The 125,272-nt window shown below is 34.9% G+C and overlaps 18 protein-coding genes, 1 long non-coding RNA gene, 2 other non-coding genes and 1 pseudogene across 26 annotated transcripts; 11 read left to right on the forward strand and 11 right to left on the reverse strand.

Moving 5' to 3' along the window:
* Positions 1-1,049: 1,049 nt before the first annotated feature.
* On the reverse strand, positions 1,050-5,599 carry LOC110613998 (peroxisome biogenesis protein 2). Its single transcript, XM_021755441.2, has 8 exons — positions 5,329-5,599; positions 4,686-4,799; positions 4,420-4,573; positions 3,789-3,925; positions 3,591-3,691; positions 2,647-2,764; positions 1,751-1,917; positions 1,050-1,384 (listed from the first exon to the last, which is right to left on the reverse strand). Exons 1-8 carry the CDS (start codon positions 5,428-5,430, stop codon positions 1,261-1,263), a joined length of 1,017 nt encoding a protein of 338 aa, XP_021611133.1. The 5' UTR covers positions 5,431-5,599; the 3' UTR covers positions 1,050-1,260.
* A 791-nt stretch (positions 5,600-6,390) lies between these two features.
* LOC110612997 (protein THYLAKOID ASSEMBLY 8, chloroplastic) lies at positions 6,391-7,289 on the reverse strand. Its single transcript, XM_021753889.2, has one exon. It carries the CDS (start codon positions 7,240-7,242, stop codon positions 6,523-6,525), a length of 720 nt encoding a protein of 239 aa, XP_021609581.1. The 5' UTR covers positions 7,243-7,289; the 3' UTR covers positions 6,391-6,522.
* Positions 7,290-7,386: 97 nt separating this feature from the next.
* Positions 7,387-7,468, reverse strand: TRNAS-CGA. The gene has a single exon. It is a non-coding gene; the product is annotated as a tRNA-Ser (tRNA).
* A 5,643-nt stretch (positions 7,469-13,111) lies between these two features.
* Positions 13,112-15,876, forward strand: LOC110612519 (auxin-responsive protein IAA27). 2 transcript variants are annotated; one of them, XM_021753291.2, is made up of 6 exons: positions 13,112-13,633; positions 13,784-13,933; positions 14,350-14,579; positions 14,850-14,991; positions 15,113-15,174; positions 15,501-15,876. In XM_021753291.2, exons 1-6 carry the CDS (start codon positions 13,374-13,376, stop codon positions 15,536-15,538), a joined length of 882 nt encoding a protein of 293 aa, XP_021608983.1. In that variant the 5' UTR covers positions 13,112-13,373; the 3' UTR covers positions 15,539-15,876. The 2 variants fall into 2 exon arrangements, with proteins under 2 accessions (XP_021608983.1, XP_021608982.1); XM_021753290.2 differs by having other exon boundaries at positions 13,112-13,933.
* A 30-nt stretch (positions 15,877-15,906) lies between these two features.
* On the reverse strand, positions 15,907-19,757 carry LOC110612517 (annotated as a pseudogene).
* LOC110613219 (protein JINGUBANG) lies at positions 19,749-23,169 on the forward strand. The gene is made up of 2 exons (XM_021754244.2): positions 19,749-20,765; positions 21,798-23,169. The coding sequence occupies exons 1-2, from the start codon at positions 20,211-20,213 to the stop codon at positions 22,521-22,523; spliced, it is 1,281 nt and encodes a 426-aa protein (XP_021609936.1). The 5' UTR covers positions 19,749-20,210; the 3' UTR covers positions 22,524-23,169.
* Positions 23,170-24,670: 1,501 nt separating this feature from the next.
* On the forward strand, positions 24,671-30,934 carry LOC110613389 (protein MODIFIED TRANSPORT TO THE VACUOLE 1). Its single transcript, XM_021754481.2, has 5 exons — positions 24,671-25,390; positions 26,052-26,798; positions 27,068-27,223; positions 27,793-28,767; positions 30,524-30,934. Exons 1-5 carry the CDS (start codon positions 25,184-25,186, stop codon positions 30,563-30,565), a joined length of 2,127 nt encoding a protein of 708 aa, XP_021610173.1. The 5' UTR covers positions 24,671-25,183; the 3' UTR covers positions 30,566-30,934.
* A 2,557-nt stretch (positions 30,935-33,491) lies between these two features.
* LOC110613025 (cytochrome c oxidase assembly protein COX19) lies at positions 33,492-36,075 on the reverse strand. Its single transcript, XM_021753928.2, has 4 exons — positions 35,906-36,075; positions 35,040-35,128; positions 34,531-34,628; positions 33,492-33,861 (listed from the first exon to the last, which is right to left on the reverse strand). The coding sequence occupies exons 1-4, from the start codon at positions 35,913-35,915 to the stop codon at positions 33,762-33,764; spliced, it is 297 nt and encodes a 98-aa protein (XP_021609620.1). The 5' UTR covers positions 35,916-36,075; the 3' UTR covers positions 33,492-33,761.
* A 2,400-nt stretch (positions 36,076-38,475) lies between these two features.
* Positions 38,476-40,792, forward strand: LOC122723529. Its single transcript, XR_006350453.1, has 2 exons — positions 38,476-38,787; positions 38,989-40,792. It is a non-coding gene; the product is annotated as an uncharacterized LOC122723529 (long non-coding RNA).
* Positions 40,793-44,984: 4,192 nt separating this feature from the next.
* On the forward strand, positions 44,985-45,904 carry LOC110613510 (dehydration-responsive element-binding protein 3). The gene has a single exon (XM_021754674.2). The coding sequence runs from the start codon at positions 45,161-45,163 to the stop codon at positions 45,854-45,856; it is 696 nt and encodes a 231-aa protein (XP_021610366.1). The 5' UTR covers positions 44,985-45,160; the 3' UTR covers positions 45,857-45,904.
* A 2,111-nt stretch (positions 45,905-48,015) lies between these two features.
* TRNAR-UCU lies at positions 48,016-48,088 on the forward strand. Its single transcript has one exon. It is a non-coding gene; the product is annotated as a tRNA-Arg (tRNA).
* A 1,573-nt stretch (positions 48,089-49,661) lies between these two features.
* On the forward strand, positions 49,662-53,619 carry LOC110612688 (ankyrin repeat-containing protein ITN1). Of its 2 annotated transcripts, none has more exons than XM_043955956.1 (5): positions 49,662-49,802; positions 50,010-50,230; positions 50,966-51,809; positions 51,898-52,313; positions 52,388-53,619. In XM_043955956.1, exons 3-5 carry the CDS (start codon positions 51,356-51,358, stop codon positions 53,282-53,284), a joined length of 1,767 nt encoding a protein of 588 aa, XP_043811891.1. In that variant the 5' UTR covers positions 49,662-49,802; positions 50,010-50,230; positions 50,966-51,355; the 3' UTR covers positions 53,285-53,619. The 2 variants fall into 2 exon arrangements, with proteins under 2 accessions (XP_043811891.1, XP_043811890.1); XM_043955955.1 differs by having other exon boundaries at positions 49,679-49,836.
* Positions 53,620-55,953: 2,334 nt separating this feature from the next.
* Positions 55,954-58,514, forward strand: LOC122723528 (ankyrin repeat-containing protein At2g01680-like). Its single transcript, XM_043955954.1, has 3 exons — positions 55,954-56,340; positions 56,570-56,985; positions 57,114-58,514. Exons 1-3 carry the CDS (start codon positions 56,130-56,132, stop codon positions 58,290-58,292), a joined length of 1,806 nt encoding a protein of 601 aa, XP_043811889.1. The 5' UTR covers positions 55,954-56,129; the 3' UTR covers positions 58,293-58,514.
* Positions 58,515-58,612: 98 nt separating this feature from the next.
* LOC110613511 (mavicyanin) lies at positions 58,613-59,575 on the reverse strand. Its single transcript, XM_043955638.1, has 3 exons — positions 59,386-59,575; positions 58,745-59,067; positions 58,613-58,636 (listed from the first exon to the last, which is right to left on the reverse strand). Exons 1-3 carry the CDS (start codon positions 59,573-59,575, stop codon positions 58,613-58,615), a joined length of 537 nt encoding a protein of 178 aa, XP_043811573.1.
* Positions 59,576-61,734: 2,159 nt separating this feature from the next.
* Positions 61,735-65,064, reverse strand: LOC110613123 (CASP-like protein 3A1). The gene is made up of 3 exons (XM_021754084.2): positions 64,617-65,064; positions 63,584-63,719; positions 61,735-62,166 (listed from the first exon to the last, which is right to left on the reverse strand). Exons 1-3 carry the CDS (start codon positions 64,904-64,906, stop codon positions 61,945-61,947), a joined length of 648 nt encoding a protein of 215 aa, XP_021609776.1. The 5' UTR covers positions 64,907-65,064; the 3' UTR covers positions 61,735-61,944.
* Positions 65,065-67,009: 1,945 nt separating this feature from the next.
* On the reverse strand, positions 67,010-70,661 carry LOC110612841 (nuclear pore complex protein NUP35). 3 transcript variants are annotated; one of them, XM_021753661.2, is made up of 4 exons: positions 70,526-70,661; positions 69,475-70,065; positions 68,309-68,420; positions 67,010-67,417 (listed from the first exon to the last, which is right to left on the reverse strand). In XM_021753661.2, the coding sequence occupies exons 2-4, from the start codon at positions 70,050-70,052 to the stop codon at positions 67,109-67,111; spliced, it is 999 nt and encodes a 332-aa protein (XP_021609353.1). In that variant the 5' UTR covers positions 70,053-70,065; positions 70,526-70,661; the 3' UTR covers positions 67,010-67,108. The 3 variants fall into 3 exon arrangements, with proteins under 3 accessions (XP_021609353.1, XP_021609354.1, XP_043811503.1); XM_021753662.2 differs by having other exon boundaries at positions 69,475-70,062; positions 70,526-70,654; XM_043955568.1 differs by lacking the exon at positions 70,526-70,661 and adding an exon at positions 70,437-70,492.
* Positions 70,662-87,528: 16,867 nt separating this feature from the next.
* On the reverse strand, positions 87,529-88,795 carry LOC110613993. Its single transcript, XM_021755435.2, has 3 exons — positions 88,600-88,795; positions 88,407-88,469; positions 87,529-87,878 (listed from the first exon to the last, which is right to left on the reverse strand). The coding sequence occupies exons 1-3, from the start codon at positions 88,759-88,761 to the stop codon at positions 87,681-87,683; spliced, it is 423 nt and encodes a 140-aa protein (XP_021611127.1). The 5' UTR covers positions 88,762-88,795; the 3' UTR covers positions 87,529-87,680.
* A 2,570-nt stretch (positions 88,796-91,365) lies between these two features.
* On the reverse strand, positions 91,366-93,001 carry LOC110613946 (GATA transcription factor 9). The gene is made up of 2 exons (XM_021755376.2): positions 92,545-93,001; positions 91,366-92,428 (listed from the first exon to the last, which is right to left on the reverse strand). The coding sequence occupies exons 1-2, from the start codon at positions 92,854-92,856 to the stop codon at positions 91,763-91,765; spliced, it is 978 nt and encodes a 325-aa protein (XP_021611068.1). The 5' UTR covers positions 92,857-93,001; the 3' UTR covers positions 91,366-91,762.
* A 5,016-nt stretch (positions 93,002-98,017) lies between these two features.
* Positions 98,018-99,171, forward strand: LOC110614032. 2 transcript variants are annotated; one of them, XM_021755482.2, is made up of 2 exons: positions 98,018-98,307; positions 98,418-99,171. In XM_021755482.2, exon 2 carries the CDS (start codon positions 98,444-98,446, stop codon positions 98,966-98,968), a length of 525 nt encoding a protein of 174 aa, XP_021611174.1. In that variant the 5' UTR covers positions 98,018-98,307; positions 98,418-98,443; the 3' UTR covers positions 98,969-99,171. The 2 variants fall into 2 exon arrangements, with proteins under 2 accessions (XP_021611174.1, XP_021611173.1); XM_021755481.2 differs by having other exon boundaries at positions 98,021-98,307; positions 98,438-99,171.
* A 1,357-nt stretch (positions 99,172-100,528) lies between these two features.
* On the forward strand, positions 100,529-101,843 carry LOC110613226. The gene is made up of 2 exons (XM_021754250.2): positions 100,529-101,232; positions 101,487-101,843. The coding sequence occupies exon 1, from the start codon at positions 100,644-100,646 to the stop codon at positions 101,199-101,201; it is 558 nt and encodes a 185-aa protein (XP_021609942.1). The 5' UTR covers positions 100,529-100,643; the 3' UTR covers positions 101,202-101,232; positions 101,487-101,843.
* A 320-nt stretch (positions 101,844-102,163) lies between these two features.
* On the reverse strand, positions 102,164-111,245 carry LOC110613472 (homeobox-leucine zipper protein ATHB-15). The gene is made up of 18 exons (XM_021754626.2): positions 109,661-111,245; positions 109,088-109,247; positions 108,755-108,855; positions 108,552-108,642; positions 108,066-108,161; positions 107,863-107,976; positions 107,686-107,769; positions 107,429-107,584; positions 107,247-107,321; positions 106,986-107,092; positions 106,705-106,897; positions 106,071-106,256; positions 105,857-105,937; positions 104,746-104,880; positions 104,337-104,662; positions 103,711-103,816; positions 102,903-103,052; positions 102,164-102,580 (listed from the first exon to the last, which is right to left on the reverse strand). The coding sequence occupies exons 1-18, from the start codon at positions 109,870-109,872 to the stop codon at positions 102,434-102,436; spliced, it is 2,520 nt and encodes an 839-aa protein (XP_021610318.1). The 5' UTR covers positions 109,873-111,245; the 3' UTR covers positions 102,164-102,433.
* A 2,553-nt stretch (positions 111,246-113,798) lies between these two features.
* Positions 113,799-114,395, forward strand: LOC110612689. The gene has a single exon (XM_021753465.1). It carries the CDS (start codon positions 113,799-113,801, stop codon positions 114,393-114,395), a length of 597 nt encoding a protein of 198 aa, XP_021609157.1.
* Positions 114,396-125,272: the final 10,877 nt, after the last annotated feature.

Consider the following 125,272-nt stretch of genomic DNA (forward strand, 5'->3'; position numbering starts at 1 on the left):
GTTTAACTGTGACTTGATAAGCTATTATAGCTCATATGAAGTCTACTTGAGAGGATTTTGTCCTTTTGTAGTAGGCTAAATAGGAGAGACTGCAGTTTTAGCTTTTTTTTAAGAAAAAAGGAAATTGAGAGTTTAAATTTTAAAATTTTACTGAGTTTCTATTCGAGCATAAATTAATTTCGTACATATAAGCCGGTGGAAATAACACATGATGAAAAAAAGAAATTAAGAAAAAAGGAAAAGAATGAAGTCCATTTTAAAAGGTACAAGTGTGAAAAGAAAAGGGAAATGAAAATTTAAAATTGTCTGAAAGTCTAATAGTTAAATGCAGAACCTTTCTTTCGAAGAAAATCATGACTAGATTTCGCTCCATGCTCATCAATGAATCACTTTCAAACGGTTAAAAAAATTTAGAAAATTTACATTCCTCTCATCAATTTTGGTTTTCAAGATTAGAGCTCCATCTACCCTAGCCTTTTCTCTGTTTAAGCACCTAAACCAGATAACAGAGCAGCCAGAAACTCGATCATTGTTCTGAAAGATCTACCTCATGCAGTTCATGGCGGATGCAATGCTCTAAGGAAGGATTCCCAATCACTAGAGCATAATGAAATTATAGAACCACCCAGCCGAGGAAAAAGAGAAAGCAAAGAACAAAATAATGCACCTAAGAAAGGTAGCTATTACAGGCTTGCCAAGGCATTTACATTTTCTAATGTTTTCTGTCTAGTGTTTTTGGCTGCTCCAAGGCATAAATTACATTTCACTTGCACACTCTTCCACTCAAAAAGTGAGTCTCGGAGACGTGAACCATTTGCTTTCAAAAGCATCAACACAAAAACCCACCAATTGCTATCACTTCATAGCAATTGCAGCTCCTGTTATGGGCCTAAATTGTTCTTACAGGAACCACTACATTACAGAAATTGAAAGGAAGACCTTAGAAAACTCGATAACGAGTCAACTCAGCTCCAATAATTGAACTACTTGTCAAAAATGTTGCAGGATGGAGCTGTAAATCAAGAAGAAAACAACTATGCAGAACTTTTGAGGAATTTATGAATGGAGAAAATAATTTATTAATTGTACAATGATGACAAAGAATGATTCCCAACTCAATTGGGGAACAATTGCTTCTACAAAAGAAAGAAAAGGGAGAGAAAAAAAAAATCTCTCTTCATTAAATTATACGGCTAATTCTAGCACTCTATTTCTTTCACAGTACTTTAAATTGATTTTCCTACTGCGCACTATCAATACTTAATCAGGAGCATCACTGGCAGAAAAACCATGACGCTGCATAGCAACCACTGGTTCACTGCAACTAGGACACCGGAATGATGGAGATGCAGCACATCGTGTTCTAAGGCAGTAGTAGCAGTACCTGCCAATAGGAACTCAGACTTGAAGCAAAACATTATGCTTGAAAAGCCAGATTTGCTAAGTATTTAAAAAATAGAAATATTGCTGTCAGATGTATAGGTCACCAACTAATTTAAATGCCAAATGAAAGAGCGACAAAGCAATAATCAGGGATTAGGATTTTGCCACTGCTATTTACAACCCAGTAAGCCACCCAAAAAAAAAAGGCAATATGCTACAAAGATTAAGAATATCTAGTTAGGCCTATCACAATCCTATGCGCATAGAAAAAGGTACAGATAATGCAGTACAGTGTCTAGGATCTAAGCTGGAAGTAGCTTCCAGAAAGGTGCAATAATTGCGGACCAGTAGAAAATAATTTATTTACCTGTGTTGACACGGCAGAGCAAGGAATGGAATGGTTGGAATCGCCTGACAGACAGGACAAGTACCATCAGCTCCTGTGGAACTAGAGGATTTGTCCTTTGAAAATGGACCAAGTAAGTTTTTTACGGACGATGAGTTAAGAAGAGGAAGAAGCAACAACAGCATCTCCTGCAAATCATCAAATGAGAGCAAATTCAAGAAAAATAAATTGCCAGGACAGATTGCTTTGATATTTCAAGCAGCAGCAAAAGGACATGAAGCTCAAGAAGAGGCAACAAAAATCAAGTAACCAGTATAAATCCTCCAGAGCTAGTAATAAAAAACATGGTGAGGGCACACAACCCTGGAGTCAATGAGTTCTGTAATAAGGTTTACCTGGACGGCTTTTCAGCAGCAAGCCATCTACAAGAAGTTTTATTCGAGTCAAACAAATGATTAGGTAGTTTCTAACTTTCTATCACGTAAGAGCAAAAAAAAAAAGTGACCCCAAATTTCATTTACAATTCCATTTTCCTCTATCCACCTATGAGTTGATTCTTTTTTGTTTATGTTGATATCTTCTTTTGAAAAAAAAATGTTGGGCTTGCATAAGCATTGTACAGTCTCACTCCATCTTGTACATATGTCAATTGATAAATTGGCAAATCACTTTACAGTTCCGAACAATGAGAGCATTATCAAATACCAAAGAGAAAGGATGTTAGATAATACAGGAACCAAAAGAACAAGTTGATAAGAACAGAAAGAGACCTTTCAGAGCAGCAGGAAGATACAGATAAATAAATGCATTATTGAAGACATTTGCGTCGTATACGAATTTTGAGACAACATAGACTAGACAGCATGTAAATCTAAAAGATCAAATGCTCACAGATACTGGGAATTTATAATAGTTACCGAAAATTCATTCCACACTAACTGGCGATTCATGTACTCAAAGCTAACGGCTCGGTTCATATTAGGGTTTCCATAGACAAGCCTTGCTCTTAAGACTCTTTCAACAAGGTTCCTAAACCTGCATCAAAACAAGATAGATAATGAATATCATCAACTACTAAACAATCTTTCCACGGTTATGTATATTTCAAATGATAAAACTATATACTACAACTATGATATATATCAATCAAATAACCTGACAAAAAAAAATATGCTTAATTTGAAAAAGTAATAAAACAAAAGAATCAATTTTCCCAAAATAAGTATAAATATGGTGTCAGAAATGCATCTGCAAAATGATATCTAGCAGACTTCTGCTAAAACAATTCTTAAATCCTGTCAGAAATTACTAGTACTACCATAGTAAAGGCATTAATTTCATTTCCAAAGGTCAATAATATTTCGAAATCAATCCATATAGAAGAATGTTACAGGACTGATTAATTTAGCCTAGATATATGGTTATGACTTGGTCAGCCTTAAAATTTTATTACATATCATCTGCTTCATTGGAGACAAAACAAATAAGGTCAATATAATCCCATTTCTTTGTGTATCAAGAATGACATGCAATTGATAAATTCAAATGCTCACGCATTCATTTGTCATTTTTCTGTCAAATTCAAACAACAGAGAGATTAATATTTTGCTTTGCATAGATTCAGTTATAACTAACCTTCAATAACAAAGTGAAGAAAACATAAACAATCAAATAATAAAAATCAACAATGTTTATCTAATAAAAATTTAAAATATTTTGCATGACCATCTAGATCCTATTCAGATAAATGGCACAGCATTTTTTTTTTCAAGTAATGCTCATTTACATCTTATGAAAAACGAATTTTAACTTCTGTACTAGTTATTCCATAAAATTAGAAAAACCATGCTCAAAATTGTACCTTCCTGTGTATAGAAATATGAGTAGGTTGCCAAATGAAGCAGCCTTATAAAGTCCCTCGATACGCTGTATCAAAATCCATGCTCGCCGTGCTAGTGGCCTCTGAAGAATACAAAAGGAAAATTAGTGCCCTGTTCAATCCTCCAGTCCATCACCAATTCTTCCAGGTGAAAAGAAAATGAAGTTAAAAAATAAAAACCTGTTCAGAATCCCCCCATCTACGAAAAGCAGAGAACGTCTGTAAGCGAGCCCAAATATATTGACCACCAACAGTGGCAATGCAATACCAAACTTTCTGAGCTATAGTAAGTCCAGGTCCTTCCAAACCTGTTCTCACTGTAGGAAACATGAGGTGGCAGGAAAATGTTAGAAGAGAACCAGTTCAAGCTGGTAGATGAAAGTTGCTAATCATTGTAATGGTGAATTATCAAGGAACTTGTACATGAATTCAATCAACTCAACTAAAGTCTGAAACAAATCTAATACGATCCTTAAGCCTTTTACCCTTTTGAATGTTAGATGACATGAATCTTTGATTAAACACATTGAGAAATGAGAAACAAAAGTTTCATTTGTGAAATCACAGAAATAAAGTCATGAAAAGTACATAGACGTGAATTTAAAAACCCATAAATTCCAAAAAAGGGTAATCATAGTAAAGATGAAGAGCATATTCACTAGCATGTGAAAAACCTATGTAAACAAGCCCATGAGAGCAATGAAAGTCATCTATAACCACTGAATTTGCTAGAGGAGCTATAATCTAAAATTAAAACAACCTTAGAGCCAGCCTCAAACAGCATGTGCAGCAAAAAAGGAGACCATCTTACCTTTTTCTCTTGGTTCCACAGCACGATCATCTCTATACCTCAGATTCATAAGAGCATTTCCTGGAGTAGGCTTATCTACCCAAATAGAGAACCTCCAAATAAGAAACTCAAGGAAAGCATCAAGTTCTGGCTCATATTGAAATAACATTCCTGGCTAATCCCAATAAACAGAAGAAACAAATTAAACATTGCCTCATGCAGCTTACGATCAATATATATGACTGCATGATATAAAAATCAATACACCAGAAGTGCCAAAGAAATACCTTCATTAGAGAGAAAACCTTGACCAATTGCTCTTTTAACATTGCTGACATTTCAATGTCTAATCTTGCAGCATCAAATTGATTAACTCTAGATATTGAAATTGGTAATTTTGACTGCCACAGAAATGAAACATTAGAAACAATATACACAGTTAATAACGCAATTTCACTGCACATAGGCCCAGCTCAAAAATCTTTTCCAAACACATGACCAGATAGAAAATTCCAAAATCTGCTCTACTAATTGGAGTAGAAACTTAAACTGTCCAGAACTACAAAGAATGGACACTTGCGTTGCTTGTCCTCTAGTAAGTAAATTTTGCTCAGCCATTTTCGGAAATAAATGATTTCCAGGACAATCTTATATAATATTTCTTCTTGTTAACCGATATACCTCTGTAACCATAAACATTCAGTGCTAAAAATAGGGAAAATTCAGTCATTTATCGTAATTCAGCTATAAGAAACTTAATTCTTGCGCCCTAAAGTTCTTTAACTTTTTTATCTGGGATTGATTTGCCAAAAAATTTGTAAAAGAAAACAACAAATTAAAAAATTATGAGCAAGAAAATATGTAAAAGCCCTAATTCATGATTGGAAGGAGAAATTAAATGAGGTAACAGGAGCAAAGAAGAAAACAGACCTGGTGAGATGAAAGGGCGAGAGATCGCCAATGAGGAAGCAACTTTTGGTAAGCAAGAAGCCATGCATCTTCTGGTGGAGGCGAAGTATTGGGAGTAGTCATTTTGAAGAAGCTGCAATTGATTGAGGATGATAGGAATCTGGGATTGCTAGGGCTGGAAGCAGAGAGAGATAGAAAGACAGGAACGATGCTGTGCTCAGCTAAGCACAGCACTATTCACATATGCAGTTAGGGACTTAGTCTAGCTTTGTAAATGTAAAGACCCTGAAACTATAAAGTTACTGCTGAATTTTTTTTTTTTGAAATGAAGATTGAGGATCGAGGGCTTAAGATATTTGTGTTAGAATTTTATATACGGCCTTAGTAATTAAGTTATAATTAATGATCTTTCAAAAGAAAGTTATAATCAATGTATTGTAGTTGTTTTTATTTGGAAGAAATTAATGGATTATAAAAAAACATATAAAAATAATTAGTTTAGTTTTTTTAATTTCGAAATTCATTATTTAATATATAAATTGAAATTAATGAAATTATTCTTAATTAACAATAATGTTATTTTTATTAACATATATTATTTAGTTATTTATTCAAAAAAGTTATTTGGTTGTTTGTTTATCTATTTACTTTATAAATATGCACTGATTCAAATTATAATTTGTCTATCATAAAACATTTTATACTCTATTTATTAATCACACTCACCATAGCACAAAGAATCAGTTACGCTATGTGATTTGATTTGATTATCTAATCTCTTTTAACGTTTGTTGGCGTGATTCCTTGTAAAAAAATAATTAAATAAATTTATACAAAATTTTAATTGATTTTAAAATAAAATTTTTTTAATTTAAAAGAAATAAATTTTACTTTTCCAAATAAAAAGTTGTCATAAAATTTTCGATATCAATCTCAATTAGAATTGTAAGTGGTGTTTCTCTAGATTTTTTAGAGACAAAATTTTCTCTCAAATCTTATCTTTGTTTTAGTTTGTCTTGGTCTAGCCCAATCCTTCGCTTTTCCGTAGACTGTTTTTGACCTCTTTCTGGAGGAAAGTTCTCATGATGAAAACATACAAATATCTGCGTTGTAATATTATTAATATTATATATATATACACATTAGTATTTATTATTTAAAGAAAAGGCAAATACAAATTAATTAAAAATAACCAACATTAAGAAAAAAAACCTTTTACACTACCAATTTCTCCGAATTACCCCTAAAAATCCCACCAAATTCCTTGTCAACCTCACTGGCCAACTCCGTCTCGCCCATCCTCCTCAGCCCTTTACTCAAGACACCAACCACGTACTCGTCCGCCGGCCACCTCTCCCCACAGCCACTTCTCCTCAACATCTCACATATCTTCACAGCCGATTCCCTTCTCCCTGCATCCACCACGCCTCTTATCACTCTCAACAATCCCTTATCTGTTTCCCACTGAATTACACCCTCATCTTTCTCCAAATCCTCAATTAACCGGTCAATGTGCTCGTACAATTTGTTCCTAGAGAGACCAGAGATTACATCTGCGTAAAGTCCCAAATCAATCTGACCAGCGTATTCAGATCGGAGCGTGGAGAGCACGTGGATAGCGAGGGGACAAAGGTCTTGCCGGAGAAGCTCACGTAGAATAGAGATGAGGTCTGATTTAATGAGGCGAGAGAGATTAGGGAGATCTTTGGAGTTCGATGATGATTTGTTATAGGCTCGTTTCAGAGATTGGACGGCGAGTATTGCTTCGGTACTTAAGATACGGCCTTTGACGAGAGGGCCACGGTTGGAACGAGGACCGCCGCAGCGTATGGTTGTAGCGATAGTGGTAGTAAGAGGCCTGGTTAGGGTTTTGATGTTGGGTTTTGGATAGAGGAAAGCGGAAGAGGTGACGTTTAAGTGAAGAGCGGAGGCCATGGATGACAGAGATTCGGAGTGAGCGAGTGACGCGTATTAAGACGATGGTTCAAGCTCCCAGCCTTCTAGCAATGAAATGACGTATTTACCCTTGGAGAAGCGTACAAATTCGACATAAACCAAGGCGAAAAAAAATGTCGAAAACGTCGACAGCAGGATTCGAACCTGCGCAGGCAAAGCCCAACAGATTTCGAGTCTGTCTCCTTAACCACTCGGACATATCGACCAACTTGTTGAATTGGCATCTGTAAATTGTTTAATATAAATATTATCACAGGCAATAAAATTCACTAATAATGTTCAAAAAAAACATATATATATATATGCTATATAAGGTCAGTGTTATATAGGTTTACTCATCCAATTTGAATTGTTGGATGTAGATGATGGTATAAATGAAGCACACAAAAACATGGTTGAAAATTGAGATGGAAAAGGAAATGGTAAAGGGAAGAAGGCCTCTGTACAAAGTTGCTTTGAAGAGTCACTGATAGAGATCGTAGCCAGGCCCATCATATTCCCAGTTTCACATTGTTTGTGTTGGGCATATACCCTAATCATTTGTTAAAAAACAATGGCTTTCACTTCCATTTCCACCAGAAAGATGGAAAATTTTAAATGACTCTTTGAAAACCATGCATATCGGGCTAGCCCTTAAGAATGTGAAACTTCTGTTCTTGATCTGCTATGATTAGGTTTATGTCATTATCAGCAAGAGATTCAAGGAAATAAACATATTTAAAATTCTCAACTATTTAACTTATTAATATTTTCTGGGATCTTGAATTCCCAGGAGCACTTTTCTGCTCTTACATTCTAAAAATCTGCTACAATTTCATGCAAGATTTTGCAGTTCTTGAATAATATACTCTCTAGGATCTTCTCTTGATTTGGCAAGGCTTTGCTCTAGGTAGTTAATATAGGTATGATTTAATGGCAATATAATGATGAGTGGAGAGAATTAAGTTAAGCACTCAGATTTCCTAATCAATTATAGCGACACAGTATGTATATATAAACATGCAAATTTCATTGAATAATATGCAGAGAATGTACAATTCGACCTCACTAATAATGGATTTTATCTCTAATTTTGGCCTGTCAATATTTATATACATAGACCAAAAGCACATTTAGATGAGCAACCCAGTTGAATATGGTAATGGTAAGTGAAGGCATCCTCAGTAGTCGCGATCAAATAAGCACATGTCCTTTTTTTTTTCACCTTTTTCATTCATGAATCGAGTGGTTTGTATCATTGCTTCATCTTGTGCAAGTATATAGTTGATAATGTAATAATAATAACACCATGGCCAAATGGTAGGTGCACTCACTCTCATCCCAATTGCATCATCTCAACCATTCATATAATAACTATAGATGATTGAGATGATATTGAAACCACAATACTTGCTACCCAGGTAGAGCAGCCCTAGAAATTAGGTTTAGCAAGATTTCCATACTAAAATTACTTCATTTGATCCCGAATTCAATCATTATTTTTAATTCTTAAATATAAATATGTTCCATTGTTCATTGACAGAAACAATTGAGAGGTGAAGCAATATGTATGGTGCAGTTACAAAGTGGCCTACCAATTACCATGGCTCAAGACTTCGAGAGCCACAATTGACAAATGGTGAACATTCTTCCTCTCCCTATCAAAACCTTGTCGCCCTGCAGTTTAATTGATGGTGAAAAAGATAAAAAAATTAATAAAGAAAATAAAAATTAATGAGCGAAGGAAATCATTTTCAGTTATATTGAGAAGGGAATTTAAAAGAGAAATGTGGAATCCGACAAACAGAATTTTTCTTTTTGAAGAACAATGTTCAATCTCTCTCTCTCTCTCTCTCATTAGGGTTTGGCCATTGCTATCAGTTATGCAACTAATGCTCACTGTAGATATAGTGAGGGGCAAATAGGTCCCACTTTTTTTTTTTTTTTAAATATTGTTATAAAATCTTTCAATGTAAATTGTTATTGTTTAATGTACTTTCATAATTATATTACTATATCTTCATTGAATAAAGTAATTTATCCGTTTATAATATCAAGTAATGAATGCAAAAATTTATTTAATTAATAATTCACATGATTTTTTTTTTTTTGAAATGGAATAATTCACATGATTGTATTCATTTTAGTTTTTTTTTTTAAATAAAATACTAATAATTGACTATTAATTTAGAATAAAATTAAACTTAGATAAAATTTGAAAACATAATAAAAATTTTTATAATTAGCAAAATTATTAAAACAGTGCTTGAAAAATGAATGGAGGACAATGGTCGTTAATCGATTTTAAATCATTGGCAATGATTTTAAAAGTTGGAATTAAAAAGGGTTATATTTTAACCACAAGTAAAATTAATTGTATAAAAATATTTTTTTATATATTTATTTTTGATATGAAATTAAATTAAAACCTTATAGCTGTGAAGATAACGGTGGCATGATTGAGTTAAATTCATTGATACGCATATCCACCTACTTAATTCAGTTGGATACCGATGAAGTCTAAATACAAATCCAAAACATGAGCTACATTTAAAAATAATATTTTTTCTTTAAAATAATAATTTTTAAAAATATATAAAAATCTAAAAAATATAAAAAAAATTCTCATATAATTACCAAAACTACAAAAAATATTTATTATATTTAAAATTTATCTATTTGTCGAATATAATCAAAAGGATTATATAATCATTGTACAACTTTTTATTGTATTTTTATCTTGTCAGCTTCGAGTCTTCTGGATAGGCGTTCCCCACTTTATACACAAAAATCTATAGTTTACTTTTAAACTGATATAATTAATCAATCGATCGATTTCAAAATTTAATTTAATTTAATTTTTTATTTAATTTAATTTTAAATTTATAAAAGTTAATAATTTTAATTTAATTTAATTTTAAATTTAAAAAAATTAATCGAATCGAATTAAAGTGAATAAAAATTAATACTTTATTATTTAAATGATACTTAATTTAATTTAAAAGGCTAATGAACAAAGTCGACTTTCCATCTCTTCATTACTTAATTGGTGTCGCCTTCTTTTGCTTATCGTCGTTCAATTATCTTTACAAATCTCAAATTAGTCTGACTTCTATAATTGCTGTGTGCGCTATTGATCGTAGAAGGTAATTTATTTTTTTCATTTCAATTTTACTATTGAAAAGTAATAAAATTGATTCAACCGATTGAATTAAAATGAATTAAATAGATTTAATTCGATTTAATTTTTTTTATATAGTCGATATAAAATATTTAAAGATTAATATATTCATAAGTGACAATTAAGCATTATTAACATATTTAACAATAAAAAATTATAAATATATGTATTATTAAAAATAATATTAAATAAAATATCTAGTAAAATTTTAAAATTAAGTAAAAATAACATAATAATGTATTTAATCAAATCAATTTACATATTTAAATGCAATAAATACTAAAATGAAAAGTTGGTACTTTAAATTTATTTTTAAAAATTTATGAGTTAAATATAAATTAAAAAAGTATTATAAATAAATAAATTTGTTTATTTTTAAAAATTATAAGACCCAATAATTTAATTACTTTTTCAAACTCCAAAAGATATATAGTTGGATTTGTTAGGGCATGAAGCAACATATGGTCAAAGTAGCATAATATTTGAATGAATATAATTGATATTAAAAGGATTAAGGACCCATTATGTGGGTGACGTGGATTAATTAATTTGGACACGTGGAAAGAACTTACAATAAGCATGCTTAGACATAGTGATTTTCTCAAAAGTTTATTGGATGTTTCTGATAACACTTTTTTTGGTGGATTAGATTGCATCTTAGGTGTTAAGATTTTGCATCCTTTTCAATATTCATATTTTCTTATTTAAAATATAAAAATTTAAATAAAAAGCTAAATTCCGAATTCAAAGCTTATAAATGAAAGAAAAATCTTACTGAAATAGTTGATATAATACTAAAAATGAAAATTTATAAATATTTTTAATTTGATCAACTTTTAAATTAATTTTTATATTTAAAAATATGATAAATGAAAAAAAAAGAAATTCATGCATTTTAACTTAAAAAAATTTTTTTTTATCAGATGAAAAAAAATTATTTTCTTGCACTTGATTTATTGTAAATGTTCAACAATGAGATCACGCTAGAAAAAGCATCCTAATTTAAAATAATAATGATGATTATGTGTACCTACTAATAGATTCAATGACGATGTGATTTATTAAAATAAATTAAATTAAATCAAAGCTGACAAAATTTAAATTGATTAAAGTTAAATAAATAATAAATTTTAAAAATAATTAATTTATATATTATTATAATTTAAAAAAGAAAAATAAATAATAGTTTTAAAATAATAGTTTTTTTTTTTTTTCTGAAATGGAGGTGTTTGCTTTCGTCACTATCCACAGCTAAACGCCGTTGTGTCCCCCAAGGACCAAAGATGATAAATGGGTGAATTTGGAGCGTTGAATTTAGAAAGTTGGTCATGGAGAGTCAGATCTGTTGCGCATGATTTCTACTTTTACATGACAGTTGAACAGTAATTATGATACGATACAGGCGTGGTAACAAAAAGATTCACCTCCCGACATTATCATTTATTATCAAGGATTTCACCCACCCAATGCTAAACTTACATTTTTTCATAAACTCACCTCTCATTGCCCAGGAATCATAACATATTTCAGCTGTACCATTGGAATAGTATATTAAAAAATCAATATTATCACTATAAATTCATGCTTATATGAAATTTAAATTTAATAAATGAAATATTTTGACTGATTTGTCTTATTTTAATTAATAAAAACCAGAAAATTTAATTCAACGTTGAAATGAGCTGTTCGTTTATTCATTTTCCAGTGGTGCTCTGATTGTTCGATGTCAGCTTTACAGCAATTGTAATGAAGATAACATATTCATGAATGCATGTAATAATGGAACAGAAAATAAATAAAAAATGGAGTGAAAAATATTTTCTTCTGATATCAGCATTTGCTCCTTCCAACCAAAGGAAAATAAAAATTGTTTTCAATTTTTTCTCCCCCATCTTTCTCTTCCTCCACTTTCATCCCTTACCAAGCTCACTATGAAATTTTATCATAGTATTTGATACGCATGTGACACACACACACTGTCCATTTTCGTGCAATCACTTTCTGCACTGTTTCTGTCCATGCACTTTTTTATTTTTCTTCCTTTTGTCTTTTTTTTAATAGAAAATATCTCACATCCAATTCATTATAAACCCCAATTGAGTAATGCATTATATCGAGACATTAACTAAGAACAACGGAATGAACAATTTGATTATGATGTCTTCTAACAAAATTAAAATAAACAGATGAGAGAATCCAAGAGTCTGACTACTCTTACAAAGGTAAAAAACAATGGAGAATCTCCCTCAACACAGATCCGTGTGAAACTCTGAACCACGTTCTATGCCCTGTTCTCTACAACCACGAAGGTGAGATTAATAATGAATCTAGGAAAGTAAAAACATCCATCCACTGTTGAAAAGGTTGCCGGGAAATACTCGGTGAGCTGTCCATGAAATGGAACCTTTCCTTTTAATAGAAAGATTACATTTTTATGAGAATTACTGCTTATGACAGTTAACTGATACATTTAAATAATTAATCATATAAAATTAATTATGCATGTGTAATTCACGTATTACACCAGAATTTCTCTTATTTGAGCGTCGAGATCCTTATTGAATCCTGTAAAAACAGTTGGTTCTGATAAAGAAAATTGTCAGAATCCATTTTCCAAGTTGGTGTTTACCTAAATTAACACTTAAAACACTGTAAGCAACTGTAGAACTAAACTGGATATGGCATTCTTGATCCCATATCTAAAGTCATCATTGCTTTACTTTGTGGTAAGGCTGCTATGGAAAAAGTAAACAAAAATAAAATATTTATATATAAATGAAAACCAAAATTGCAGCTACAGAAAGGCCAAAGAAGCTTCTTTTCTGCATCAACACAAGCTCGCCCTTGCACAGCTAACCACCATTCTCCTGGTTTTGTTCATATACTCCTCTCAAGCTCAATCTTTTCTTGGCCTGTATTTTGTGAGTTCTCTCATCAGTGAGCAAATTTGATGTCTATGCCAAAAGAATATGATTACATAGGCTTATCAGAGAATTCTTCTGTGGAAAGGATCTCTGACAAGGTCTCCTCTTCCTCTTCTTCCTCCTCTACTCTTCCAACAGAAGAGAACGGCAACAATAACAAGACCTCTTCTCTCAACCTGAAAGAAACTGAGCTAAGGCTTGGTTTGCCTGGGTATCAGTCGCAGGAGAGAAAATCATTGCCTGGAGTGTCTCTTTTTGGTAAAGATATTGATACCGACACTAATGGGTATTCTCTTAGTCCGTTAAAGAATTTAGTTTCAGGTGCTAAGAGAGGTTTCTCAGATGCCATTGATGAGTCCTCTGGGAAATGGGTTTTTTCTGTGAATAATGGATCTAATTATGATTTGAATAAAGGGGCTGTTTTATTTTCTCCCAGAGGTGATAATGGTAATACCCAGAAAACTTCTGTATGTGGACCAGCCAAGCAAGATGTTGTTGGTGTTTTTACTCAATCTTCAAAGCCAATTCAAGAGAAGAGCAGTCAATTATCCGGTCCAAATGAGAACAGTAATGCTCCTGCTGCAAAGTAAGCTCATCTAACCAACTGCCAATATTGGTTTCTTTGATGGGTGGTTTTGGTTTGTTACTCTGTTTTTTGCCTTCACCAATCTTTTTATTTCAGACAAAATTGTGGGAGAGGGAAGAAAACAAAAGTACAAGTCCTTCTTTACACTCCTCCTTAAATTTATTGTCTTCTGCTGACATTTAACTTTCTGTTAAGTTGTCACTTCTTTTTGTGATTCTTGCCGTTATGTTTTTCACTTCTGTAATATGAAGAATCTTTAGAATTCCCATGTGGTCTCCTGAAAATTAATAATGCATGCTTCTCTAGATTTATGAAGCTTTTTTGGGTTCAATTTATGATTTACCTCTTTCTAGTTTGATATTACTTTTCACTGTAGCACTTCTCTTCACCAGTCCAGTTTCAATTTTCTGCAACAGGGCACAAGTGGTAGGATGGCCACCAATTCGCTCATTCCGTAAGAACACCATGGCCTCTAATGCGACAAAGAAAAATGAAGATGCTGAAAGCAAATCAGGCTTTGGGTGTCTATATGTAAAAGTTAGCATGGATGGTGCGCCATACCTCAGGAAGATCGACCTCAAAACTTACAGCAACTATGTGGAACTCTCATCTGCACTTGAGAAGATGTTCAGTTGCTTTACTATTGGTATGCTCTCTCTCTCTCTCTCTCTCACACACACACACACACACGTGTGCGTTCATATGCAGTTGATAAGCAAATTGTTATGGTTTGTTGCTAAAATGAGGTTTATAATAAGAATCAAGGCCCATACAAATCTCTGGTGAAACATTGTTACGAATCCCTTAACACTGCAAGCTAGCAAGGTTGCTTGATGACATTTTATCTACATGATTCCTGACTTGATTGTTCATAGATGTCTTGGAAAGTAATCGCCTTGTTTTGACTATGATTCAGGACCATGCGGTACCCATGGATTGCCAGGGCGAGATGGCCTGAGCGAGACGTGTTTAAAGGATATTCTCCATGGATCTGAATATGTCCTCACATATGAAGACAAGGATGGTGATTGGATGCTTGTTGGTGATGTACCCTGGGAGTAAGTGCATTTCACTTCCTTGTTGAAGAACATGAATAATTTATTCTCAGCGAGCCGATTTCGCATAATTTGGGCCCTGAAAAACGAGATGCTGATGGAATTTTGTTCTATATTATTACAGGATGTTTACAGACTCATGCAGGAGGCTGAGGATCATGAAAGGTTCAGAGGCAATTGGGCTTGGTATGTCCTATTAAATTATCATGCCATGTTATAACTTCAATTCTTTCTTAGAATCTCCGATTATAATCTTCAATAATCTTAGCGTGTAGTCTAATTTGATCCAATGGCTAAAGACATATTATTCACATATTACTCGCCTAATAAGATACAGATTCGACCCCCATATTCTCAATCTCCAACTCAAAGAAAAAAAAAATCCATTATTGGCAGTTTGTCACAATTTTATTTCTGGACCCACCGGATGAATTACTTTGTTTACTTGAACATACTCCCAACATTTATGCAACATCTTAGAAAATGGGTTTTTGCCTCGTGCTTGTTTGCAGCTCCCAGGTCCATGGAGAAATGCAAGAATCGTAATTAGTGTATAAGCATAATTGAGCAAAGGAGGCTCAAGAAGGAAGCTTTATGAAATCCCAAGAAGCCTTGTGAGTGTCAAAGTTGAGAGCTTTGCTCATAAGAAATATATATTTGGAAATGTCAGAAGTTTCCTGTATTTAGTTTACTGAGAGAAGAAAACACTTGCACTCAAGACATTTAAGCTTGGTTAGTTTAATTATTCACCTAGCTCAAATCTTTTCAGGTGTATTTCAATGTGTAAGAACTTGTGGGTTTGCAATTATGAGGAATAATTGCTGCACCTGCTTTACATACAAGTATCAACTAATGGGTTTTGATTGCCTGTCCATTTTCATCACAAAATTACAAATTCAATTCCAGGAGATTAGAAAGTTGAAGACAACAAATGGGGGAATAGTTATTAACAAGAGATTGACCAAACATGATAGGAAGATGGTAATGGGGTAAAGTAATCCACAAAATTGAATGAACACTAACACACTGGAAAAAAAGTAGGTTGTGGGATTAATATTAACAACTCTTTTTCCAAATATTCAAAACTAATAGCTCTGTCATCTGCTCTGGACAGCTTTAAGATTCTTGTTCAGAGATTTGAAGATACACCATCTGGGTGTAGCCATTAAATACAGATGTCTCTAGTCTACCCAGACCAAGCCACTGAAACAGGCCATAGCGACCATCTTCAACAATAGGAGGGATAGTTCGAGCAGGATCATACCGTGTTTGATGAGTGAGGGAAGGACCAGCTACCGGGGGAAGCTCCCAATAAACATCCAGGATAGAGTCGATAAACTGGCTGTTCTGAAAATGTTCCTCATAGGAAATTAGCTTATTACTGTGATTAAAGTTGTCCAGCATCCAGCTTCTAATACCCCACCAAGCTTCATTTGGACCACATAGTTCATCTATATCAACTGCCTTCTCCCAGAATTTCTTCCATTTTGATCTAATCCTGCTCTCATCGCCATCCCTAAAGCAGCTATGTCCACCACCTAGATTAAAGTAAAAGCCAAGAAATGAATGAAGGCTTTAGAAAAATGAATTCATCTTCAAAGTAACACAAGGCAAGAACTAGAACCTTATTACTTGAAAGATACAGATGCAAATCAATTGGGAATAAGATTGCAAAAATGCATACTCCAATCATTAAGTCACAAGAAACGAGATATATATTTTAAGAAACTGAACAAAAGAGAAAAGCCAATAGGCTTTACAAAGAAGACATATGATTCACCGTAAAACTAGAAAGGGTCCAAAACAAAGTGAAGTGAAAGAAAAAGATGCATGCTTCACAACCAAATGTAAAGTGTGAGTTAAGGCGATATCAAGTAGACTGATAACAGACCATTAAATAGCCCCAACTGTTGCCCATCAGTTGCTGTTAGTTCCTAAATCTAGTTGAACCAACTAAAATATCCTTAGCAATACATGAGAGGAGGCATTGTTTCTCTGATCTCAGCTCCCTAAATAGTTTCTGTTTGTCAAAAATCCAATTCATCTCCATTCCTATATTAATAGAATTGCAAGTTTCTCATCTATAATATAAAAACAAAAAGAACTTTTCATTTAGAGTTAACAAACGAACAGTGTTCATATTTTGTGAAACCTGCACCAGACTGGCAAAAAATACCAGGATGACAAGCAACTAGCCTAGTCAGAATGGATGCCATAAAAATCCAGCTTATTCAAACCAACTTATCAATTGGTTGACCTGGTCAGTTCGACAGCAAATCAGCTAATTTCATTTAAGTTATGGCAATTAATCTAGGTAGCTTAATGTTGGAATGACAAGTTTCTATAGCATCGTCTGTTTCATCTAAAAATAAAATTATTAAGGGAGTATCAACTGTTAGGCTCAAACTGACACTCTGACCAAGCTATTGATACTGTGGTAGCGCAAATTTTGAATATAATGATGATTTATGTTAATCAAATCATGCCAACATATATATGTCAAACATCAGTAAACTTTCTAAAATTTCAAAGACTCAACCCTTGTCCCTCCCCCTTCTTGATATTGTTTAGTTTTCAAAAGTAAGTTCATACTATACTACTGTAGATGAGAAGCAACCATGGTAGTATTTGTATGAACAGAAGGGAAGAGAGTGTGCCTCTTATATAGAACTGATCACATATCTGCCTTAAGGAATAATGATCTCCAGTTCCAGTATCATAGTTATCCTCAAAAACAAGATGTTCAACCCCAGCCTTCAATGCTTGCTTTACTCTGCAACCAAAAAGAAAAAAGATCTGAGAAAATAAGCAGAGAGTTAAGTACACGTGCATGCATACGCGGAGGATAATGATTTTTTTTTTACTAACTAGAAAATGTGATTGTGAAAACCTTTTTAATTCATTTTGATGGTCATCAAAGAAGATAAGAACTCGACTGAAATCATTAAACCCGTGTCTCTTCATCACACTCTTCCATTCAACACTTTCAAAATCCAGAAAATCTTTTCCAGCAAAGTAGGTGCAGTTTCCATCAACATAAGCAGGCCCCTTCTTTAGGTACTTCTCAGGATGTCTGGGTGTCAGTGAAATAATGGTGTGTCTGGCATTGCTTGTCGCAAAACCCAAGTAGAATGCCCCTTGAAAGCACCACTTTCAATCGTCAGTTCTGGCTTCAGCCACCTTGCAATAAACCAAAGACCAAAGCTATGGTCAAAACCCATTCCTCCATACATGTTGTTTTTGATTGGCCTAGTTTCATATATTGGTACAAACTCTTCCAAGCCCTTGAGTAAGTCCTTGGATGTCCACTCCACTGTTTTTCCATGTTTTGATCTGCCTTTTACCAAACACAAGAATTATAAGGGAGAAGATTGATTACAAGAGCTCAAACCCAAACTTCCAATAAATCTAGAATGCTGATCAATGCCAAAAAAAAAAATCAAAGCAATTAAAACCACATAATTTTGTCCTTTCAATGAATGTAATTGAACGAAAATATCACAAGTCCATGAAAAAGTTCACAGACATGAGCCCTACACCAACTTAACTTGTTAAGTAGAACAACAGAGTGAAATTAGTTTAGGCAACAATAAATTTTTGCAGATTGAATAAGGATATTCCACCAACGACGCCAATGTGTGGGGATCAAAAAGTCCATAAACTATAATAAAGTGGTTGGAAGCATTAAGCAATGCTACAAAATATTTCAAAATTACAAACCATCTGAAAAATGGAAGTTAGAGCGTAGAATTCACTTCAGTCGACAGTCATCACTCTAGTAGGTGTAAAAGCATCATCCCCGCATTCGCCCCTAAACTAAAAGTGCGAGCTACACTCTATTTAATTTATCCATGGCGAACTACACTAAGTTTATTTAGACTTTCACCTGAGCTTATTTCACCTTTTAATAATGATAGTTAATGGTCATACTGAAAAATCCTGTTTTATGGTATGGTTCATGCTGTATGATAGTTCAGGATCTTACTGAAAAATGAAATTTAACAATTTTTATGCCTGCTGTATGGTATGGTTCAGGGTAAATTTGGCCTTTTTGCCAAACTTTATTTTAACTAAGCCAGCACCGAAAGAAGATAAAGAGCACTAGTGGTTCCGGTCCCATCCCATCATATGAGGATCTCACTGTAATTCTAAACCAGCATTCCTTTCCTTGCCTACATTTCTCCCAGAAAATTGAACAAGAGCATGATCAGATATAATGATCCAAAACCCAGATCTGAATCAAACCCGCAAATATCTATGCATTAATGAGGACAAGGAGACTTACACCAAGGTACCCCGAGGAAGCCAAAGTCTGACTCGAGACCATCGAGGCCGAAAAATCCGACCCGGTTCTTAGGATCGAAAGGAGATACGCAAACGAAATTCCGCGAATGATAAAGCAGAGATACAATGTAAACGAGTAGGACGAGGAGGCAGAGGATGAGACACGGAGTAGGACAAGGGCAAACGTGGGACAAACGGGACAGGTAATTAGCAGCTAATAAGGAGAGCACGAGTTTCCTGGTCTTGGACTCGTCGCCATAGACAGTCGAAGTGTCGGAGTCGGAAACAGCGTCGTCGGGGTGGGGAGAAACGCGACGGGAGGACAGGACTCGCTCCAGCATCCTGGTGCACAGTGAATGTTTTATTGTTACAAGTTTTAAGCTTTTTTCTTCAAGTTCCAGTCTTTTAAGATTTGAGATATTCATAATTAGCGGGTGTGGGAAGCGGTGAGCGGAGATCAAGCCATGAGCCTTCTATTTCGTTTATTTTTGGTATTCTTCCCGGGGAATATATATTTTTTATTATCTTATGATTATTGATTTATTTTTTTCATTTATATGTGAGCTTTTTTTCCTCTATGAAAAAAATTATATAGAAAATTTATAATTTTTAAGTCAGTTTTAATCTCTCAATTTTATATTAACTTTATTTATCTAAAACAAATATAAAATGGTCCGCACACAAAAAGGTTTTAGTTGGGAGAGAAACTAGCAGCAAATTTAATTGAGTAAAGGCAACAAACAAAGAAATATTCATATTTTTGGGGGCGTTGGGCTTAAATTCTCATTCGCTGTTATCTCAAGAATTCCATGGGAGGGTCCCCAAGAATTGATTCATAGCTTAGTTCACCAGAGCAGTTCATAAAACCATCATAGTACCTACAAGGTCTCTTGTCTTCCCAACTTGCATCTGCCTTGCAGTTGCATTAGGAGATAGACATGGCCTCATTAGACTCCCCAAACTCACCACCAAATCAATCTTTTGCAATAAGAGAAACTACCCACAAGTTCTTGCGTAATCTCTCTTCTAGAGAACCACCTTCTTTCTCTCATTTCCCCTTTTCTCCTCCCCATTCCGCCACCCCAAATCGCACTTCCTCTCCATGCTCCTCCCCTCCTCCTCCTCCTTACACACCACCTAACCTTGTCTCGAACTCTAAAACCACTTATACTTGCATTTCTTCCATCCTCAAGAAGGACGGCCAGATTCTTTCCATGGTCATGTCAAATGGTCTCATTTACACTGGCTCTAATACCAATCTCATACGAATATGGAAATTGCCGGAGTTCATGGAATGTGGGCAACTCAAGACCAAGGCATCTATGGTTGTGGCATTGGAGGTCTCACATGATAGAGTTTATGCTGCATATGGTGATGGAAAGATTAGAGTTTGGCGAAGAACATGGGATGGAGCTTTCAAACATGTTCGATTGGCTACCATTCCTAAGATCGGAGGTTATGTCCGGAGCTACATTGCCGGAAAGGATAAGATGGTAATATCTAATGCTGCTTTTGTTGATCATATTTATTGCATTTACTTTGTTTGGTTTGTGGGGTTGCATTCTTCATCGTTTACATTGAAACTAGTCTCCACTTTCTGATTTGGTAGTTAGTTAAGGCTTACATTGTCTCAACCAGTGACAAGATATTTTCTGCATAATAATTTTTTTAAAACATTACTATTTGGTCCTATATTATGAGGAAAATTCATTAATTAATCTCTTGATTTTGAAAAGTATGAAATGTTCCTGAGTTTTTTTTTTTAAATCTACTAATTAGTCTATTCACTAATTTTATCATTTAAATATTTCAAATAAATCTAAAATTCTCTTGCAAATAAATTTAAAGTTCTCTCAATATGAAGCAATTAGTTAATAACTTTTTATAAAATTAAAGAACTAACTAATAAATTTTTTTTTTAAATTATAAAAATTAAATAATAAAATACTTAATATTTAAAACTAATGAAATATCTAATTTGTAAACTTTTTAAAATCTCTAGAATATTCTAATATATTTTTAAAAAAGGATGGACATGAATTTTCTCCTAACATAGAAAAATTTTCCTAATTTTTTTAATGGACTTTCTATCTTTAACAAAAAAAAAAAGTCTCGACACCTATAAAGCTCATACCAACCTCTTATTTATATTATGGACGGACTTTTTGAGTTGTCACTGTGTATATACTATGCACTGAACTGTGGTAGAGGTCATTTGTATCTTGGGAGCATTCACATGATAAATCTCATCTTAAAGTTGTTGCTGCAATTATGCACTATAGTTAATTTTCTTTGCTTTGTGGACCCTACGTGCTTGATGAAAGTTCCCTTTCAAAATTGCTATTACATCACATTGTATGCCTTAACTTTATTTTACCTACTCTGTTAGGTTGCTCTGAGTTTTTATATGGTAAATTAGAATTTAGAAGTGCCTCCCTAACTTTAGAAGAACTAATGATAGTGAAGTAAAAGAATCAGGTACATTTGTAAGTATATGATTGTGATATTCATATTATTTTTAACAGATGAAGCACTTGGGACCAATAACATCGTTAGCAATCAATATTTCTGATGACACCTTATATTCAGCTTCCCTTGATAAAACAGTAAAAGTATGGAGATTATCAGACTTCAAATGCATTGAAACTGTCCAAGCTCATCCAGAGCCAATCAATGCCATTGTTGTGGCTGATGATGGAATACTCTACACTGCTTCTGATGATGCCACCGTTAGAGTTTGGCGTCGCAACTTCTGTGTTGGCGACTGGCCACATTCTCTTATCACAACCCTGCCAGCCAAATTCTCACCTGTAAAGACCTTGACCTTGACCTTAGATAACAGAATTCTGTACGGTGGATGCACTGATGGGTACATTCATTACTGGCTTAGAGGTGGGTTCTCAGGCCAATTACAATATGGTGGTGCACTCCAGGGTCACACACATGCAGTTATGGGCATAAGCAATGTGGGAAGCTATGTGATCAGTGGCTCAGCCGATTCAACTAGCAGGGTTTGGCTGAGAGAACCAGATGGGCAACACACATTCCTAGCAGTTTTAGTGGGGCACAGAGGGCCTATTAGGTGTATCTCAGCATTTTCAGGGCGATTAGGGGAGGAAAATGAAGAAGAATGCACAATTTGCACGGGTAGTCTTGATGGAGTCATAAAACTATGGCGGGTGACTAGTGCCAACAAGGACAGTGGCCCTTTATCACCCAGTGGTTATAGCTATTTTGAGCTGCAACAGTGAACTGTGTGCTTTACTTTTGATCTGTGTTTCAAATGTACACATAGTCATTTGAGAACTGTATGCAAGAAAGATCAAGCTCTTATGTATTAATTGATTATTATGATGTATGGCAACATGATCATCTCATCAAGAAAATTGAACATTAAAAGAAAAGAAAGAATCTTTATGAGAGAGAGCAAGCATATATCTCAAACCAAGTAACAAGAAATTTCATTAACAGCAATTAGAAAGAATTGACAGCAAGCAGACAATGAGACTAGCTAATAATCTCCAGCCAAGATCACACATATCTTGTCCTCTCCTGCTGCATTTCCATGCCATGATCTTGCAAATCATCCTTCTTCAACAACCGATAAATTGTATAACAAAAAATTCTCAAGCAAAAGAGAATGGCAATGATCACAAGTGCTGATAGAACATAGTCTGTGATGGAACGGGAGTGTTTGCACCCAAAAAGAACTCCTAAGCACACCATGCTTACGAGCTCTCTTAGATCTGCAGATGATGAACTCCACTTATGGTTTCCAGTTTGTATTCTTGCCTGAATTGAAATAGTTTGCTTACTTGTCCTTGAAGTTTGGTATCGTTATCACTAATGTTGCAGAAAAGAGGAGAAGAAACAAGAATCTGCAGAGAATCACCTACAGAAAAAGCAAGAATCTCTATCTCTTGAGCAAAGACTGAAAACCTTAATTTTCTGCAATCTTCTTTCTTACCGGTGGTTGAATTGAGTTATTGGATTTTATTTTGATATAGTTGCAGAACTGAGTTTGGGCTCAATTTTGGGAATTCATATGAACTCGAAGCTAGCCAATTACTTTCAGATATCAAGGTCTAGCTGTTACGTCTTTTTTTATATTCTGTGCAGAATATTTTTTTTAAAGCTTTCTTCAACCCCTTTCTTTCCTTTTTTTTAATCTCTAATATTAGATTCTCAGGTGGTAATTAGGTTCATTGATCAGAACGGAACCCTTAGAATTCCTATTGAATTGTCCATTTCAGCCGTGAAAAATAAAAGGGAAAGTTGAAGTTACGGGCTGGGCATCACATACAATTCGCCAATCCTCAACCACAAAATCCCTCCCCATTGAACTATAGAATCACACAGTGCATATTCAAATCTCTTTGGAAGGACAAATTTTATAATTTGAACATTTAATTTTGATCCATTTATAAGAAAAACAATGGAATAATGCTGAATTTCACCCTTATATTTATTGAGAAAGTTCAGTTTAATAATTTTCAATTTCTTTTTCTCCAATTTAACCCAAATATATTAATAAATTGAACTCCTAAAATTTTAAACTAATCAACAAATCAAAAAAATTAGCCAAAAAATCAAGAAAATAAACTTTGTGTTTTTTTTTTTAATCTAAATCTATAAATCAAGAAATTTAACCCAAATATTTTTATTTTTTAAGTAAAATAAAGTTAAATATAAACTTTTTGGGTTTTGATTTAAAAAAAATTAAATAGTTTAAATTGAACATCCCTAATAAATACAATGTCTAATTGAATATTTAGCCAAAAATAATCTAATTATCATTTAATGGTTTTTATAGATATTTAAGGAAATAATTAAATTGCTTAAATTGTAACAAAATACTCATTAATTTGATTAAATTACCTTTTATTTCACCTAATTAATTCAAACTATATATATTAATCTACCATTAGAAACATGAAATAGTTAATAGAGAAAAAAATGTTTAATTCTGACAAATATAGGCTCTATAATTAGAAAAAATATTTTAATTCTTTTATTATAATTTAAAATGTGATCCAACAAATCCACACGGAATTCAAGAGTAATTTTCTCTCTCCCTTAATTTAAGTTATAAAATGAATTGCTTTAAAAAATATATATTAATTAATTTTTTTATTAATTTTAATCATTAAATATTATAAAATAATTTAAAATATTTTTATTATAAAAATTAATTAATAATTTTTAAAATATAAAAAATAAATATTAAAATATTTAATGATTAAAATTAATTAATAAATATTTTGAAATATAAAAAATATTTTCATATTTTTTTCGAGAAAAAAAAAACTTTGAGTTTTTTTTGTTTTTTTATTTTTATTTTTACAATAAAGGGTTTGGCATTTAAATCGTGAAAACCAAAAAAAGCAAAAAAAAAAAAAAAAAAAAAAAAAGAAAAAGAAAAGGGGCGCGCGCTAGTATGCACAGCAATGCGACTGAAAACCACACGCGACGTCGGATAGCCGTCGGCAAGTGACGCACTCACCTCCTTGACCTGTTCTCTTTCTTAATTCCGAAACCCCCCTTGTACGCCATACTCTTCATTCTCCTCTCTTTTACTTTTCTTCAATTCAAAGCTCTCTATTTCTCTCTCTAAATCCGAAACCCTTATTTCAATCTTCTCTATACCTCCTCCCGTTCCACGCCTAATCCTTTTTTCAGGGGCTTGGGTTCGATTCAGTTGAACGGTGCATATTTAATCTTAATATCCAAACTCCATCTCCAATCCTCGAATAAATTTCCACCGCAATCTCAATTCGTTCACGGATTCCGATAAAGCTCACGCACAAAAATAAAGTTGAAATTGTATGGATTTGATCTGATTGATCAGGAGATAAGAAATTAATTGTGGAAATCAAAGGTTTTTGTTTGGTTTAAAAGTGGATTTGGAGATATGGATTCCAGTAGGAGAGCGGTGGATTCGTTCTGGAGATCGCGGATGGTCGATGCTGCAACCTCCGACGAAGACAAAGTGGCGCCCGTTTACAAATTGGAAGAAATTTGCGAGCTTTTGCGGTCTTCTCATGTTAGTATCGTTAAAGAAGTATCGGAATTTATCTTGAAGCGGCTTGAACATAAAAGCCCCATTGTTAAACAAAAGGTATGTAGGTTATCTTCTGATTATTAAGGTTTTACTGTTTTAGGATGGATTTTATATGAGTTGATGTATTTATTTTATAGGCTGTGTAGTGCATGTTTAGTATATTTACCTAGAAATTAACTCAAATTTTAAAGTTAATTTTGGATGATTGTTTAGGCTATGAAGGGCAGAAAAAGAAGAAATTGGACCCTTCCATTAGTTGTTATTGTAGTAGGAATTCTTGTGGACTTGGTTTTACAGTTTGATAGGAGGCATAGTGATTTGCACCCTTCTGGTGCTGGAATTGTGGGGAAGTATATATTGTACATGCTTAAAATGCGTTTGCCTTTTTCTATCGACAACTAGGAAGGTTCTCAGAGTAAGTTGGGTGGAGAGTGTTGTTTCTAAAGATATTTTGTTCCTTTAAATGCATTTTATTGTTAGTAAGTGGTAACATAAATTGGAAGTAATATCATTACTGCTGCAATTGCATACTAATTAATGTTTTGGCTGGTAATTATTCCCAAAGAACTATCAATTCTGTACCCAAATTTATAATAATAATTAACAAAAAAAAAAGTGCATATGCCCCTTAATGCAATGGGGAATGATGTGCCATAGAATTACAAGAAGTCGCCCACAATTATGTTTTACCCTCACTCCGCACTTGAATTCTGTGCAGGCTCTGAGGTTGATAAAATATGCTGTGGGCAAGTCTGGTGTGGAGTTCAGGAGAGAAATGCAAAGACATTCAGCTGCTGTACGTCAATTATTTCACTACAGGGGTCAGACAGATCCTTTGAAGGGGGATGCCCTTAATAAGGCTGTGAGGGACAATGCTCATGAGGCTATCTCGGCTATTTTTGCAGAGGAGAATAAGCCAGCAACTACAGAAGACCTTAACAAAAGGATACAAGGATTTGGGAATACGAATTTTGAAATGCCATCAGAAGAAAGGAAATCATTTTTTAGTGAGGTGGTTGATATTGGAAGTGCATCTATTAAGCAGGGACTAAGTAACTTCACACAAAGCCATTCATTACGGAAGAATGATAATGGAAGTTACAAAGGCCCTACTCTTCGAAGGTCATTGACCATAGAAAATGACCACTCAGATAGATATGAACCAGTTCAGTTACACAGTGAAAATCAGGGTAATATTGGAGTTTTGAAGAGTGCAACTAGTGGACCTTGGGGCCAGGACAGTAGGGTCTCAAGTGCTGGGACAGAAAATGCGGGCTCCAGTTCAAGTTATACAGAGAGTAAGACTCGTGAGGAGAGGCTGTTGGAGACTATTGTCACATCTGGTGGTGTGCGTCTACAACCCACCCGTGATGCTATTCAAGCTTTTCTATTACAGGCAGCAAAGGTGGATGCACTTCCCCTAGGTCGCGCCCTTGAGTCTAAGCTCCAGTCTCCTGTGTGGCAGGCATGGTCTTTATGTTGTTCTATTAATACTGCAAAATTCCTCCTCCCTTTCTTCTCTTTCAAGTGCACAAATTTTAATTACCTTTCTCACTATCCGTTAACAATTTTGTTTTGGTGAACTGTTTCATATTCTTTGTGTATTGTATTTTACTATTTTAGTAATCTTGTTTGTTGGGAGAAAAAGAGAGGAATATAAGCTACCAGCTGCTTATGTTACATTTATATAGAGGATTTGTTTTCTTAAATTTATTGGGCATTGTTGTTTTACAGGTCCGCATGAAAGCTGTGTGTGTGCTTGAGTCAATACTGAGGAAAAGGGATGATGAGCATTTTTCAGTTATAGCTTCGTACTTCAGTGAAAATAAAGATGCTATGGTCAGGTGTACCGAGTCTCCTCAATCTTCTCTGAGGGAAAAGTCTATAAGGGTACATATTTCTCATAAATATGTATCAAGTTCTTCTTTTACTTACTAAATTTGCTCTGCCTTTTCCCACCACTGGGACAAAAGAAATGGGGTGCTATTTTTAATTTCTGGATGTGATAAAATTATTAAAAGCCTTATATGCTAGGCTTGCTTCTCAGCTTCTATACTAATCATCATTATAATCATTGGTTCAGGGACTGAATTCTTAATAATATGATGCCTAAGTATTGGTCATTGCTAGATGGATTCCTGCTATGAAACTTCAATCTTTCAGCTTTCGGAAGTATGTAGATCATACTGTGGCCACATGACTAATAATCTAGTACTAAGTTTGGTTGTCTATACTACCAATTGATAATCAATTAACTCATTTTGAATTTTAGGGAAATCGTTTAATTCGAAAAATAAGGTCATATTTCGCTTTTGTTTTTCTTTTACGTCTTTTCTTCCTTGCCTCTTTATACAATAACATTATTCTCATCTTTTTGAGTTGGTCCATGTGTTCACTCTCTGATAATTCAGACGATATTATTCATTATGTGGCTATAATGTTTGGCTTTTGATGAACAGGTATTGAACCTTTTGGGTGGGGAACAGGCAGGTCGCTTTATGGGAAATTCAGAAAAGTCAGTTAAGGCTGAGACCACTTCTGTCCAGATGCCTGACTTAATAGACACGGGAGATTCAAATGATTTCTTTGAAACAAAAGATTCTATAAAGGAGTCACATGATCAGAAGACAGCAAATCTGACAACATCTACTACAAGTTATGTAATTGATGATCTATTGGGAGATAGTTATGATGGTGGGAATTCCACTGAACAAAAAAATGATGATGATCCCTTTGCAGATGTTTCATTCCACACTAGCGAGAGAAGAGAACATGCAGATGATCTCTTTTCTGGGATGACTGTTGACAGTAACCCAGGAACTAATGAGTATCATATGCCAACAGATAAAAATGGACCAGAGGCATTTAATATTTTTGGGTCAAACTCTGAACTGACCCAGGAGCAGGGAAATCACAAAATGGATGTTAATGATCTAATGGCTGGTATGTCCATTAATGAGAAGGTTGCAAAGATGAATCAACCAGGAACCACATCTGAGGTGCTCCCAGAAACTATCTTTACAGATTCAAGTAATCATTCTGGGCATCAGATCTCAAATGATGCTTTAGCTAGCATACTTGGTTCTCAAGTGACTGGAATTAATGCAAATCCAATATTTCCTTCTGGTACTATGCCATATAATATACCTCCTGGCATTATGTTGAATCCTGCATTCCATATGCAGCCTGTAAATTATGGTTCAATGGGGAATATTCTTGCTCATCAGGAATTTCTGGCTACAATGTCCAACTTCCAACACCTAAGTAACCTCAATGCTCAAAACCGTGGAGTTGGTCATGTTGTTGGTACTAATGGAGGTGGATATTCTTCAGCCCTTCCTGATATTTTCCAATCAAATTATCCAAATCAAGCTCCCAGTTCATTGGTGAACAACTCAAAGAAAGAGGAAAACAGAGCATTTGATTTTATTTCGGTAAGTTTGAGTTTTGACATTGATCTTAGGCATTGTTTTATATCAATTTTCTTTCTTCGGGCATATAAATTGTGGCTTTTTGAAGATAGCGATAAATGGCAATATAAGAGTATTGCTCTCTTTCCTTTTATTTGAGACTCTTTTAATTTTGTGATTAAATTCCAGAGGAAGGTTTAATATCAGGATGTTTGCTTGGCTTTTCAAATGCTTAATGTTTCCCTCTCCTCTTCTTTGCTATGATGATTTTGAGATTCGAGTGGCAAATAGTGGGATGGTGTGAGAAGAGAATTGGGAGAAGAAATATTTCCTTTGTTTTGGGGTTTGGTTTTTTTTTTTTTTTGGGGGGGGGGTAGAGGTTTGGTATGTCATTTAGTGAATATCAATACTTTGGTGTTATTGATGCAATACCTGAAATATATATTGGTTATTTTGGCATTTTAACTGTCAAACATGGCACATCTTGTGATGTTGTCCACCTCAGGTTTGCCTGGTTGCAACCTTCTTGATGCCTTTGCCAAATTAAGTATCACAGGCATGTGCATTGCCATTATGTCTGATTCATGAAATATTCTTCATCTCATTTTGCTTATGAGAATGTTGAGCTTTCAATGGTTGGTGGTCCTGGTAGGACAGTGAACGGATGAGCAGAGAGACAAAGGAAAGAGGACCAGGGTGGGTGGTTGTTGAGAGTTGGGATTTGGTTTATTAAATGTGGTTAAAGCTAAAATTTGACACAATGCTGGGAGATTTTAGTCCAAATCCCATCTTCATGTTTAGTTGCTTACCTTCAAGCATTTTAGACATTACTTAGAGGAAAGCTACATTGCTACAAATTAATGTTCGAGTTGGGTTCAGTTCATACAAATTTTTTCGCCCACTGTGTTGGATCAGTCTTCCCAGGTTCATGACAATTTTTGCTAGATTAGACACAAGGTAGTTTGGCACGCCATTATAACCAAATAGGTTGCCCTATAGAATTTTGATCTTCAAGATTAGATTAAATAGGAAAAACAATTTAACATTCTTGTTTTTTTATCATTGCATGTCCTTCTCAATATTCATTTTGATGTCACGCAACTCTTCTGAAAGATATTCCTCACACCACAAGGACCACAATTCTTCAAATTTTCTCCTCCACAATCAATTAAAAGGATCCAGAAAAAAATCCCTCTTATTTGACACCTTAACAACGCAAAAAATCCATTCACATTGAAACCAAAGGGCAGAAAAAATTTAGAAACCCACGCCAAAATCGTCTCCCTACAGTAAAAGCCCAGGGTTGGGGGGTCTGGAAGGAGAGATATGGAAATGTAACAAACTAGCGAATGAATTCCAATGATTGGGTTACGGAGCTGAGAGCTCGGAAGTGATCCAGGGAGACGAGCAATGATTTACTTGAGGCATGAGTTTTTTTTTTATATGCCTTGCCTGCATATTTGTGGGTCAATTCGAATTCAGTATCAAGATATCTGAATCCCACCAGACCAGATAATTTACTTTTCTTTATGTAGGAAAAAGGCTGAAAAGTGACTATAAAGGGAGTATGTGTTGTATATTAAATGATGCGTGATGTGTTGTTTCTGAAAAGGCATTTATACTTATTCTCTGCAACAATTATAAGATTTTATTTCGATGACGGACTATCAATAGGGTTTTGCAATTGAATTTTAATCTGCTTGTGATCAATTTTGAAGTGGGTTGAGGAATTATATATAGATCAGTGCTTGGCATTAAATGAAGCTTGTTTGCCTTGTAGGACCATCTTGCAGCCGCACGTGATCCAAAGAGGGTGGCTTAAATCTTTGAACTTTATGTGCTTCACCTCGATGGGCCCCTTTGGTTCAATAGTTTATTTATTCGAAGTAAATATATCCAACCAGTTAAAGCATTCTTTGTCAATAATGAAAATTTAGGATTCGAAGTGATGCTGGAGAGGGGAGAACCCGGAACTAGATTCTGTATTTTAGGCAGAGAGAGGTGGTTTAGACTTTTTATTCAGCAACGCAAGCATCAATTGTATGTTTTCTCCCCTCCTGGATTTGTAAAGCGCCTTTCCTTGTTCATTTTCGGCTTGTGTTTTTTGTATCCTTTTCCCACACTCCCCAGGATTGCTTTGTGGTACAACGTATTTGAACATAGTTAATAAAGATGATATTATTATGTTGTATTTACTGTTTTTCCACCGTAAATGTCCAATGGCGCTAAGATTTGTGACCCTGGAATTTTGAGCTGTTGTAGGCGACTAAGCATCTCATTTTTAATCTTGTGTTGTCTATAACAAATATCCCAGGGTTAAGAGCCTGGTGCATTTATCTATGTTTGGCCTTCGAACTTGTATTGATAATGCATTTTCCTCAAGTAGCGGATAAGCTATTGGTTACCGACTTCATCTTTGCCTTTAAATGGGCTTATTGGAGGAATTCTTTAACTTCAGAAGCCATCTCATCTGAGAAATATGCAGTAATACCTTTCTGTTTTCTATTATTTAAAAATGAAGATTTCCCTCCTACTCCCGTATATGCCACTCTTTTCCTCCTATTAGTACCTATTGAGACTGTTATATTTAACAGCAAATACAGAGATGCATGGAGACATTCTATACACTTGAGATAAAATTTCTATTAAATCATGAAAACAAAAATATATACACTGCTGACAATGTTATAGGAAAATTGACCAGGAGACTTTCCTAAAGAGCTTTCCATGAGAGGTTTCAGTGCCTCTTAGCCACCATTTCTTTGCAAAATGCTGCTGACAGATTTTTCTGACCCAATCTACTCCAGAATTCTAGCTCATCAATGTTGCAAGGCGGAACCGTTGCTCCAAAATGGGATAATAAGTTAAGAGTTTAATTGTTCAAAGGCCTCAGTAGCTAACTGATGCAATTTGTCCACTTCTACAAAACTGTATGAAAGATTCATGAGCTCTACTAATTCATCCTCAATTGATAATGTGAACATATGACATGAAATTCTTCCAGAACCCAGCTCCCCAACAGCAGCACCGCAGCTTATTGCTACAACGATTCCTGCATCTATCTATCCACTAAATTCACAACTCAATGACTGCAGGTAAAATTCAACAAGTTAAAACAAGGAGCCTTTGAACAAACCTTAGAGCATATTCCACGGACCACTTATTCAGTAAGGGACAGGAAAAAGCAGCAATACAAGGCAATTCCACCGCTCTAAACCATTGTACTAAAGTTAGTATGCTTCATATTCAACTGACTTTCAATGCATTCTCCCACAAAGTTTATCTTTGGGGTCAAGCTAAAGTAAATGGAGCAAAACATTGGAGAAAGTTGCTATCTTGACCATCAATGATTGCAATAAGATGATGAATGTCACAATGATATACTGAATTAGATATACAGGCATCACCTTGGCCATTTGGCTTTACCCTAAAAAGTTCCAGAATGACATCTCTAACTAAGGTTAGCATCAAGCTAATGATCTTGTTCCGATTTTTCATGTCTTGTAATGATTCATAAAGATTGTTACCTCCATCTCTATGATAGTTGTTAAAAGACAAAGATCAAAATGTGAGCAGAAACATGTGAATGGACGTGCAATATATAGAAACTATTGTAGTAGCCTAGAATATCAGAAATATCAAGAAAATTTTCAATATAAGCAAACATAATTGCAAGATAATTCTAAAATGTCAAATTTATGACCCCAAAAATATGAAAAAAGAAAAGCGAAGAACATTAATGCTTTGATATGTTAGGTGCTTACCTGGTACGCAATACGTTTATGCCATTCATGGATATCCTTCCCATTCCGAGCCACTGCAAGCTCTGTACTTCTTCCTGGCAGTTCAAGTGACTGAACTGCTATTGAAAAGTTTGCAGCAGATTCATGCAATACCCATAAAAAGACATTTTACATGGTTGAGCTCCATCTCATTATTCTCAGCTTTAGCCACAGCAGCACTATGGTCACCATTAGTTTCTTCAGCAAAATCAGAAAAGACCATATATGATTATGCTCCCAAAGAAAAACAATGTGAAGAAGTGCAATATGCAAAGAACAATCCAAGTGAACCACTATTCTTCAGCAAGAGTGAATTTCCAGGTTTCTTCCCATTTAAATTTATTTTGGGCACACCAGCCTTGCACCTTTTGCTTTTTGATCCAAAAGACTTTCTGTGACGTCAAAAGGAAAACTAATCAGTGATAAAATTATCTAGCCTCCCATCCATAAGATATTTTGGATGCTAAAGCTGTAAAAAACATATGATGCTTTACCACTCTTTGCAAAACCAAACAATATAGTTTAACACACACAACCATATACAAGTAAAGATTGAGAGAGCTTACAAGTAGAATGACTTGGGAAGTTGCAGAAAGAAATGGGAAGCCATGGAAGAAGAAGAAGAAGTAGGAGAGAGAGTGGAAAATGTGAAATAATTTACTGTTCTATATGAGGGAAAGCTTCTGCAAAGCCATTGAGGCAGAGAGAGAGAGGATTTATTTATGGCTTCTCGGTAATTAATGACATACAGCGCATCCGCGAGAGGTGTCTTAAAGGTTTTTCTCCCGCCAGCCGTTTTGCTTTTGAGACTTTTTGGACTATCAGATTCGGGAAACTCTGGATTTCTTGGCAGGGAAATACTCGTGCGTGATTGCTCAGACCTTGCCTTGTTACGAGGTAGTATAAATTAGAATGGGACATTGAAATTGTAATGATGGCCGGACTTGGTTATCCACCAAATGGTCATTACTCAGAAATTGGATAGATGGATTATCTTATAACTTCCATCAAAATGGGGAAATTTGTCTATTCAAGTTTTGAATATTCTTACATTTTTTGTGGAAATGGGACTCCTGGACATGTCATTACAAAGAAAGTTCAAGGTTTCTAACAAAACCCTATAATGCTCGATTATCTTGCTTGTGCAATCTATGATAACCACCAGAAGCATATTGATCAAATGAATATGAATTCTGACTGCCAGCACCTACAAAAGCTTCGCCCTTTAATTCCAACTTAGTTATCAATCCGCTTTTCGTTCTTTTCTCCAGAAGCTTCCAAACCAGTTTCCTTCCCAAACCCGAGTTCTGACATGTCTTGCCGTGCCATCAAGTTCCTGTAGAATACAATGACAATTTCAGCAAATCTGGCAACCCTCTATTTTAACAAGAAACTTTAGCAAAACAAATGATCCAATAGCTACAAAATTTATCCAACAAATAAAACACTTTTAACTAACATAAATTCCGCAGCCCTCACACATAGTTTATGGATTGTAATCAGATTAAAAGAAATAACCTTTTAAAACTTGAATTTACATTTTCAACCATGGTGATTGACTGGATTCTTGCATGCAACCACCATAACCATGGTTGCCCACCATTTGGGTTTCACAGGAAAAAGGATAAATCAAGACAGTTTCTCACAACTACAATGCTGTCTAAGAATAAAGGTTATATCCATATCTCATATGGATTTTTGGCAGGAAAGAAGATTATAACTACTACATTCTGATTCTGACCCAAAGAATTTATACTTTTTCCTTCACTAAAAAAAATGAAAAAGAAAAGTCTTCCAAACAAGCATTTCCTTGTTATATAATTGTCCTGACCTCCATATCCTCCCCTATTACGCTAATATCTACCTCCACAAGATATGCTTTTCATTAGGATTTCAAAGTTTAAGCAAAAACCAAATGTACTTAGATGTATAAGATAAAACCTTTATCAAAAGCATTAACATCCTTATCCATTTTGAGGATTATGTAGGGAAGGATCAAGCTTACTTTTCCATGCGACATTCCAGATATTTTTTGGAGAAATGTCTACATTTTTCAGATTGATGACCAGAAGATTTGAGACAATTAATATAATCTTTCTTCTCCTATAAACAAGCAAACACAAGATCTAAGAAAACTCAAATATAAGGAAAAGCAATAATGATGAGAAAACAAAATTGATAAAATAATTTAAAACTCAAGTTATATCCATGTTTATCTTCCACTTCAACATTACTCTCTATTCTCTAAGCCATTAAACACTACAACAACAACTAAACCTTAGTCCCAAACTAGTTGTAGTCAACTACATGGATCCTCTTTCACCGTTCAACTCTATTTGAGAACAATTTCGCATTGATATACAAAAATTGTAAATCTTTTTATATGAATTTTTTCCAGGTCATTATATGTCTCCCCATTTCCCTACTCACTCCTTCCATCACTAATTTAATCCGCTAAACAAGCAAGAAATTGTTAGTTCGTACAAAATAAAAAATCTAAGAGGAAATCATTACCAAGTCACATTCATGCATGTGGTCCAAAGGGAACACTCCTTTTTCTGGGGGTACAGGTCTTAATCCTCTATTTCCACCAAATGAACCACCTGCCAATAATTTCTATCTATGTAAGAATACTGCAAGAGTCCATGAAATACAGCAAGTGAACTGTGAAAGAGGTCTTATTTTTCTTTCTTCTCTAGATGTACCAAAATTTTGAACTTCAAAAGAGTAGAAATTTAGGTTTTGACTTTAATGGATCGATGCCCTAGAGAAAAACAATGTATAATCATAACATCTAAAGTTGGTTAGACAATCCAAAATGAACAAATATTGAAACTCGTTCACTCCAACAAAATCAGAAGTGAAGTTTTTCAGAACTTGGGCTTTCAGTTGAGAGGAAAAAATTGTATCTTTGTAAACTTGTCCGTTTCTATTATATGATTTTCCATACCAGTCCCACCAAGATATAAGTGTGAAGTAATTTTTTTGCTATTTTTTTATTATAAAGTTCAACAATCCCAGAACTAACACAATCTTAAACACTCATCCATTTAAACATCATAACATGTCGGGGATTAATCACGAAAGGAGCCCTCTTTTGCGACTCATTTCAACAAGACAACGAACACACAACATAAAAGGGGGGAAACACAGCTGCCCAATCAAATACACATATGAAGAACTGTGTCCAAGAATTTCTCCATAACTGCAGAAACACTGGCAAAGCTTCTGTTGCACTACTAAAGAAAAAATGAAATATTGCTAACAACTACTGGGTAAAATTTGAAGATTGAAGCTTGCTTAAATGGAAAAAAAAAAAAAAAAAACGAATTCATTATATCAATTAAAGAATGTCTGCTAAGAGTAAAATGAGATTGCACCTGCACTCATTGGAAGTATTGTGATTTTATGTTTTCTTCTTCTTCTTCTTCCTTCTTTTTTTTCCTCAAAGGATCTGATGCTTTATGCTCTGTGCTTTCTTCTGCGAGGTGAGTCTTCTTGGATTTAGGTTGCAATCCGGAGGCGGGTTATTTGTTGATCCAAAGTGTGAGATGAGATCAGGGAGGCAGAACTAACCCGACACCCGACCCAAACAGAGTGAAACGGTGTCGTATTTTATATTGTCAAATTTTTATTTGTTTGTATTGATCTATTAATATAAATCACGATGAGTTAATTAGGGTAAATGAGTTTTAGATTTATTATTGTTAATTTTTGAAGGTCATCTCTATATGAAATGAAAATGGATGTCTAAATTTTAAAAAAATATATATATATTTCAATTTTATTTTTAAAATAACCATATAGAGATTAAGTTATTAAATATAATCATTTCACTAGAAAAGCTTTAATTCCTCTAATTTAATTGGGATCAATAATACTGTAATAACTCTTAAAATAATTTGAAAAAAAATAATAAAATTAATATCAAATTGAAATACATCTATTAATATATAAAAAAAAAGTGAATATTGGAAACATATACATTTATTTTTCTTGATACTTCAAAAAATTTTTAAAATGGACGAAATTGTGAAGAAATAAGTTGGAGTATCCATTGAAAAAACAATTCGTTTAATATGTTAATTATATAATATTACAAATTGTCAAATTGATTTACAATTCAATTTAATAATCTCATAATCAAATTTACATAATAAATTTTCTAATACTATTTAAATTCTCCGAATCAATCTCTAATATATAAATACATTTAAATTATATTTAAAAATATAAATTATTTTAATAGCTATTAACTAATTAATTTTTTAAAAAAATAAATAATAAAATATTTAATAATTAATAATTAATAAAAAAATTAATTAATAAAATTTTTTAAAATATCAAATATATTTTTTAATATTAAAATACTAGCACCAGAGTTAAATAATAAATTTACTTATATTATTTTTATTTGTTTGCCCCATCATATAGGTTATATTAGATGATGTCACTGTATTCTACAGACTTCCCCAAAACTGACAAAGCAATAAAAGACTTGGACAAAACCAGTGAGGAAGAAGAGGATATGTTTGGTCCAGCAGTGTTCCCTTTCATCTCACCTCCTCCTTTTATCTTCTTCTGCTCTTATTATTTTTCTTTTTAACCCTCATTTTTTTTATGATTTTTAAATTTCATTAACCCTATTTATTTCTCTGCATCTATCTTTTTCTTGCATTTGTTTTTGATATGTACTGATGATCGCTGGATTTCTTCACCCCGGTATAAAGGCCAGGCCCATGAAAACAGTCCATGATCCGAAGGCTTCAATATTCCCCTCGAGAGCCAGGTCCAGCCCGCTTAGTCACAGGGCCGGACTCCGCCTAGACTCCTCAATCAAACCGGCCCAAACCTCTCGGCCCAGTAATCAGGCCCCCACCAGGCTCAACTTCAGCCCTACCATTCAACCCAGCCCGGAAAGGGGAAAATGACCAAGATGCCCCGCTGGTAGGTCCTTCCGCATGCGTATCAGAGGAGAATCATACGTATCAGAGGAGAATTAATGGCCGTTACGCATGGAGCAGGCGCCTGACACATCCGTACATACGGAGCTAGGCGACAGAAGACAGCTAGCATTGTGGCATAGAGACAGATATATATATCACGATAGAGGCCACGCAGAGGGGGCTCTCTTCTTCTTCCTTTTCCTTCCTGGACACCATTTTTATTCTTTCTGTAACCCTTGCCTAAATATACTACTCTGAGCCATAAAATCTGACTTGAGCGTCGGAGGGCCTCTGCCGGGGCACTCCCGGTAGGCCCCTGACCTTTCTTTCTTATTTTACAGGTCCCTTCACCAGGAAGAACATGGAGAGATCCACCAAGGAGCCCAGCAAGAAGGGACCCAGAAGAAAACCAGATCTATCATGGACCAGAAAGAGGAAAATATTTATCAAATGGCGCCGTCTGTGGAAAACGAAGGAGATCTTTTCATCACCGGAGTTTTCACTTTCAAAACCCACTGAGATCCACAATGGCAAACCACCAAGAAAATAACCTTAACGTCATTCCAAATAATCTGAGCTCTGCCCAAGAGGGGCAGCGGTTCTTATTTTCCAGTCCTACAACTCCAAACAACCAACCACCCATTCCTTTTAACCCCTCGCCGAGCTTGGCCGGGAATGTGCCCTCCACGAAAGAGATTTTACTATCTCAAAAGTTTTCAGATCCACCCATTGAGATCCACATAAGATTTTATTACGGCTGATTTTTTCTTTGAAGTCTGGTGAATATTTTCTGTAAAAGAAAAAAAAAAAAAGGGTGAGGAATATATGTATTGTTGAAATTCTGAGGTCCGCTGTATATATAAAAAAATAAATAAATAAATAAATAAAAGAGAAGAAGAAGGTGAGAGAAAGAGAAGAGGAGTCCGTGAGAAAAAAGGAGGTCGGAGCCGTGTTTAGCAAGACAGAAAGGAACTCAGCAAATCCGACGACCACAGCGTTAGATTGCTCGTTGAGGTCGGATCCATGTTCGAAACTAGATTCGTGGTCGAGGTTGGAGTCGCATTTCAGGACAGATGGAAAGCATCGGGGCGACAGGGAGACAATACAAAAAAGAAAGCTTACACGAAAAAGAAAGCTGGAGATTTACAGTAACCCAGCTGAAAAGAAAGACCCAGCTGGTGTAAGAATATCTTGACAGTCTCTTAATCTTCATTTTCCTACCCTCGTTGTTTATTTTAACATTTATTAAATATTATTACTACTAACTTTTTCTTTGAGATCTGACGAGGTGAAACTTCAGATCGAAGTGCTTGCCTGTAAGTATAAATTTTAATTTTTTCTGTAAAAAGAAGAAAGAATGCATAATATACATATTTGTTGAGATTGTGAGGTCGGCCGTATATATATTGTAAGGGTTAGATGGGCAGGTTGGCTGTAAGATTCCAAGTTATAAAAAAAAAAATAATAATAATAATAATAATAATAAATAAATAAAAATAATATATATATATATGTAGAAATAGCAGGAGTGGAAAGAGCTCGAGCTGCCAAAGACGCACCGACCTGAGGAGGAAGTTGCTGGTCTGGTCAAGACCCGACAAATGAGGCCGGAGCGACGTGGAAATGGACCAGATAGACAGACATGATGGTGCTAAAGGCGCGCCGACCTGATGAAGAAGTCGCTGGTCTGGTCAAGCTCCAACAAGTGAGGTCGTCGCGACACCGAACTGGACCAGATATGAAGGCATGATGGAGCTGACACCACGTATGCAAAGGAAGAAACCACAACCTTCAAGAATTAAAGCAGACACCACCACCAGATGATCAACTTTTGAGTGGGAAGGCTCCAGCAGATCAAACTCAACAGGTCGGAAGAAGAAGTCGGTCTCGCATTTTGAGTCGGATGGCCAGACTGTCCTCAAGATAAGTGGAGGTCGGACCCGAGCTCGGAGTTATCTTTGAGTCCAAGCTCAAGAGCAGGACTGAAAGGAACTCAAGAAATCCAGCAATTACAGTATTATTATAAGTCGAGGTCGGACCCGAGCTCGGAGTTAGATTTGTGTTCGAGGTCGGAGCATGCTTGAGCTCGGATTCGCGATTCAGATCGGAGGGAATGATGTTGTTGATGTTGGCCAGCTTGAAGACATGCAATTTTCAAACTTGAATTTAGCGGAGTACGATGGCCTGACTGAGTAGGTCGGCCAAGTCGACAACGTGGAATTCCTCAAATCCAAGATCAATTTGTTCATGGGTTGGAGTCCGTTGCTCCCAAGGGCGTATTGTTTCATTGGAATTGACAGAATCGAATCTGTGTGGCTCTGTTTCACCTCAGATTTCCAGGCTTGTATGGTGACGTCACTCCCTTGCGTTTTTATGGCTTGTCTTTGTCAGGGAATGCCTTCTCTTGATGATCACCAGCTCCTATCGATCCATCAATCGAACTGGGTGGCCACTTCTTTGGGAGTCCGTGGTGTTTGTCTGTTGGGTCAAATGGGGCGTATCTCTCTGCAGGAGGAGGCTTGTTAATTGGTGGCTTGTATTGGGTAAGAGAGTGAGTAGTGAGTAACACCACTGCAAGAAACAACACCAGCAAGTATTTAGGAGGCAGTTTAATGCTCTCGGGAACTAAACAGAGAAAGGAAAAGGAGATGAGGAAGGTGAACGCGTGAATGGGCTAGAGCCTATAACAGCAGGACAAGTGTCCTCTCTATTGGCTTTTTTGTATGACAATAATACATATACATTTATATCAATGCAAGAAGAATCGCACCTGCTGAAAAAGATATGCTAGTTGATGAAGATGGTGAGTTTAAGGCAGAAGTGAATTCGAGTAGCTATGGAAAGCGCCCAAGGAGATCTGATCGGCGTAAGCAACAGGTCTCTTATAAGGAAAATTTGAGTGACGATGAAGGCTTCATGACCCATTCAAAGAAAACCAAGGGGACGGGATCATCCTGTGCCAATGAAGAAAAGTGCAGAAATGGATTGAAGAACAATTTATTTAAAAAAGATAATCATTCTGGTGTAGCTTATGTGAAAGATCTGAATGAGGAGAACCAGAAGAAAGGTCCAGAGAGTTTTGCAAATGAATTAAAGGACAGCAAGGATGAAAAGAGAAAAGAAAAAGCAGAAGAAAATGGGTATTCGGGCTTAGTTCGGCACTGGTGGGCCTTCGTTTGTTGCCATCAGAGCTGACATGGATGCTTTTCCCATTCAGGTTCCTATCTCCTCTTCTCGTAGTTCTATGTAGGCATGTGTCTACATATGCATTCATCTCATGCCATGTCATGTGCATGATAATATAACATATCGACATGCATGTCAAAAAAAAAAAAAAAAAACTCTTTTTTATAAATTAACCGATTCTTTTTACCATTAGTATTCGAAATAGGTAAGATAGAATTTAAATTTCAAGATTGCCTTTGGTTATTGGTAATTATTTTTTACAGATGATTTTATAAATTGATTAAACGGCATGCTTCGCATGTAAATAGTAAGACTAAGTTTAAAATAAACCTCTATGAGTTTAGATATCCTGATAATAGCTTGCATTTTATAGCTCGAAAAGTCCTGAAGAAATTTACACATGCAAAATATTGTTTATTGCATCTCTAAAAATGCATGGGTTAACGTTGTAAGAGTTAATACTTGCATTTGTTCATCTGAAGAATGTAACCAAGTGACATGTGTGACATATTATTTATTGACGGATATTATTAAAAATGAGTACCCTCATTATATACGCTCGGTACAAGCTCTTATTTTGCAGAAAAAATTCCGAATCTTATACAAGACCTCAGAGAGGTAGGTGTACAGGATCCCCTAGATTTCCTGACACCACAAACCAAACTGAGAAGACGAAGCGACAGTAAGGCCATAGAGCCCGAATTACGAACAAGACCGGGATCCCTTAGAACTCCCGGGAAAACAAAACAAAAAACAGCCGGCGGGGCCCCGAGGTCACCCCGGAACGGCCGGCGAGGATCTTAAGGATGCCTCCCGGAGCATGAAGACCGGGATCCCCTAGAACTCCCGGGAAAACAAAGAAGACCGGGATCCCCTAGAACTCCCGGGAAAACAAAACAAAAAACAGCCGGCGGGGCCCCGAGGTCACCCCGGAACGGCCGGCGAGGATCTTAAAGATGCCTCCCGGAGCATGAAGACCGGGATCCCCTAGAACTCCCGGGAAAACAAAGAAGACCGGGATCCCCTAGAACTCCCGGGAAAACAAAACAAAAAACAGCCGGCGGGGCCCCGGGGTCACCCCGGAACGGCCGGCGAGGATCTTAAAGATGCCTCCCGGAGCATGAAGACCGGGATCCCCTAGAACTCCCGGAAAAACAAAGAAGACCGGGATCCCCTAGAACTCCCGGGAAAACAAAACAAAAACGGCCGGTGAGGATCTTAAAGATGCCTCCCGGAGCATGAAGACCGGGATCCCCTAGAACTCCCGGGAAAACAAAGAAGACCGGGATCCCCTAGAACTCCCGGGAAAACAAAATAAAAACGGCCGGTGAGGATCTTAAAGATGCCTCCCGGAGCATGAAGACTGGGATCCCCTAGAACTCCCGGGAAAACAAAGAAGACCGGGATCCCCTAGAACTCCCGAGAAAACAAAAACGGCCGGTGAGGATCTTAAAAGACCTCCCGGAGCATGAAGACCAGGGTCCCCAAGATCTCCTGGCAAAAGAAGACCTCAATAAGGTCTTGACAAAAGAAGACCTCACTGAGGTCCTAGCAAAAGAAGACCTCAATAAGGTCTTGACAAAAGAAGACCTCACTGAGGTCCTAACAAGAGAAGACCTCAATGAGGTCTTGACAAAAGAAGACCTCAATAAGGTCTTGACAAAAGAAGACCTCACTGAGGTCCTAGCAAAGGAAGACCTCAATAAGGTCTTGACAAGGAAGACCTCAATAAGGTCTTGACAAGGAAGACCTCAATAAGGTCTTGACAAGAGAAGACCTCAATAAGGTCTTGACAAGGAAGACCTCAATAAGGTCTTGACAAGAGAAGACCTCAATAAGGTCTTGACAAAGGAAGACCTCAATAAGGTCTTGACAAAAGAAGACCTCAATGAGGTCTTGACAAAAGAAGACCTCACTGAGGTCCTAGCAAAGGAAGACCTCAATAAGGTCTTGACAAGGAAGACCTCAATAAGGTCTTGACAAGAGAAGACCTCAATAAGGTCTTGACAAGGAAGACCTCAATAAGGTCTTGACAAGAGAAGACCTCAATAAGGTCTTGACAAGGAAGACCTCAATAAGGTCTTGACAAGAGAAGACCTCAATAAGGTCTTGACAAGGAAGACCTCAATAAGATCTTGACAAGAGAAGACCTCAATGAGGTCTTGAAAAGGAAGACCTAAATAAGGTCTTGACAAGAGAAGACCTCAATAAGGTCTTGACAAAAGAAGACCTCACTGAGGTCCTAGCAAAGGAAGACCTCAATAAGGTCTTGACAAGAGAAGACCTCAATGAGGTCTTGACAAGAGAAGACCTCAATGAGGTGAGGTCATAGCAAAAGAAGACCTCAATGAGGCAGAAGACCTCAAAAGAGGCAGAAGACCTCAATGGGGCAGAAGACCTCAATGGGGTAGAAGACCTCACTGAGGCAGAAGACCTCAAAAGAGGCAGAAGACCTCAATGAGGCAGAAGACCTCAATGAGGCAGAAGACCTCAATGAGGCAGAAGACCTCAATGAGGCAGAAGACCTCACTGAGGCAGAAGACCTCACCGAGGCAGAAGACCTCAAAGAGGCAGAAGACCTCAAAGAGGCAGAAGACCTCAAAGAGGCAGAAGACCTCAATGAGGCAGAAGACCTCAATGAGGCAGAAGACCTCAAAAGAGGCAGAAGACCTCAATGGGGCAGAAGACCTCAATGGGGTAGAAGACCTCACTGAGGCAGAAGACCTCACTGAGGCAGAAGACCTCAACGAGGCAGAAGACCTCAACGAGGCAGAAGACCTCAAAGAGGCAGAAGACCTCAAAGAGGCAGAAGACCTCAAAGAGGCAGAAAACCTCACTGAGGCAGAAGACCTCAATGAGGCAGAAGACGTCACTGAGGTAGAAGACCGGCAAAGATCTCAAAGATCTCCCGGAGCAAAAATAGCCAGAATCCCCAAGATCACCGGTGCAACAAGCAAAAACAACTCATAAAGAACATAGTTCTGATCTCACATAAAAGATTGGGGCACGGGACCATAAATGAAAAAGCTAAACTCCGACCTCCCAAAGGAGCTCAAGTCATCAGATAGAGAGACTTTAATCTCACACAACAGCCAAAAGTACCAAAGCATCATGCCGATCTCAAGAAAACGAGCGCAGTACTGGTAAACCCGATAAGACAGACCGAATTAAGGCAAGGCGATTCCTAAGCAAACTGCATACCAAAATACAAAGCCAAACAGAGAATCAGGGGCAATCATGAGAGGCAACGACCTCGAGAATTGACCGCTCACACTAAACCAACTCAGCTGACCTAGAGAAAGGTCCAAGCAACAAAGAGCCCGCAAAACGCTCGAAAGAAGACAGCCCATAAATACTCAGGGGCAAAAAACATACACAAGAGTCCAACGCTCAGGCAAAAATAATAAAAAGGCAAGAAAGGGATACTTTCGACAGGAGCAGTTCTCAGACCACACGGTCATGAATAGAGTTTAAAGATTTATCCCCTCACCAGTCATGGAATAACTGCTGAGGAGATAAAGGGGCAATTGATGATCGCTGGATTTCTTCACCCCGGTATAAAGGCCAGGCCCATGAAAACAATCCATGATCCGAAGGCTTCAATATTCCCCTCGAGAGCCAGGTCCAGCCCGCTCAATCACAGGGCCAGACTCCGCCTAGACTCCTCAATCAAACCGGCCCAAACCTCTCGGCCCAGTAATCAGGCCCCCACCAGGCTCAACTTCAGCCCTACCATTCAACCCAGCCCGGAAAGGGGAAAATGACCAAGATGCCCCGCTGGTAGGTCCTTCCGCATGCGTATCAGAGGAGAATCATACGTATCAGAGGAGAATTAATGGCCGTTACACATGGAGCAGGCGCCTGACACATCCGTACATACGGAGCTAGGCGACAGAAGACAGCTAGCATTGTGGCAGAGAGACAGATATATATATCACGATAGAGGCCACGCAGAGGGGCTCTCTTCTTCTTCCTTTTCCTTCCTGGACACCATTTTTATTCTTTCTGTAACCCTTGCCTAAATATACTACTCTGAGCCATAAAATCTGACTTGAACGTCGGAGGGCCTCTGCCGGGGCACACCCGGTAGGCCCCTGACCTTTCTTTCTTATTTTACAGGTCCCTTCACTAGGAAGAACATGGAGAGATCCACCAGGGAGCCCAGCAAGAAGGGACCCAGAAGAAAACAAGATCTATCATGGACCAGGAAGAGGAAAATATTTATCATGTACATATGGTGTCAAGATATTTTCCAATAAATAAACGTGCATTAATTTTTTTTTTAATTTCAAAATAATTTTTTTAATTTATAATCAAGTATCCACAAGTTGTGTAGCTTGATTTAATATGCAATAGAAAAGCAGATTATCACTTGTAGATTTACACTTCCCCTCAAAAGCCCATTCATTATTCCCCTCTTCCTCATGGTTACTTTCTGTTTGTTAAATTTCTAACAGTTGCATCTTGTCAAGAATCATAACCTTCTGCACCATCCCTTCAACAATGTCAGAAGAAAATACCAGTATCTATTCTTCATCTCCACCAACATCAACGTCTTCCACCACCAACGCCGCCGCGGCCCCTAGCAAGTCTAAAGCTCAAGACCCAGAAGATAGAACACCAAAAAGAGCAAGGGATAGCAAGCACCCTGTGTATAGAGGTGTTAGGATGAGAAGCTGGGGCAAATGGGTGTCAGAAATACGTGAACCCCGCAAGAAATCACGTATTTGGCTTGGAACATTCCATACGGCGGAAATGGGGGCACGCGCTCATGATGTCGCTGCCTTGAGTATTAAAGGTAACGCGGCGATTCTAAATTTCCCAGAACTCGTTGACTTACTTCCCCGTCCAGTGTCATTAATGCCGCGAGATATTCAGGCAGCCGCTGCTAAAGCTGCTTCCATGGTTGAGTTTAACTCACTACCTTCTTCTTCTTCTTCTTCTGTAATATCGGAGTCATCATCCTCGGTGTCGGTGTTTGAGGATGTGTCGGAATCCGAGGAATTAAGCGAAATCGTGGAGTTGCCAAATATAGAAGGAAGTTTTGACTTGGCCGAACCGCAAACCGAGTTTATACTATTTGACTCGGTGGATGGCTGGGTTTATCCTGCCGAGATGATGAGTGGAGAGTTCTCTGACCAGTTGCTGGAATTGGAGAATCCGGTTTCCAACAACTTTGGAGCTTCAGTTTGGAATTAGAGGTTAAAATTGGTATTTCAAATATATACACACTTATATTTTTATGGCATATCACTTTAATTACTTAATTATGTGATTTTTGTTGTAGATTTTTTATTTTTTATTTTTTATTTTTTATTTTTAAAATTTATTTAAAAATTAGAGATATAAAGACTTAAATTTGGGCGTATCAAATAAATGATATATTTTCAACTTATTGAACTAAGTTTGGCTGAAAATTTCTTTCCCAAGTATACCTAAAATCATGATTATACACATTAAATTAGATTATTTACTATAAACTTAGCTCTATTTTAAAAAAATTAAGGTTTGAAAATGCATTCAACAATTTTACATAATAATGGCTCAATCATTTTCGCCCTTTCAAAGCAAATTGCAAAATGTACCGTTAGAAAGATTGTAAATTGTTGACATCATCGCATAAGCAGAATGAGAATGTGCCGTTGCAAAAAGACAATACATGCGACAAATTTAAGTTTGGTAAAGTATTAAAATAAAAAGAATTAATAAATCAACATTTTCCTTCTTGATCAGAAATTGGAATCCATCGAATTCAAATATTGGTTTGCCCGATTTGTAATTGCAACTGAATTCTTTTCATTTATGTCAATTTCTTTAGAAAATAGCAATATGGTATGTATACATGCATGTGTAAAGTAAAAAATTATATTAAATTTCATAAGAAATTTGTTTTTAATATTGTCTATGAATGCAATGTAAAACGGTTCTTTGGATGCCAATTGAATATTTTCGAACCATCACGTGAAAAGAGTGGAGCAATGTTTCCTTGTGGAAAATTTTAAAGGCATTATTTTCATAAATTTTTTTTTATAATTTTGCGAGAAAGCTTTATTATGATATTCACAGGTTGCGTGTGGATATTGGTAAATGCACACCAATATTTCCAAAATCTTTACCTAAAGGAGCAAAAGAGAAGACAAAGAGATCGACACAGCTTCATTCAATTTTCCGTCACCGTCAATCAATTATTCCCTATTTTACATTCAACCAAAACATGTGATATGATTAAAATTTACCTTTTTTTATTTTTATAAATACCTTATTCATATGTACATATAGTTTACTTATTATAATTAGATTAATAATTTTTTTAATTAAAAATTCAGATTGTAAAATTTAAAATTTTTTAAATTTATTTAAATATATTTATCAGACTAAATATGTGCAAGTGTAATTATGTTAATAATTAAAATGAGTTAATTATTTTTTATTTTTATAAATTTTTATATTCTTTTAAATTAGGTTCATGTCAAATCATTTACTGGTTAATTCAAAGAATGTATCAATTTTAAAGTCACGTCAATAAAATATTATTTTAAAATTATTTAAAATATTTTCTTGTTTACTTAAAGTGCATTCAGTATTAATTTTTTAAAATTAAAAAATATTTTTAATTGAACAGTTGCAATGGGGCATATGATTCTCATGTGGTAGCAGAGCAGAGCAGAGCAGACCATTAGATGTGCCTGCATATAATGTTGCCATTTATAATTGATGTTGTGTGAATGCCTTTACAAAAATTGACCTTCCTGCATATTGGTCCCCCTGCGGCTCTTGTGTCCTTTCAATTAAATGTAAATGCGGTTTATAAGAAATAAATAAATAAATTATATATAGAAATAAATAAATTTAAAATAAAATAAAATTTCACTCATTTTTGTAAATAATTAATGGTTAAAAAATTAATATTTGTATAAATATATAATTAATGACTGAAAAAAATAGTCCTTATCTAAATACGTATTTTTCTTTTTAACTTTTCTTAGGAACAATGGAATAGTTTGCGAGTCAAATCAGCAGTGAGCTGTCCTTATTTCATGCCTTGTCAGATTCTAAACTTTGTATTAAAATCCAACAGAATGGAGATCATTTTGTGGTTAAAACTAATTAAGCAAATTGAATTTTGAGGCCCTTTCCCTTTATAATATAGCTGGATTCAACTCTCTTGCTCCTCTCATAAATGCTTTTAATTATCAAAATTTCCAGCTTTAACAATTAAATTGGATAAGCCTTAATTTTATGTACATATATAATAGTATAGTGTTTTTTAAAAAATACATGTATAACAAGATCAAACAAGCAACAGACTTTTTGATAAAATCATTTTTATTGGAAACAAAAGAGAATTTCAATAACAAGCGCCCATGGCCTAATGGATAAGGCGCCTGACTTCTAATCAGGCGATTGTGGGTTCGAGTCCCACTGGGCGTGCTTTGTTTTTTTTTCACTAATTCCTATTCCATTATTATTTTAGCATAAAATGACTATATAGTCCCTGTAACATCAAGAAATTCATTAATTAATATATTTAATTTAAAAATATATTAAAATATTTTTAAAATTACTCTCTATATTCATCAATTCCTTTTCCATTATTATTTTAGAAAAAATGACTATATAATTCCTATAACATCAAGAAATGCATTAATTAATCTATTTAATTTAAAATATATTAAAATATTTTTAAAATTATATGATATAATTTTATAATAATTATATTATAACATAATGTTAAATAATTTATATTACATATAAAAATAGATAAAAACTCGTACAATAAAATCATCTAAAAATTTGTCACATAATATATATATATATATATTCTTATTCTAAAAAATTTAATATTATTATATCATTTTGAAATTTTTCTTAACTAACTAAAATTAATATAAAAAATAAATTATCATCTATTTTTAAAAAATAAAATTATCAATTATTTAAATAATTAAATATCATTATAAATAAGTTAAAGATTTTAAAAATTTAATCTTGTTATTCCTTTATATCTTTTTAAAATTTTCCTTAACTAACTAAAATTAATATAAAAAATAAAATTATCATCTATTTTAAAAATTAAATTTAAAAAATAAAATTATAAACTATTTAAATAATTAAATATTATTATAAATAATTTAAAAAATTAAAAATATTATAAATAATTTCATTATTCCCCTCTTTTTACTTTTATATATAAATAGATGAAGTATAATATCTCATAATTATATCAGATGATTAAATTAACTAAATTCAATTATCATATCTCAATATAGGGAGCAGTCCGCCTTAAAAAAAAAACTCTAAGCTTAATTTAAAAAATAAAACACATTATTAAAAAGAACTATTATTAACACCCGTTAGTATATAATTGATATGAAAAAATATTACCGTAAATATATTAAAAAAAAAAAAAAATAAAAGGCTCTAATAATTGCCTGATGGGTCATTGTCTATATGTCTGGTAGGATGCTACTGTTGGTCGCTATTTTTCTTTTGAAAATGAAGGAATAGAGACAAATTTGGTAATGTGTTTTATTTTTATATGGTCTGCTTAAGCGCAAGTTCTGATCTTCCCTTCCATTTTCTGATTATGCTCAGTAGTGCCACTTTTTTTTTTTTTTTATTAATATTATTTTTTTAATTAATAAATATATTTAATTAGGTCATGTTTCAGAATTAAGGTGATATTTTTCTCATGTTGTTCTGTCTCTTTTTTAATTTATAAAAAATATTTCATAGTTGTGGGCTCTCTCTCTTTCCCTCAAATAATGTAATGAAAAATAGTAGGTTGTAGGATTTGTGCTATTAAAATTTTATCTTTAAATTTAAAATTGGGTCAATTTTATTTTTTTCAATAAAGTCTCTAATTTCACAAAAATTTATCTATATAAATAGCACAATAAAATTTTCAAGTTGAGTTTTAAACTAACGATAAAAAATTTAATTCATAAAATATTACAAGTTAAAATTATTTAGAATAGTCTAAAAAATTTTAACAATTTTAGATTGGCCATGCTGTAACGTGGCTCCGCCATTGTGATTAGATATTCTTGCTATGTGAGGATTTCTCTTTTTAGGGAAAAGAGAAAGAGAAAGAGAAAGGGAAAGAGAAAAGGAGAGAGAAAGCCCGTGAGAATTTGTTGTTACGGTAAGGGTTCCGGATTTATTGATCGTCGTCGATGGTATTTTAGTTTTGATGGTTATATTTTACTTGTTTCTATGCAGTTTGGTTTGCTTTCTCTTGCCGAACCCTATTTTATTTTTGTTTTTTCTTCAGTTGCCACCGTTCTTCTGTTGATCTTTCCTTATGCGATGCCTTTCTTTATTGTTTGTGATTCTATTGTTTGTTTTGCAGGTCTCCAGTATTTCGCTTCAAGGGTTTCATTTTAGACGTAACTGTTGAGGAACTCTCCAATCTTGCTTTCTGGGGAGCAGGGGAGGATCTCCTTGCACTGAGTAATGTCTGTAATTTGGGACTGTACCGCTACTTTCGATTACTACCGCTCCCATAGACTATTGTTCGGCCCATAGCCCTGCCGCGTCGTCTCCATGAGTGTAGTGTTTCGGTCTACATGGGTTTGTTTGCCTTAAGTCTCCTTTGCTTTGCTTCTCTGTGCGTGTTTGTTTGAGTTTGTTTGCATGCTTGTGTGGTTGCTTCATTGCATTGGCCCTGTTTGTTGCCATCGGTGTTTTACTCTCCAGTCTCCACGACTCCAGCAGTAGTTTGGTGCTCGAGTTATTGCCAGTGCCGGTGCAGATCAGTATTAAAATCGGTGCTTCTGTTTAGTTTATTGGGTTTGATTTTATTTTTATTTGAGCATTTGGCAAACTCCTTAGTATAACCTCTTACTTATCATGCCTTCTGAGCCTTTAAAAATGCAGATACTTCTGAGAGTCAAAAAAAATTTTTTTTTCTTCTAATGCAAAATAAATCTGAAGAATAACAAGAAATATTAGAAGTTCCACTCCGATTGTTAATTAATATTGAAACAACACATTAATTAATTCATGAACAAAATTTTGCAATAAATAGTCCCACAAACCACCACGGGGGGTTTGTGCAGCTACAGATTTCAGCCCAAAAGATCCTCTAAGCTGGAAATTGTTAAGAACGAAATTTTGATGGAGGCACTGAATCAAAACAATGAAGAAGACATCTAATCGCTCAATCCAATTAAATGTTTTAATATTTTAACTTTTATGGAACCTAAATTACTACTGAACAGGCCTTCTAGTTTCGTGCCTGGAGGATTCTGGTTTTTATGGCAGCTCTGTGAAGAGGCGTCTCTGACTTCTTCTTCTTCCTGGCAGGGTGAATTTTGCTTCAAGATTTAATTTGCAATAAAAAGCTCATGGGATGGAATCAATAGTAGTTGCTGTTGGGCAACCGATTTAGTTCCTGGGCTGGGAGGTGACTAGCTGTGGCCTGTGGCTGGTGGATAGATGGGCTACCAGCTTAAATTATTACATTGGCCTTTACATGCTAAGCCCTGTCGGAGATAATTCTTGCTGAAGAATGTGTCCCACTTCAAGTAACTTTTACCAGTGCATTTCCTTTAAGGTGATTGGAAAGTACTTGGAAGTTGAATTCCTAGAAAATTCCAAGAAGGTAATAGCTATGATCAAGGAGTCTATATATAAGGGTATGCAAGTTGACAAGAAGCAAACAAAGCAAAGGGCATTTTCCTGAAGCTCAAGGAAATGGATCCAAGGCTTTCACACGCCGTTCAGAACAACGATGAAGTTGCTTTTGAAACATTAGTTAAAGAGGACAAAAGAATGCTCCAACAACGATCAGCAAGATCCTCGAACACGGCATTACACCGAGCTTCAAGAATAGGCCACATAGAAATAGCCAGAGCAATTGTAGAGCTGTGCCCTGATTTGGTTTCAGCAGAGAATGCTCTTGGGGATACTCCTTTGCATGAAGCCTGTCGCGGAGGAAATGCTGATGTTGTGATGTTGCTGTTAGAGACCATACCAGGTGTGGCCACGATTCTTAACTCTATGAAGGAGAGTCCATTTTCTATAGCTTGTAGCAGGGGGAAGCTTGATGTAGTTAAGCTCCTTCTCAATGAAAGCTGGTTAATGGATATCGAAGAAGCTAGATTCCCTTCAAATGCTCTGCACGAATCAGTATCAAGAAAAAACCCAAGTAAGTTCTTTTCTGTTTTGGGAATACTAGTACCTTTCAATTATATCTCATCAAAATAAAATCAAATTAAACCGAGTTGATTGTGCAGGTATTGTGAAGGCGATATTGGAAGCGAGGCCAAATTTCGCTTGGAAACGAGATAAGGAGGGTTGTTTGCCTCTGCATCGCGCTTGTGAAAACAGCGATTTGGAGATTACAAGAACTATTCTTGATTACGCCCCCAAAAGCTGTTTTTTGCTTAACGACAAAGGGTATGCGCCATTGCATTTGGCGGCGATGATTGGTGAAGCTTCCATGCTTCATGAATTTATTTCAAGAGTTCCAGAATCTTGCAATTTATTCACAAAAGAGGGCGACTCTGTATTTCACCTTGCTGTTAAATCCGGCAACTTCGCTGCCTTCATTAGCATGGAGAATATTTTCAAAAACTCCTTCCACCTCCGCTTGCCGGACAACCACGGCAATACAGTTTTGCATATTGCTGTCTCTACAGCCTGCTACGACGTAAGAATCTCTCCCCATAATGCATACCCGCATGTTTTCCCTTATTTAGAGGCTTTATTACTGGTGATTTTCAGATTGCAGAATATTTGATCAACGAACAAATATTGGAGCTGAACGCCGCAAATCACTCAGGACTCACAGCGTTGGACATACTTGAACAGGCAGGGGACAGCGATGCAAGGAAGAGAGTTCTTACAGCCTTGTTAATTGAAGCCGGAGGTAAACGGAGCAATCAACTGTTAATTGGTTTCGCTTCTGCATCAATTAGAGAAGGAACTGGCGACAATAACAACCACCAAGTAGATCATTCATTGCCTATTGCTCAGAAAAATAAGATGAAGAAATCTAACAATGCGCAAAAGCCCATGCCGCAGAAATTAGATAGAGAGACTAGTTCACACCTGAAACATATGCAGATTGAGGCACTACAAAATGCCAGGAACACCATTATAGTAGTAGCAGTTTTGATTGCAACAGTAAGTTATTCAGCTGGGATAAGTCCTCCAGGTGGTGTTTACCAGGATGGACCATTGAAAGGGAAATCAATGGCAAGCAAAACGGCAGCTTTCAAGGTATTTGAAATAAGCAACACTATTGCATTATGCACATCTCTTTCAGTGGTGTTTATATTGGTGAGGATCATCCCATTTCGAAGAAAGCCATTGATGAGAATGCTGAAGATGGCTGATAGAGTGATGTGGGTAGCAGTGTCGTTTGTGGTAACGAGTTATCTAGCAGGAACATGGGTGATTATGCCGCATAGTCAAGGCACAGAATGGTTAATCTCTGTGTTGGTAATCGCACTCAGCGGTGGCACTCTGGGAATAACCTTAACTGTTATAGGTGTGATTCTGGCTAATCAATGGCAGAGGAAAAATCAATGGAGAAAGTCAAGGAGTATGAATAAGGATCTAGGAAGCGCAGCTTCAGCCATTGAACCCAATTACAGACCCGGGTTCCACTCATTCTAATCATTGTCAACTTTTCAAAAATGAATACTGAATAGTTTGGGAGAAGAAAAAAAGAATGTGTAAGGAATTTTGACTCTATTTTAGTGATGGAGGGAGTGAATCGCTTTTAGTAATGTTTAATTAAATACTACGACTGTTAGTGTAGCCAGATATATCTCTTTGTTAAATATGGATTTTGGAAAACCTGTAATGAGGGAAAAAAATTGCTATTTAAGGAAAGGGTGGGTTTAGTGTTAGGCTTGTGGGAGTGGATCATAGCAATCCAATATTCCTTTTTAGTGATTTCCTATGTAAATAATAGTAGCAAAAATAAATTTTTATTGGTTTAATCCTCCAGCTGATATATTCTTGATTTAGACTTGGAAACTTTCCGCAATCAATTTAAATATTTCATGCATAAAGCCATATGATAACCAAATATTTTTAAAGCAAGTTTTTTTTTTTCAAATGAAAATTTATATTTGTCAAATTATGTAATTAATTATTATAAAATAAAAAATGTGAAAATACTTATAATTTAATTAAGGAAAAAGACCTATTTTTCTCCTTAAAATTTTTTTGAATAGTTATAAATAAATCTTTTTTCAAGTGTATATTTTAGGGTCCAAATAAGCTGATCAAGTATAAGAATATAACAAATAAATCAAAACTAACAATAATGAATAATGCTGTAAAAAAACTTAGTATAATTAATAAGTAAAATATTATTTTATATTTTAAATAAATAAAAAATATTTAAAAATCTCCTAACCCTTCCAAATAACATCTCCTAACTCCAAGAAGGATTTGCTTGGTAGAAAATTGAACATAGAAATAAAATTATACAGGAAAACGGTGATATTATTGTAATACATAATACAATAGATCAATAAAAAATAAATAATTATAACTTATATTATTATTTATTTTCTATTAACTTATCGGCGTTCTGTAGTCTGCTTCTGTAGTAGCCGTTCTGATTGTCACAGTTACTTTTACTGCTGGTTTGAGTCCACCTGGGGGCGTCTATCAGGACGGAAAACTAAAAGGCCAGTCAACAGTTGGTAGAAATTTGGCTTTTAAGATCTTCGCAATAAGTAACACCATTGCATTGTTCACATCACTTTGCCTTGTAATTGCTAATGGTGATCGCTCACAAAGTCATGTGGGTGGCTGTGTCTTTCATGACAACAGCTTTTGTTGCAGCCACATGGGTGATCTTGCCAAATGATTACAAAACAAGATGGATGCTTGAGACTGTATTGGCAATTGCTGCAGGGAGCATGGCGACTGTGTTTGTCTATCTGGTGGTTAAATTAGCTAGGCACTGGTTGAGGAAGCTGAATTGGAAGAAACAGAGAGGCAAGAAGAGCAGGGATTGTTGATGCCAACAACGAATTAGTGGTACAACTTCCTAAAACCTTGAGTACAGAACAAATCCAGTCTAACGAAGAGCCATCCAGCGTTCTGTCAGACTCACCCAACTCTGATGTTGAAAGTGCGCAGAGCGATGGGTCTTATATATACTAATGCTGATGTCTGCTTGTTCCTGATCTGCTCAATAATTTCAGAAATAAAATTTTTAATTTTTTTTTCCTGGTCTTCGATGAATTTTTCAGGAAAGTTTAATAAACTGTAAACAAAATGTACTATGCTGACAGGGTACGATTTATAAAAAACCGTACTAAAAAACTGATATTATGTATATATACTTTAATATTTTTAGTGATTTTATGATTTATTATATGATTTTTTCATCAAAATTATATGATTTTATTTAAAAAATTTTAATATTAATTTTATAAATTAAAATAAAATATAGTATAGAAAAACTATACAGTTAATTATTAAAGATTTTTAATTGATATAATATACATACGTATAATCTTCTTAATTATTAATAAAATCTATAGTAATTGAATATAAATTAATAATCAGTATATATACACACATATATTATTTTAGTCATCAATGCATTAAATTATTTTATAGTTTGTAATAATATGAGTGAATCACATTTCAATTATATAATATATTGTTACACATGTATCTTTTAATTTAAAATTATATAAATAATAATTATATATAAAATCATATAATATTTTTACTTAACACTATCTATAATATAGTTTGATGATAATAATAATAATGTTAATTTCTTATTTTCTATCAACAAAAATGTTAATTATTTTCTAATTTAAAATAAATATAAAAATATTATAATTTTATGTGAAAACTTAATTTTAAAGAAAACTTAATTTTAATTAAATGAAAAAGGTTCTTAACTGCAGACACCAAGAAATCAGCAGGCTCATTCTTCGAATGTTCCTGCTCAAAAGACTCAAGTTCAGGGTCTTCAGTGCAGAGATGATATAAAAGCTTCTCATGCTTCTTCGAATGTTCCTCTGAAGACTTCTACTTCACCGACCAATAGAAAGAAGAGAATCATTGGAGTGGAACAAAACATCGAGGGCCCCAATAGAAAGAAGAGAATCATTGGAGTGGAGCAAAACATCGAGGGCCCCAATAGAAAGAAGAGAATCATTGGATTTTCTTTCCTACCTACTAAGTGAAAGAATTCGTGATTAATTTCCAAGATGTCAATTAAATGAGAGAGGCTCTTCGGTGCAAATACATCGAAATCAGCAGCCTCATTCTTCGAAATTTCCTGCTCAGGACTTCATTGTTCGGGGTTGACTGTTGAGAACAGAATCAGCACAGAGGAAAGCACGTTGATTTCTCCTTGTACACGACCATCACTGCTTTATTTATAATCTCTCTTTCATCTGTGACCATTGCGAAATAGGTCTTCTGCCATCATTTCTTAAGGTCTTCCATAAGGAAACCAAGCTTAGCTTTAAAAGAAATGGCAGAAAACATGGAAACCAAGCTTTCATATGCAATTTCCAAAAATGAGAGGGTTGCTTTGAAAAGTTCAGTTCAAGAGCATAAATCACACCTGGCTTCAAGAATGGGACACACTGAACTGGCCAGGAAGATTATTGAATGTCCTGACTTGGCTGTAGCTGAGAAAGAAAGGATCGAGCCAAAAAAGTTAATGTTAAAAGAAAACGAAAGTAAGTTGCATATATATTTCATTTTAGTGTTTTTTTTTCTCTAACATAACATTCACGGGATTAGATGGTTCAAAGTCTCAAAATCAATAGGTTTTATAAAGCAGGATTGTTGTTGTGTTAAATTCTGAACTCACATCCCTTACTTATTCTGTAATGAGGTTAACCAAATAATTTTCAAGTTCAACTATAGCTCCACCAAAAACTCACCTCAGTGGAACTGCCTGTGCAGTTATTGTGAGGGAATTACTCGAAGGCTGGCCACAATTTGCTTGGAAGGTCGACAAGGATGGTTGTGTACCATTGCATTATGCTTCTGAAAGAGGTCTCTTGGAGATTACAAGATTGCTTCTAAAGGTGGATCCAAGGTGTGCTAACAAGTTTAATAAGAATGGTTACACGCCATTGCACTTCGCAGCCATGAACGGTGAGGTTCCTATCCTCCTTGAATTTATGACATGGGCTCAAAAATCCTTCATGCTGCTTACCAAAAAGGCAGAGACAGCAATGCATCTTGCTGCTAAATTTGGTAAATGCAATGCTTTTGTCAGCATGGCAGAAACTTTAAGCAGCACCCATCTTTTCAACTTACCCGATCAATATGGCAACACAGTCTTACATGTAGCTGTCTCTGCAAGCTGCTATCAAGTAAGGATATAAACAAATGTCTGATACATATTTTTTTCTCAAGTAGCAAAATGGAAAAAAGAGAAAAGGTTTCTATTGCTTGTAAGCCATTTTAATCTGATTAATCCTTTCCTTCAACTATGTTCTAGTTAGCAGAATACATACTCGGTAAGATCGCTGTTGATGTTAAGCACAGAAACCGTCAAGGACATACAGCACTCGACCTTCTAAACCACGCAAGAGTCACTAATGGAACCAATCATATTAGAGTTATGTTGTTGAAATATGGCTGTCCAGAGAGTCCAGATAGCTCTAAAATATCACAATTTTCGTCTGAGGTTTCGACTTCGACTTCCCAGAATATTTCGCTTCGATTCAGAGATGCATCTGAGCAAAAAAGGAACAAACAGCATATGGCCAATGAGCAAAAAAGGAACAAACAGCATATGGCCAATGAGCAAAAAAGGAACAACCAGCATATGGCCAATGAGCAAAAAAGGAACAACCAGCATATGGCCAATGATGAAACCACCACTGAAACCGATGATTTCTCTCAATCTGAAGAAATCCATTATGATAATAAATATAAACAAGGGTCCTCATCAGCAAGAAGAGAATTGCATCATCAACACAAGCATCCAAGCAAGAGACACAATCGGCGCAATAAACAATACGATACGCATAAGGAAGCACTGCAAAATGCTCGAAACACAATCATACTAGTAGCGATTTTGATTGCCACAGTTACTTTTACTGTTGGTTTGAATCCACCTGGGGGCGTCTATCAGGACGGAAAACTAAAAGGCCAGTCAACAGTTGGTAGAAATTTGGCTTTTAAGATCTTCGCAATAAGTAACACCATTGCATTGTTCACATCACTTTGCCTTGTAATTGTTCTAGTGAGCATCATCCCCTTTGAGAGAAGGAAATTAATGAAGCTAATGGTGATCGCTCACAAAGTCATGTGCGTGGCTGTGTCTTTCATGACAACAGCTTTTGTTGCAGCCACATGGGTGATCTTGCCAAATGATTACAAAACAAGATGGATGCTTGAGACTGTATTGGCTATTGCTGCAGGGAGCATGGCGACTGTGTTTGTCTATCTGGTGGTTAAGTTAGCTAGGCACTGGTTGAGGAAGCTGAAATATAAGAAACAGAGACGCAATAAAAGCAGGATTGTTGCCGTCAACAGGGAATTAAAATCACAACCTTCTAAAACCTTAATGACAAAACAAATCCAGCCTGATACAGGTCAATTTCACGATCTATCAGACTCATCCAACTCTGATGTTGAAAGTGCAAAATCCTTGGGCTATCATACCTACTAATGGTGAACTCTGCTTGTTCCTGATCTGCCAATATTTCCAGAAAGAAATTTTCATTTTTTTCCCTGTTCTTTCCGTCAATTTTCAAGGAAGTTTAATAAACTGTCAACAAAATGTACCATGCTGACAAGCTCAAAACATATTTTTGGATGTACATTTCCAAATTTCAGAAGCAGTCACTTTCAAAACATAATGCACGTAAAACACAAAATCATGTTACTTCAATTACTAGCTTTAAAAACATTGGAAACGGACACACTCATCCTTGAATGTGAAAATCAATAATGTTCAAAAGCTAAAAAATTACTCAAAGAACAAATTTTTCAGACAAACATTCCAACAGCTACCTGGAACAGACACGGATTGACAAAGAATAATGCAAATAACAAAAACAAACCCAAATTAAAAGTGTTTTAAGATGACCGTGGTAAAGCTACTAATGTGGCTAGAAGAACCACTAAGACTGAAACAAGTCTCACAAAGACTGCTGCTCCTGAACTTGTCTGTGATGATGGTGCCAGCTGAAAAGAATAAGGTGGAGTTGCAATCGGTGGTGGAGAATATGATCTTTGGTGGTGCAGACCCATCACTTCCACAATCAAACGTTGGCCATTTTTGCAGTGATTGGGGGCTCCGCTAATAAAGTAGAAAGGTCCTGGCCTGTCAAGATTCAAAATGCTCCTCCCATTGTTGAAGACAACAATAGATTTGCTGGCGTTGCAGTGGTAGTAACCCCATTTATCCACTTCAATAACTGAGTCATTTTTGTACTCAAATACTGCAAGCAAAAGAAATCTGTAATGTCACACTGCAAGAACAAGACAACCCAAGAGATGTTCATGTGTTATAGAGCACTTGTTTGCCTGTAACACAGATTCAACTACAAAAATTTCCTTTTTTCAGAGACGAGATCTGTTTCGAAATTGAAAATCATATCCATCTGCTAAAAGAAATCTTACTGCGCAACAACTGCAAGGATTTTGCATAATCTCAATTCACAAAAGTTTTAACATTGTAAAAGATTATTAGAATGAAGCATCTAATATACTCATTGTTATTAAAGTTAGACAGGGGAAACAAATTGTAACAAACTCACAGAGAGAATCTCCAACTTGAAATCTGTTCCTTTCAGCCCATTGGTTGTACATTGCAGTGTTGTTGTCTTCAGGCTCTTGCCACCCCAACCCATCACCAACTTTGAACACCCTTGCTGAATCAACCAAACCATTCATGGACGCTAGAAATACTAGAGAACAAGAGCAAAAGAGACCCACAAGAGATGCCATGTTAGAGATCTTCATTTTTCTCTCTTTGAAAGATTGCTGGTCAGAGAATATGAAAACAAACGTTGGTGCAATTGACGTAATATGGAATGTGATTTATCATGGGAAGAGAACTATATAGTTAAGAGAGTTAGTGGGAAGTTTTTATTAAGAAACAACGTGGTAGGATTTGGCGGTTAGTAGTCGCTATGGCTTATGGATCGTTAGAGAAGGGACGTGCCTTTTAAATGGTAGTGGCTAGATAGTGTCGAGAAAGAAATGGGATCCGACTTTCACATGGACACTAATTAACAAGTGGACAGCCCAGTTAGAATTTGGCATGAAAGGCTTGATTGGAAAAGCTTTGATCTCGAAAGAAATAAACATCATAGTAACATTGGCCCATTTTCAGATATTTACACGTCATTTGTCTAATGAGAATAGATGGAGGCAATTCTATTAAACTTCTTTCGAAAAAAAAAATGTATATTAAACTTCAAAAGCATCCATTAATGGTCTGACCCGATTTCGTGTTCCGTTGTAGCGAAATAAATAATAAATCAAAGAAGCGAATTTAAATTAAAATGATTAAATGATTAAGTATTAAAATTATAAAAACTAGGCACGATTTCAAAAAGTGGCTTGTTTACTAAGCTCACCTATCCTTTTAATTTGATTTATGGGTGGATGGTAAAAGTTTAGTAGATAAATATATCTCCTTTAATATTGGTGATGAAGAAGATATAGACCGTGGAGGGTATCTATAGATGAAACCATTGAATTAGTTTGAGAGGAAATAAAGAAGTATAGAATTAATAAAGAATCGAAAGGTACAATTAAATAGGCTCTTACATTCACCGGAACTTACTCAATTGCAAGCCAGCCTTTGAAGGGAGTTGATAACCCTTCGTAGGAAAGTAACATGGTGGAAGCTAATTTAGGGTAGAAACAATATTCTTAACCACAATTTCAATGGTTTTTGGAGTGTGATAAATGACGTTAACGGCAGTTTTTGTCACAAAAGGAGAATGTTGAGCTCTTGCTTATATTTTAATTGCTCCTTTTCGACAAGAATTTGTGAAATGCCATTGTATAAAAATACGCTATTCAAATACGAAAATTATATTGAAAAAGGGAAGTAAACTAATTTTTTAAAAGAATTATAGGGAAATTGTTGCTTGCGTCAGTGTGAAAAATGACTTTTTAATTACTTTATACATTATTTGGATTGAAAGAAATAATATTATTTTTTTAACTAATATTTATAGGATCATTTAAAATATTATTGCTTTGATCAAACTAAAATTAATGCGTACTGAGATATGGATCATTGACCGAAAAGAATAATTATAATTTTAGTATTTTTATTGTTTGAATTTGTGTGGTGGATTGTCATATTAGTTATTGATGGGTAGATATATTTGTGCGCAAAGATTATAATTTATGTTGATGTAATTTTGATTTTTTGATTTGTGGTTCCGATAAATTGGCTAATATATCTTAGAGGATGTTGCTTTTGAAGGTTGATTGGCACATGGAAAAAAAAAGCTACTTATTAGCTAGATTTATCACTAAAGATACTGGTTGGGATAATTTTTTTAATTTTTGGGGCGTTTGGCTTGAATATGTTGTTGCTATACGTGTCTTTCCAACAGTTAATTGGGAGAAAGAATGATGCTTGCAGTATTGTTATATTTATTTTTGATTTTAGTCTTTTTGTATAAGAATTTCTTGAGATATGCGTGATTTTGTATAGTCTTTACTGTATATTGACTTTGACTTTTGTAATAAAATTCTATTGACCAAAAGAATTTTTAAACATTAAATGGTTAAAAATTATTGAAGGTATAAAATAAACTGTTGTAAAGAATGAAATTTAAAAAATTAAATTATTATAACATAATAGTGAATTTTAATAAGATAATAATATAAAACTTTATGAATTAATTTATTGTTCATTAAAATGACAAGATTAAATTATAAATTTTATTAAATTTCAATTACTATATTATAAATTATCTTAAGAATATAAAATATGACATTTTCATTTAAATATCGGTCAGTTAAAAATATTTTTAAAAAATACCAATTTTTTATTTAATTGGTCAGTAATTTTACAGAATTTATTTGAATTTTTTTCTCAAATTGTTAGTGAATCTAAGACTTTCGGCAATCTCGTCATAATCACTGAAATCGAACATGGTATCATAATTAGATAATGCCCCATCTTTGATCTTTACTATTCATGGCAACTTAAACATGTTAAACTACAAAACTTTCCATAAAGAAAGTTGATCGCTGGAACTAATTAGAGCATACGTATATTTCCTACAAGTGGTAGTTGCTGATAGCCTCTATAAGCACAAACATCCAGTATCCAAGCCAAAAGAAGTTCAATACTTTGACTTGGAGAGCCACATAACCTCATGAACCGCCAATGCAGCAAGCAAGAAGCAGCTGAAGAAAGTGAAGGCTATAGAGACAGCAACATGGTCACAGAAGTAATGTAAAGACTTGCAGAAATTTGGTAATGGCGTATGTTGAATTCCTGTGCGGTTCAGGTTTGTGACCCCTGATGCTGCAGCCCCAGCACTCATTGTTGCGTATGCAAACACCTGCAAATTTGAAGATTAATCAGACCTTTACAGATTACTAATTGTGCTTAAGTTGAAACTCAATCAATAAACTATTCAGAAGAGTTAAGTGCGTGGTGGATATGGACTTCTTGCGAAGATGCCCAAGTTAAACACAAGACAAACAAACAGAATTCTGGTCGGATGAAGTTAGTTATGGATAAAGGGAATGTCAGGGTATGCTACAAAATTCTGAACCAAGTAAAATAGTTTCTCTGCCTAAAAAGTAAAATGTGATGGTTCTTTTGACCAAAAAACATTAAGAATGTGAAAGTTCTGATGTCTTAAACCGCTTCATCGTTAACAGTTTGAGAAAAATAGACAATCTATTGATACCAGATGTGCAAAACAGTGAAAGGAATTCTTATATATAATTTCACCAAGATGATGAGGCTTATACAGCAGGGTATGTTGCAAGTAATGAGGCTTGACCTAACAATATAATAATGAGACTTTCATCATGAGAAATGCAATGATCCAACTATCCAAGTATCCCTTAGTTTTTTAGAAAAATTATTATTTAGTCTTTATAATATAGATAAACTCACTAATTAGTATCTCGATTTTTAAAAATATATTAAAATATACATGAGGTTTTAAAAAGCCTATTAATTAGTCACTCTGTCAATTTAGCCGCTGGATGTTACAGAAAAGTTTAAAATGCCCTTAACATGGAGGAACATTTTTACAAAAACTTTTCATACGACAATGACTAAATAGTAAAATATTTAATAGTCAAAATTAACAAAAGGACTAATTTATAGATTTTTTTAATATTTCAGAGATATTTTAATATATTTTTCAAAACCGACGGACTAACTAATGAGTTTTCTCATATCATAGAAATTAAATAGTAAATTTTTCTAGTTTTTTTCACAAGAACCAGAGAAACTGCAACTTGCATCAGTTTACAACCCTGTTTGCTACATGTGATTAGAAAAAACGAATAAATAGAAAAAGAACTGAGGACACAATAACATTGGCTTTTAGCTGCTCAGTACATGAAGATAATTTTCACATGATCAACACAAATCTACTGGGTAACCTTAACCATAAAATAGTTGTGTTTTTATGAAATCTTCCTTCTTTAAGCTCAAAAGCATCTAAAAGGCATCAATTTCAAATTTTTCGGCTTATTATTGTTTCCTAGTCCACTCGTATTTCCTGCCGTTAACCTGTATAGTGCATTGAGTGATGATGAGTACTTCCTTCTGACTGATTTGGCTTTGTTCCATAATATTAATTTGCTAGATTCAGTTAGCACAGCCAAGGCACATACTACTCTTCCGATGGAAGGAAAGAGAATTAAATAAAGTGAAGCACATCATCATAACATTACCCCACATATGAAAGGTGTTAATCTAGTAATCAATGAGAAACAAATAGCAAAATACAGTACCTGATCTCCTGCAAAAATAAGCCACGCATGACTTCTTGATGGAATCAGGGGAGATTTTCTAAGCAACCTTGACAAGCTAATGAGGAGTTGTAGCGAGGAGTGTGCAACTACAGCTGCTGAAACTCCAACTAAATACCTGCTCACCACCCAATAACAGAATCAACAACAACTGATCATACAATGATACAAAAGTGCCTTTTAATTATTCAAGATTAGATTATTCCCTATTGCTTGAATCCTCCCCTTTTACAATCATCTAAAAATAGTGCAAAATTTTGCTTTAAGAAATCCATAGGTAGCTCATCCTCTCAATAGAACCTTCGTTATAATGCCAAACCATTTCAGGAGTTCAGTGAAAATGCACTCAGCCATTAATGCCACTCATTCAATACCAATGACCTTTGAAAATTCCGTGTCAAAAAGTCCCAAATTGCATATACTCAAGACCCCAAAAATAACATGGTAACTAAAAACAAGAAAAGCTCACGAGTTTTATTCTGTTCATTCAAATGCCGTGAATCTGGAAGGTAGCTAAAAATTTGTTTTTACTCAGAAGCAACAAAACTGATGGCACTTTCGTCAATGCAGAGTCTAACAGAATCAGTAGTTCCCGCATAACACGACAAACAAATGAGGATGAGGACGGGACCAGGCTTTTGTCGATCAATTTGGGTCAATCCCAGAGATTCAAATCTCAAATTACGGGCATTGCAGTCAATTAAAATTGTGATGGACTGTTTGGTTGCCAAGAAGATGTTGGGAAAGCAAAGAAAAGAAAGCAAAAATCTTTTACTTGTTTGCAGTATCAGAAACCATGAAAAAGAAAACCCAAAAAGGATAAAAGGGAAAGAGGGAAACCTATGTTTGATGGGAATACTGCAATCTCCGAATTCTCATTTTCTACTGATTTCTCCTCACTCTCTCAGCAACCAAACGGTTAAAACGTCAGGATCAACAACAAAAATAGCCTGAGCAATAAACCAAGTCACAACATTTTGGCAATTATTTAGACCCAAGAAAGTTAAGTACTTACTCAAATGAGTGAGATAAGGACCACTTAGAGTAAACACGAAGCATGAACCCGTAGATGGAGATAGAGCTGGACTGATGGGCAGTGACCATAAACGACAGAGCTGCCACAGATGTCACCATGCACAACAGCCTAAGTGCCACGTGCAGGACTTCAGCTTTCCGGCCAAAAGGCCTCGGCGTACCCATCAGCGGCCCACTCATGGTGCCACTGTTCTCAGTCGCTGCCACCTTGGAGTCCGGTAGCTGCACAGCCACCTCCAGTGGCGGCACTTTTTGGCCATTAATCATCATCACAGCTTTTTCTTGATTAACCAATTAGAGATGTCTTAATCCTTGAGGAGTGGTGATTTCGCAGCGCAGAGAGGACTTTATAGAGAAGGTGGAGATGACTCCGACGAGGACTTGAGGGCTGGAGTTCTCTCCTCTGTTGCTTGCTTCCTTGACCTCCTTTTTGTACCGTAAAAAAATTCTAACCTTCACCAGATTTTGATTCTCTGCGACTGCGCACATTTTTATCGTGCACTCGAATTTGATTTTTATTTTTATTTTTTTTATTAATATTTCTATTTTTCTTAAATTAGGCATATACACAATATTTTTATATACAAATAAATATAATCTGTTTTCTATTAACATTAAATTGAGAAAATCAATTTCAAAGTATATAAGTTCACAATATTAAAATGCTTAAACTTAAAATTGATTTTTTCCACTTAAATATTAAACTAAATTTAAAAGTAAAATAAAAAAATTTCTTCTTCTAAATTAATTAATTATTTTGTTCAATTTAAATTATAAGGTTGGGACACGCGCAGGAAGTTGGTAAACCACACCCGTGACTGAATAGCGCACAATCGATGTATGCATGGAACTCACACGCTACCCAAGAACATCAAACCATACATTTTAATAAAATTATTTTATTTTTTTATACCAAAATTAAACTTATATTAAAAATGATCAATCATTACAAAGTACCAAGGTGATAATAAATTTTAATTTTGAACTAAAGCCTGTTTGGTGCCACTGTATTCATTTCGAGATTTTAAAGTGGATTCTGATTTTTTATACTTTATTTTAAATAGAACTTTAAATACTGCATGCATAATAAAAAAATATTATTATTATTTCGTAGAGCCAAATCTCTCATTGGGCCTAGTAGGGTTTTTATTTTTATTTTTTTCTCCTGGTAGTGATTGGCTATGCTAGCTAGATTGGTTTTTTTTAATTAAATTATTAGATTTACAAAAATTGTTGTTATTTTTATTTTATAGTCTTAACATATATAACACATTAAAAAGAAGGCTTTTCATTATGAGTTTTCGACTTATTTTGATAATGATTCAATTCCAATCTCAGTTTTGTCCGAAACAAAAACAAAGAGTAAATATCGCTTGCTTAGCGTCACTATTTATTCATCACATATAAAAGACAACAAAATAGTTCACTTGTTAAATTTAAGAAAATTTTATTATTTAATAAAAAAAAATATTAATTCATTTTTTAACTTTAAAAAATATATTAAAATATTTATAAAAATTTTTTAAAAATTTACTAACATTAATTTTAATTAATTAATTAATTTTTTATATTAAAGATTTACTATAAAATTGGCGTACAAAATACTCACCACAACAAAGAGAAATGTGATTAATAATAATTTTTTTAATAATTGTTTAATACTTTTCATTCTATTGAATAAAAAATATTTATTATATTTCTCTCTTCAATTAATCACTAATTATTATATTTTTCAATTAATAAAAAGAAGGATATTGAATAATTACCTAAAAAATTTATTAGCATTTCTCGCATGGCAAATATTGTCACAACTCAAGGGGCATGCATGATGAACATGTGTAGTGTTTGAATGGTGAATCGGAATTGGAGTTGTGACTTCCCACTTGGTGTTGGAAAAATCCTCAACACCTTTTTTTTAGACATTGGAAATCTGAGTTCTTACCTCGCATGTGCTTCTGGATTCCTCAATTTTTGGATGGTTATTGGGTTATTTATTGAGCTATCTGCGCCTCTTTCCACCTTGAGAATTGAAGTTTGGTTGTCTTATTTTACCCATAGCAAAGAGCCAAAGAGGATCATTAATATACTTATGCCAAAACTGATCAATGGAACAAATTTAGGAGTAGGGGTGGCAACTGTTTTAAGTTTCACAACAATTATTTGAGAATTAGTCCTTGCTTTCTTCAAAGAACAGAATTCCAGCCCGCTTAGCTTAATTTAGCTTACAGAACACCCCCCCCCCCCCCTCGTTCTTCCTCTCTCTTGGGTGGAGATGATCATTGTCAACTTTTAAACATCTATCAGACCAATCTTTTACAATTATAAAATATAACAACTCTCAAATGGAGAATATATTGAATCAAGCTAAAGAGGGAAAAGGAAAACTCTCAACCTCATAATTGAATTGCCAAAGCCGTTATGTATCTCAATGTAGAAGAATTGGAGGAGGCTATGTGTAAGCAAAATATCAACCTAAACGCCAAACATCACATCAAAGACTTTGGACACTAGAGACTTGGCTGGGGAAGCAATGGCACCTCCTGATTGCTGGGCGTTGCCACTTCCATTTTGAAGATAGTAGGGGCGAGAAGCAGTTCTTACTGTCTTCAAATCTGCGCTTCTAGAAGATGGTGTTGGGGGTAAAGTCATGAATCCCTGATTGTTGAGCTTTTCATTCAATGCCTGACGTTGCATGGGATCTACTAACTTCACTCCTACTATTAGCACCCCATTTATTTGCATCCCGTTCTTACTCAGAGCCTTCTGAGCATCAGATCGATTCTAGATCAACAAAAATGAGAGACAAGTTAATATAACTTGCTAAATATATCATCAAGTGACTCCCAACTATGTCACATCTAATATCATTGGCTAAAATTAATAAGTTGAGAAAGACACGGCCTTTATTGTTGCAAACACTAATGAAAATAGATGGATGACATTGTCCAATAGAGCATGAGCACAAAGGAGGAGCAGGGAAAACAAAGGAAAGAAAGAAGACAGAAGCAGTAGCAGCTCATTCCTATAGCCTCAGTTGAATTCTTCCTAACCATAATAAATTCAATAACAGTAAGCACATTTTATAAACACTGAAAAATAGCATTATCAAAAAAACCATTCTCATAATTTGGAATTCAAAGAACCCTGAGCACAGAAGTCCTATTACCAATTCAAGCCACCTATTGGACTAAGAAATGAATGCAGAAATCAACCATTATCTATCACATACTTACATGGGTCTAATGCCACAGTTCAAACCCATTTGCAAAGGATGCATGTTCAGATAACATTGATAGCCATGATAATTAGGCAAAATCAGGCATTATTGGGTAAAATTGCAAAAAATGGGCACACAATAAGATAAATAAAATGCAAAGGCACTTCAATGTTTTACATAAATTCCATGGAACAGTTCAATGCCCTAGATCAAACAAAACTAATTGCATGAACGTGGCATTGTCATTTTGTTTAACCTCCTGATTTCTCAGTTACCCAATGTTCCCCGTGTATTACCTAAATCATAAATCTTGAAGCCTGTGGATGTGTTTCTGATAGTTAAAATGCCAGAAGAGTTGCAACAAGGATCCAATGAGCAAAATACCAAACTTAAATCAACAGAAAAGAACATGGACTCTCAACCTCAATTTACAAAATATAGCAAATAAGTAGAACCTGATAAAGAATGTGCATCCAATTAGCATCCCTTGGACCAGGAACATGTTTCAAGATCACACCACATTTCTCAAACTCCCGCAAAACTAGATTAGTATCACCAGGAGAGAACCTAGAGACAAATAGTAGGATCAGCAGTGTAGAATACAAGGGAAAATGTCAAAGAAGAAAGAAAGAACATTCCATTGACATAACCACCAAAATTAATGCTTGGTGGGGCTTGAATACTGACTATGAGCTTTACCAATGATATTTTCAGGATCAAACAATACTATAGGGTTACAAAATCACATTCTTCAAGAGAAAAAGACTCGTCCATTTAACAGAAAGCTTAAACACATCTTCGGGTAAATGCTGGAGCTCAATATTGCAGAAATAATATACACAAAACACCATATCAATCCAAACGAAATTTCATAAAACCATATTATGTCATGCAGTCCTGCACACTTTTCACCCCAAAAAAGAGTTCTTTGCCTCAAGCATACCTAGCATCTCAACTGATGTTGATATATATTGGTGCGACATCTAGAAGAAATAGTAGGACCATGATACAGATTTTAAATTGGTCGCTATCACGTTTACATCTAATTGCTTCACAAAATATATTCCCCATCAGATGAATTACTATATGAGGAAGAAGCACACTTCATCAACCAGGTTCTAGGCATTAGTCATTTCTAAAGCATGTTTGCCTTAAAGTGTGTATCCTCTAGTGCACAGTGCATTGGATGACTTTACGAGAAAGAATAGATGTAAAGAAAGTTCAAGAAATAATTGTAAGAAGAATAGACCTATCAAAAGGGGGAAAGCATATTAAGCTAGAGCCCAAGTATTGTCAAACGCCATTTCCAAAAAATAACCATAAGTCACTTTTCAATTCCATTACAGAAACTATGAGAATAGCATAATTGTAAAATACAAAATGATACAACTGCAAAGAAAATGATACTAGGTTGATATCATTTACAATTTTGTAAAATCCATAAACTCCAGGTATTGAACCAAAGATTGAGATTTAATACCAATAGTTGAATAAAGCAGACATCACAGTCAAAAACCATGCAGGGAGATTGGTTAACAAAAAGTGAAGATATCATAGATAAGAAGACAGAGTGCTGAAAGATGATGAGAAACAAGAACATGAAACCAGAGACAAAGCATACCCATAAACAGTAACCCATTCCTCCTCATCTAGATTCCCTGCAGGCAAGCAGTTCCTCTGCATCTCTGGCCTTGCAACTTCCCTTGGAGGAGGCAGTGTGATTAAGGCACCAGGTTGGACCACACCCTCAACCGGTGAACCTTTCCCCTTATCTTCTTGATCACTGCTACTAGCCTTAGTTGGTGACCACCATGCTGAACTTGCTGAACCCTGTTGGTTATGGTGACCACTCATCAATGCAAACGATGTGCTAGCCTCAGATTTGCCTTTCCCTGGAGTCATCGAGTCCCTCCCAGAACTCTGGAATGGAGTTCTTGGGACTGATTTGATTTCTGGGGAAAGAGGGTAATCAGGAATTCCAGACTCAGGAGAGAAATCTGAACGGTCCTCCAAGGTATACATGGGAGGGGGTGGAAGATCTGAACCACCAAAATTCTCACGCCATAAAGCAGATACTGCAGCTGCCTGACCTGGTGTTGAGAATTTCCCTTTGTGGGTAGACACAGGGGAAGCCAAATCTTGGAAAAACAATGACCGACTCCCAGAGGATTTGGGAGTTCTATGCGCCGTAGTACTCATTTGGTAATGTCTTCTATGCACCAGCAAGCAACAAAATTATTAGCCTTAGAAGATAAACTGAAAAAAAAAATGAGAAACATATGGCTGATAGCTTCACTGAAAGCAGGCAACACAAAAATCAAAACCAAGTGAAGAAATAAACACATAAAGCATCTCTTAATACCACAAACTTAAAATAATTTCACAAAATTCGAACATAATTAAGTAATTTAAGTCTACAGAGTCAAGTTGAGCAAAGAAAGATGAACTATTGACACCAACAAAATGAAAACGCCAAAAAAATTCGAAACTCTATCTGAAGAAGAAAAATTAAGAGAGAAGAGACGAATATACAACGAAAAAATATATTCTCTCCTCTTGCTGCAGCATAGGGAAAACGAATACCTAATCTTCTTCTAATTTCTCGACATTTTCTCAGAAAGCAAACAGAGATTCCGACATAGTATTCATTTAAATGAAGATAGAGAGAGTACCTGTGAATTGTGATTTGGGTTTTTACGGTTTTCCTTCCCAGTCCTCAAAGCCGTAGATGGGAGTAGTCCGCTAAAATGGAGCCGAAAAACGAAAATTTGAAACCCTAACTAAACCTCAATCTAATGTGATTCAAAATTTTCAGTTTAAATAGTTGTTGACCGAACTGACCTTACTTACCTTCCTTCTTCCGTCCGGCTCTCCCTCTCGCTCGCCTGATTACTACAAGGGTAATTTTGTCTATCTAAGATCAATTGTTTATGTTTCACATTTGGAAAGTTGTACATAAATTCTGTAAAGTAAAATAGAGTAATTGAAAGTAAAATGTTTTTTTTTTTTTTTTAAATACCAACATTGTTAAATTTTTTTTTTTTCAAGGGCAAGGCTTTCATGTTGGATAAGCGTTGAATTCAACTTTTAATTAGAATTCAATTAATATTTGATATTTTGATATTCAAAAAATAAAATTTACAGTTGTTGTGTAAATTTGATTTTAGAGAAAAAAATATTTTTCTCATTTTATTCATTTTCCTTTTATTTTCTAGTACCGTTTAACCACCTCTCTACTATCCACATGTCTCTGTCACTCACTCAGATTCATACGTACGGATATGTCAGAATCTCTTTTTACGCTAGATAGCTATTTAATTCTCTCGACGTATATGCGGACAGGGCTGCGAGATAACTGGGTCTGCTCCCCTTTTTCTTGTTATGTCACCAGACTAAACTTTTTTCAAATAGATCCATACGTGTGGCATGTTCGACCTACCTTTTATATTCGGATTGGAGCATACTGCGTGAAGCTGGTTTGCTTTCCAAAGATCTAGTGAATTTTGGATTTGCGTTCTTCTTTAAAATTTGGCCTTACTCTATATATAAGAAATCTAACAGTGATCAATATAATAATAATATATATAATATCTAATAAATATTTTTTATAAATATAATGTTACATTTATTAAAGTTCATTAGATAATCTCATTTACTATTAATAAATATTAAATTTATATTATCAAAATTAATATTTTTTTAAAAATGCTAATATATTAATAATAAATTATATTAATACATTAACTTATCTAATTTACTTTTTGATGACCGCTGGATTCCTTCACCCCGGGCCAGGGGCTTGACCACAGCCCAAGACCCATGACGTAGAGGCCCACACACCTGATATACATAACAAGTCTGGCTCATCCAACCCTCAAGGCCGGGCTCGACCCATCTTCTTCACTCAAGCTGGCCCGGCCCACACGAAGCAGGCCCTCTCCACTCAGGCTTAGCATCCGGACCAACTCTCGGCCCAGCCCAGGATCCAAAAAAATATTCACCAGACAGCCTGGCAGATCCGCTCGAACGTACGCACGAGGAGAATCAAAGGCCGTTACGCATGGAGCAGGCGGCTGATACCCTAGTACCTCCGAATCCGCATGGCAGAAACGCGTGGCCCAATCCTGGAGAGACCTTTACACGTCACCAGCAAGCAAGACAATGTATAAAAGAGGAGTCCCCTCCTCAGAAAGCTTAAGCCTTATTCAATAATATAAAACCCTTGTAAAACCCTATTCTATTGGATCTCAGATCATCAATTGGCGCCGTCTGTGGGAAACGAAGGAGATCTTTTCATCACCGGAGTTTTCACTTTCAAAACCCACTGAGATCCACGATGGCAAACCACCAAGAAAGTAACCTTAATATTCCAAATGACCTGAGCTCTGCCCAAGAGGGGCAGCAGTTCTCCTTTTCTAGCCCTACAACGTTGAATAACCAAACACCTATTTCTCTTAATCCCTCGCCAAGCTTGGCAGGGAATACTCCCACCATGACCCTATCTAACCAAGATATTCAAACCATGGCTCTCCAACTACAAACCACTGCTCACTGGTTGGGGCAGATAATGCAACAAAGGGGACTTAGCACCCCAGTAAACGCACTCCCAGTAGTGGAGGAACCCAGAACCGATGAACCCCAACCTACCTCTGCCCGCCTCCAAACTAACAACCACGATGCCGGAGAAGAGGAAGAACCGGAGGCCCGAATCCATGGGAGAAGGGCAAGAGAGTTGATAGAAAATGAAGAGGTGGACGACTATTCTGCTGAAACAACCAGGGAAACGGGAACTGAAACAGAGGAGGAAGAATGTAGTTTGGGCAAAAGATCCAGCCCGGAAGACGAGAAAATGAACCAAAAGCTGAAAAGGTTGAAGGAGCAGCTCCTAGCCGAGCTAGGTAAGAAAGATCAGAGTCAAACCTCCTTGCCTACTTCTTCTCCCTTCTCAAAGTTAATGCAGCAGGAGACCGTTCCCAAAAAGTTTATGATGCTGCCGATGGCGGCCTATAATGGGGCTGGTAACCCGAGAGAGCATGTCATGAACTATAAGACCTTCATGGAGTTGCAAACTCTGTCAGATGCTCTGATGTGCAAGGTGTTCCCAACAACGCTCTCGGGACCAGCGAGTGCATGGTTCAACAGCCTGGAGGCCGGAAGCATTAAAAGTTTCGGAGATCTTGCCACCCGCTTCATTAGCCGGTTCGTAGCCGGGGTGCCAGCAGATAGGAAGACGAGCTATCTGGAAACAGTGAGACAAAAAGCTGGTGAATCCCTCAGAGAGTATGTCGCTCGTTTCAATACGGAGGCCCTGCAGATTCCCGAGCTTGACGAAGGAAGGGCGGTAGAGGCCATGCAAAAGGGAACAACCTCTGCCGAGTTCTTTGGTTCTCTGAGCAGGAAACCTCCGACCTCACTGGCCGAGTTGATGAAGAGGGCGGAAAAGTATATAAGGCAGGATGACGCCTTAGTAACGAGTAGATTTGCCAAAGGGGTGGCAGGAAAAGAGAAAGCCCCGGAGGAGGGGAGGCCGGAGAAACACGAGAAGAAGCGTGGAAAGAGGCCTGAGCCGTACAAGCAGGCCTGGGAAAGAAGGGATCAAAGGCCTCCCCCTCCTCCCAGGGCTCATGAACCAAGAGTGCTCCCTCCTTGGGTCCCGGAGAAACCGACTCCATTAAATGCGTCCAGAGCCGAGGTGCTCATGGCTGTCCAGGATAAGGAGTTTCTCCAGTGGCCCAAACCTTTGAAGTCGGAAGCAGATCAGAGGAATCCTGACAAGTATTGTCAGTACCACCGGACGCATGGCCACGATACAAATAACTGTTTTCAGTTAATCGCGGAGATTGAAAGATTGATAAAAAGGGGGCATCTCAAAAATTTTGTGAAGAAACCGGAGGGGCAGAGGCCTCAACCCGGTCCGGCAGCCCAGATGCCCAGGAGAACTGGAGCTGGACCAGTGAATGATGGGTCCAGTGGGACTATTAATATGATTGTTGGAGGAACTGGAGGACGGATGAACCGTCGAGGAAAGAAGAGAAACCGGGAAGGGGAGACCAGCAATGGCGAGGTTATGCAGATCGTTGAACACTCTCCCATGACCATCGCTTTCTCTTCGGAAGATGCACAGGGCATTCAGATGCCCCATGATGACGCGCTTGTCATTGAAGCAGTCATTCATAATTTTCGGGTGAAGAAGGTTCTGGTGGATGATGGGAGTAAGGTCAATTTATTGCCATATCGGGTTTTCCAGCAGATGGGAATCCCAGAGGAACAGCTGGTTCGGGACCAGTCACCCATCAAAGGGATCGGAGGAGCACCGGTACTTGTAGAAGGGAAGGTGAAGCTGGCCCTTACCTTGGGAGAAGCACCCAGAGCTCGCACCCATCATGAGGTGTTTTTGGTGGTCAAACTCCCACTGAGCTACAATGCGATTTTGGGGAGGCCGGCGTTGTTCAACTTTGAAGCTGTCACTAGCATCAGGTATTTGGCACTCAAGTTCCCAACGGAAGAAGGAGTGGGAATGGTCCGGGGCAGCCAGGAAGAAGCAAGGGCGGTATACTTGGCCACAGTAACAGAGCCAAGCTCAACTGGAGAAGCACTTGACTCGGAAGTTCTGGAGGTCAGAGATGAAACAAAAGAGGCCCGGACAGAGCCAGTCGGAGAGTTGGAGACTTTCCCCTTATCAGAAGCAGATGCAAGCAAGGTCTTCAGTTTTAATGCCAGCCTCACCAAAGAACAAAAAGGTGAAGTCATGACCCTGATCCGAGGTCACGCGCCGACCTTCGCATGGAAGCCCTCAGACATGCTGGGAATTGACCCCAAAGTGATGACACACCGATTGAATGTCCTCCCCGAGGCCAGACCAGTAAAGCAAAAGAAGAGAGTAGCGGGAAGAGAGAAGCAGCAGGCTACCCAGGAAGAAGTGCAGAAGCTAGAAGAGACAGGCTTTATTAGGGAGGTTATGTACCCACAGTGGTTGGCAAATCCTGTGTTAGTCAAAAAAGCCAATGGCAAATACAGGATGTGTATAGATTTTACCGACCTGAATAAGGCCTGCCCTAAAGATTGTTACCCCCTCCCCGATATTAATAAGATGGTCGACTCAAGGGCCGGTTTTGATTATATGTCTTCTTTGGATGCTATGTCTGGTTACCACCAAATCCCAATGGAAAAGACGGATGAGGAGAATACCTCATTTATAACTGAAGATGGGACTTACTGCTACAGAGCTATGCCCTTCGGATTAAGAAACGCCGGGGCAACTTACCAACGATTAATGAATAAAATCTTTAAGAACCAGATCGGCAGGAATGTAGAAGCAATAGCTAATGCCATCAGGACCCCTGCCACTCCTCAAGCAAGCATATCCAGTCCATGGCCTTTCTCACAATGGGGAATTGACATCCTGGGACCTTTCCCCAAGACTACGGGGCAAAGGAAATTCGTAGTGGTGGCTGTGGAATATTTCTCGAAATGGCCAGAGGCAGAAGCAATAGCCACAATCACAGCTCGCAAGATGATAGATTTCGTATGGGGACATATCATCTGCAGATTTGGCATACCAAGAGTACTTATCTCAGACAACGGCAGACAATTTGACTGCAGCACTTTCAGAGCCTTCACGACGAACATGGGCATATGGCATAAGTTCTCCTCCGTGGCTCATCCTCAGACTAATGGCCAAACGGAAGTCACTAATAGAGCTATCCTTCAAGGATTAAAGAAACGGCTGGATGGCGCAAAGGAGAATTGGGCAGAAGAACTCAATAGCACTCTATGGGCACTCCGAACCACTCCCAGCGCGCCCACTCAAGAAACCCCGTTTGCACTTGCTTATGGCACAGAGGCTGTAGTCCCAGTTGAGTTGCAGATCCCCACTCATCGAGTTCAATTCGTTAGTGAGAACGCTAATGGGGACAAATTAAGGAGCAACCTAGATGCTCTTGAAGAAGTTAGGAAAGAAGCCCAAGTCCGAACTGCTGCTTATCAACAACGAGCGGCAAGATATTACAATTAAAAGGTCAGAGAAAGAAGCTTGAAGGTGGGAGACCTGACTTTAAGAAACCTGGAAGCTACAGGAAAAAGAGCAGCCGCAGGCAAGCTAGCACCGACCTGGGAAGGTCCATTCAAGGTGACAAAAGTGGTTAAGCCCGGGGTATACTGAATTGAAGATATGCAAGGAAACCCCGAGCCCCACGCTTGGAACATCCAGCACTTAAAAAGGTATTTCCCTTGAAATATTTGTAAAGAAAAACATTGTATTTTGACAAATATGAATAAATGAAAATTGTTTATACAATGTGATTATCTTTGTGAAAAACATTTTTCCATGAAAAAGAAAGAACAGGGCTCAGAAAGATCCCTTGAAAACGAGACCTCAGTTAGGCACAAAAACCAGCTGAGATAACGAAGCGACAGTAAGGCCAATGAGCCTGAATCTTGTACAAAACCCCAAAGTAAGTACCAAAGACAACCGGCGAGGCCCCGAGGTCGTCCCGGAAATTCAAAGAAAACCAGGATCCCGTAAGATCTCCTGGAAACAAAAAAAATCGGCGAGGCCCCGAGATCGTCCCGAAAATTCAAAGAAAACCAGGATCCCGTAAGATCTCCTGGAGTCAAAAACAACCGGCGAGGCCCCGAGGTCGTCCCGGAAATTCAAAGAAAACCAGGATCCCGTAAGATCTCCTGGAAACAAAAAATAACCGGCGAGGCCCCGAGGTCGTCCCGGAAATTCAAAGAAAACCAGGATCCCGTAAGATCTCCTGGAATAAAAAAAAAACCGGCGAGGCCCCGAGGTCGTCCCGGAAATTCAAAGAAAACCAGGATCCCGTAAGATCTCCTGGAAACAAAAAACAACCGGCGAGGCCCTGAGGTCGTCCTGGAAATTCAAAGAAAACCAGGATCCCGTAAGATCTCCTGGAATCAAAAAAAAAAAACCGGCGAGGCCCCGAGGTCGTCCCGGAAATTCAAAGAAAACCAGGATCCCGTAAGATCTCCTGGAGTCAAAAACAACCGGCGAGGCCCCGAGGTCGTCCCGGAAATTCAAAGAAAACCAGGATCCCGTAAGATCTCTTGGAACCAAAAATAGGTCGGTGAAGGACTTAAGAGCCTCCCGAAATGATAAATTTTCCCACACCATATGCAGGGACAACTTATAAAATCCAATTCCGACCTCAGAAAGAGAAGAGCCCAGAGCTCTAAAAAAAAAAAAAAAAAAAAAAAAAAAACTCGGATAGTCAGATTCCGACCTACTAAAAAGGCGCAAGGCCTAATAGCTAAAAAAGCGCCGATCTCAAAATAGATGCTAACAATCAAAGTTTAGCTACAGAGCCAGAGGCCTCGCTCTCAGCTCGGATAGATCTATGTTCACCAAGGCTGAAGACCGAGCTCCCAGCACGGATAGACTTACAAAAGGTATAAAGGCTAATAAAAAAGGTCGAGCTCTCTCCAAAAGGACTCATAAATGAAGAAATCCTTAGGAGGATGAAAAGGCTATAATCAAAGCCTAAATCAGTTTATATAAAACAAATATACAAAGTCACAACCAAGAAGGAAGGACTAAAAGCAAAAAACAAACATGATAGTTGCCATTAAAAAGGTACGAGATTTGATCTCTCAGACTATCAGCTAAGAGCTGAGCTCGCAACTTAAGATTAATTCAGAGCTTATGAATGAAAATATGTAGTTTACATCGCAAATACAAAAGATAAATTTCAAGAAATATGAAAGAAAGAGGAAACTGATATTTCATTAATGATTGTTACAATTTATCTTTCCGGCGAGGTGGGAGGATAAATAGTCCTTAAAGGACTTACATCAGTAAGAACACCCTCGCCTGCATTATCTCTATTTACAGTCACCTCCGAAGGAAGCCCGGTGTCCCTTGGGCCAGAGCTCTCAACATTAATAGTAGGGGCAACTTCTGACCCAGGGTGGAGGCCTTCTTTCTCAGAATCAGGATCATCTTCCTCCGACCCTAGCTCGGATTCCCCTGAAGAAGACTCAGCTGGCCGGTCTATGTTCCTCAGGGAATCTCCTCGGGGCAAAGGGAAATCATCCTCCCCGTATAGCACTGACTCGCCATCTGAGTCCACTTCGCGCCTACGAAGCTTGGCCAAAGGAATATCAGGAGCCTGTCTAGCTTCTCTTAAACCGCGATTGTAGCCAGTTACATACATGCGGAAGGCCTTATCAATGATAGCCTGTTTCATTTCACCAGAAGCTTTATACTCATCAAGATGTTCTTCACACGCCTCAGCTACAAATTCCTTAAATTCAGAAGAGTCTTTGTAATCCTGAAGATGAGCTTCACATGCCTGTTCAATTTTAACCTTCAGCTCATCAGACTCCTGATACTCCGCTATATACTGTTCACGCTTTAGCTGAGCCTTCCCTTCGGCACACTTTACCACCTCGAGCAGGGCTAAACATTTACGTTCCAAAGCCCTGACTTCATTTTTTAGCTGTTGTTGGCGAAGGTTGAATTCTTCAGCCGATGAAGACAGATCTTTGACACGTTCAGAACTTGTGCCCAATTCCTGCTCAAGGACCTCCACCCGGGCTAGGGCACTTTCCCTCTGAACCTTCACCTCATTCAGGTGAGCTTGAAGCCCTTCAAAATCGGCCTTTAAGGCCTCATATTGGCGCTGGACCTCAGCTTTTTGGCTTACAGCCTCATCCCTCTCCTGAAGGGCCGCTGTCATAGAGGACAGCTGCTTTACAACCTCTACACAATGAGCTTCCACCTCAGCTGCCCTCTCATCGGACTCCTGGAGAACCCTGCGAGTACGAGACAGCTCTGATTCCAGGGATTTGCTATGTTCTGCCGCCTCAGCCGCTCTGTCCTCAGCTCTTTTAGAGGCCTCCAGCGCATAATGCAACTCCACTTGGAGAGACTGGATCTGCTCCGGGGCGGCTGCCAGGTGGCCCCTCGCGTCGCTGGTGGCAGTCAGGTTTTCATCACGACGCGCTTCCTCGATCCGGCGGTCCACGGACTCCCGGAGAGAGAGGTCACGGGCATCCACCTCCATAAATAGGCCCGACACCTAGTACGGAAGAACAATTGTCAAGAAAAGAAACAAAGCGAACTCAAAGAGAAGTGAAAAAATAACTTACCATCAGAAGCATTTCTCTAATCGTGGATCCGAGCTCCTCACGTGAGCGAGATTGGAAGGACACTTGCTCCTTGGTAGAACTGGCCAAGTGACCAGTCAAGGCCAGAAGACGAGGATCCGAAGCCTCTGTTATCCCGCCGAACATCCGCTCCCGGAGAAGTGCGGCAACAGTAGAGGCCGGAGACTCAGAGGAAATGCCTGACAGGTCCAGAATGTTGTCAGTAGGGGACGACGAAGGAACAACAGAAATGTAACAGCCCGAAAACCGAACTGCCACCGGCACTAGGATCCAGATCGACTTAAGGTCGCCGGGACCCGTAGTAAGCCTGCTATCCTGTCTGTATACCTGTGAAATCCCATACATGATCATACATTTTCTGTAATCATACATTTGCAGTTCTCCCTTGTTGCTTTTCTTTCACAACTCAAGTCTTTTAACACTTCAAAACATGAAAACAAGTGAAAATACCTTGGAAAACCTATGCATTACCCTTCTCGAGGGTTCCGACACCCGAGATTCCACCGGACGACAGGAATGCCGATGCCGGACTCGAGCCGTGTATTACAAGAAACACCCTTCCCCTTCCCAATGGGAGAAAGAGGTGGGGAAGGACCCGCAGCAGTCCTGGATTTCTTCCGAGCAGGAGATGGGACAGGCGTTCCAGAAGGGGTCGGACGCTTGCCCCCGGTCTTTGAGGGGACACCCTCAGATCCCTCAGGCTCAGTCCTCACAGGGGCAGGGGAACCTTCACCAGAAACCTCTGGGCTTTGATCCTCTAGGAGGATGATCTCCATCCCTGTCCCAGAGGTCTCCTTGTCTTCAACAGGGGACTTAGATTTTCCCCCTGACACCTCCTCAGTAGAATGGACAGCACCCCGCTCCACTTGTTCAGTAGCTTGGGTCTGCTCCACAATAGCTAGGGAAGTTTCCCTCACGACCTCTGAGGAGGCTGGAACGGATCTAGACCCTTCAGCAGGCGTCGAGGTTGAGCTTGACCCACCACGGCTAGATGGCCGAGCTGATTTGGTGCTGCGAGAGCTCGGCTTGGAAGTTCGAGAAGAAGCTTTGACGGGAGGTCGGCTGACCTTCTTGGAGGAAGCGGCCTGAGCCAGCTCTGCAGCAATCTCAGTTACAGAACGCCCATCCCCAAAGGCGTCAAAAATTGCATGCATGTTCTCCCGAGACAGGTCAAAATTCTTGGGGAATTTGATGTCATCCATTCTAACCTCAGAAGCTGCAAGAAACAAGAAGTTATAAAGAGTCAGCATACTTCCTGATATTATGAGCAAAGAAGAAACAGAATAGCCGGACAAAGCACTATACCCGTGTCCCGGATATCCCTAAGGTTGGACGCAAACATACACTTCTCGACATCATACTTCCTCTCAACGGAAGTCAGTCGAAGTAGCCCGACCTGCTCAATAAGACTCAATTCAGGCAGATCGTTACAGCCCGGAAAGATCTCCCCCCACCTTAGGTCCACATCCCACGATCGGCAGGACCCTAGTTTTAGCTCCGCCACAAGGAAATTCTCTGCCCATCAATTTATAGAATCCTTGTAGCCCGTAAGAAGAGATAGCCCATTACGGGGGGAAAAGTAATAGAAGTTTTGCTTCGCCCTAACCAGGCGGAAAAAAGTGACAAACAGACAGGCCGTAGGTGCGAAACCCCAACCCAGACAGATAGACTCGAAACAGGACATGAATAAAATGGAATTTGGGGATAACATTCGAGGAGTTACCCCAAAGTATTCAAAGACCTCAACAAAGAAAGGGGTAAAAGGAAACGGTAGACCAAATTCTCTCTGCTTCAGGAAAAATACTATGCTACGAACCTCTTGGGGATCCACCAAACCAGGAGGGGGAGGGTAAGGAAGAACTATCCTCTCATTTGGAAGAGGTGCTCGAATAAGATACAACGGAGTATCTAAAAGCCTCCGGGAAATGTGATTAGTTATGTTGGAAGGTGTAATATGCGACTCAAGGTCAAAAACATCAGGAAGCTTTGAACTTGCCATGGAAGAACAAGAAAGCGTACCTGAGAACACGATGGGATGAAAAACCGTACAAGGAGTTGCAGGAAGACAGAGAGCAGACAAGAGCTAGTTCTTCAAAAGACAGAAGGAATTCGAAAAGAAAGGCAATTATGAGGCAGGGCGTTGATCTGAACAGTTTTGTCTTGGAGCGGCGCGATCATTAATTGTTCTCGAAGTTTACCCTCTCAACGGATAGGTAATAACTGGCGAGACGGTAAAGGGGCAAAAGGATGATCGCTGGGCTTATCTACATCTATCAAGGGCCAAGTACACGATGACAGCCCATCATTTAAAAGCCCATTCGCCATCCACATAATACAAGCCCAACTCATCAGTCAGAGCAACTTAGCCTACTACTTTACCATCCCTATGGTAAATGCCGAGGAAACAGAGGGGCAAGTCATGAAAAGACTCAAAAGTACAAGAAAATGGGAGCATGATAAAGGTCAGACTTGCTCATCACTTAAAAAGTTATAAGATTTTATTTATCGTTATTAAACAAAGGATGTGAGATCGGAAAGAGGCGCCAAGAGCACCTCGGGATCATACAAAGCTGAGAGCTTAGAGTTCAACTCATCAGAAGCTGAGCTCAGAGGTCAGATTAGTCCAGCTCGGACAGCATGACTTGAGAGCTCGGCCAGCTAAAGGAAACTCAGAGCTCATTTCACTAAGCAAAGACAGAACTCTCGGGTCGGTTAGCCCAGCTCGGACAACATGACCTGAGAGCCCGGCCGGATGAAGGAGACTCAAAGCTCAATTCATCGAAGTAAAGACCGAGCTCACAGGTCGGTCAGACAGTCCAGTTCGGAAACTTGAAAGCCCAGTTGGCTAAGTGGATCCGGAGTTCAACTCATCAGAGCTCGCAGATATGGTTAGATCAGCTCGGAAAAAAGCAGGACAGAGCTCAGTTGGTTAAAATTATAAGGCGAGCAATCTAAAGTATTTCACACATGATAAAGGAAGAACAGCTTGAGCATGAGAGCAGAACAAGAACTTCATTAAAAGAAAAGTACATTACAGCACGTTACAAAGGCCTACCTGTAACAGCCCGGAAACCGAACTGCCACCGGCACTAGGATCCAGATCGACTTAAGGTCGCCGGGACCCGTAGTAAGCCTGCTATCCTGTCTGTATACCTGTGAAATCCCATACATGATCATACATTTGCTGTAAAAACATAAAACTTTTCTTCATTCCAAGGCTTAACCTGTGCATGCACTCTCTCTGTGCTCTACCAATCCCTACTAGAGCTCCTCATGGCTCTAGGCGGAGCAATCTCATAATGTTAAGCCTGGTTTTGCTCATAAACATACAACAATAAAGAAACATACATAAACTGATCATGTGACTCCAAGGGATTACAAGTCTTATAAATCAAGCACCATTCTATACACTATACATATACATTATCTCTATACATTTACATGTCCACACTAGCTATTACACCACTCTGTACTCTTCCTGTACCCTGCTGAGTTCTCTCTGACCTCTGAACCTGCACAACTGAAGTTAGGGGAGAGGGATGAGCTACGATAGCCCAGTGAGTAGAATAGGCAAATACAGGTGATAAAACATGCTCTCATGGAATGCAACACAGAATCACATCATCTCGGCCGGACGGATCAAAACTCCCTCTATCTCATCTGGGGTACCTAAGTACCATGTGCCTGGTCCCCGTAGGGCTGTTCCAGGTCTTTCTGTGTGTGCCTGGTCCCCGTAGGGCTGTTCCAGGTCTTTCCTCTGAGGGCTAATGAATCCTCACGAAGTCCATGCCGTCTCACATAAGCAATGTACAAGGAGCAGTGCCAAGTACAAGGATAAATGCAATGCATCATCTTTGTGTACACTAATGCACTCACCCTATAGCATATTCATGATGCATGCAGCATGATAAAATATTCAGTTCTCATATTAAAACATTAAGTTAAATTCCACTCACCTGTAGTTCTCTCTGAACTGACTCTGCAGGTTCTGACTCTGGACTCACTGCTGATGTCTCTGATTCCTCTGGTCCGTACCTACACAGGTGGACTCAAATGAGGGCCTAAACTCACTCAAGAACATCTCTAAGAAACTCCCCAAAACCCCTCTAAACAATCCTCAAACCATCACATAAAACATGCAAAAGGAAGCTGGACAGGGCACTTTCGGCGGCAGGTTCGGCGGCCGAAACCCCACTCCAGAGACGAAACTCATGCATGTTCGGCGGCACCTTCGGCGGCCGAAGGTCTCGTCCAGAGACGAAACTCACACACTTTCGGCGGCCGAACTCCCTCTTTCGGCGGCCGAAAGTCCCTTTCTAAACCGAAAGCCTAGCTTTCGGGGGCAACCTTTGGCAGCCGAACTGCCTCCACAAAGGGTTCGGCGGCCGAACCTTCCTTCGGCGGCCGAACCTGGTTTTGCCCGAAGGACAGAACCCTGCTCTGTTTCATGCAAACTTTGCCCACAACCTACCAACATGCACATCAACTACTCCCAACTAGCATATACACATATCTATGCACAAAGGGGTCTAAAACGATCCTAACACCCCAAACAAACATAACACACAACACTTAATCATGCTGGAACACCACAAATCACCAAAAACCTCACCTAAACCTAAACATGCATACTACCCATACAAACTTCATAAAACCTTTCAAAATCATCAAAGAAGCTCAGGATCTTCACTTACCTCTTAAAAAACTTGAGGATGAAGGATCCCAACGTGGAGATATGAAGAAACGCTCTTCCAAAGCTCCAAGCTTCAAAACTTGGTTCTTTTGCTCAAAACCTTCATAAATCACCAAAACTCTTAAAACTCTTGAAAGATTTGATGAAAATCATGGAAAACATGAAAGTCAACGTAGGAGAGGCTGAAACTCACCTCTGGCTGCAAGTGGAGGAGAAATAACCTCCTTCCACCGACCCTTGGCCCTTTTATAGGTGGCTGGCCAGACCACCTTCGGCAGCCGAACGTGAAGCCGCAACCATGCAATGTTCGGCGGCCGAAAGTGACCTTCGGCGGCCGAACCTTTGCATTTCTCCCTTGTTGCTTTTCTTTCAAAACTCAAGTCTTTTACCCCTTCAAACCATGAAAACCAGTGAAAATACCTTAAAAAAACATATGTATTACCCTTCTCGAGGGTTCCGACACCCGAGATTCCACCGGACTACAGGAATTCCGATGCCAGACTCGAGCCGGGTATTACACCTACACTACGGGATGAAAGACTATCCTTAAAGGATTTACATATCCAGATACTTTATCATCTACAATTATCACCTACCCAACTATTCTAGTCTTCAGTTCGGAGGACTTCTCGCAGCTCGGAATGTGAGTTTTTCAGAAAAGGCCAAGATCTGTCCCGCTATTATTATAGGGGAACTGAACAAGTTGATTCCCATAAGCATTTCTCACTGTCCCCCTGGGCAAACGTTCGGTTACCCGAATGTGATGCACGGTACATTCGAACAAGCTCAGATATTGTATGCCGGCCGTGCACCACACATGAAAAACATAAGTCTTCGGGCTATGGCCCCGAAGAGATCGCGAAGTACACATTCGAAGAAATCGCTGGAGACTTGACTGAGTGCAGCAGATCCCAGTCTCACATAATACTGGTACTTCACACCAAAGGGAATAATAATACTGGTACTTCACATCAAAAAGAACAACAAGCTGAGCGCCAACGCCACTCCCATTTATATCAAAAGAGGACAACAGGGGCATCGAGGAAATTCCCTTTTTCTCTGCGGAAAAAGGTGAAGTTAGAGCGAACCCCTCAATAGCCCAGAACTTCTTTGGAGCCCGGACAACAAGCAGAGGAGGAGGCCGGCCAGACGATCTGGGTAAAGTAGTTTCAGCAGCTTGCCGAATGGTCCCACCCTTCGACTGCCATACCAGAAGGATCTTCAATGCACCATCCAGACGCCTTAGAGGTAACATCAAATTTTCAAGAATTTTGAACTGACCCATTTTTATTTCAGGAACTGCAAAAAGTTTCAAAACAGAGACAAGTCAGAAACAGTTCTCCCTTAAGATGATAAGAGCAAAATCAAAGCAAACCTCTGGGGCACAAGGCAATCTGTTTGAAGAAGGCGTCGAATAGACCTGCCACAGATAAAACAAGAATTTCTCATTTCAACAGAAGGCTCAAGAATGAAGAAAAGCTGGCGCTGATATATACTCGGAGCCTGAGGACTTAGCACGGGGCAGAGCTACACTAGACTCTAAGCCAGTGATGTCAGATTCTTAAAAGATATTCACGGGAAAGGAAAGAAAGGAGATGTCCAGATAATGATGACAAAAAAAGCAAAGGCGGCAGAGGACAAGAAGAATAGAAAAAAGACAGAAAGAGAAAAGAGCAGATAGAATTCAGAAGCTGCGCAACGACTGAAAGATGAAAGGATGTTATTAAGGCACCTGAACCCGAACAGACGCGATCATACTAGTTCTTGGTATTCACCCCCTCGGCAGTTGGAGCAATAACTGCCGAGAAGGTGAAGGGGCAATTGATGACCGCTGGATTCCTTCACCCCGGGCCAGGGGCTTGACCACAGCCCAAGGCCCATGACGTAGAGGCCCACACACCTGATATACATAACAAGCCTGGCTCATCCAACCCTCAAGGCCGGGCTCGACCCATCTTCTTCACTCAAGCTGGCCCGGCCCACACGAAGCAGGCCCTCTCCACTCAGGCTTAGCGTCCGGACCAACTCTCGGCCCAGCCCAGGATCCAGAAAAATATTCACCAGACAGCCTGGCAGATCCGCTCGAACGTACGCACGAGGAGAATCAGAGGCCGTTACGCATGGAGCAGGCGGCTGATACCCTAGTACCTCCGAATCCGCATGGCAGAGACGCGTGGCCCAATCCTGGAGAGACCTTTACACGTCACCAGCAAGCAAGACAATGTATAAAAGAGGAGTCCCCTCCTCAGAAAGCTTAAGCCTTATTCAGTAATACAAAACCCTTGTAAAACCCTATTCTATTGGATCTCAGATCATCACTTTTAAATTTCACTAATAATGATTTATTTTTAATGATTTAACTATTTATAATCTTTTATTTGGATGGGAGAATTTAAAATATGAGAATTAAATGAGCAAAAATTATATATTTTATTTTTTATTATTAGTCATGAATATATTTTAGGTCCAAAATATAAAGAGTATTTTATTTCAATGTGGATTCAAAATGACTTATCAAAAGTAGTGTTCACTCTAAAAAATTTCTTATTAAATAATATAGTATTATTCTAATTTCATAATATATCCACAGTCTATACTAAACTATAAACTAATTAAATCCATAATTTCATATTTGGATATTCAAACATAGAATAATATAAATATGAATTACTAGTCTACATATATATACCTTTTGTAGAAAAAAAAAATTACTTTGATCAAGAGGTTTAAATAAATATAACTGTTCATGAGTTAGTCGATATTTTACTCAATAAAAATTTCATCGGACTCGATTTGATTTCTAAATAAACCAAAATCAAACTTAATTTTTAAACTCATTTAGTAAACGAACGATTCTTAAACTTTATAGTATTCAAAAACTGATTCGTTTTCAAATTTATGAGCGAATTCATGAATAATTTTATTAAAAATAATATTATAAGAAAATTAAATTTAAATTTTGCATGTATTTTTATAAAGTAAATTTTATAAAATTCAGTTCTAAATAATTTAAAATTTAGAGTTTATTTTTGTATAAATATTTATTTAATTAAAATTATTTAGTTATAAAATTATTATAATTTTAAATTAAAATTTTTTATTCATATAAATAAAATAAACTGTATTTATAAACCATTTAAAATTAAACTCAATAAAATTTTAATTTATCTAAAATTGGTTTACTAAATAAATTAAATTTAAATTTATTAATATTTTATTCAAGTTTAAATTTAATAAAATTAGAGTTTGGCTCAAATTGAAAAGAATTTTAACAAATTAAATTTAAAATTTTCAAGACAGCTGATTGAACTATTGCCACGCATACAAAATAATGAAAATTGATAAAGAGAATAATAAAATCTCAGTTGATCTGTGTGATATATGAGGGGATTGGCCGAATTTGACCTAATTTTATTAATTTTGATAAATTTATTATTTTGTTTTTAAAGATAATATTGATTCTCCATTTTTTTTAATTGAATTGGTCAAATGGGTTTGGGGTTCAAAACTATCGTTTGCATGACACAAGCATTCAACTATCATTCTAAGGAAACTAAATTTACTGTCATAATACTCATGTGCGTTTTCTTTTTCTTTTTTTTTTTTTTTAACAATGTTAAAATTATCTATAAATAATAAAATTAATAAAAAAATACAACAAATATTAATTTTATTATTATATTACTTATATACAACAATAATATGAATAATAATACAAAAACAGATAATTATAATTAAATTCACAACAGTAAATTTTATATATTTTACAGTAAAAACTTTTGCTATTGATTTTAACATTTCTTGCAGTGATAAGTTTTCAAGTGCTAATAGTCATTCATCCACATTTTCAAGTTAAAATTGGAAATTCCAGAACTGATGAAATTAATTCATATTGATTTTTTTTGAAGAAACATAGGACAACCTAATTAAACCTTATAAGAAATTGCAATTAAACTCCTGCATAAACTAACCAAGTCATTTAGGCATAATAAACAAAAGCTAAATCAAAATGGGGCTGAAAGTGGTTCCTTTATTGTTTGTTCTGGGGAATATTCCATTTCTGTGACTGAGCATTGGCATGGACTTTCAATCTTAGGTGCTTCACCGTCTTCCTTGCAATCAACATTCAGAAATTTGTGCTTTTCTTTATTTTCGTTTTCCTCCATTTCTTCCATTTTCATTGCGGGAACAGATTTCAATTCCTGTAATCACATATTACAAAAACTAACAAAATTGATTGGTAGTGAAATTATATAATCTCCACAAATGAGAATCATATTATTTGAAACGAGTCATGATGCAAGCTGAGTTGAATTTATGTTGTGTTCAGCAATAATTTCCAACGTCGTCTTTTAACTTTAAAAATATTATCTAAAATTGTTAGATCATGATATGTTACTATTTCTTTTTATTTTTGAAATAAGAATTGGAAATTGGAAGAATAGAATCTGAGACCTCTCAAATTTACTCAGATTACCAGATTAAATCTGTGAGTGCGCATGTTGCTCCTTTTAATGTTGTAAAACAATTACTTTCTATTTGGAATCAAAGTTTTAGTGAAAATTCAATTCAATTAATTTCTTTTTTAATAATTTTCTTATTTGAAATACAAGAATTTAATTTTTTTTAATTTAAAAATTTTTTATTTTTAAAAGTAATTGAAACCTTGCATAACTTTGCAAGAATTCAATTCTTTTCTTTCAGAATGAATTCTACGAAAGTTGACGCACCTCAATGAACACAATGGATGCTTCCTTGAGCTCCATCTTTTGTACAACGTCTGCAGCCACCTCCTGCGAGCATCACAATAATTAATAGGCCAAGGCTTATATGAAAATAAACAAAGTTCAATAAATAAGCAATTTTACAATCCTGGAAATTTATCAGCAAGGAGAAGAGATGAAGATAAATTAAACAAGTTACCCTAGCATGAGTAAGCTGGCCTTCTCTTAAGGTTCTAGGCTCCATTTCAATGGAGCAACAAACTTTAGCCATAGGAGATGAAGAAGAAGCCAAAACCTTTGAAGCATGGGAGTTGGGTCGCAGCCCGTCACCTCCACTGATGTTCTTATCACTCTTTTTCATGGATACACTTTCTCTATATATTAATATTTTGATTATACTCAGAGTTAACTGATGCGTTTCTTTGGTTTAAAATTGATAACAAACTTGAGGCTATAAACTAAAGCAAGCAAAACCATGCATCTTTCTCATTGAATTCCCGTGCCCTTTTGCTCAAGCTCACGGGCTCATTTCACTCTTTTTCCTTCTTTCTTTCGAATCTGGGTCTAAAGGCCTGGATCAATCTCGCACGGCCCGATAAAATATATAAAACTATGACGCATTTATGCCATGCAATTATGGCAGGCTTAGCTATGTAGGCAGCAGAGATCAGCTTTGGTCAAGGAGAAGGGGATGATGAACTGTAGCCTAATTGATCACAGTATATTGGGCTACCATCTATCCCATGTGCACCAAAGCTATGGGGCATCCATCATGAAGGGTCAAGTGATAATATTTATTTTAGGTTTCTCTTGAAAAGGCTATAGGTCAAGCTCCAGTGAAATCTGTAGATTATTTGTTTATTCCCATCCCTCTTCTTTATTAAAAAAAAGGGTATATCCAAAGAACCGTCCATGCATGGAAAGCTAGAAGCTTACCATTCCTCCTAAAAAATAAAAACCTAATAATATATATATATATATATACTCGATCAGAAAATTGTCTCTTGGCCACGTGGGAGAAGTTGTAGCAGAAATGGAGAGATTGTCCTTACAGATATTTTTAAGTAATCAAATCGTCGTGGGATATTGTGAATATTTATTTTTACATATGTATTAATTTCACTTATAAAAATTTCTGTAATTATTGACCACACAAAAAAAATATCATACATAAATAAGTAATAGAAGACTGAATAGAACAAAAATGATTCTGCCTTCACATTTCCATGGAGGCAAACAATCACTAACCACAGCTTTTACCTACCGACAATGACCCACCCATTGCCCATAACATGCCAGATAACAACATTACCTCCCTGCACAAATTTCTAATAATATCACCAAATTTTCCCCATATATAAACTCAAAATCAAAAAGAGCTCACCCAAAATTTAGAAGTTAATATTTTTTATATTGAAAGATAAAAACTCAGTTACTCTATATATATTCATTGATGGATGAATATGACTAATATTATATTTAGAAGGGCATCAGTGCAAAAAGTTAAAATAATTAGGATGTGAAACGACAATAACCTTATCATCTTCTTTAGAAAATAACATGGAAAGATGCCTAACTTACACACAATGGGCAACAAATCCACTGTGGGAATTTGGAGATATTATCTAAAACAACTTCAGAAAAAGGGAAACTGTAATGCACGTCATACTTATATGTAGTGCATGTGCATGTGCATGTGCTTACTCATCTGCATGTCTCCATGCATGCATGTTTTAATTTATTTTTGTAGTCTTCTACGTACATCTATATATATACTATGTACTTTAATGTACTCGTATATATATTAGCATTTCTTTTGGCTTTTCTGGGTCTTAAAAAAAATATATTTTATTTCTAGCCATGGACACAGGATGGGGTATCCCTCCTACCTCATTTATTAGCTCTGTTCTTTGATTCAATGGAGAAGTCGAGTGCTGAAAATTTACTAATCGAATTTTGTTATTTAGAGTTAAGTATAACATTTTTATTATGATTTGATTAAATATATTTTACAAACTCAAATGTGTTTTGTTTTTTTTAGTTCATGATTTTAATAAATCCAAGAATCATTTCTCACTGACCTCTGCAATTTATTGTCTGTAACATGAAGCTTGGTAATCCTCGACCCCAGACAGTAATGAAATGCAGGAAGACAGTTAATATCAACCCAGTGCAACAGGTAATGGTAATTAAGTGTTAATTTGTTTTAATAATTAATCCACATGGCACCATTCTGCAAGCTAAGTAGTAATTATTATTTTCCCATTCAAAGCTTTATTGGGTTAATTTAATTTTTGTTATTTCTCGATCTTATCGTACCTTAGCTTCATATAAATATTTGATCAACTTACTTCTATGAAGATGGTGCGTGCTGAACACGATGTTTACCTAGTGTATAATTCTTTTTCACTGAAAACCATGTCCAGTAGTATTGTTCCACGTCATTACAAATTAATATATAAATAAATAAACAAACCCATAAAGCAATTAACAAATAAATCACTAAATAATTCTTAAAAATAATCAGAACACATATATTAATTTAAAAAAAAAAAGTATTTCTCGTGATAACTAAATTATAACTTTAACTTTGAACGGAGAAATGAAAGTACAACTTAAAATTGGATTTATATAATAATTAATTTTTACATTTGAAAAGAAAAATATTTAAATCTTTTTAACCCAACAAAATTTCATTTGAAAAGAAATGAACTTCATGTATTATTTACACAAAGATTATTTTAAATTCATTTCTTATAAAAAATTTATTCCAAACAAATGTTTAATATAATAAATATATATAAAGATATTTGTTTGGAATATAAATTTTTAATTTTTTTATGTGTTCTTTTATTTTATATAAACATGGGATTTAATTCGATTAGGAAACAATAAATCTATAGCGTATGAAAAAGCCATAAATTTTCATTTTCCAAAAAAGCCATGAATTTGCCAACAAACCATTAATGTGCAAGGTAATTTAGGTATGGGAGCACCATACTTTCCGCGGGCCAAAGGACTTCATTGAACTGTTTCCAGAAAGCTCACTATACCCCCTTAGATATTTTTCTATTTCTTTATTAATTTGCTATTTTGTTGATGCTGAAAATAAGAAAATTTCTGATAAAATTCAAATTACTTATAATTTTTGCCTTTTTTTTTTGGTTAACAAAGTTAAGAGTTACATTGAAGAATCAATTAATTCCTTCTCTTCCCCTTGTCCACTCCTCTCTCTCTCTCTCTCTCTCTCTCTCTCTCTCTCTTCCCACTTAATACTTTTTTTTTTCCAAAAAACAAAAAAAAAAACTGCAAATTCAAATTTGTTGAAACAAAATTACCAACTAATGCTACTCTCGGAGCCACTAGATCATATGCCTAAAATTGGGCCCGCTGTGATGATGGATAAAGAAATCATCGCTACCGTTAGATAGGCCGAAAATCGATCTTTGATGTAGAAACTGTTCCTGTTGTGCCATATGCAATTCCTTCTGCCTCCTAAGCTCCAAGACCTTCCTATGTGAATTTGAATGCTTCGTGGAGACAAAAGTTGGACTTGCTGCAGGTCTGTATTCGGGTACCAACCGACCCGACTTGTACCGTACTCCACAAGCATTGCACAAAGTTTTTGGTCCCATGGGACCAGTCCGCCACTGAGGAGTCTTCTCCGCAGCACAATGAAGACATTTCCTCACCGGAGTTTCTGTACCGGGATTTGGATTATGATTTCCTTGTTTTTTGGAGAATGGTTTGGTGACGGGTGAGAGATGGAGGAGACGCGTGGACCAATCACAGGGAGCGGCTCGGGAGCGCTTAGAGCGGGCCTTGCCGGGGAGTGGAGTTTCCGGCTGAAACATCGGGTTATTAAGGTTACGGAGTGATGATTCAGGGTGGGATTCAGATGAGGAGGACTCTGGTGTGGGTGATTTGGATCCCGATATCATGTGGAAGTTGGCTTGGAGGTTTTGTTCCGTTGAGAAAGAATCTTCCACAAAATTTGAGAGCCATTCAAGCTCAGCCAAGTCATCATACTGCAGCACAGCAGAAAAAGAATTTTCCAAATTCAGTTGTAGAATTAATTAGCAGCTTAACTATAAGGAAAAGTTTTGCAAAATAAAGTCCATTACTGTAATAATTAGGTAATTACCGGAACACATAGTTCGCTGGAGAACTGAGAGTCGTCGAAGCTCCGGTAACCGACGTGATTGCCGGAAATGGAAGAATTGCTGCTATCATTGGAGGTGAACGTGGAAGAATCAGTAGTAACAGCGCATTTCTTAGTGATATTATCAAAGAAACAATCAGTCATTGTAGCATCATCCTCGTTTGGGAAATCAAGGAGGTCATCAACTGCGAAGTGGTCCCCTGGTTTCTGTTCGGAAATTCTTTTCTCTGGCAAGAACTCTGCCGCTGCTCCTCCGCTGTAATGGCCACCGATGAAGAAGTCCGGTACCTCCATTTGTCCCTAAAGTAGGGGAAAGGGAAGGGGAGGTATGAGTAAATGATGTGTAGAAAGAGAGAAGTGAGTGTGAGTGCGAAGCTTTTAGAGAGAGAGAGAGAGAGAGAGAGAGAGTGTGTAAGAGAGAGTGAGAATGGAGGTGGATGGTGGAGGACTGTGTGGATTTTGAGGAGTAAAAGTGGGGTCAAAGTGAAAATAATGGAAAATATGAGCATCTAATTGCATGGAAAAAGTAATATTAATTAAAAAAAATTTAAGTGAGTTGCAAGTTCTGCAGAGTTTATTAAAGTCTTAAACTTCTGTTTTGGTCAGTTAAAAATTACTTAATAGTTTATTTCACAAAAGTAAACTCTCCTTTATCTTCAATCTTTCTTTCTGTTATTTTCTATTAGATTTTGTTAGCCCTTGAGAATTTTCAGCTAAACAAAGGTTTTTTTTACCAAAATTACAAGTGATATAAAATTAGAAAGAATTGAATACTGAGACAAAAACTGGAAAATTAATTGGAGAAAAAAATAGTGGGTTTAGTTATGATTAGTTAAATGGCGTCGTGTAATTCACTAATCAAGCTATGAGTGTAGTAATTAGTGGTAACAGCAAAGCTGTCAGTTAAAAGGACGACAGCCAGCCTACATAAACACACTTCTCTTCCAATTTTTCAGCTTCCTTCTTAACCTTACTCTAATTACTAAATTAAGTATAAAAACTTAATTACCATTCCTATTTCCTACTCCAATAGTAAGTCATTTTATTAACAAAAGTCGTCAAAATAAATGTTATAATTGTCATATTTTACATTTATGAAAATTCAATAGATGGATATCTATTTTATACAATAATATTAAAAATAATATAATTAATTATTTTATTAATTTTATCTTAAATTATAAAATTTTTCTAATCTTAATAATATTATACTCCATCCATCCTAATGAAAATTTAATCATTTGTGTTTATACTTAATTTTCAATTAAACTAATATCACTACCATACTCTTAAATTATGTGAACTAAAAATTAAAATGTTATTTTAACAGGACGGGATTTTTTTTCATCTTACAATTTATGAATATCTTGAGTTAGAGTATTGCACCTGTTGCATTTAGATTTTTTTTAAATATTTAAAAAAGCATTTTTCAAAAAATAATTTTTGATTTGATTGATAACGAAATATAACATTCTTCACAGTAACACCTTTAGTCATGCAAACCTAAGTTAGGAATATTCAAAGTAAAATCGCTATTAACTTTACTACTTGAAACACGGGAATTATTTATGAGAACAAGAATACTGTACTTTTCTTTCTTTTTTTTTACTACTCCAGAAAATTAGAAAGATGATGCATGAATGATTTCATTTGGTTATTTATTAGAAAATAAATTATAAATAAAATAAAAATAAAAATAAATGTATAATTCGAAAATTCAACCCCTAAAGAATCGATCTGTGGCAGATTTGTCGCTGTGATTCCTCCATTAGTGTCCAAGTTTACAGCCGGATTCCTCTGCTCCAAATTATTTTAATTTATTTATGATATTGGGAATTGTGCTCTTATCTTTAATCTTTATAATTAATTTCATAATTTTATCGTTCACCATGAGTGTTATCGTTAATTAAGCAATTTTCTTAATTAGTTGATGTTTCTACTTACTTTGGCCTATCATTGCCTGCTATTGATATTCCCTACCCACGTTTAAGCACGATGGTTACAGCTCAATTTTTCCTAAGTAACGCTTATCATCTCAACCACGCTGAGCGTATTAAGAGATTCTTTTCTTTTTTTTTTTTTTTTTCACTTTTAATCTCATCACTAAGGTTAATGTTTAGCCATTCCCTTCTCCTATAAACAAAAAATTATTAGTTCCAAAATATAATTTAATAATATAGACCTAAGAATGTAAGCTAATTATATTAATCATATTTTTTAAATTTATATATAAATAATTATAATTATAGATTTATATTTATGAGATAGAGAGAGCTCTTAAAAGGATATTTCAATTAAATGTTAATTAAAATTAGTATTTATAATATTTCGTTGATTTTTAATATCATATTTTTCATAATTACAACTAATTATTGCTTCAATTTTTTTAAACAGATGTGAAAAGTGAAGAGCATCAATCTTAACTAATCCCTGATTAAAATTAAACAAGTAAATAAATAGCATAAAAATTATGCTGTGAAGGCTTTTTTAAAAAAGCAGTGGCAGTGGGGTCCATTAAGCACGTGACAAAGGAGATGGTTTTGTCAGTTATCATGTGACCTTTTTTTTTCATTTATTTAGGTTCATTTCTAAAGGCCAAAAACGAAATTGTGGGAGGTGGGTCAAATTCCACGTGGCTCCAACCAATTTAGAGTTGAGACTTTCCCTTGATGATACTGGTCCCTAGACCCGAACCGGTCGAAACCAGCGACTCGAAGCGTAGAAGGGAGCGAATTGGAGCCGGACGAGATAGAAAATCAGACAATTTCCGGCAGCCAACTCTGGTCTTCAGGTGATTTCAGTCTAATTTCGTTTTTAGTTAAATTCCAATTCATATTTACAGAACAGAAACTGCAATTGCACCTCTAATAACAAGTTTGGGGTTGGGATGGTCCCTTAAACCATTGATCAAGCGGGTTTCAAATTCAATTTGGACTAATTATAATCTGGTTCGAAATCTAGATCAAGTCTAATTTGATGTAGGGCACTGCCACAATAGCACATGCTGCCTATCACGTGGTTTTCATGTGCCTTTCCTCCTAATAATTACGTATTTATAAAATCTATTGTTTGTTTCTATAATAAACCTTAACCTCAGTGTAAGTTTTGAATTTAAGTTGGACCATTATATTTCTATAATTAGTAGCCATTTCAAGAATTTACCAAACATATTTCAACTCATACAAGAAACAAATTTTTTACAAATTCAAAATTCAGTGTAAATTTCAATGCCAAAATATTTATAGTTAATAAATTTTAAAAAGAGAAAATGATTTAAATATATATATAAAAAAAAACGTGAGATCATTCTCTGGAAACAGCAGCCTTGAAGAAATCATGTAAAATTAAACCTCACCATCCCCATTGGTCCACTTTCTAACTTTTGCCACCGAGTCCCCCGTAGAAGTAGTATCACTAGCACTAGCAGTAAGCTTTAGAAGGTTCAAGTTGGGTGTCCATGCCCACATGCTGGAAAGCAAGCCACAAACATGGGCAGCAGCCATGAACACCAATTGGGTCAGCTTGAGCAATACTAAAACATGAGTCCCAACGCACCATTATGTCCTTAAACAGTAAACATTGATATATTTCCATCCCACGAGCCCCACCCCAAGCAATGACCCATATGCATGATCATGACGGTGGTGGTTGTGATGAGGAGTTCAACTATTAGGCCTTTTTATCAAATAAGAGTAAAAAGAAAAAAATTAAACCTTCGTTTTTTTTTTTTAAATCATGTGAATTTAAAGTTTATGGTATTTTAAAAATGCGATAGAGACTTTTTTTTGTTTCAGAAAAAAAAAAAGAGCCAATAATCGCTGCAATGAAATTTTTTATTTAAAAAAAATCAATTTAATTTGATTAAAAAATATATATCCCTTACCGCGCTTTATAAAGTATATTATATATATATATATATATATATATATATATTAAAAGTTGATTTACATAAAATTTTATAATTTAAATATTTTTTAATTCTATTAAAGTAAGTAAATTTGATACAACTCAATAAATTATTTTTTATAAAATTTATATAATTTTTTAAAATATATTGTAATAAACAAATATATAAAATAAAAATAAAATACAAACACTTAAGTTAAAATATTTATATTAATATAATAAAAATATTTAATATAAATATTTAAACTAAATTATTTATATTAACATTATACAAAATATTTAATGAAATATTATTATAATATATGAAAAAATTTTATTTTGTTAACAGAACATTTATTTTATTAAAATTTATTGTTGAATTATAAAATTTTATTTTTTATAATAATTTAATTTTTATATTTAAAAAATATAGAAATTTTATAAAAATAATTATTATTTTAATAGTGTTGAAAAAATTATTAATATAAACCTACAATAAAAAAACCTTGATATAAATTAAAAATTAATAAATTAGAGATTAAGAGTTTATGTTTAGTTAATGAGAAAAATATTTGATATAAAAGTTGCTATAAATATTTTGATATAAATTTAAAATTAAAAAATTTAAAATTTAAGGGTTTTAAGTTGATGTAGAAAAAAATATTTAATATAAAATTACTATAAAATATTTTAATATGCAGTGAAAATTGAGAAAATTAGAGTTTGTCATATAATTAATAGTAAATTTTAGAATGTCTATTTTATTAATAGAATAAAATTTTAAGAATTTAATTATTTATTATTTAAAAAATATAGATTAAATCTTAAATTTTATTAAAATTTAAGAATAATAATGTAAATCTACTTTTAATATATATATATATATATATATATATATATATATATATATATATATATAAAATACTTAGTGTGGTAAATTTTTTTACTTTTAATTTTTTATTAATTACTAGACTTATAAAATATGGTAGTTGACTTTTTTTTCACCGTAATTTAAAAGTGTAGTGAACTTTACGCACTTTAAAAATGCCATAAATTTTAAATTCGTCCTGTTTTGAAAAATTTTTTTTTTTTAAATTAGGAATTAAGCATTTTTTTTTATTAAAAAGCCTCAACTATTATATAAAAAATATTTATAACTACTATATGAGAAATATTTATTTAGAATCGATTTATTATGAATTAAGATAAATGAGTTTTTTTAATAAAAAAACAAATAAAATCTATTTTAATATCTCTTTTGAGTCCATGAACAATCGTATTCCAAAAAATTTCTCCAAATATAATAGAACTTTTGAGTTTTATTGTTTACAATGGGTCGACAGCCGAATGGTCAGGGTAGGATTTGGTTAGGCCCAAGGGTCAGGCCCATTTTCCGAAGCTTCTTCAGAGTCAAAATTCCATGGCCTATTTGAAAAAGCCAATTGTGAAGCAAAATAGACGGCAGAGTGACATATTTATTTCCATGAATATCCTCTGATAATTTACATATCCCACATGATCTAAATTCAAAAAGAGCAAATACAAAACAATGGTAAGGACTGTTTCGGAAATGAAGCTGACATAGTGTAAGCTGCACATTGGAATTTCAACCTATCACATAACTTTCAACGCTGGCTTTACCTAATTTTCGTAGTATACAAACAAAGGCAATGTCTTTTGCTTTAATTTGAGTTCTTTGCTTTCTGATATCTTTTCATGAATCTCAAGTATAGCATTTCTTTGTTACTACTTCAATTGGGATCTCTCTTGCAGGTTCTAACATCTTAAGAATCAAGTGGTGGTTGTTGTTCGTCTCCAAGTCCTAGCCATTTTGCATCATTATCAACTAGTAATCTTCAGGTAATGTTGCTAATGATTGTCTTATGTTTCTTCATTAAATTTGCAAATATATTAATGAGATTATTGTTAATTATCAATAATTAATGAATTTTCGTCTTCCAACTTCTTAGTTCCTTTGAATTTTTCCCAGGGATCAATGGAACAAACTCTTATATCACACCATACAAATGGGCGCAATTACAGAGCAAAGGGGTTGGATAAGAAAAGGGTTCTTCAGCTTGTTTTGCTTTTAGGAATTTGCATGTGGTTGCTATACCAAGTCAAGAGCTCGCACCACCAACAAGAGAGTTACAATGGGAATCTTCAAAATCTCAGTGAAAGAAACGTAACCGTAGTTTTGGGCCGCAAGGGGATGGCGAAGCAGAAGAACCATATAAATGCAGTTACAGAATCCCAAGATACAAGTGGTTCAGAAGAATATGAAAGAACAAAAGATGGAGGTGTAGGAGAGGACGAGATTGATGGGAACATCAGTGCCAAGTCGCATTTCCCAATGTTTGACATGGCAAACGAGGCATCTGAAATAGAGATAGTGGATGATAATGGTGAAAATAATCATAGAGTTGAGGCATTTCTTGATGAGAATGGTATTCCACCAGATGCCTCCAATCTCTTCAATTCAACACCATACGAACCTACGGACAGGACCCAAGAATCTTAAACAAGAGCAGCAATTTCTATGGCAAATTCATTGCAAACAGATTATTATGCTGTGCAGAAATGAGAATTCGAATCTGCTAATTAGAGATTATTAAAATCACCGTCCCCCAGATATCTCTTAACGGAAATTATAGAATGTTGAAAGTTAAACATGCCTTCAACGAGACAGAAATAAAACCAAAGCAAAAGCACTTTTTCAGTTCAGATTCTGGTTTATCATGTAGGATGCGTTGTTTGTGCCTAGTGCTTAATGATGTTCTTGGCTTTATGCAACTGGAAATGAACATCTCGTTTAGGCCAAAACTCTCTCAGGTCAAATATCAGCACATCAAAAACTAGAGAGAAAAATGAACACATAAAATCAATTTATCAAAAAATAATTAATCATGATTGGGGAGCTCTCATTTTCAACAAATCCAATAGCTCTTTTCAATTTCTAAAGAAGCAGATTCAATGAATCACATTAATAAAAATCCACACAAGAACCATACGAAGAATGCAGTCCACAATCTACAATAACACCCAAGTAGGATTAAAGATTCATATCACCCGAGGCCTCTCTTTTCTCTTTATTATCAAATTGTGACAGACAACTGCTTCAATAACCTGTGGTTAGCATGATTTAGATGCTCGTGAAGCTATAAGGTGAAGTCATTTTCTAACATCTCATTATATTTTCTTAATAAAAGAGTAAAGAGTGCATGGTCAGAATATAATTCCTCGTGATTGCTCTAAAAGTTATTTTACTTTAATTACGAAGGGAAATGGAAAATGAAAAATGAAATGTTTTAAGTAGTATTGTGTAAACTGATTTAAATCGAGTTTATAAATATTAAAAATTATACTAAAGTTTACATAACAATAATTAAATTTTATGTGTTTAATTATATTTTAGTATATATAGACCTAGTTAAATAAAATTTGTTTTATATTTATTATTCCATATTTTTTTTTCTTTGCTTTTTCACACATTAAAAAAATAATATATTTTATCAATTTTTAACTATACCCATCTTAAAAATATTAAATTTTATTAAATATTAGAAATTTTTTGAAATAAAATGAAATTAAATAGAGTTATAATATTTAATTTATATATTATTATAGTGAAAAAAGTGGATAATAATTTTAAAATAATAAAAAAATATATGGACAAAAATTATGGTATTATTAATGAGATTGTATTTACTAATTAATACTAAAAACAAAAAACAAAAATGCCATCTTAATTTTGTACCCCAAATAGAATGCATTTATTGAACACTAACTGCACAAAGGAATGGCAGAGGAAAATCCACACTCAAAATATCCACCAAAACAGGCAAAAAGGAAAAGCTTAAACATGCAAAATATCCTCAATATAATTTTTCAATGAGATTAAAAAAAGTTAACCCTCAAAAAGTAAAATCAACTTGTTTTTCTTACTAATCTTTCTTGAAAAATCTAGCAAGTTCACGATTGTTCACGCTTTTCATCGATGATTTCACAGGTGAGCCTTCAAGATCCACATAGTTTCACTGTTAAGATTCTCAACAAAATTAAGGGCAGCACTCAACTACTATAAGTATGCTGCACGTACTCACCCTTTTGCTGCAACCCTTGAGATAATCTCCTTGTTAATTGTCCACGAGTTTCTCCATTTCACTGTGTAACTATTTTCTGCAAGCTTTTTGTCAATGGCACCACCAAATGGGGAGGCAGTTATTGCTACAACTTTCAATAAGACCAACAGCTTCTCCAAGCCACCGAGACTCTCAAACGACAACAATCTTCATCGAACAATATCCGATATCTCTTACGAACTGAGCAAGGAAGAAATAGATATCAAGCAACTCCCACCAATATCTGAGGTTGAAGATGCAAAATGTGAGTGTTGTGGTATGAGCGAAGAGTGCACCCCCGAGTACATCGACCGAGTTCGTAACAAGTTTTCAGGGAAGTGGATTTGTGGGTTGTGTGCAGAAGCAGTGAAGGAAGAGAAGGAGAAAAAAGGATGCAAAGTAGAGGAGGCTCTTAATTCTCATATGAGTGCATGTGCAAGGTTTAACAAGTTTGGTAGAGCATATCCAGTGCTGTTCCAAGCTGAAGCCATGAGAGAGATGTTGAAGAAAAGCACAAGAAGGGCACAATCTTTTAATACAAAAGGTGCTCAAAAGAATTCAGGGATTGCCAGGAGTTCTAGCTGCATTGCAGCTATTACAAGGGACATGACCAATTTCAGAATGCCAAATTGAGTTGCCAAAGGCCTCCCTTGTGTGCTTAAAAGTCCTCATCTTTTCTGAACCCTTTTAACTATTTTTTATTATTAGACTTTATTTGACTATCACCTTCAGGTCTTGCATATGTTTTTCCTGGCTGGCTTCATTTTATGCACCAACCTTTACTTAACTTCAAAGGTTTTTTGGGTTGATCCACAGCTGCCTTATCGTTTCAACTGAGGGACATTTTAGATTCTATCCTTGGTTGTTTTCTGCATCCACCTTTCATATATTTATGACTAGTTTGGTTTTTTTTTTTAGGTGGGTCAATTCTGCTGTCTTTCCTCTACACTGCAGGGTTATCCTACATTATTAAAACTTGATCAATCTGTAGCTCGCTCGCTCTCTCTGGTGGGATTTGTCCGAAACTCTCCATTCTCCTGTTCTTCCTGCCACTTTCTTCTGTTAACGATAAAAATCCACTGGTTCAGTTGTTTTTATGGCCAAAATGTGCAAAGGTTCAACTGAAGATTTATGTAATAACAGGGTTTTAGTTGTTAGTAGCCGTCAAGAAAAGTGCCATATGTAGTTCTCGCTTTTATTCAATCTGTGTCTGGATGAATCTATTATGGATATATTAAATAAATTATTATGCTGCTTTAAATTTGCGTTGAGTTTCGATTTCATTTTTTGAAAAACGTAGAAAATTTTCGGATTTATAATTAATCCATTAAAATTACTTTTCTCAATTCATCCTTTTTTTTAATTAAATCAAAAAATTAAACTTCTTTTTAGGCCAAATGAAGAAAATTAGATTAAAAATTCTAAAGTTCAGTTAAATGTAACTTAGAATTGAAAATTTTAAACTAGTTTGGATAAAAGTTGAAAATGAATTCTAAAAATAAGTGGGAGTAAAATTGGATATATAGCCTTAATAAAACACAATTTCCAGAACAAGACGCCAACTCCAAATCCGAAACAGAAAATGAGACAGGATCAAAGACCAAACCAACTGAAAGTTGCAGTAATTGCAGTCTAATAACATACCGTCAAATACAAGCATCTGAGTAATATGTTGGACAATGATTCCCAGTTCCCACACATAATCAAGTTTAATACATAGCAAATGAACAAGTGCATAGGACCTTGAAGGTTCTACCAAGCATTCCAAGGCTGTTGCACATAAAATATAGACATGCCAACAAAATAATAACACAGTTCTAGAGTTCTCTCTCTCTTTAAACCTCAGAAGGATTATAGCATCAATCTTACACAAAAGACCAGTTTATAAACATGAAGCAGATGCAATGTGGAGTTTCTTCTTCATTTAACACCTTCCAGGCCACTGCTCGCTCATATGAGACTGGTCTGCCCATGCTTGACAAACAGATTCCACCTTGAAGACAAGCAAACCCCTAGCACAAGACACACATAATGAGACATTTCATGCCAAACTTCTCTTCTAATAATGCCAGCTCAATAAGGAGGAGAACATATTACCATATATATATATATTATGAGTTCCAAAATATGGAGTAAATTTTAATATGTTTTAGCATAATTTTTGAACAGGAAGTCATGTATTTCTTTAGCTTTACATAGAAATAACATAATATCCCGGAATGACTTGATCATGGTCATGCTTACTTTGAGCCTAAGTTCTCTGAGCGTAATATTTATATGCAGTATTTTTTTTTCTTTCTGATAGATATTCAGATATATGGGAGAACTACAAACCTGTTGCATTATCTGTGGGAACTCCGAGCAGAGAGTCTTTCGACCATGATCATCGAATATCTTTTCCAGAGTTATGTCTTGCAAGGCTACCAAAGTCGTCTCCAACATATCAAGCCCTGCTTGGTTTGCAAAAGTGAAGACTGGCAAAGCCTGCATATGTTTATGGTATTAGAGCAAATTGCTTAAAATGCATAGGTAACTGTAGAAGTTTAAATCATTCATAAGAACCGCTTAACTAGGAGTTCAGATCTAAATCATAACTTTAAATGCATCTAAATGAAAAGAAACTGATAAAATATACTTTCTTGCACTAGGAGAATGGAAATTTAGCAATTTAAGTTCCTTTTTTTCAAAAAAGAAAAATCAATCTACAACCTTTGTTTCATAATTTTCTTTTGCATTTTACACATCTATAAATGGAGAGATTATTTGTTGTGTATATCCACTTATACAAAGCTTACCCATAAACAATGGTGTGTTTGATGATGATAAAGATGAAACCTAACAATATTTCACTGGTTCCATAGTTTCATATAGAAAGAAAGCAGGAAATAAATACCAAAAAAATGGAAAAGAATGCTATCTGTTTCTAAATTTCTCAGGAAAAAAAAAAATCAAGACGACTTGGAATTTGCACAAAATATTTCTATTCAATGTATTTGGTAGTGTTATACGATATCTCCTTTGGAAGAGATGTTAGGATTCGTATGTGGGTGGTTCAGATTTTAAAAGATTCCAAATTTAGGTATCCTGAATTCATATTGTAAGATTCGAAAGGTAAGCATGGAATGGGACAGTATTATTTCACCTTCAGAGAGCAGCACATGATAGCATCCGAGTGATGCCACAAAGTTTTGAGAATGGTTTCACTTCCTTCACTGCTTGATTTGAGTAATTCCACGCCCAAATAGCACCTGCAAAGTTAACAAACACAACATTCAATGCAATGTTTCTAAAACAAAATGTCCTGAAAAGCTTATCAAGTTGGGAATTCATAATAATGTCTTACAATAGAGTATTATCATACAAGAGAAAAATACAGAAATACCTATTATTTTCCTCCTTCTGTACCAAAAATTCCAGCTAATTAATAAAGTCGCATTAATAGGGTACATCAAAACTATAAAATATGATAGAATCAGAGAAAATGTTCATAATCAAATGTCAATTCATCTTTCAAGTCCATAAAGTTAAACATATAAGCCCCAATATATTTTATATTTAGAAAGAAGAGCCACAAGAAGAATAAGCTAGGGAAACCACCCACATAAAAGAGAAACTGATCTCCCGTGCACATAAAATATTTGATGAGCAGAAAATATCTCAGCTTTATAGTAAATCGATTCATTTAACTTAAATGTGCACAAATCCCCAAGCCACATAATTGATAGCCTGTAAAAGCAGTACCAAAAAGTATCAAATTGACAGCCATACCTATAGCTCTGGCAGATCCAGCGAGCAAGCGTCTGTGCTTCAGGAGTACCAAGTGGAGACCGAAGACCAGCATGTGACCCCAAATGAGATGGAGAGAGGGCTAATGCCACTCTCTGAACTGATGATATAATACTTCGGACATATTGTCGAGCCATTGATGCTACATGCTCTTGCATATGGCTCTCGAATGCAAATTCAAACGCAATTGTCATCACAGACCTCATACAGCCAGAATTAGCAGAATAATCAGTAGAGGATTTATTTCCAGCCGGTCCAGTTTCAAGAGCAGAAGCAAGATCCAGGGTGCGATTTGGACTGGAGGCTTCCTGCATTATTTATAATGCATCAAGAAAGAACACCTAAGAGAAATAAATGTAGAATTACATGATTTTTTATACGATTAACTAACCTTTGCAGAATCAAGGGGAATTATGCGAAAACCAGAAGGTAGAAGAGGTGCATCATCTGCAAAGGATGCATCAATAGGAGCAAATATAAGCTCCGCACAGGTGCCGATGGCATTCTCATCCATTCCACTACAGAGCTGTCAAAATGGTGTAAAGAGGGATAAATACACTAGAGAACCATGAAGACTGCCAATAAAGGTAACAGCTCCTACTGTGGTAGAAGTACAATGATAAGCAAGCAGTAACTTCCCTCTGAAAACTACTAAAATTCAGTCATAATGCACATAATTACACAGATAACCAATAATTCAAACTACTTGCCATACTGCCAGTTTCCAAAACACCATAATGTACTAGCAATTCAGCTTAAGCAACATTATTTAGTAGGGGCAGCTGGAGGACCAAAAATGTAAAGTTTCCTTTCATTCCATAATTTTAATCCATGAACTTCCCTAAGTTGTTAACCAGTAATTAGAGAGAGAGAGAGAGAGAGAGAGAGAGAATTCCCTTTGCTAACTACACATGCATTTAAAGATGCATCAACAATGCATTTAACGTAAAAGCAAAGGTAACTGAACATTGTTGAACACTAGATGAGGACAGAGATTCAAAAAAATAAATTGTCCATCTTTCAAATTCTGCAGCACATTCCATACGTTGGCCAACTAAGACCCTATTAGAATATAAATGCTTTAATTCACTCCACATCTTTTTCTCAATCTCCAATCAATTTCATCATCCAATTGCTGTACCCAATCCAATCTTGTTTTAATTTAAAGGTAACAATCAAGTCCTTAAATCCACCCCATCCCAACATACGCCACCTCCTTGATCCAACCATTAACCCTTGCTGCTGATAAAACTTCCTTCTACCAGAATATTTTTCCATATATTAAAAAAAGGAACAGTGATTCTATTAACCATCTTGATCCAATTCCCTCCAACACCCATGCCTTTCTGGTAGAATCTGGCCAGATAAAGCAAAATGGATAAAGACTAGGGTGGGACTAGGAATAAGAATAAAATTCATCTAGGGTGGTCTACATGTCAAACCAATATGGATAAAGACAAATAACATTATCCCAAAAAGCAATGTCTAGAAACAACACTTACTTGCAATAGAAACATGTCCCTAGGCATTATTGCATCTTCAGGAGAATGGCCCATACCTTCCAATTTAATGACCTCCAAAAACTAACAAGCACAGACAACTCATCATATTAAAGAGATTAAAGACAAAATAAAAAAAATAAAATTACCAAAAAATAAAAAACAGCTTGCTTGTTTCACGATATAGCAACTACAAAATTTTTATCACCAAGCTCACCTCTTCGTGCTCAATGGTATGAGCCAGAGGGAGAATGACTTGACCTCCATAACTTCCAACTCGAGACCCCAGTAAGCTACACGGACCAACTTTAATTGCAGCAGCTGAGTAAGCATCAATATTGTTGTCTGCCCATTCTGACCTGTGCTCCCGCAAGAACCTAAGAAGGATTGCAGGAGGAACATTCTGAAGAAGGAAAAGCACATGGCCAATGGCACAAGAGGAAGAAAAATGAAAAATGTTAACTCTGAAGTAAGATAAAAAAAAAAGATATGCAAGTATGATCCCAAAAGAATTTCTAGCATCCCATGACCTCTTAGTTTTACTGGGTAAATACCGAAAACAGTGAAATGATAACAATATGCTAAACGAAATTCTTTACTATATTCTAGGTAATGATCATTGGACAATGGACAGACAATAAAACTGTGAAAATATGATAGTCAATTGCAAGAACTTCATTGTTGAAGTTAGAGCACAGGCTGCTACATACACACACACATGCAGACTTGAAGAGACACTATCGCTAAACAAAATGGCAAAATGCACAGCTATTATAGTTAATTGCTCAAGCAGTATTTAATTTCAATTATCTCCCAAAAAGTCCATCGAATGAAAATTTTGGTACTCTAACCTGTAAAAGCATTGATGCTTTGGCACATAAAACTGCATTGCTGACAGCTGAAAATCCATTACTAAAGGAAAGATTTAAACCCATTAACTTCTCAGGTGAGGAATTCACAAGGATAGTCACATCATCCATGCCATCATTTCCCATCACTGACCATCCCTCATCAGTAAAACCATTGAGAGCCTCATTAAAACCCCTGCCACAATCATATAGATATATTCTAAACACAAAGGTAACAATTAACAGACAGGATTACATAATGTAAAACAGTAGGAGGTACAAACCTACTTAACCTCTGACTCAATGCTCGTAATGCTGCTGGTCGTCTGCCCCAGTTGGTGAGATTAGACTGAGAAACCTCCTGAGCTATCTGCCTTAGTTGGCGCAGAGCCTGAAGAAAGTACAAATGGCATAATTGAAAACTTAGATCCTCTACAGTTCCAAACTTACAATTGCATCACCCTGAAGCATATAGGGCTACAGTTGTTTCAAATCTCAAGTAGTATAATCATTGCAACATAATGAAAATAAACTTGTAATCTTACAGCCATTGTTGTCTTTTGAGCAAGCACTGTTGATGATTCATACAGGGGCCGAAGCACTTCAGGCACACTCCAGGGCTAGTGGACAAATTGATATTCAAATTATTATCCAGTTTTGGTCAATAAGAAACTTCACGTTTCACGACCAGCAAAATCAAATAAAAATGCTGTAAAAGACTGCCTACCTCTAAATCCATATGATCAACAATGTGTATGATGGAGCCACCCCCTTCACAAGGTCTTATCAGGTAACCACTTGGCAGCATTTCAGCTCTTACAAAATGCTGTACTGATGGCATGCTTGGGCCATTTTGTGTATTTTTAAGTGATCTTTCACAGATCTAAATATTATGTCAGTAGTATAAAATGAACACATAATTAATGTAAAAAAGGTAAAACAGCAGAAGTGCGAACTAAAATTTGAAACATTTGGGGAACATACCACAAGGCTACCATCTTCCAAAACAGAAGTATAGCGCAGCAACCAGAAGTCACGAGCAGGCGCCAACGTTGTTGGTGCATAGAGCTAGAATATCAACAAAAGTTAGTAGTTTTAAACAATTGCATACTAAAATCCTCAAACATATATGATAAAGTACAAAATTATTAATGTTATTACCTGCATGTACAGCAGCTCAATGGTTCCACCATTTGCAGTGGGCAGCACATTCAGCACATCCATGGCTCGACAATCACGGAACCATGATGGCCGATCCTTGAGGATTTCTGCAACCTGATGGAAATAGCATAGTATATAATTTATTAGCTTTATTAGTTCAAACCAGAAAAATACAGGAAAGAGAAGAAACCAAATGCACTTACCCTTGTAGGCTCTAGACCTACTAGGCCGCAGGCTCGTGCTGCCACGCCAGTGCAACCATGAGAAATAGCAATGATTCCAATGGAATCCGGACCAGGCTGCACATAGATTATTTTGAAGGGAAGAAAACAAAGTTCAGTACAACCATTCAATCAAAAAAATTGCTTGTAGAAGGCAAAGTTAATGCCCAAGAGCTAACTAATTTTATTGTATGTGCAGATTAACAAATTCATAATAAAAAAAATATTAAGAGAAAGTTAAGGTGTTGAGCAGCCACATTATTAATGTCTGTAATAGTAACATTAAGGATATAAGTTCACTTGAAGTGTGAATTTCTTTAAGATGTGCCTTGGACAAGATTGTACAAAAACAAAATACACTGAAAGAAGAAAACATTTTAGTACCAAGTTTTGAAATTTTTTATGAGAGAGACGATTTGCTAGTCAATAAAAATTATAGAAAGGAAAAAAAAAAGTGACAAAAGGTACCTTCATTCCAGGCATTTGGACCCACTCCACAGCAGTTCCAGTGGCCTTTGAAAGAAACTCTGTTAAAGTCTCTTCTGCAATGGACAAAAGCCTGGAAAAAATACAAGCATGAATTTAATATTCCTCAATATACATTCACACAGAACAAAGCAGTCACAGAGCACGATGAGAGAAAAGGACCCAACAACCATATCCCCACTAACCCTGCAGGACTCGCATCCCTTGGCGGATGCTGAGGAGTCAAGTGGTGTTGACCGCTTGTCACCACTGATTCACAACTTGTATCTTTGGTTGCAAGCGTTGTCTGTTAGAAAACAACCATTCTATCTCAATTTTCATACAATTCAATAATATTTCAACAAAACCAAATAAATAAACTAAGCAGTAGAACCTCTTGGTTGTTTGAGTATCAAGAGGAATGGAGTGAAAAGGGCAATTTCAATTTTTTTCTTTAATTAACAATTTTCCAAAATAATCAGAAAGTGTATGATATAAAGAATGGAAAGATAGCAATCAAGGCCAGCCTAAATTCTCACATTCTGGGTATGTTGGCGAAAGTAGCCATTCTCATACACCAGCTGTGACACCTGCTTCTGCAACCTATCATTTTCCTCCATAAGAAGCTTATTCATTGCCGTCAGCTTCCTATTTACAGCTTGAAGGCGGGATGACTCTTTCCTCTGCTTCTCTCTACATCTGAAAATTATAAAAAGAAAAAAAAAAGTTATAAAACAAGTTGCTGTGATTATCATTCCAAGAGAATTCAGAAAAAAGCAGTACTAAAACACACTATATATTAAAAAAATCATTTCTTTTTACGTTTCATTTTCTTTTGGCAATCAATGGTAAAATTAATACCTCAATTCTATTATTTTCTTAGGTTCTCACACCAACTGAAAACGGATATAATAAATGTACTTAAAATAGACTAATGCTTCAAGTGTAATGTTTTTAGTGTTATTTTACTTCATCGCCGAGGAAACCTTAAGCCATTTAATTGCGTTAATCCAAACAAGAAAATTTTGAAAACCATAACAAAAGAGAATCTAAGCTTAAGAAAAGAAACAAAAATGAGATTCCTTAGTTGTGAAACTAAAATTTATAGCTACCTTCTATTTTGGAACCAAACTTTGATTTGTTTAGGTTCGATGTTGGAGAGAATTGGGCATTCACGAATGAACTGCTGGCGACGAATGGAGCTGGGTTTGGGGCACTCATGATAAAACCTCTCCAGGGCCTCGACCTGCTCAGGCGTGTAACGGACATATTTGCCATTGTCCAAATTCGCTGGTTGCTTACCATCCTTGCAGGACATTGCCATCTTAAAATTAAGTTTCACCACAAATCTTCACAAATACCCACGAAAAGGTGCAGCCCAAAAACCCGAAGTGGAGTTCTCTTATTTAATGACAAGCTCAAGCAGCTCCACCAACAATCGAAACAAACTCAAGCAGCTCTTTCTTTCCTCAAAAATCTAATTTAAGCAACTTGTGAGCTTGTTAGACAATCCAAACAAACTCAAGCAGCTCTTTCATTCCTCAAAAATCTAATTTAAGCAACTTGAGAGCTTGTTAGCACCGAAAGCAGGCGCATATGGGATCCTAGCGGATATTAAAATAACCAAGCATATGCAAATGAGACCCGCGTAGCTTCCCTCCCTTAATCACACTTGGAAGCAAATTATGCAGCTTCAAATTCTAGATAGATACGCTGCTGCAATTGATATAAACCCAAATCCACAATATCCGAAGAAGCTCAAAAACCTAAGCAACCCGAGTAGCTTCGCTTAAACGTAGATTATATAAAACTTTCTGGAACATAAGAAAGCAGAAAAACCGATACTAAGGGCACCTCACTCAGAACCAACAACTACAAATTACATTGCCCACAGAATTTAAAGCAAATCCATATAGATTAATCCTCCTTAATCACAACTTTACGAAGCTTTAGCACCAGAAAGAACAAAAAAAAATAAATGGGCACACTGTAAATATTCGACTTTTGTATTTCACTAATGTTTGATTGTGAAGAGCCAGAATAGAGATAAGGCCAGCAAAGACAGCGATATCCAGATTGGAGACATCTTTATCCTCGTTTTGTCCATTACTTGACAACCCCCAAACCCAAGAAAAGCATAAACCTTTCGAGATCAGAGCTCGAACAGCAAACAATCAATTTCACCAAAACCCTTTAAAATGCTTCCGATAGCAACAACAGAAACAAGTTTCTCCCGATTCAACCGAGTCACCACCAACTGGAGATGGACTCGGCGGCAACAAAAGAAGAAGGTGAAATCAGAGTGTTGTATCAAGAGATCTCCCCATCAAGGCCGGGGAAGAAGCCAAAACGGCACCGTGTTAGCGATCCAAGCTCCAAAAACAATCGTTCCCAGAAGGCGAAACATTCTCTAGAGCCTCATATCACATTACACCCAAAACAAAAAGGCAGAAAATGAAAGGGAAGCGTTTACGTTTTCGAAAAAGTAGAGGGCTTTTGCAACATGTGAAGGATTTTGAAGGTGGGGGGGAATTGAAAAAGTAAAGTGGGTATCGAAATTTTGAGAGTAAATAAAGAGGAAGAACAACCTCAGTAGTTGAAGACGGAGGATAGGGAAAAAGAAGCAAATGGTGGTAAAGTGCTTAGGTTGTGCTTTTGTTGCTTTGTTTTCATTGTTTTTTCTTTTGTATTTTGAGGTTTTTGCTCTCTTTTATGTGATTTCGTGTGGGTTTTTTCATTGGCTCGTCGCTTTCGGCTACAGACACACAGAGCGCGAAAGAATCTTAGAGCTCCACTGTATAGGGAGATGGAGAAGAGTTTTTTTTTTTTTACTAATTTTAAATCATAAAAATAAAATATTTTTATTAAATACTCTCAAATAAAGATTTTGCATGGGCTCAAGTTTGGAAGATGAGCGCTGCCCATGCAGTTTTTATTATTTCTTTTTTGGGAAAATTATAATACATGAGATAATATTAAACCAGTTAAGTGTATTTTTATAATTTCCCAATTTTGTTTAATGAGAGTTACGTGTCAATTATCCAAATGCATTATTGTATGATCGGATCAATTGATTTAATGGTTATCTAATCAGTTCGGTGGGTTAATACGATTCTTCATTTGAAAAGGATTTATTAGTCATACTGAATTATCCAATAATTTTTTATTTTTTATTTTTTTTTCTGATTTTGCAACAGTAAATTACCATTTTAGGTTGGTTAAAAAAAAAAAAACTTTTTATGGAATTACCATGAGTGTGACTTCAATTTTACTATTGAATATCAATTTTCTGATGCCCAAATTGCCCCTATCATGTTTTTAAATAAAATATTATATTGAAAACCAGGAAAAAAATTAACAAAAATGCCTCATCCTCGTGAATTAGGAAATTATTGGGTTGTAATTCATGCAGGAGAATAAATATTAAAAAATATATATAGTCTTTAAAACAAAAGGAAGAAGGTAATGAAAAGTTGAGTGGCAAAGTAGTAAATAACGAAAATAAAGGGGGCAGTAAAGTAAGAAAAAGCGGGGAGGATGGAAAGGAGAAGGTTTAGCGTGGGACAGAGAGGACACCATGATGGGTTTTATTGCATGCGTCTCGATTTAAAGCTGAATCCCAAAAATAAAAGATAAAAATTTTATCTAACCAATAAAATCATGCTACGTCATCATCATGGCAGACACTACAGAACAGACGCCTGCAGATTCAGTATGAGACGCTTGTAGATAACTTTGTTTTTTTTTTTTTAAGTTAATTTTTTAGGAAGTAAATTTAATTAGTTAAATAAAATAAATTACTTGATAAAGAAAATTAGAATCACATGAATTATTTACTTATAGAAAAATAAATACGGTGTCTGACACATATACGTAGGGCTGATAATGACATGTGATATGAATACATACAGTATGATTATGGTGGGTATGTGATGCAATGTGGGGACTGTACACGTAGGATGTTAGATGCCACGGAGGTGCTCATTATACTGCTTAATCAAACTCTCCCAATCAGATTTCCAAAAATTATTAGGGTTTATTATTGAAATTAGACTTTATACTTAATTAAGATTGTAAAAATATAATTGTGTTGCTTAATTTGCTGGCCGTCCTAATAATTAAGATTTTAATTTTGGATTAGACCATTAAAAATGTTTTTTATTATTTTTTTATATAAATTATTTACGAATAATAACATATAGTTTTGATGTTACTTATGGTTCCTACTTCACTTCTTAAATAATAATTATTAATTATTATCTTAAAATAAAAATGAATATTTATTGGTGAATGGATAACGTAGCGGCCCAGCCAACCAAAGGCCTTGTTATTTAATTTAAAGCCCACCTTACGATTGACATCAACTAAACCTCATGCCCTATACTGCTATATTAAAAAAGAAATTATTTGATTATTAAATTAAAAAATGATTGGAAAATTTTAAAATTTAATTAGCAGAAATTTTATTTATTTTTTCTTTTAGAATTAGAGAAATGCTAGTCGACGGTTATTTAAAAAAGTGATTATTCAATAATTATAATATAAATTCATTTTTTGAAAATAAAATTATTAATAGAATTACAATAAACAAAATTAATGATTCGGTAATTTATATTAACATAACCTAAATTATATTAGTCACATTTGTTAATAATATATTTTTAAGGGAAAGCCTTATTAATGGGCATTAATAAAAATATATTAAAAAATTAAAATTTAATAATTTTAAGGGTTACTTAGTAATGTTATAATAGAAATAAAAAATATATTATTTTTTTAAACATATGTTAATTACGTGAAAAAAACATGTGGGCTTTTGCTGTGGGAAGGTGGAAACATATTAAATCCGCGACATAATGAGAAATTATAAAATATTATGAGAAAGAAAATAAATTTAGATTCTCGACGATATTGGACAGCACTTCTCAAGAACAAGAAAGGTGAATGATACTGGATCATTACTCCACCAATAATGATTGTATCAATTATTAAATAATCACTAAAAAAAACCCTAATTATCCGTGCACCCATAGGTTGCTCTAGTACACGTTGTACACTCCTTTTCCTTTTGTCTTCCACCTCCCCCCCCCCCCCCCTTCCTTTATATATCCCTCCACCTCCCCTCTCTTTCTCTCGTCCCAAACAGATCTCTTCTCTCCTCTCTCTCTCTCTCTCTCTCTCTCTCTCTCTCTCTCTCTCGCAGATTTCAGAGAAACGGTCCCTCTCTTTCTATATACAAAATCACAGAAAATGGAGCAAAATCTACCAGTGATAGCCAAAAGAATATGGGAAACTGTACGTGTTATCTTCTTCATGCTTCGAAAGGGCATATCAAAGAGAAAGCTTCTGGTTGATCTCAATATGATGCTTAAACGCGGCAACAAGATTGCAACTAAAGCCATCGGCAACCTCATGTTCCACCACCATGACCACCACCGCAACATCTCTTTCCCTGCTCCACCCCAGGAGTACGAGTTCAGCTGCAGTAACACCCCCATGTACTCACTTCCCTTCCATGTCAACAAGCGCCGACACCACAATCACCACCATAATAACTTCTTCTCATGTGCATTCCATGCGCCACCAACACTTGATGATGATGTTACAACCATGAACGCTGTGAAGCTGGCTTTGGAGATGTTAAACAACAATAACAATGAGGTGATGGTGGAGGCGTCACCCATGTTGCCTGGGTTTGGTCGGAGCCCAATGGTGAGACAGCTGAGGATAACGGACTCACCGTTCCCGTTGAGAGATGTTGACGATGATAATGGTATCGTGGACAAGAAAGCTGAGGAGTTTATAGAGAGGTTCTACAAGGAACTGAGGCAGCAGCAAAAGAAATGAGCTGATGAGTTAAATTATTAGCTGAGTGAGAAGGGTGCTGGGGTTTCAATTTGGTTCAAATTATTAATGCTGTGGTTGACATGACAATAAAAGAAAGTTTTCATGGTGTCTCTGTTCAGGATTTCTATGTGTCTAGTAGATGATGAAGAAGGCTGTAATTAAGCAATGAAAATGAGGTGTATATTACAGGGAATCAAAACTTGAGCCTTAATTTGCTTAATTGTTAGTTCCTAAATATTTCAGTTATATTTCTATACACTATATGCATGAAAATATTTAAATTTCTCTTATTATTTTCTTAGATTTGGAATATCTAATCTTACTTCAATGATAATTAAGTTGTTTTTTATTTTATTATAATTAAATTCAATTAATATATAAATTCAAAATTTCACCGCTCTAAAAATAACTTTTTAACTTTAATATTGTAAAGTTTATATGTGTGATAATTAATTTTGTTAATTTCATACACAGTTACGTATAAACTTCTTCTAGATGGAAATTTTGGTGATTGCCATATTAATCCTGATTAATTAAGATTTTTGTGGAATTGATTAGAGATTTTTCAGTTATTTTTAATTTGGAAATGAATAAGCAGCTTTTACTGGCTTTTCCATCAACCCCACTTATTTGTCCTGATGAGATTCCACTAAGTTAAAGCAACACAATTAATTAGCTGGCCCCCTACTAAATACAATCAACTTTTTCTCTCTTTAATGGTTTGCCTCCTGCTTTGAAATCTTATAAGAAACTTCCCAATCTCTTGGTTTAGGTATATACTTTGGAGACTGAACTTGTGGCCACCCAAAATTAAACATTAATTCATTTCAAAACACTATAATTAATGGTGGATAAAGGATTTATATATGAACTTTTAAGATAAAAATTGAATTATCTTATTACGAACATAAGAATTAATAAAAAAAAATTGAATTTCTTTTTTAAAAATTTATTGATTTTCTAAACATGGAGATATAAAGAGAGGGTTTAATTTCTCATTTGAAAATTATTATTATAATAATTATTGTTATATGGTCCAGGGCATTTTAATCAATTTTTTTGTTGAGCTATTTTAATAGCATTCCTTTATATGCATCTAGCTAGACCAGTAAAAAAGTAAATTGGATCCTGTTAAATTTATCTGGAATATTACTGTGGTTAGCATTTTATCAATCTATAATTAAACGGTAAAAAAAATGAGCCGTTGTATCTGTGGATTAGGTATGAGAAATCAAATAATTAAACTGTCTTGTCTAGGAGGTTTGCTGGCTAGCTCCAGGGAATTAATGTTCATATTAATTAACTTGGAATTTAAGAAAGCTCATGATGACTACACTACAAATAAAATCTCAAATAAATTTAACAATTATTAAATTAATTAATTATAATGAAATTTGTGCATAAATAAATAGAGTATATAAATATAAATATTTAATCTAATAACCATCAAATTCATCATTTGCCTTACTAAAAAAATATATATTTCTAACAGTGTAATCTGCCATAGTTTAAGCAAGAGAAAAAGAAAGACATAATTGAAAGTGAAAGAATTCACTGAATATTCAAAATTATAGAGAAGAAAATAATAATTAAAAATCAATGAAAATGACCCTAATAGCATTTGACAAGAACAGTTATCCTAGATATGGCAACAATAATTAGAATAATAATTGAGCTGGATTGTTATTTCTTGTGGGCAAAATCTTTGTGATTGGTAAGCAAGAGGGGCAAGATCTAAAGAACACACAGACCATCAGATGTTTATGATTAACTTTTTTTTTTTGTTTATAATTACAAGTGTTCCAATGTTGTTCAGATGAAATCGGTTCATCAAAGATTGAAGTGTTCTAATAATTATTTATTTTATTTATAAAAATTGAAATTTTAATTTTACTTTAAAAAAAAATGAACAGTCATTTTTGTTAAAAGGAGGTGGGGAAGAGGAGGGAAAGGTGGCTTAACACTCAGACACTAAAATCGCCCTAAAAAGCCAAAAGTTTAGGTAAAACGTTAGGTGAAAGTGTGGAATTATGAGCATTTGCTAGACAGGTGTCGCCTTTTGAACTTGCCCTACCCTTATTTCTTTCATGCTTCACGTGGAATTTCATCAAAGCTTTTTTCTTTTTTCCATTATTAATGCTGTTTTCATCCTTGAAGTAGCCTTTTTTTATTTATAATTTAATAATAAATATCTCGAAAGCTACCTCATATTGCATTATTATGATCATAATTATTCATATTTAATAAACTTGAAAGATTTTGGTTCTACTCGTCCAATTTTTAATTTTTAATTTTCAATTTTAAGAAAAAATTATAAGAGAAAATATAAAAATATAAAATAATTTTTATTTAACACATTATGCTTAAGAAAAATGTAATGTCCAATTATTTTTCTAAAATATTTTCTCTGTTGAAACTATTGTTCATGAAAAGATTTCTTGAGATTAAAATCATGACGAATTAGGTTTTTTTTTAAAAAAAAACAATTGTGATTTTACTTTTGGAACTAGGTGGCAAGTCTAATATGTACATATATACAAGTCTAAAGAAGCAAAATTAGCTTTCCGTAAAGTACTAATTATAATTTATAATTTCATGAATATATAATTAATTAATTAATTTAGTCTGACATTTGAAGGCTTTAGCTTTTAGAAAAATGTACATTTTCACCACTGTCTCCAATTGTTTTGCAGAGGTGACAGATCCAATGCGAGACTCAGATATTTATCAAAAGATCCAAAGTGGTAGATTCAACAATGTCAACTAATAATTCTTGGTCTTATATTCATAGAAAATTTTCAAAATTTAATGAACAAAATAATTAAGAAGGTCAAGTCTTTAGATTTTTTTTTTCTTTTCGTTGGCATGTGATGATGCAATTATTAATTAAAATGACATTGAAACAAAATTATAAATATTATGTTCCTAAAATTGAATTGAGGAAACTAATTAAAAATATATATATAGGTTGCAGCTAGTTAGTCTTTTAATGCTTCATGGGGAATCTCTTTTTATTGAACTATATATTGGATGCTGTTTAAAAGGAAATTAAAGTGAAAAAGAAAAAGGGAAAAAAATATCACCATTGATCAATCTTGCATTTGAACCACAAATAACTCAAGTACATATACAGACCACACTCTCATTATAGTTGTCTTTTTTTTTTTAATTTCTTTTTTTTTTATTTTAAAAAATCTAAATATCTGAAAATATAACGATTCAAGTTCGAAACTAAAAAAAAAATTATTTTTTTCATAATAACCCATATGTTTATATTAGTTGGCATATATATATATTTTGTATGGAGTTTTGTAACATTTTTTTTTAACAAGTAGACTTAAAAAATAAAAAAGAAAGGGAAGAGAGATATTTAATTGAATGTCCTTTGTAGTTGAAAGAAAAACAAGGTGCCGTTTGCTTTGTTAGATTAGTAATGAAACCATGCGCTTGGAAAGCTTTGCTTGAAACGTGTGGGAAACATGGCACAAAAGGAAGCTTTGTGAAAAGTTCAATTTCTTTCATGCCAAGCTTTCTCCACTTTCCACTCTCCCCCGTTAAGAAAACCAACCAATGCATTCTAAATTCTATTTTCACGTTTAAAAAAAATTATTAAAAAAAATATAAACATTTAAATGTAAATTTTAAAAATAATTTCTGCATACGAATATCCATTACGTTTAAAACTGTTTTTAATTTGAGAAATTTTGATATCATATGAAATTATATAGATTAGTTAATTGTAAGTGCTAATAATAATTTTATATTTCGGCTACCAATTTAAAACATTAAATATACATGATAACTCTAAATCTCCCTGGACTCCATATTTGTTAGATCTGGTCCTCCTTCATCCCCCTATTATATGGATCTGATTCCTTTTTGGGCTCCCTGACGGGTCTGTCAAATGGGTCTCTCCATGTTCTATCTGATGAAAGGACCTGTAAAATAAGGAAAAATGGTCAGGAGTCCACCGGGGATGCCCGGCGGAGACCCTTCGACGTTTAAGTTAGGTTTCATGAATAAGAGTAGTATATCCAGGCAATAGTTGCAGAAATAAAATAAAAATGGAGTCCAGGCAGGAGAAGAAAAAGAAGAAGATACCCCCTTGAAAGAGAAGACCCCCCAGTATATAGTGCTTCCTGTCCTTGTCACTAAGCTCCGTACCTACAGATGTGTCAGACACCTGCTCCATGCATAACGGCCATTTAATTCATCCGGACACGCATGCGAACAAGATTGGTGAGATTGGGCCTACTCCCCTATTGGGCTTGTGCTCGTATCTGATCCGGATTGCCTTGGATCGTTTGGCCCAGGCTCGTGAAGTCAGGCCGTCTTTCGAGCGTACAATCTGATGGGTTTTGGACCTGTGACCTTCTTTTAGATCTGACCTTTATTCCTGGGTTAGAAAAGATATGGAGCTTATCAATACATATTTATTTATTTTTTATTTTTTATATAATTGTTTTTTTTTTATGATTAGCTAATGGCATTATATGGGATGGATGTATTTGCATGTAATGTACATTAGCGAAATGGATTCAACTTTTGTCTTTCAAATAGCTACATTTTATACTAAATAGAATAATATAAACATTGTTAGATTTTGGATCTTAAAGAAAAAGCAAATCTATGAAAACGATATCAGCAAAAGGAAAAGGGAAGAGTGGTGGGTGGGAAGGCTGCCATATACTAGTGCTCAATAATTCAACTCTACTCTCTTTCCACTAATTTATTAATTTTTTTCAATTAATTAATATCAAAATAAATTATTTAATATTTTTTATTTTAATAAAATTTTAATTTTAATTTTTATAAATATTAAAAATATTTTATTTTCTAACAAATATAATTTAATCCCAATCCAATAAAATTATAATCTTCCGTATAATATGCCAATAGCATCCTTCCTATGATCTTTTGGCTATGGGGCCCATTTGCATATTCTGGAGTTTAGTTGTTGAAGCATGCAACCACTGGATTTGAAACACGTAGAGTTTCATGAATTATTTTTTATTATTAATCACAGGCAAGTTCCATCAAGGGACGACCATTCTACACGTATCAAAACGACACTTTATAGGCTGTCTTTTTTCTTTAAAAAAAAAAAAAAGAACCATTAATCCAGAGTGTTTAATTACTTTTTTCCTTTTGGTGGTAAAAGTGTTTAATTGCTTTTTTAACCTTTTTAAGGTCAATAAAGTAACATCACAAAATGTGATTTTAAGTTATGTGGAGAATTTCAATTTTTAGTCATTTCGTTTATTGTGTATAAATAATTTTTTTTAAACCATTAAAATTTTTTATTAAAAAATAGGTAGCTAAATATCTTTACAAGTGATTAATCAGGGCTTTTACAATTTGTGCTGATATATAAATATGCCACAAAATACTATATAATTGGAAGAGAAACAGAAGCAGAGAGAGTTTGATTAGAAAAAGGTGAGAGTATTTGACTATGTGGTTCAAAATGGATCATATATTATAATTAAACGTTAAAGGTATATAATTAAAGAAAGTTGAAGCTTTTTAGGCCACTCACCACTATCTATGCTAATGCTTTAATACACCAAAGTCCTAAATCTCAAAAAAATAATTTTATATATATCCAATGTTGCCAGCTGCTTTCTTTTTCTTTCCTTCGCTAAGGAACCTTTATTTATTCTGTTGGAGAGAAAGGCGGCAATTACCCTCAAATCCATCACCTTAATTCTCAATCCTAACCTCAGCCTATGATTGATTTACTTCAAAATCAACTTTATTATCTAATATCTTTTTATATATAGTGATGAAAATTAAAAGATATCAAGGTAATAATATGATTAATTATGAAATACATCAATCAATCACCGATGATATGATTTGCTTGAAAATACTCTTTTTTTTAATTTTTTATGTGAGATAATGCGAAGATTTTTTAATATGATGTATTTTTTTGTTTTTTTTACTAATTTTTTAATATGATGAGGTTTTTAAAGTTTAATTATGGGTTTTTTTTTTTTTGTTTTTGGATTGATAGCTATGGAGGCTTTCTTATGCCCAGATGGCTTCTTGTTTCTTGAATTTGAGGTCATGGATCCTTGGCATTATTGGATTCTCCCTTGGTCGTGTTGGAGTCTCTCGCTACCTCTCTTATTTAAGTCTTTGAGTTAGGTGTCTATGGGATCCTCTAGCTGTTTGATGATGGCGATAGAGGCACACAATAATATTTCATAGCTCAACACTATTAAGAATCTTCTGGTGTTGGGTTATTTTACTCACTAGCTAGCTTATGACTTCTTTCTGCTTTATGGTCTGTTGGCAGATTATACTTAGCGTTTAGCCAACTAGAAATAAGCAGCTTTTGATTTAAATCGAAAACTCAATTGTAAAATTAAATTAATTTAATTTAATTTAATTATTTTATAATTTTTTCGTTTAGTTATATATTAAATAATAAATAATTATTTATAATTTTTAAATATATTAATCTAAATTAGTGTTTTTGTGTCTAGCTATTATTATAAAAAATTATTATTGTTCATGGTTTCTGATACGATTGAAATTTAAGATTAGTGAATTTTTTTTTTGAGTTTATCCTCTCCTTTTTACAAAAAAAAATTGCTATTGTATTTTATAAATACTAAATGTATTTATACTTAAGTGAAGAGTGGAATATTTTGATTTTTATTACATCATAATTTATTTGTATAAAAAATAACCTTTTACTATATTTGTTGTTTAATACAGTGTGTTGATGGTAGTTACGAGAAATTCCATTTTCTTAGAATCGAACCGAGTTTTATCAGTTTAATTTAATATGAGTATTTTTTTATTATTATTTTATATCGATTTAAATTTTATATTAATTTAAGGTGGTTTGTTTTTATTGTGATTGTTTATTTAATAAAAAAAAATAAAAAATGTATTCGCTTATTAATATTTTATTTTTATTATTGATTAAAAGTATTTTGAAAATTTAAAAATAAAAAATCACAAATATTAATTTCCTTATTACAAATTTTATCAAATCATTATATTTTTAATCATTTTTATCAATTATTATTAATAATTTCAAAATGTTATTTTCATCAATAAATTTCATTTTTTTTAAATATAAACTCATCCATTAATTTATAAAATATAATTTTATTTTATTATTATAAAATAATTTATAATTTAATTCTTATATTATGAAAAATTTTATTAATTAACTTTTTTATTTTAAAAATATATTAAGAAATACTTAAAGTTTTAATAAATTTATTAAATAATCTTTTTATTAGTTTTAATTTTTAAATATTTTATTATTTAGTCCATATATTATGAAAAATTTATTAATTGATTTTTTAATTTTATAAAAATATGTATTAATTATTTTTTTGGATCAAGGGTATTTTAAATATTTTATAAAAAAAATTATTATATAATAAAATTTTTAGTTGATCTCTCAATTTTTAAAAATATATTAAAATATCTCTAATGTATTAAAAAATATACTAATTAATTTTATTAATTTAGTCGTAAAGTATTTTACTATTTAATCGATATGATATAAGAAAATTCATTAATTGATTCAACGGTGATGATCGTCGGGCCTCCTACACTTGGGGTAAAGTCGGATCCTAAAAAGGAATATAGGTTCAAGACCCATCAAACCCATCTAAAGGTGAGTCAGCCTTACGTTGTGTGTCTCAGTCCGGTCATGAGAATCAGACCGGATAGACCTCACACGCGGGTCCATCCAAAGGAAGTCTAGTTTAATGACATGACAAGACAAAAGGAATGAGAGCATACAAAGTCACCTCGCAGTTCTACCTGCATAAACGCTGGGAGGAATTAAATGGTTGTCTGACATAAAGAGGGACTAGCAGAGAAATTGTTAGACGTCACTAGCGGATAAAAAGAAAAAAGACAAAGAGGAGTAACGTCTTCTTCTCCAACCAACCTTATACAATCACTGTAAGTTCTATTTTTTAAATTTTAGAATATATATCAAACGGTTTTATAAAAATATCTTCTAATTAGTCTCTTTATATTGAAGGTATTTTAAATTTTTTTACAATACTTAACTGAGATTAATTATTATATTTTTTTAAAATTTTAAAGATATTTTAATATATTTTTTTAAAATTAAATGATTAATTAGTAAATTTTTATATGCATCAAGGACTAAATATTAAATTTTTTTATTTTTTGCACTTAATAAATAAATTAAGTAGTAGATTTATTAAAATTTTAAGAATATTTTATATATTTTTAAAATTGATAAGCTAATTAATAAGTTTTTTATTGTATGACAACTAAATACTAAAATTTTATTATAATATGATATGTTTTATAAAAATAATTTAATATTTAGTTTTATATTCAATCACTTATAAAATTATTTATATCATATTTCAAAAAATATTTTATAACTTACTTTTATGTAACAAAGTTTTTGAAAACAATTTTTAAAAATTAAATAATAAAAATTAAAAAATTATTTTATTTTAAAAAAAATAATTATCGTTAAATTTTAACGGTATTATTATATGAATATAACTGTAAACTTTGTAGGACACGTTCTTATATTATTTTTTAAAATAGATGATAATGTTATATTTTATATTAATTTCAGTTAGTTAAAGGAAAATTTTAAAAAGATATATAAGATATAATAATATTTAATTTTTAACATATCTATCATTATATATATACGATAATAAAAAAAATTAAAATTTTTATATATGATTATTAAAATAACAAATTTAAATATTATTTTAAAATATTAAAAATAATTTTCGTAATATTAAAATAAGAGTAAATAATTATTATTTATTTAAATGTGATTGAGTTTTCATAAAATATAATAATTAGTAAAATTTAATTAAGATACAAATTTATAATATTGTGATCTCATATTATAAATATTTGCGTTAGCTCATTCAAATTAAACAAAATTTTGGTTATACATTAAAAAATAAAAATATCAAAATTAAGATAATATTATTGAAATAAATTTAATTTTGATAATATTAAATTATTAAATAAAAAATTTAAATTAAAAAATATTATAGGATAATAAACGATAATAATAATTTAATTTTTAATAAAAATATTAAAATATTATTATAATTTTAATTATTTAATAAATTATTTAAATTTATGAGATTAAAATTATATAATATATATAGATATTGCTTTTAAACTTATTAAAAATAATATTTAAATTTTAAAGTAAGATAAGAATGATAAAATATTAAAGTTATAATTTGATAATATAAAATTATTAGATAATGTCATAAATAATTTGATAATTAAAAAAAATCAAAATATAAATAATTTAATAATATAAATTTTTTATTAATATATTGTTGTTTTAGTTATTAATAATGTATTTAATTTTAAAGTGAAAAATTATAAAGTATTAACGTGATAAATTATAATATCAAAAATCAACTTAAAATTGTTAAAATTTTAATTAATAAATCCATTTCAAAAAAAAAATTAATTAATAAATAATAAAATTATACTTTAAGTGCAATAAAATTCATTCTCACTCTTGGAGAAAATTATAAAAATTTGCTATATAATAAAATATTAAATAATTTAAATAATAAAATTATTTAATTTTTAAAAATATATTAAATATTAGATTATTAGATAATATTAAGATATCACATAATAAATTTAAATTTTAAAATTTTTATTACTGTTTATACTTAAATTATTATAATTAAATTTTTATTATAATTTTAAATTTATAATATATATATAAATAAATAAAATATAGGAATATTATAACTGAGTTTAATAAATTTAAATTTTGAAATTTTTATTACTGTTTATACTTAAATTATTATAATTAAATATTTATTATAATTTTAAATTTATAATATACATAAATAAATAAAATTTAAAAATATTATAATTTAGTTTAAAAACGTGCAACGCGCACGTTGATAACATAAAAGTGGGAAGAGAAGGAAATATTAGGATTTTTTATAATACCCCTCAACTTTTATATTATTTATAATAATATATAATTTAATTAAAAATTATTAATAATTTTACTATTGAAAAAATAATTTTTAAAATAGATGATAAATTAATTCTTCAAATTAACTTTATTTAGTTAAAAAAATCTTTAAAAGATATATAAAAATATAATAAGATTAAATTTTTTAAATAAGGATCGATATAAATTAGATAATTTTATGATTTAAATTAATTTGTTGGAGTTTATTAAAAAATTTAAAATAAGGATGTAAATTAATTTAAATACTACTGAATTAATTTAAAAATAAAAATTATTAAAATAACATGTTTAAATATTAAATAAATCTCTGAAACTTTTTTTTTACAATTAATAACATAATTTTAATATATATATTATTAAATTTTAATTAAAGTATAATATATTCTAAATTTAAATTAAAAAAAAAGAACAATCTATTCAATTTAGTGTAATTGTAGAGTTTCCTATTCTTATATTTTTAAGTTACAATTCCAATTAAAAAAAAGTTCTAATCATATTAAATACACGTTTTGTAATTTTTTTTAATTAATAGGTTTTATAGAATATATTAAAATATTTATAATAAGATTAATAAAAAGTAGTATATTTTAATATATCTAGAAAAATTATGATGTTGTGATGTAATGAGAATTACATGTTTATAATATATTGCATTTGGAAGTAAAATAAAAATTATTTCATTATTTAATAATTTAGTTGAATTATTACTAATAATAAATTCATATAAGTTTTATTATTCTTTATTTTAAATAATCTATACTATATACAGAAATAATAGGAAGACAAGATTAATAAAATTACTTAAAATATTTATATTTATATTTATTATAAATTACTTTTTTATTGATTAAAAAAATAATGTATAAAATTACTGTTA

This window comes from Manihot esculenta, chromosome 4 (genome assembly GCF_001659605.2).
Source record: "Manihot esculenta cultivar AM560-2 chromosome 4, M.esculenta_v8, whole genome shotgun sequence".
NCBI classification, from domain to species: domain Eukaryota; kingdom Viridiplantae; phylum Streptophyta; class Magnoliopsida; order Malpighiales; family Euphorbiaceae; genus Manihot; species Manihot esculenta.

Bases quoted from the DNA above. Each gene is read 5' to 3' on its own strand.
- LOC110613998 (XM_021755441.2), bottom strand. From the start codon at position 5,430: ATGACTACTCCCAATACTTCGCCTCCACCAGAAGATGCATGGCTTCTT. The intron at 4,574-4,685 runs GTATTTCTTTGG...TATTGGGATTAG, and splicing joins AGGTTTTCTCTCTAATGAAG to CCAGGAATGTTATTTCAATA. The intron at 1,918-2,646 runs GTAACTATTATA...GATGATTTGCAG, and splicing joins TAGTGTGGAATGAATTTTCG to GAGATGCTGTTGTTGCTTCT.
- LOC110612997 (XM_021753889.2), bottom strand. From the start codon at position 7,242: ATGGCCTCCGCTCTTCACTTAAACGTCACCTCTTCCGCTTTCCTCTAT.
- LOC110612519 (XM_021753290.2), top strand. From the start codon at position 13,374: ATGTCTATGCCAAAAGAATATGATTACATAGGCTTATCAGAGAATTCT. The intron at 13,934-14,349 runs GTAAGCTCATCT...TTTCTGCAACAG, and splicing joins AGTAATGCTCCTGCTGCAAA to GGCACAAGTGGTAGGATGGC. The intron at 14,992-15,112 runs GTAAGTGCATTT...ATATTATTACAG, and splicing joins GTTGGTGATGTACCCTGGGA to GATGTTTACAGACTCATGCA.
- LOC110613219 (XM_021754244.2), top strand. From the start codon at position 20,211: ATGGCCTCATTAGACTCCCCAAACTCACCACCAAATCAATCTTTTGCA. The intron at 20,766-21,797 runs GTAATATCTAAT...TATTTTTAACAG, and splicing joins TTGCCGGAAAGGATAAGATG to ATGAAGCACTTGGGACCAAT.
- LOC110613389 (XM_021754481.2), top strand. From the start codon at position 25,184: ATGGATTCCAGTAGGAGAGCGGTGGATTCGTTCTGGAGATCGCGGATG. The intron at 25,391-26,051 runs GTATGTAGGTTA...AATTCTGTGCAG, and splicing joins GCCCCATTGTTAAACAAAAG to GCTCTGAGGTTGATAAAATA. The intron at 27,224-27,792 runs GTACATATTTCT...TTTGATGAACAG, and splicing joins TGAGGGAAAAGTCTATAAGG to GTATTGAACCTTTTGGGTGG.
- LOC110613025 (XM_021753928.2), bottom strand. The intron at 34,629-35,039 runs GTAATGATTTCC...GCTTGTTTATAG, and splicing joins ACATGCATGAATGTGACTTG to GAGAAGAAAGATTATATTAA. The intron at 33,862-34,530 runs GTAAGCTTGATC...TGTATTCTACAG, and splicing joins CTGGAATGTCGCATGGAAAA to GAACTTGATGGCACGGCAAG.
- LOC110613510 (XM_021754674.2), top strand. From the start codon at position 45,161: ATGTCAGAAGAAAATACCAGTATCTATTCTTCATCTCCACCAACATCA.
- LOC110612688 (XM_043955956.1), top strand. From the start codon at position 51,356: ATGGATCCAAGGCTTTCACACGCCGTTCAGAACAACGATGAAGTTGCT. The intron at 51,810-51,897 runs GTAAGTTCTTTT...TTGATTGTGCAG, and splicing joins AGTATCAAGAAAAAACCCAA to GTATTGTGAAGGCGATATTG. The intron at 52,314-52,387 runs GTAAGAATCTCT...GGTGATTTTCAG, and splicing joins TCTCTACAGCCTGCTACGAC to ATTGCAGAATATTTGATCAA.
- LOC122723528 (XM_043955954.1), top strand. From the start codon at position 56,130: ATGGCAGAAAACATGGAAACCAAGCTTTCATATGCAATTTCCAAAAAT. The intron at 56,341-56,569 runs GTAAGTTGCATA...CTGCCTGTGCAG, and splicing joins AATGTTAAAAGAAAACGAAA to TTATTGTGAGGGAATTACTC. The intron at 56,986-57,113 runs GTAAGGATATAA...ACTATGTTCTAG, and splicing joins TCTCTGCAAGCTGCTATCAA to TTAGCAGAATACATACTCGG.
- LOC110613511 (XM_043955638.1), bottom strand. From the start codon at position 59,575: ATGGCATCTCTTGTGGGTCTCTTTTGCTCTTGTTCTCTAGTATTTCTA. The intron at 59,068-59,385 runs GTGAGTTTGTTA...TTTTGCTTGCAG, and splicing joins TCAAGTTGGAGATTCTCTCT to TATTTGAGTACAAAAATGAC. The intron at 58,637-58,744 runs GTTCTTCTAGCC...TGTCTGTTCCAG, and splicing joins GACTTGTTTCAGTCTTAGTG to GTAGCTGTTGGAATGTTTGT.
- LOC110613123 (XM_021754084.2), bottom strand. From the start codon at position 64,906: ATGATGATTAATGGCCAAAAAGTGCCGCCACTGGAGGTGGCTGTGCAG. The intron at 63,720-64,616 runs GTAAGTACTTAA...GGTGGTGAGCAG, and splicing joins TCCTTATCTCACTCATTTGA to GTATTTAGTTGGAGTTTCAG. The intron at 62,167-63,583 runs GTACTGTATTTT...TCAAATTTGCAG, and splicing joins TTATTTTTGCAGGAGATCAG to GTGTTTGCATACGCAACAAT.
- LOC110612841 (XM_021753661.2), bottom strand. From the start codon at position 70,052: ATGAGTACTACGGCGCATAGAACTCCCAAATCCTCTGGGAGTCGGTCA. The intron at 68,421-69,474 runs GTATGCTTTGTC...ATTTGTCTCTAG, and splicing joins GAATGGGTTACTGTTTATGG to GTTCTCTCCTGGTGATACTA. The intron at 67,418-68,308 runs GTTCTACTTATT...TTGTTGATCTAG, and splicing joins GGATGCACATTCTTTATCAG to AATCGATCTGATGCTCAGAA.
- LOC110613993 (XM_021755435.2), bottom strand. From the start codon at position 88,761: ATGAAAAAGAGTGATAAGAACATCAGTGGAGGTGACGGGCTGCGACCC. The intron at 88,470-88,599 runs GTAACTTGTTTA...TGATGCTCGCAG, and splicing joins GCCAGCTTACTCATGCTAGG to GAGGTGGCTGCAGACGTTGT. The intron at 87,879-88,406 runs GTGCGTCAACTT...ATGTGATTACAG, and splicing joins CATCCATTGTGTTCATTGAG to GAATTGAAATCTGTTCCCGC.
- LOC110613946 (XM_021755376.2), bottom strand. From the start codon at position 92,856: ATGGAGGTACCGGACTTCTTCATCGGTGGCCATTACAGCGGAGGAGCA. The intron at 92,429-92,544 runs GTAATTACCTAA...GCTGTGCTGCAG, and splicing joins CCAGCGAACTATGTGTTCCG to TATGATGACTTGGCTGAGCT.
- LOC110614032 (XM_021755482.2), top strand. From the start codon at position 98,444: ATGGAACAAACTCTTATATCACACCATACAAATGGGCGCAATTACAGA.
- LOC110613226 (XM_021754250.2), top strand. From the start codon at position 100,644: ATGGCACCACCAAATGGGGAGGCAGTTATTGCTACAACTTTCAATAAG.
- LOC110613472 (XM_021754626.2), bottom strand. From the start codon at position 109,872: ATGGCAATGTCCTGCAAGGATGGTAAGCAACCAGCGAATTTGGACAAT. The intron at 107,093-107,246 runs GTAAGATTACAA...TACTTTCTTCAG, and splicing joins CTCAAAAGACAACAATGGCT to GCTCTGCGCCAACTAAGGCA. The intron at 106,257-106,704 runs GTTAGAGTACCA...TTCCTTCTTCAG, and splicing joins AAGCATCAATGCTTTTACAG to AATGTTCCTCCTGCAATCCT.
- LOC110612689 (XM_021753465.1), top strand. From the start codon at position 113,799: ATGGAGCAAAATCTACCAGTGATAGCCAAAAGAATATGGGAAACTGTA.